The sequence below is a fragment of the Phocoena sinus genome, chromosome 10 (assembly GCF_008692025.1).
Source record: "Phocoena sinus isolate mPhoSin1 chromosome 10, mPhoSin1.pri, whole genome shotgun sequence".
NCBI classification, from domain to species: Eukaryota; Metazoa; Chordata; class Mammalia; order Artiodactyla; family Phocoenidae; genus Phocoena; species Phocoena sinus.
In genome coordinates, this window is record NC_045772.1 from 91,216,589 (window position 1) to 91,360,767 (window position 144,179).

At 38.9% G+C, this 144,179-nt stretch overlaps 1 protein-coding gene across 1 annotated transcript; it reads left to right on the top strand.

Moving 5' to 3' along the window:
- The first annotated feature begins 2,668 nt into the window (after window positions 1-2,668).
- RERG (RAS like estrogen regulated growth inhibitor) lies at window positions 2,669-108,737 on the top strand. Its single transcript, XM_032646604.1, has 5 exons — window positions 2,669-2,902; window positions 6,574-6,737; window positions 96,302-96,358; window positions 105,364-105,437; window positions 106,986-108,737. Exons 2-5 carry the CDS (start codon window positions 6,677-6,679, stop codon window positions 107,391-107,393), a joined length of 600 nt encoding a protein of 199 aa, XP_032502495.1. The 5' UTR covers window positions 2,669-2,902; window positions 6,574-6,676; the 3' UTR covers window positions 107,394-108,737.
- The last annotated feature ends 35,442 nt before the right edge of the window (window positions 108,738-144,179 follow it).

The window sequence follows — 144,179 nt, forward strand, 5'->3', positions numbered from 1 at the left end:
GTATTTTCATTATTATTTTAAAGAACAATATAATTTTTGTTTTCTAACAATTATAATACACAATCTTCATTATAAGATGAATTCAATAAAGCCAACTAAAACTTTATAAATAAACCTAATGTTCCCTTTATCTATGAACACCAACCCTAGATACCTCTCCACAGGTAACTGTTCATTTGTCGGCTTTACAGCCTTCATATATTTACTATGAAGCCATGTGTGCATGTTTGTGTAACCACATAGAAATTATATAGGGTTTTATACATAAATCATGTCAAATTTTATATACTATATCCTGTTTTGTGTTGGAAATATTTTTATGTCAGTACATGTGGAAATACCACATTTTTAAAAACATTTTTATTGGAGTATAATTGCTTTACAATGGTGTGTTAGTTTCTGCTTTATAACAAAGTGAATCAGTTATACATATACATATGTTCCCATAACTCTTCCCTCTTGTGTCTCTCTCCCTCCCACCCTCCCTATCCCACCCCTCCAGGCGGTCACAAAGCACCGAGCTGATCTCCCTGTGCCATGTGGCTGCTTCCCACTAGCTACCTATTTTACGTTTGGTAGTGTATATATGTCCATGCCTCTCTCTCACTTTGTCACAGCTTACCCTTCCCCCTCTCCATATCCTCAAGTCCATTCTCTAGTAGGCCTGTGTCTTTATTCCTGTCTTACCCCTAGGTTCTTCATGACATTTTTTTTCTTAAATTCCATATATATGTGTTAGCATATGGTATTTGTCTCTCTCTTTCTGACTTACTTCACTCTGTATGACAGACTCTAGGTCTATCCACCTCATTACAAATAGCTCAATTTCGTTTCTTTTTATGGCTGAGTAATATTCCATTGTATATATGTGCCACATCTTCTTTTTTTTTTTTTTTATTTTTTTTTATTTTTTTTTAAACATCTTTATTGGGGTATAATTGCTTTACAATGGTGTGTTAGTTTCTGCTTTACAACAAAGTGAATCAGCTATACATATACATATGTTCCCATATGTCTTCCCTCTTGCGTCTCCCTCCCTCCCACTCTCCCCATCCCACCCTTCCAGGCTGTCACAAAGCACCGAGCTAATATCCCTGTGCCTTGCGGCTGCTTCCCCCCAGCTATCTACCTTACTACGTTTGTTAGTGTGTATATGTCCATGACTCTCTCTCGCCCTGTCAAAACTCACCCTTCCCCCTCCCCATATCCTTAAGTCCGTTCTCCAGTAGGTCTGCGTCTTTATTCCTATCTTACCCCTAGGTTCTTCATGACATTTTTTTCCCTTAAATTCCATATATATGTGTTAGCATATGGTATTTGTCTCTCTCTTTCTGACTTACTTCACTCTGTATGACAGACTCTAGGTCTATCCACCTCATTACAAATAGCTCAATTTCGTTTCTTTTTATGGCTGAGTAATATTCCATTGTATATATGTGCCACATCTTCTTTATCCATTCATCCGATGATGGACACTTAGGTTGCTTCCATCTCCGGGCTATCGTAAATAGAGCTGCAATGAACATTTTGGTACATGACTCTTTTTGAATTATGGTTTTCTCAGGGTATATGCCCAGTAGTGGGATTGCTGGGTCATATGGTAGTTCTATTTGTAGTTTTTTAAGTCACAGAGCAAACAGTGTTTGAGCTTTCTCCAAGAATTTGCAGGACTACTCCTGCACAGAGAGGCAATTCTTACCTCTGCCGCAGACCCAGCTGTTCCGGTCAGCGTGGCCCACAACTCGCGTCTGCAGTGGCTTTCCAGGTCAGCCAGCCCCGGAAACTGCCTCCCTGGCTACATCTCTTCCATCAAGGACACGCTGAAGACTGTTCACTCAGCCCTAGGTCCCGGTCTGCTCTATGCGGTGGCTTTCTGGAGGCCACCTGATATCTTGCTAAGAACACCTAGGTTTCAAAGGAAAAAAATAATGTAGGTGTTTCCTGTTCCTCTAATCAAAAGTTTCTCAGTCTTTGGGAAATGATTTCACCTCTCTGAAACTCACCTCCTCGTCTCTGAAAGGCTAATAATTTTAAATACTAGTGCTTACCTCAAGGGAGATTATAAAACACCAAATGAGATGAGCGATGTGAAAGGCACAGCACGGATATTAACCATCTTTGTTAGGTTTTGAGGATGATGGACGATGACTTCAAACGTTGTAAATGCTTACCTTGTAAGGACAGTGTGAAGCTTTTGGAACTTTCTCAAATATACAGATATGAATTTCAGTTGAATTCACTATTTATGTCTCTTCTAGCATCTCAGTTTCCAATCCAGTCTGGATTTCATTCCAACCATTTACTAGCCTTGGACAAGTTATTCTAAGTTTCCTCTCGGGTATCATGGGGATAATTAAACGTGTCTCTCAGGGACGTTGTGAGGATGGTTTGAAGTATGGAATAGAAAACATCACCTAGTAATGCTTTCACACGCAAGGTTTTGACCAAGGAAAGAGGTCCTTCTGCGGGAACCTAGAGGCCGGGAACTGAGCTGGGGCAAAGGGAAGCCTGTCTCCGGCGGCGCGAAGGCGGATATTTGGATGTTCGTACTCACCAGCCTGGGGCGGCCTCGCGGGAAGAGCCGGGCGCTGGCCCCGGTAGGGGGCGCCCGAGCGCCGCACTGCAGCATCCTGGCGGCCTCTCCGGGCTGAGCTCGCGTCCTGCCGCAGTCCCTCGGCGGCTAGTCTGAGCGAGTGGCGGCGAGGAGGTCCTGGCCGCTCCGCCAGCACTTGCCGCAGCTGCCGCCTCTCCCACCCGCGATCGCAGCCCATCAGCTGGGAAACGCGCCCCCCCGCCCCCTGCAGACTGGGCTGCGCAGCGTGGGAGGGTTAGCGGTCCCGGAGGACCGATTCCGAACTTGCAAGGGGACCGCGGCTCTCCCGGGCCTGGAGAGTATGAACAGGTGAGTGTCACGCACGTGCCCAGGTGGCTCTTTCGGGATTGCTTCCTGCAGACCCTTTCGAGCCCCTGAACGCTCGGCCTCTGGGGCGGTCCTCCTGGTCACTGGGTCCTCCCAGGCGGGGGTTGTGGGTCACTGAGAGGGAGATGTGAGCGCCGGCGCCCAGAGCTTGACAGCGCTCTCCGTCCGAGCTGAGACCGACCGAGAATGCCCTTTTGACTTAGGCTGCATTTGCTCCCTAGGTCGAGAGCAAGTGACCTGCAGTCCACGATGGGCTTGTTTGTTTATCATTCCAGGATACCTGTTGCTTTCCGAGCAACGGTATAGCCAGGGGTCTCGTACGATCATCCTCATTCCTGTGCGTGCTGCGTTGTGATAAGGGAGAATTTCTGACAATGAGACCAGGAAAACTTGATTTCAGAGCTAGAGAAGGAGCGGCCCAAAGAGAATCTCATTCCCACGATCAGACTAGATTCTTTGCTTCCCTAAACACCTGCACTTTATTTTGATGAGACCATAAATATAGAAGTTACAAAACTATTACCGTATAAAGATGCTTGCCTTTTTTTTTTTCCAAAAGGAAATAGAAAGCATGGACCTTGATAAGTGTAATAGTCTTGGGATTGATTTATTATGGATAAATCATTATTTTTAAATAAATATGAAAATAGGGCTATTAGTGAACTCAATGTCATAGGCCTATTGAATTGTAAGCTCCTTGAAGGTGGCCATTTAGCATAAATGCAGGATGAATCAATGCATGCATTAATGTAACACAGAATTTGGGGTCTTGCTTTTTTCTCTTCTTCTTTCTAAGCTTTCTTTTGGTACCTTTATGTTTAGGAAAAACCTTTAATCTCTTAAATACCTAAGTGTGATTTTAGCTTTAGGAGTGACTAGAACTGAGACGTTTTTGCCCTAATAAAGCGCTGTCCACGTAAAAAGTGGATGGCAGCTTCAAGACCCAGCCGGAATATTTCTGCAGAACAACATGAAAAAAAATGTTTTCTTCTATCCGTGTTACGGAAGCTCTTGGATCATGAATTATTTTGAACATCAGAGACTTGGCAACAGGTCCCTTATTAAAACAGTTTACACATTTATCTTTCTTTTCTATCTTTATCAAATGTAACTTTTCACATTTTCATGTGAGAAAATGTTGAAGGATATATGTCAGTTTTGTGTCTTCCTTTAAGGGATTTTTCTAAACATAACCTAAGATTTACAATAACTAGCTACATCTTTATTAGGTTATGTATGGAAAATTTAACCTACACAATTTTTCTTTCTTCTGTGAAATTCCTATGCCTCTGAGGCCATTTGGGAGTTGCTGAAAAATTTAACTTAACAAATGTTTTGTTTTGTTTTTTTAAACCACATTTGATGGCTACTTTCTTGATTTATTTGGATTTTTATGTGCATGGGAATGAACAGTTCTGTATGAAATAACAAATTGTTGTTTACACAAACTCCAGACACTTGCATGTTCTATGTTTCAAAGAAATGCTTGCCATTCTTATTCGGAATTTATTTAGTTAATACATCTCGATAGATTATGCTTCTGTGATGCTTCTGTGATGAACAACTGAGCCTTAAGCATACAGGCCTTTTCTTTTTGATTTTCAAAATTTTTTAGATTGTATCTTTTTCGTTTTTTAACATCTTTATTGGAGTATAATTGTTTTATAATGGTGTGTTAGTTTCTGCTTTATAACAAAGTGAATCAGCTATACATATACATATATCCGCATATCTCCTCCCTCTTGAGTCTCCCTCCCTCCCACCCTCCCTATCCCATCCCTCTAGGTGGTCACAAAGCACCCAGCTGATCTCCCTGTGCTCTGCAGCTGCTTCCTACTAGCTATCTATTTTACATTTGATAGTGTATGTATGTCAGTGCCACTCTCTCACTTCATCCCAGCTTACCCGAGGCCTTTTCGTAATGAATGCATATAAAATGACAAATAATGAAATTCTTTTTATCTTTAGCCAAAAGTGTGGGACTGGACAAATTACAGATGTAAAAGCTTCTGGGTTTTGTACTATTAATGATCACTAGGGAGTTTGTTCATTATTCGGATGAAGTTAACAACAGCCAGTGTTATTGTTGACCTTTCTGTCCTTCGGAGGAAGCTCTGGCACTGTGGAAATCAGCGAATACAAAATTTGTGAGGTACAGGTCCATAGTTTAGATGCGTAATGAAGGAGACGATTACACGTTAACGTCTTTGTAGAAACACTTTTTCAGAAAGACTTTTACTTTTTTCTTTCTCTGGAAAAGCTCTTTTTGAAAATTTGTAGATGCCAAAACTCTGGCAGGAACAGTTCATGTGTTTGGATAACAGACTTGAAAGTGAAGTCTTGTACTTAGGTTGAAAACATCGATAGCAGAAGTTCAGAATAGGGGAGCCTGCAATTCACGTGAAAAATGGGAGCCTTAATATGAGTGTACTGAAATATAACTACAGTGCCAGGTGAAGAAGAGGAAGAATCGTATGAAACTTTTGCTGGGTCATTTGTCAGGTCGTATCTCAAGGGGCGAATGCAGAGGGTGCCACATTCTTAGAGTAATTAAAATGGCAAATACCAGAGAAGAGAGCTGCACATGGTCAGGAGGGAAGGTGAGGGTCAAAAAAACATAAACAAGAACAGATGTCCCATGAAGAACCAGGGAAGATGATTGGGTCTCATTTTCCTAGAAAGTAGACATCTAGAATGGGGCAAAGGTTCCTAATAGCTGCTTGGCTACTTGAAGGGCTCTGAGTGAAAGAAAAGAAAAAGTTGATATAATGCTTCTCTTCCCCCCATACCTGGAAGTCATAAATTAGACCCAGGATGTTTGTTAGATGGTTGTCTGATCAAAAAGGAAGGCTGGATGGATATTTCCATTGACTCCAAGGCTTTTTCCAATTTTACATTTCCATGGTACCAAGGACCTAGGTGTCCTTCCTAAAGCACCCAACTATATAAAATGTGCTTACATTGTATATAATGTCATTTCCCCAGTGTCAGGACAGTACCATAAACTAATTTACTTGAGGTTGTCATAGAAAAGGAATCAGAAGTCAGCACATGTCATTTATCTTTTGTGTACCAGGGCATTGTGCCCAGAAAAATATAAAAATATTATCTAGATGTTATATATCAATTTTGGAACGTGGGTATCTGTCACATGACTCAACCATGTGATCCAGTGTGAACCGAGATAAAATTTAAACCTTGGAATGCAAATTCAATCATATTACGATGGGATACACTAATATGAATGTGTATTATTCAGCCCAAAGGGAAATAAGAGTTCCAAATGTGACTCTCCCCATGTGTGTATGTATATTGGATGTTTGCAGACATATGGTAAATACATGTATTCACAGCCAAGTATTTGTTATCAATGACTGACAAAAAACATTCTTTGAGGAAGTACTTTTGAAAATGCTATCTTGTATAAAAATGCATTTTTTAGAACCAAACAGATCTATGTGCAAGTCCTGGGTCTATCGCTTTTTAGTTGAATGGTTTACAGTGTATTGCTAGAACCCTCTCGCAGGATTGTGGTGAAGATCACCGGGGAAGATGCTGATCGAGTGAATGGTGCTGGCACGTAGGAGATGCTTCAATAAATATGAGTTTGTTTCTCCAGTCAGTTATGAATTCCCAAATCTCTTTTGTTGAAGGATTGCTGATTTACAATGATATGGTGAAACCAAGGGCTGGAACCAAAAAGATCTTCTCAGCTCTTTAGTTTGAACCACAGTGAATTGCCTACCAGCAGCCGGCATGGCTAAAAGTTCAGAGGTCAAACTGGCAATATTTGGGAGAGCAGGCGTGGGCAAGTCAGGTAAGTTTTTTGTGGTGGTTTTGTGTGTGTGTGTGTGTGTGTGTGTGTGTGTGTGTGTGTGCCTCTCTCCTGTTCTCCTGTGTTGCTCTTTTAGATGAAGCCTTTTTCTCTTTATCTGAAATTTTCATTTTGTATAACCAGGTTTTATGTCCTCTTTTGCTTCTTTGTGGTAAAGAAGCTCTGCTGGTAATACACAAGGCAATGGATACAACACAGGTCTTGGTATTCTGAGGAAGGATGTTCAACTTCCAAAGAAATCAGATTGTAGAAATTAAAAAGTACATTTGCTCTTTTTTTCTCTATATGAGATCTTGAAGGGCCAATGTAATATCTCATCAATCTTGATGCAGCTGGCTCAATGTCGAGCATGTGTTGGGTGCTGAATAAACGCTTGCCGAGGGGGTATATCTTTACAAGAAACAGAATTGTATTATCACCCAACACGTCTAAAATTGGGGAGGACTGGTGAAAGCTGGGGCGCGTGTGACCTCAAGTAAGATAGCTATTGCCAGAACCTCTGGGGTGAATTTAAATGATCCAATTGTGGCCCACGTTGGTAATTCGGAGGCTTTTGTATTTCACACCTCAGTAAAGGTTTGCAGACCTTTAAGATGAAGGGTGAAACGGTGGAAGTGAAAATGTATCTAATCCAATATGAGAAACGGATCTGAGATTTTATAATTAAATGTTAAGTACATGTTGCTGAAATATCAGGGCAAAGTGGTTTTTCAGACAACGTCGCTTTGATCTCTCACTGGAGGAAAGACTCATAATTGACTTTGCCAATTGAGCTCTAGGCTCTCAGCAAAGGACTCAAACAGACACCTAGTAGGTGTGTGTTTGTAGAGGGAAACCCATTCGGATCATCCAGTACAAGTCATCCACATAATCTTAAACAAACACGCAGGAGCAGCTTTGAATTCTGTGACCAACCTCTCTTTCCAAGCCTGCTCTCTGGTATAATTTCAGCAATAAATCTTCCTTTTCTGCCATCACCCTTTCCTCCTGCTTGCTCTGGCCTCTGGCAGAAACCAAGCAAAAAAAAAAAAAAAAAGATAGCTGACAAGGCTAAGAAACCGCTAGCCTTCAGGAGATCGAAGGTCGTCAAACTCCTGATGGCATGAGAACAAACAATTTCCGTAGCTGGTGGAAGGCTCTGGAGAGTGAGGAAACTGTTCCAGTGAGTGGAGGACCAAGGCGACGCCGTGTGTGGGAAGACGTGTTCTAACAAGAGCTGGTCTAAATTTTTCACGACCGAGGGATCTAGACTTAGAGCTCAGCGTTTAACATTCATGCATGCAAAATTTAACACAGGCAATAAGGGAAGGGGAATTTTTACCCTTATATCATTTACCAAAATAAACTCTGCATCATTTGAAAAGTGAAACATAAAAATAAAAATCCAGTGGAGAGAACCACTTAACTCTGTGTACCGTATACCCACCCTTTTTCATCTGTATTATCTCAGAGCAAACTGGGTATCTCTTCCTGTCAAGGCTGATCCATCAGTTAGACCTCAGTTTCCTTTGTCTTCCCCCAAGTTGTTTCAATTATTTCTTCAAGGATTCTTCTCATTTTCTACTGACATTTTCCCCTCGAGCATTTCTTTGTCCACTACTCCATCTTTTTCTTTTCTCCAAGGTTATTGAACTTGGGTTCTGCCTCACTGTCTTAACTTTTTTGGCCTTCCCATTCATTGCTTAAACATGGCAATCTTCCACTGTGATCATGCTGCTGAAACTGCTTTTGTGAGGGTCACCACAGATCAATAACCAACCAATCTAATGAATCTTTCTCAGTTCTGGTCTTCTTAGAACTCTTGTTACCGTTCAACATAACCACTTACGCTTTCCTAAAACTCCTTCCCTCCCAGGTTCCCATGACATCACACTTCTTGGCTTTCCTGCCACCTCTCCATTGACCCTAAGCAGCCATCTTCATGCACTGCTTTTTACTGGCCTACCTCTCTCGAAGATTGGGGCTCTCAGGTTCTACATACCATCCTCTTGTCCTCTCACGGCAGACCCTCTCCCTAGGGGAAAGCCCTCAGACCCAGAGCTGAAGATGACACCTGCACACAGAGGCCACATTCTGTTGACCTTGGTTTTAATTTATGCAAAGGGCAGAAGTTGAACTTGTTCATTTAGGTCCTTTCCAACTCGAAAATCCGATGACTCTTGATTAATGACTCTTCTTTGGACTGGTTTTCCTGTCCACCTAATATGCATTCTACCATGCGTGTTTATTTTCATTTAGGTGAAAATGACAGTGATAGACCACACGCCTTTAAACAATTGCCTTTTTGTCTGTCATCTATAAAGTGTTTTCCTATTTCAACATGAGACTGTTTTCCTGAGACCTTGTAACCACACCTCCCGTTTATAAAGTAGACCGGTTTGACTTATGCATGGGAGACAGTTCTGAGACCTTTTCCCATAGTTCGGTGAGAACAACCATAGAGTACTTCATATCTTATCTCTCAGCTTTGAAACCAAACTGTGAATTCACGTTTATACTAGTTCTTAATTAATATGGAGATCTCTGCCTAATCATTGTATCCCACCTTCGCCTTCCTATTGTACAGATTCAATTTGTCTCATAAGTAACTTTTGTTTTTTTAAGTCTGCAAGAAATTATACCTGCTGGAATGTAGCTACGGCTCCTCACTTACTCAGATGCCTCCCCCAAATGGTCCTGACCCACCCGTGGGCTCAAACAATCCATTTCTCACCAAACATTCCTGCAAAGGGGCGGCAGCTTGTGATCTTGGAGTGGTAGAAACTTGAGCGTCTCTGATTTGAACCTGGGTCTGTGCGAATTGCTTCAGAGGCTTCAAGCCTTACCTGACCCATCTGCTTTCCTGCACGCTGAATACCAATTTGGAATTTGGGGTAAATAAGACCATGTTGGCCATTTGCTAATGGAGTCAAGAACAGGAGACCTGGAGTCACACTCTTAGGTCTGACTCCCTGTTCTACACTTTATTAGCTGTGTGAATTTAGCAACTTTAACAAGGTACTTAAATTTTCATTTTCTGCAATTATATGAAGGATGTAATCGTGCCTATTTCAAAGAGTTGTTGTTAGGACTGGCTGAGTTATTACACGCAAGTCTCTTAGAACAGTACCTGGCACGTAGTAAGTGCTCAAGTATATTAGCTTAAATTATTACAATTTTTCAAGGTGTGCTCTTCTTCATTTGTAAGTTGTCTAGTGAAACCATACAATCAAAGATATATCTACGGGCTTCCCTGGTGGCGCAGTGGTTGAGAGTCTGCCTGGCGATGCGGGGGACACGGGTTCGTGCCCCGGTCCGGGAAGATCCCACGTGCTGCCGAGCGGCTGGGCCCGTGAGCCATGGCCGCTGAGCCTGCGCGTCTGGAGCCTGTGCTCTGCAAAGGGAGAGGCCACAACAGTGAGAGGCCTGTGTACAGCAAAAAAAAAAAAAAAAAAGATATATCTACATTCAAGTGTATATTTGGGTTTTCAGTAAAAGTCAGAAAGCTTATAAGAAAAAATTTTGTATTGCTTGCTCAGCACACCCTAACCACACACACACACACACACGCACACACACAGACACAGACACACACACTTTCTCAGTCTCTCTCTTTGTCTTAAATCCAGAGTCTGGTTTATGTCAATTACAGCTTGACCGCTGCTGATCATAACAATACTTCTCCTGGCTAATATCTTGGAAATCTTGGAAAAACAGCCAGAAGTATTATGGTGTCATCAATAAATTAACACCGTTCAATTTGAAAGTGCTTCTGGTATGTGGTGGATGGTTTCCTAAGCCCAGGTAACAGATAAGCCTTCCATGTTTAAAACAGAATTTAACGTTAACCAGAAGTCTTTGGTTGACAGGTTGACATTGGAAGGGTCAGCACAGGCGAAACTTAATAATGTGTTAATTACAAAACATGTCGGGTATGTGTACATGTGTATGTATATTGCAGTATTTACAGGGGCTTTTGTTTCAGGAGGATTCTTCTTCCTTTTGCCTAGTTTTGGCAGTTCTTGCAGTTCTGTCTTCAAGTGAGCTTCCTGGCTTGGCTAGCTTGCTGGTTCAGCATGGGGAACGCTGTGTGGAATCTTCAAAGTGGAGAGCCAAGTTTTCCCAGCCCTTTGCTTCTTCTCTTGCCCCAGCAGAGTAAACGTTTCCCTTCTCTGGCTAAGGGTAAGGCAGCCAGTAATAACACGGCATGTAGGGCATAGATTTCCTTACTCGTGTGTGCCAGCCTGTAATGTGGCAGGCTCCAAGTAATGAAAGCAAAAAGACCTGCCATAAAACCTAGAATGCACACCATATTTATGTAAATGCTTCCTGGATTCACATTATTCGAATGTGTAGTAAGTGGGAGGAGTCGAGAGAAAAACAACTGAAATTTTCAGTTGCGTTTCACAGTTGACGTTCTCATTTTAGGACTAAAATACCGTGTGCCATAGCTAAATATATTTCTTGAAAGGGATAGTCTCAAAGTTAATGGAGTAATGCTATTCTCTGATTCAAAACCAATTGATGCACTCGTCCGTGAAGGCTTAAGTTCTTAGACTCAGGTTGCTGGGCTATGAATTGGGTGCCAAACACAAACAAGCATGGGATACCGTTTCCCTTGGCACAAAGAGATTTATTTTTTCTTCCTTGTCCTTGTTCTTGTTTGCTTTTCCCCCTCTCTCTCAATTATTAAAAGTTTTAAAAAGCCTTTTTCATTTTATTTTCAAGTGAGACAGGCAGGGACAATTCTGATTTTAATTATGACTTTTCCAATGAGCACCAGATACTGCTTTAACATATATGTTTCTTGATGGCTGAGTTACGTTTATGAGATCTCATATATATTAAATAAAGACAATATCAATAGCATCTTAGGTAGGTCAATTTCCTTATGCTATAGAGCTCAGCTTTGTGTTTTAGAACTTTTTCTTTACCCAAGTAGCTATACCAGTTCGTTCCCTTCATTTAGACTTCATGGTGTAGTCTGATGCTTCTTAAACGTTGTCTTCAAAGTACTTCTAAAAGAAGGAGGAGAAAGATCTAGGGGATTGGGTCATGCAAGCATCTCATTACAATCATGTAATTGTTTTGCATGTTTTATTACTTATAGAAATATAGGCAAATTTTAATCCACAATATGTCTATGTTTGTTTGAATATAAAAACAATTTTATCCCCAAATCGGTGACTAAAATGGACTCTTCAGGAAGATATAGCAAATTGATCTGTGACTTCAATAATGCCTAGGCTTTGGGTCCAGTTTCAGGACCACGAGCAGAGGAAATAGCCTCAGCTGTGTGCATCACATGAATGTGAGCACCGGCAATGGTCCTGGACCTCACTTTCTACCTACTTACGTTGCCAAGCAGCTCTTCAAGTTCTCGTTTATTCTTGTTCTAAGATTATACAGTATAATATTCATGGTAATTTTTCTTTAAATATTTGTTTAGGTAAAAAGAGGGACAGGTTGTGTTTCAGGTGGGTACAGAAGTTCCACAGCTCCTGGAAACGTGTGTGTGTGTGTGTGTGTGTGTGTGTGTGTGTGTGTGTGTGTGTGAAGAAGCCTTTCCTAAGTGGTTGTTGAAATTTAAAGATTACCGGAAATCAGGTCCATTGGTTCCTGTGTAGATGGTGGTTAGAGAAATAATTGTTTTTTAATGGACTGGGCCAAAGGGAGGAAGGTGGCATTGAGACAAGTTAGGATAATGCTGGAAAAATTGCTGTTCTCTTGTCATAAAATACCGTGATGTGGTTACCTGTGGCTTTCAAGCATTTATGCCTTCCTTTACCTGCAAAGATAGAAAAGCAAAAAGAGACAAACAGCCACAATGAGTTTATTTTCATTTGATTCTTCCACTCCAAGAGGATTAAAAGGGTGTTTTCAAACTGCAGGTGTATACCTATGGATATGTACAAAAAGTCAGACTTCTGTGCTAGGCTTAAGTCACACAGACTTTTCTTGCATGCCCAGGAAGTTAAGCAAAGATGAGGAATCGTGCATATAAAGACTTAGAAAAAGAAAGAGAAAGGAAAGAAAGAAGAGGAAAGAAAAATTAAAAGAATCAAAATCAATTGTTTATTGGTGGGTAAACATTTTTGTAGGCTGGCAGTGGCCAATTCTTAAGCTTTTCTCCCAAGAAAAATATAATTAGGAAAGAAACAATACTGGAAAACAAAACAAAATCAAGAACTGTTTTTCAAAGTCAAAAGGACATATCTCTGTCTCTGCTTTTTTCTGCTGGGATATATTATCAAAATTCAATTGTCCTTAATTTTTATCTGATGGCTAATTTATTTATTGAAATATTTTGCTGTTGTTTAATTATCAGTTACCAATTGGTTCCATTTTGATCATGACTTGTTTTCTTGGCAACAAAGACTAAATTTGAGGGAGGGAGTGAAGAAAATTGTAAATCATCCTTGTAATTCCCCTTTTTATTACTGGTATTTCTCCAACTCATGGGTTTGGGGAAATCAGCCAAATTTTCAAGGTGGTACTGGCCTTGAAGCCAAAATTCCAGTGCAAACGCATCCCTATTGCTCCAGCTGCCTTTAAAAATTGATGTCGTTTCAGAAAAACAGCCGTAATTTCTTCCATCCCATTAAAAATGAAAGTAGTTATATTATGAAGACAAGGCAGCCTGAAATAGGTAATTTCAGCTTGGAATACGCAAATAGGTAAAGCTCCTATACATACACATGAGAGAGATTCTTACCTAGATCACCCAACTTATTGGAGCCGCACCCAAGTCTAGAATCCCAGTTTATGACTGTGCGAGGCTTTTGCAACTTTGCTACTAAGTGTTTTCATTTTGTATCACCCTTTTCCTCTCAAACAGCTTTTATTAGGAAACGAAATGATCATTAGACTTTTGTAATACGAATTTTGTAAAAGAAAATCTAAAGGGTTTTATTTTCATAAGAAATTTCCAGTAATCAATGAATTATCAATGCGTGGCAAAGCCCCCTGGGAGTACGGGGTAAGTTGCCAATCAATACAACCAAGATTCTCAGCACCCCGTATATGTAGGAAAGTTCCCCTGTAATGCAGTATTCCATTTGTTATAGCTTTGGATCAAGAGTAAGAAGACCGATGAATCATCTTCTACTAAAGGGTACATTTTCCGTCGTTACCAAAAGAGACTATGATGCTCCATGTCCTGTCAGTATGATCTAATGAAAAAGAAAAGCACCCAGCCGAACCGAGTGAAAGGATTGGGGTTTAAACTTTACCTTCAACCCATCCATGACTCTCTCTTTTTATTCATCCATCAAATGATACTTTTATTCGCTTTTTTTTTTTTTTTTTTTTTTAGCAGTGATGCAGGTCGGATAGGCTGTGAAGGTACTTTGAAAAGTTACACGTGTGATATAAATATGGTTCTCATACTATCATGCTTTTATTATTGAAATCTGTGCAGTTCTTCCCCTGCGTTCCTTAACATTCGTGTTTGGAAAAGCAGTATGGTCGGTTTCCCGGCTGTCCATCACTGGAGGCTGGATGAACACGCTCAGGTCAGTAGTTGGCTATGAGGGTTCCTCCACTGAGTGTATAACGTTACAGACTATCCAGAGGTTGTAGATTCTGTGCTGAAGGAATCTGCACTTTCAAATGTGTGAAATGAATAGACATTAAGTCAGGGTGCTTTTTTTAGGCTCAGTATGTAAGGGGGTCAAAAAAGGAGAAGAGTTTAGGAAAATAATTTGGACTTATGCCTTACTGGAGAAGGAAATATGGCATGTTATAGAATTTTTTGATAATCAAATCTTATCCTTATTAAAAAATTAAAGCTTTAAAACATTTACATATTTTTGATAGAAACATTTCTCAAAAAGTATATAAATATATGTATCTATATATTTCCCTATAATCTTAAACTACGTTTTTATTCATTCATTCAATTATTGATTCAACAAGTATCTGTTGAGCGCCAACTTTGTGTTCTAGAATAGCTTGCACATAGTACAGGATTCATGTACATTCCAAAAAAGCAGAGTAGTAACTATTTCTGCTCATTGTTATATTCCCAGAGCAGATGAAGACTGGCTCCCCAATAAAGTGAATAAATTGAGATAGAGTATGTGGTCTACATGTGCTATATAATTCCATCAAGAATCATATCTTCTAAACGGTCTCTTTATTGTTGCCAAAGTGGTTTCCTCTCCTGCACTTGAATATCTCTGGTAACAGAAACTCAGCATGAGAAGAAATAGACCATTCTATCCTTGGGCAACTGTATCAGTTACAGTCTTCCAGAGAAACAGAAACAGAACCAGTAGAACACACACACACACACACACACACACACACACACATTACGTCTTTCTATATTTATTTGGGCTGGCAAGAGTGAAATCTGTAGAGAAAGATGACAGTCTGGAAAGTCAGGGAGGAGTGAATGCTGCAAGCTAGAGGAAGAATGTCTTTCGCTCTGGGAAAGCTCAGTTTTTGCACTAAAGGCCTTCCAGTAATCAGCTAAGGTCCACCCACACCATTCAGGCTAATCTCTTTTGCTTAAGGTCAACTGATTGTAGATGTTAACCATATCTACAAAATACCTTCACAGCAACTCCTACAGTAATATTTGATTGAATAACTGGGCCATAGAGCCCAGACAAACTGGCACATAAAACTATCACAAGCCTTCCTGTCTGTTACTTTACCTTCTTTGCAACCAAAGGCTGTTCACCAGTTCCTACTCACTGACTTTAACCCCTTCAAGTTCCACAGAGCACTTTAAATTCTTCTTCCTTATGACAGCCCTTAACATATTTGAAGATAAACCAGCATGCCTCCACCCATGCCTGAGTTTTCTTTTCCATTGTCTGGTTCCTCACCGTGATTTCATTTGCTCTGCAGAGATCACGGTTTCTGGTCACAGCATCATCCTTGCTGTTCCACTCCAGCTGTGCACTCCACGAAGTGTAGGGCTTGGAAATGAATGCAGGCATTTCAGATGTGGGATGCCCAGACCAGATCAGAGCACAGCTGTGGTTTTGATACCAGATACTTTGCTTCTGCTAAGACATTCTAAGGTCACTGTTGCTTTCAGGGTGACAGTGGGTACAGTGTTGGCTCATGGGGTGTATACTGCAAATGAAGTCTTTTTCTTTAAATATATGCTGTTGCTGAGTCAAATCTTCCCATACTTGTACCTGAGTGTGTGTATGTTTCATTCAGGTGTAGAAGTTAATTTTTATCCTCTAAAATACTGTTTTGTTAAATTTAACTTATACTTCTGGCTTGTCAGGAGCTTTTTGGATACAGCATGTGTATCATCCTTCTCTTCTTTCTGTCATCTAGAAATATGTTGGTTTTGGAACATCTTAGGCCCTGGATGCTCTTACTGAATCATAGAATTTTCCACTTTGGTATTATTTAGCTCACTGAAATGATGAGGAATCCCAGTGAGTTTTTTGGATACTTTTCAGCTAGTAAAGAAAAACAAAGGTCTTTGACTCTTGGTGTGGGGACATTAACACCATATCACGTTACTTCCACGTTCATTAAATAAGTTCTGTTTAGATTTGCCACAAAATAGGTTGTCTGGGGGGAAGCCTTACACACAGTCTTGTCTTACGATTCAAGGTATCTTGCTATATAAAGTGCATAAGAGTGATCAACTTTTATTGGCCCACATATCTAGCCTTTACAGAAAGTCATTTTCCAGAGAATCATTCCAGGATATGTATGTTTCTGTGCTGAAATAGCTGAGTTTATGTGATGCAAATCAGAGCTGAATTTTGGAAAGAGTTTTCTTCCTTAGATTATACTGGTAGATATCAAACTTTAGCATGCCTCAGAATCACCTGGAGGGCTTGTTAAAATATATGTTTCAGGTCACCACTCCTGAGGTTCTGATTCAGCAGATCTGTAGTAGGGCCAGAGATTTTTTTTTTTTTTTTTCCCGGTACGTGGGCCTCTCACTGTTGTGGCCTCTCCCGTTGCGGAGCACAGGCTCCGGACGCGCAGGCTCAGCGGCCACGGCTCACGGGCCCAGCCGCTCCGCGGCACGTGGGATCTTCCCGGACCGGGGCACGAACCCATGTCCCCTGCATCGGCAGGCGGACTCCCAACCACTGCGCCACCAGGGAAGCCCGAGAATTTGTATTTTTTAACAAATTCCCAGAGGATGCTGATGCTGCTAGTCTGAGGACCACATTTTGGAAAACACTAAGTTTGCTAAGTACTCAGTTTCCATTTGAAATAGGTGTTTTCGGCTTTGGAAAAGCATATAGATTTTTGTGAGCTACATGTAATAAACATTGAGTGCCAGGCACTGTCATGGGTACCAAGGATACCAGGGTAAATAAAACAGACAGGGTCTCTGCACTCATGCAGTTAACATTCTAGCGGGAGTAGACTAGGCCAAAAATTACTCTATTGGGGCAGAGCAAATGTGAGCTTTCCCTGTGGTTCCTTAAGACTAGAATTTTTCATTCGCTTCATAGTAAGATAAGTTTTGTTTAAAAAAAAAAAGTGTAAACCTCAACAACTGTGACATGCTGAGCTTTGATTTTAAGATGATACTTTGAGGTATTTGGCAACAGTACGGGTGGGTTGGGCTAAACTACAGTGTTAAGAGTCTGGGAGTTAAACATGGTCGAAGACCATGGTACCAAATATCCTACTGACAGAAGCTAAGTAGACCACATAGGAATTGAACCTAATAAACTTGAGCCTATTAACACAATGCTCCATCAGTCAATTAAAGCCAGTGTAGGTTAGCTTTAATTAATATAAGATAGTTGTTCTTTCTCCAACATTTGGAAAAAACAATTTTCAATTGCTTGCTGACAGTGGCATTTATAAAACTTGCGCAATGATTGTGTAGACATAACTACAATATTGAGAAAAGTTCATAAGTTTCCACTGTTTTGGATAGAAAGATAACATCTTTTTCTCAGTGATGCATTTCCAGGTTTTTTTTAAAATGTTTTTTAAACTTCTCTTTTGCTTTATGCTGTTGGACAGTAATTTAAGTGGTGAAGCCAAAAATTAAAAAGTAAGAATAGAATTGTGAATATTTATCTGTCTGAAAAGTATTTGACTTCTTTTTCCATTAAGGATCTTGTAAATTACAACTGAACCTAATAACTGAGCCAGCTTCCTAGTCATTTGGCAACATGTGTTGAGTTAGATGTTTTAAAGGAAGACTCAACCACACTTAGTAGTGTGAGTAATGGTTATCTGTTCCAATGCCTGGGACTATTTTTCCATTCATATATTTTATAATTGGAAACTGTTTTTCTAGCAGTTTCCAAAAGAGGTGAAATCTAGAGCACAGTAACCATACATTTAAATCCTTGAGTCCCAAAATTTAACCCATGATTTCTTAATGTTGCCCACTTATCAATTTACAAATATTTATGAAATTCCTCCTATGTTCCCAATTATTCCACCCTCTTCATCCTCCTGCCATATGCCTAGTGAAATGCCAATATTTGGGGGGAAGTCCAGAGAATTATATGATTATCCTTGTCTCAAGGACCTTAGTGTTTTGTTGGGCCTGTATGACTTGCAACTAGAAATCAGCTGGTGATGGTTTCCAGCACAATGATTGATTTTGACAAATTTGCATCTTGAAATATTTTTAGAAAATTGTCAGAGTTGCAAAAACAAACAGAGAGCCCTTGTGTACCCTTCACCTAGCTTCCCCCAATGATTAACACCTCACATAACCGCAATACATGATCAAAACCAGGAAACTGACATAGACAGTGTATCAGTTGTATGACATGGTTACAACTAAGCTGTAAATATTAGAATGATTGATTTTTGACTCAATTCAGGCTCGGGACCCTTTTGAAAAGACAACAGCGATACAGAAGGAGAGACTTCAGTTGTTTTAAAATTAGTAATTATTTATTTTACAGTCTGTTTGAAACAGGCTTTTAATAAAGGCTATGGACTGTAATTTTGTTTGATACATGTCTTACATATGGAATTTATGGAATTCATGGAATTTATGAGATTTAAATTTCCTCCTCCATCAATTTTTTTGGGTATTATTTTTGTTAAGAAAAGTGCATCATTTGTTCCAAGCAGTGTCCTGCAGACTGGAATCTGCCATCTGGATCCCCAGAGTGTTGTGTAACACAGTCCTCTGTCCCCTGTATTTCCTGTAAATACAGGAAATTGGTGGTTAGATCCAGAGGCTTCATTTTATTCAGGTTTTCTTGTTGTTGTTTTTTTGGTTTTTTGCAAGGTGTTATTGTATACTTCTGTCACTCAATGTCTGGTAGCAATTGAAGCTCATTGTCTAGAGTAGACTTTCTAGAACAGCACTTTCCAACAGAAATTTCTGTGGTGATGGAAGTGTTCCGTATCAGTCTTTACTTATTAGCGGGAATATTTTTATAAGAAGAAACTTCCTCTTAACAACTGTGTTGCAGCTGTGAGGTTCAGTTTATATAGGAAAGACAGAAAAATTGTTTAATTCTTACTCTCTATTATCAGCTGTCAAAATAATAAGTTGGTTCCTTAGCATTCTCCAAAAGTGATGCACCCTCATCTTTATGTGTTTTTTGTTGTTGTATGTTGTCATAATTTGCATTTTAATTTATTGTAGTTATTCTTGTTGAGGCTCAAATTGGTCAATCCTTGGCCAGAGGGGATTTATTCAAATGAAGCTCATCATGGGTTTTCAAAAGGTGAAATTCAATAAGCTATTTACTATCAGAAATTTATTTTTTGAGACCTGTGCAAGTTAGTGTCTTAAACTGTACACAAGACAGTGTTCTAGCAGTTGAATTCAGGCCATAAATGCTATAAGAGTCAAGAAGAGGGAGAGAAATCAGTGGGAAATACTTGGGGAGCTTTGAGGGAGGCGGTGGGAGACTGAAATACCATACGTTCAGTGAGATTTTTATGGTTCCCTTTCATTTCTTATCTTTCAAAATTATGATGTTTTCTTCATACCAATTCACATATGTCATTAATATTGGAATTAGGAGGGGAAAAAGGACAACCAAGTAATAAATGAAAGGGATAGGAACTAATTGATGCTTAGGGAGCGTGAAGAGCCTTGGGCATCCTGCTGATTCAGTTGCAGGAAAAGCCCTTATAAAGCTTCCCAGAGCCAGCTTTTCAGTCTTCATTTCCCTTCAGTGGCAGGAACACAGGTTTGGAGCCTGACAGGCTATATATTAACTGTGTGTGTGGTCAGCTTACTTAACTTCAGTGCACCCCAGTTTCGTCTTCAATAAAATGCAGAAGATAATAACCATCTTCTATTAGGGCTGCTGTACGCCAAGCCCATATGAGATCTGATGATAACCAGCAATTGCAATAATTAGCTAATGTTTATAGCATTGACTATAAGCCAACCGCTGTTATAAAACTTGACACGTATGAACTCACATAATCATAACCACTCCTCTATGAATTGGCCCTGTTATTATCCCTTCTTTACAGATGAGAAGCTTGAGGAGGGTGTAAATAACTTGCCCAGGGCCTTACAGGTAGAGACAAGACTCCAGCAGAATTAGGACTCAAACCCAGGCAGTTTGCCTCTGGTGTCTGTGCTTTTATCCACTGTACTCGCAAAATTTCCAACAAAATGCCAATGCAGAGTTGTAGATGCTCAGCGATTGCCTTCTTCCCTTCTCCCTCTCTTGTCTTCTCTTCCTTGTTACTTGGGAACATTCATTTCGATTAATCAGTATCCATGAAAAGTACTTTACTTCACTGGAACCATTACTAGGGAAAATGAGGAACCAGAACAGAGGAAACGGTGCTTAAACTACCAAGAGATCTTCTAGCTTTATATTACACTTTTCTTCAGCTCAGTTTTTAAAATAATACTTCTATTCCAAATTCTGCCTATGATTTCATGCTGAAACCACTTATTGGGCTTTTGAGGCACAGCTGTATGCGAAGGAGGTGTTACGGGAGAAAGGCGGAAGTTGTACAGAAAGATGGGCGAGCTTAGCACTGAATATGTGAAAAAATGCGAAGCGTGTTAAACATCTTCAGTGGGAAGGGAGGATACATTAATAATTTGACCTGGAAGAGCCCCAAAAACAAAACTCAGAAGCTATTTAAAAACGTGAAAGTCCTAGGATGTCAACGTTAAGGAAAATATATAGTCAAGTCAAAAATTGTAAATGATGGGGTGTGTTAAAAATATTGGATTGCCGAGAGTTGCTTCATTACTTATCACAATAAGAGGGTGTTTTCTTTCTCCACTGAAATGCAAGATGTTCTTGTGAACCAAATAGCTGGAAGAATTGGGCTCCTACATGGGGCAAAATGCCAGAAGGCTTCAAACATTTTATGAGGGCGGATTGGATCCCATCCGATAACTGGAAATCTTTTATCTGCTATGAATAATTCATGATTCATTATTGCTGGAGACTTCTAGGTCAATAAATATTATTGAAGACTACGACGCTTCTTATAAAGGCAAAGGACCTCTGTCATCATTATTGATGATTGTTTTTGACTCCGTAATTCATTATGCAAAATTACATTATGGTGGTGCTATTTTGAGTGTATAATTGGTGTAAACAGCCTTGATGGCAAAGCAGAAGCTCTACATATTGTTTTCTTAGGTCATTTTTTTCAGAGTCAGTCAAAAGGAGATGCTGTTCAGGACAAAGTAAGAAATTCCTCAAGCCAACCATCACGAGAAAACATGAGCTTTTGTAAATGGGTTTTATTTAAGGCATAATGAAAGAAGATTTCTTTTGTATTGTCTTTTATTTATGCAATGTAGCATTGCCATAGTTAGTGAGTGAACACTTTTATCTTATTTGGTCACCTTCAGGATATTCATTATAATTTCCCAAATGCCTTTGTCTGTGTGCTCAGCCAAGACTATTGTTTAGTCCTGTGTACCTTGTGCCCAGTTCCAATAGCATTCACAGTATCGATAGGTTTTATTTCTAACATGTTCTGGTTTGAATGGCTTAAAACTTACCGTAGAGTAATTTTATTACAGTGAAAGGGTTTCGTTTTATTGAGGGACACATGCAAACAAAAAGAAAGAACTTGCCAAGAAATATCAAGTTCATTTTAATCTTGGAATGCTCTTTCTATAAAGATGTATCGATAAAGTTAGAAACAAAACTGAATTCTTCATGCTCCACGTTTTCAAGATACTGGACTAGCCATTAGATCAAATTAGATAATTGAAAAATCTCCACTGTTATTTGATGAGTGTGTGTATGTGAGTGTGTGTGTGTGTGTGTGTGTGTGTGTGTGTGTGTGTGTTGGCTAAGAATGCTAGTCCAGAAGATCAGAACCTCAACCAATTATGAATGGCAGTGGTTTCTACATTTGAAACACATGAAAAATTTTGAGATACGAATGGGCTTAATACTTAGTCTCTATTTAGTCTCATGTTTAGCTTTTTCCTCCATATGTGGCAAATCTAGAATATAGGAATAGAAGAAAAACATATAACTAGCTCTGCCCTGGGAGTAGAGAGTTGCAATCAGAATGGGAAGATTGTAATGGCATACAGTAGACATAGTGGGACATGCAGGAAAAAAAAAAGAACACTCATGGTCTTTTCAATAAACGCCTCAGAATGCCATCAGGAGTGGAAACCTTTGACAAAATGTGTAAACTATAGAAATAAAGACAGTTGAATTATTTCAAAACATTCACATTAGAAAAAGGCTACCTTATGTTGCCACCTAGAGCCTCAGCCTTGCCTGGTTTATCTGAAGTAGATAATGAGATTTGGGACTTTTGAGCTGATGAGATTTTGAGGAGATCTTTGGACTTTGAGTAGATGCTGTAATGGATTGAGAATATTGAGGACCTTAGGACGGCATGAATATATTTGCAAGTGGAATTCCCTTGCGGGGCCAGAGAGAGGAACGAGATGGACAGAATAATGACCACAAAGGTGTCCACGTCCTAATCTCCAGAACCTGTGAATATGTTACCTTACAGGGCAAAAGGGACTTTACAGACGTGGTTGAAGTTACGAACCTTGACATGGGGAGACTATCCTAGATTCTCCAGGTGAGTCCAGCTTAATCACATGATTCCCTGACACTGAAGAACCATTCCAGGCTGAGGTCAGAGGCTGAGGTCAAGGGGAAGTGTGGCGAAGAAGGGATGGTCACAGAGATGTAATGGTGCTGGCTTTGAGGATAGAAGAAGGGAACCTTTAGCCAAGGATTATGGATAGACTCTGGAAGGTGGAGGAGGAAGGGAAATGGATTCTCCCCAAGAGCCTCCAGAGAGGCACTAATGACCTGTGTCAGACTTCTAACCTATGGAAGCGTAAGATGGCAAATTTGTGTTTTTTTCAGGGCACTAAACTTGTGACCGTTTGGATTCTTATTCATGAAAATGCAGCGTGGCTCCCAGAAGCTTTGATTTCATACACTAAGAGCCTGCTGAGAATCAATATGTATTTCACAGAATGAGGTCTCTGAGTCTGTGCGGACATTTGCCCCCTTACCCTGACGTTCAGAATCATCTGTGGAAACTAAGGAATGGAGCCCAAATCAGCCTTGAGGGCGACCAAATGGATGGGGATGATCAATATCCCGAAGAATCATAACTGGTCAATTTCCAAGTTTAGAGAATTGCATTGAGCGGTCATTTGAGTGGACATGACCCAAGGGGATTCGAATCCTGCACCCCTCTTGGTAAAGAAGGGGAGTGCCTTTGAGAACGACACCCAAAGGAGGCTGCTCACAGGTCAGACCGTATGGGCTGATCAACAGAAGCATCCTTACTAAGAGAGAGGACAGGAAGATAGAGAACAAAGGAAGTAGATCCAGGGGTTGTAAAGGAAAGAGAGCTGAGGCCCCAGGGGTGGAGCACCCAGACCAAGAGACAAAGCGGTTTGTGACCTTTAGGCATCTCTGCTTTCTATGGGCTCTGCGTGACCTGGTCATATTGTGGACAGAGACCTAAAGCAAGCAAAGCTGGGGACACAGGATGAAAGACTCAGGCTCCTTGATACAGGGAGCTCCGTTTTGGTGCCCCTGGATAACACAGGATGTGTGCACTGCATCTTGCTCTCTGCACTGCCTGTGCCCGTGAACACACACACTGAAGACACATGGGCTAGAGACCTCTGCTCTGCCTCAGTCCGTGCAGTCAGGCATTTATACAGTGCAGGGCTGACGCTCCAAGACGACTTCAATCGGCTTCTGACATTTTATTGTCCGGCTTTGCGGGTCCATAAGAAACAAATAAGAAGAATAATTTACTTTCTACAATGCCGGGCACTTGGCAAAGTATTTTATTTCTCTTATCTCATTGAATAACTCACCACAACACAAAGAATGTAGGTCTTGTTATAATTTCTCTCTTCCAGACGAGACTCAGAGAGGCTTAACAACTTGCCCCAAGCATCCGTGGAATATATAGCAGAGCCAGATCTTGAACCTGGGTCTGCTGAATCCAAACGCCAGCTCTTTTCAGTTTCAGGCCCTGCTCCTATTTCCATCGAGAAGAGCAATCCAGCCACATCAGTCACAGAAAACACATCTCTCCCAGGTGTTTCTCTCCCAGGTGTTTCTCTCCCAGGTGCTTCTCTCCCAGGAGTTTCACATTTAACTCTTCGTGATCTAAGAGATTCTTACTGGTCTCCAAAAGAGGCTGCATTCTGTGACACCTACTAATAACTAGGATGGTTTTACAGCCCAGTAGCCAGACTGCTGAGGTTCAAATCCTGGCCGCACTGGGATGTAAGTTACAGAATGCAGGCATTTGCGTGTGTTTTGATCGGAGCAACAGCCCCAGCCCCCAGACTAGCGTCTGACACGTGGTAGGTGCTAAATAGATATATGGAGAATAAAAGACTGCTTCAGTTGTCACTGTAAGTATTAAGTGGAAGAATCCATGAACATACTTAGAACAGCACCTGACAACGAATAAGTGCTCAGCCAATGTAAGCGATTGTTATTGTACATGAGATTGACACCCTTGGTCTGTGGTCCAATAGGCCTGGTATCCCTCAAGATGCCAGCCATGAGGAGGTTCGGTTATTTTACGATTAGAACCTTTCTCCCTCATTCCTAACCTTTCTTATTTCTCCTCTCATTCTCACCTAGGACTGTTCTGGTTCAGAGGCAACAATTAAAGATTACACAGTGTTTCTAAAATATAAACTGTGCTATGAATGCTGAAGAATAACCTCTCCTCTGCAGTATAGTTATGTACAAAATACCTTTCTCTGAATGAATTACTGACAGTACTTGGAGAGTCGCCATTTCTAACGGTCTTTGGAAACCATTTCTCAGCCCAGAGAAGCGGCATGGGTTTTGTTTTTAGTGTAAACCAGACGCTCACAGATCATCAAAAGCTTTCCCTTCAATGTGTTTACTGGAGTTGATTCTTAGTATATTTGGGGGGCAAGGTCCACAGTCTTGGTAGCAGAGGAGACGTGATTGGCCTTTCCACCAGGGTTTAAAACTTGAGCGGTGTTGCTAATATGAAGCCCAAGTGTGGGGTTGCATCTGTTTGAGAAATACTTGCTCAGGGGAAAAGAATGATTGAGACAAGGTGTCATTTTCTAGCATGTTTGTGCCAACCTTGTAACAAGCTGATAATGTTAACTATCTCCATCCAAGGAGCCAGGGTCAACTCTTCAGTCAGAAAAGCTCTGCCTGGGCAGAACGAAATATTCTTTTTTTCCCCCAGAAATAGACGAAAGCTCTGCCTCTACCCCATTTCACTGGGATGCGCGGTGTGCCCCTTCTTCTCCTGGGCTTCTTTCTCATTTGCCTTAAGATGAATCCTGTTCACCAAATCGTTAACTAGAGAGGTCTCACTTATGTGAACTTGTGGAGGAACAGCCCCCCGTTCTCGGATTTTAAATGTCCTGAAAGGAGGCGGGAAGTGATGGGATTGTATTCCTCAGGTAGTCAGGGCTCACACACTCAGCTTTGGATGGGGCACGTCTGCAGCGCACTGAGCTTCATGGGCGGATGGCTGCGTCCCTCCCATGTGCTTGTCCGTGTAGCTTGTAATGTGGCTCACGATACACAAACCCCCAAACCATCCGACTGAGTGGCTCTTCGCCTTACGTTGTCCAAGTTAAGCCATGATCTGGGGACAGGAACATAGGGTGGAACTGAAGCTGTGAACCTTCTGGGGAGGAGGATGGCGTATGGACAGTGCATTCTTCATCAGTGATGCTGCTTCTGGGTAGCTGTGTGACTCAGTTCGGTGCCACGTGGCGGCCGACGCTGTTTCCTCCCACCTTCCTGAACTGATTTTCTTTTGACCTCAGTTCAATTTGAGACCCAAAAATGCTGATAGATTTGGGTAATTAACTAAACCAACAGGAGAAAAATGAATAAATAACCCACAGCCAACCTTGCTGTGCATTAACAAGGTAAGTGGAGATTTTCCCATGGGCGGCTACAGAACCAGGATACACAGTCATTCGTAGCGCAGGGTGAAAGCCACCTACTTAGCAGAAAAAAAAAAATGAGTGGGCAAAACCTATTCAGAGATTACCAATGACCTCTGTTGATCCAACTCTTTGTTTCCTAATTAGGCACCCTTGGCATTGAAGGCATCGCCCCTTATGTTTGAGGTGGGAAGGGGAGGGGAGGTGACTGTAGTGTTGGCACTTCATGCCTTTTCTGACACCTTAAGCTCATCCTCAGCCATACTGGACCTTATCCAAAGCAACACACCTGAAGGCAGTGCGGGAATCTCCTCAATTCTGCCACCATCTCCTGGTGGCTAATTAGAATTTTTCCATTTCATCCCTTATTTGTTCATTAGCCCAGATGATAATGACGTGCAGAAGGGCTAGACCCAAGTCACTTGGCAAGCATTAATTTGAGAGGCTCTCTAGCTTTCTGGGTCGTGCATTAAACTTTTCCACAAAGCGTATTCTGGAAGATAATATAGGTAGATGGTTCAAAAACCAAACCAAACCAAAAACTCTCTCCCTTTCTGATGGATGTAAAGGGGTGAGTCCTTGACATACGTTACCCCATGCCATCTGGCAACCGGAAATTGGTCTTGCAGAGGTAGTGGATTTCAAGTTGGTGGCGAAATCCTAACATCACCGGTACGATTTTCTCTGTGGATTTCATCAAGTTCTCAGTGGTCAGACCAGCAACCCAGGATCCTGCAGCAAGCTGAGGGTGAAAAATGGACATAGCAAGAGATCCTGCTGTCAACAGAATTGCTTTAACAAAATAAAGCAAAGTAGAACTTCCTTCTTGGCAACTGCCTAGAGAACGTCATGTGAAGCATTCTTGGAAAGATGGGCTCCAGGCTTTTAAACGACACCAAGACTGTACATACTGTCCATGAATCTGAGCTAATGAAATACTAGTAAAAGAGTAAAGCATTCCTCCTACAGATTTCACTTGAACCCCATTTTTTTTTTCAGGAGATCAGAAAACTCTTTTTTTTCTCTCTTATTAAAAACAGTCTAATAAAACCTATTTTCAAAAGTATAGGTTCTGAGGGGAGAATGTATAGATTTGGGGAACTGAGGGGCAGCAGACCATATGTGAGAGGGGGTAGGAAAAGGGTGCTTCAAGAGATCTGTTTCTAGTGACTGCGAAAGGATCATTTACAACCCTGCTGAAATGTCTTCTGCCTTTCCTTCCTTCACGGCAGGCCTGGAAGGTGCCATTGAAGGAAGTCAGGGTTTGTTGTTTAGAGCCCAGCCTGGATCCTGTAAGTGTGTGTCAGGCAAGCTGTGGGAGTCCAGCTGCACACTGTCTCTTTTTCACCCTTCAGCGTATAATTTAGCATAATCCTCTGAAGCTTTTCAAAACAGGGAAATAATCTTAAATCTTTGCACCGAGTTTGTGAGTCATTGTTTTGATTGTTCTTGTAAAGGTACGTACCTTTCTTCCTGTTGGCAAAGCAAAAATCTCAGATTCAAATTGTCTTGGAGGAGGGGTGGGAAAGTTGAGGATAAAAAGAAGCAAGCCTCTTTTCCCCGATTCATGCCTTTTTATAGAATAATAACCTGAGTCGTTTGCCTACCTCTGAAATTCAGGAACAGGAGAATGAATGCAGGGGAAGTAATAGCCAAGCGTTCGGAGGCAGATTTCTCTCACTTGCAATGGTATTTATAGTTTCCCGTACTTACAGTACTTTTCTCTCCAAGCCAGACCCAGAGTCAAAATGCCGGATGATCAGAAACATCTCCCAGCTCTAGGTTCAGCGCTCTTTCCGCTACACCGTATTGCTGTGTCTCCATTATTATGTCCTGGACCCACAGAGTTTCTAAAGCTGTCATTTTAAGTGTGTCTTTCTTTGGGGGAAATAAAAGAGGGGATTTCAGTGTGGGAGCATAAGAATGAGTGCACAGATAAGACTGTCACAATGGCAGAGAGGCAGGTATAATTCTCCACTAAAAGGAACAAGAATTCCTTGGAGAAGGGGTTCCAGGGCTGGGGTAGGCAAGTGAAAGATGAATGTGGAACACCTTGTGGCACCAGAAAGTAAGAAAGTGCTGGAAAACGAGAGAGGAGGGAAATATATCCACCAACCTGAAAGGGCTCCCAATGGCCAGAGTTGGAATAATTCGAGCAAAGCAAATAACAACATAAATCCAATAATAGTATCGATTATAATTCAATGGATAACATGGCTCTCCTTGAGCCCACACTGAGATAAACAAACAACCAGCTAAATAAAGACGAAGAAATAACAAGTCTTCTTTACAAAACAATTCCAGTTAATAAATATAGAATGAATGAGAGGAATAGAACATTATAACATCACAGGAGTAATTTATGCAGGCAACCATGGATGGATTTTGTGGGTGAAAGTTTTAAGCAGAAATGGGACACTTGCATAGTTTCAAAAGATCTCCCCTAAAATAAACATTTACTAATTGCAAAGGAAAAAATAGTAACGTTATAATGAAGAAACCTGGCAGGCACCACCTTAACCGAGTACTAAAGGGGAAATTAAATAAGAAAACAACTAAATAAAATAATAATCACTAAGTGCAAGGCATATCTACATAGTATGATTCACTGAGAAGGGTACATCGTATCTGTGGCAGTCTTTCCAATAATGTATAACCTCAGTCTAACCGTGGATTAACACCAGACAAACCCAAATTGAAGGGCATTTTGCAAAGAGCTGGCCAGTACTCTTTAAAAGTGTCAAGGCTGTGAAAAGGAAAGTCTGAAGAACTGTCACAAAATGTAGGGAGACTAGAGAGACATGATAACCGAATGCAATGTGACATTCTAGATTGTATCCTGGAAGAGAAAAAAAAAAAGGACATTATTGCAAAAACTGGCGAAATCCAAATAAAATCTGTAGTTTGGTTAATAGTATGGTATCAATGTTAATTTCTTAGTTTTGATAATTGCACCATGGTTACATGAGATATTATCATTACATGAATGTGGGTGAAGGGTGTACAGAACTCTCTATTTTTATAACTCTCCTGTAAGTCCAAATTTATCTCAAAATGAAAAGTTATTGCATCGGTGATATTTAGTTATCTCTCTATATTTTTCAACACTGGAAAATAAATGAGTGTAAGGCATCCGGGACAGTGGCAAGAGAGCTGCTTATAAGAAAACTTGGCATTTGTTCATTCAACAGTTATTCAGAAGCCACTAGGTTGAATCACTGTGTTCGTTTCAGGGATTTAGCAGCTAACAGGCGAGACAGTTCCTGACAAATCAGTAAGTGTCAGCATAAAAAGTACATGGTTCTATGTGAAAACACCGAAGCAACACTTAACTTAGGCTTGGGGGGTCAGAGATCACAGAGCTGAAGATGAGTACAAACAAGCCAAACTGATTGGGTAAAGATGGAGTGCAGGGTTGGGGGGAAGTAACAGGCAGTAGAAACAGTGTATCAACAGTAGAAGCAGGAGAAAAGGCGGAACTTTGGAAAAACAAAGAAATAGTGAACTTGGCTGGATCCTGAAGCTCAAGGGGAGCTAGAAAGGTAAGAATCCACCTGCCGATGCAAGGGACCTGGGTTCGAGCCCTGGTCCGGGAAGATCCAACATGCCACGGAGCAACTAAGCCCGAGCACCACAACTACCGAGCCTGTGCTCTAGAGGCTGTGAGCCACAACTACTGAAGCCCGCGCACCTAGAGCCCGTGCTCTACAACAAGAGAAGCCGCCGCAGTGCGAAGCCTGCACACCACAACGAAAAGTAGCCCCACTTGCCGCAACTAGAGGAAGCCCACGCACAGCAACGAAGACCCAACACGACCAAAAATAAATAAATAAAATACATTTATTCAAAAAAAAAAAAAAAAAGGTAAGCAGAAACCAGATGATGTTAAGAAGCTTGTAACTTAACCAAAATGTGAGGGGCAATGAGTAAAGAGCTCTAATCAGGGAGTGATGTTATCAAATTTATATTTTAGAAAAAGTACTCTGGCTTCCTTGTGAGGACCAGATTATACGGGGAGGTGGGGCAGAGGTGGAGGGGTAGGGACACCAACTAGGAAGCTACTACAACAGTCCCAGCAAGGGATGGTGACAGCCTTGACACCACAGTGAGGGCTTTAAAGAGAAAGTGGACAGATTTAAGAGGTTTCAGGAAGGCATAATCAACAGAGGTCAATGCTTGATTGCATGAGGGTGGTGAGGGAGAGGGAAGATTTACTGTGGAGAATGTTCAATTCCACATCTAGACTCTATACGTCATTTCTTAGGCTACACATAGATTGATGCTATCATGTATGGCAGTGGCCTGTGACTCAAATATGATTATCTGGGGATCCTTGATGATGCTTGTGTGACTGTGACAGACACACCTTAAGATGACCCCTAATGAGCCATGTCCCTTCCCCTTGAATTCACGTAGAACTGTGACTTGCTTCTAAACAATAGAAAATGGCAAAGGTGTCACTTCTCTGATTAAGTTACATTACATAAGACTCTGTCTTAGCAGACTGGAGTGAGAGAGACACCCTCCCCTTGCTGGCTTTGAATAAGTAAGATGCCATGTTGTGAGACAGCTGTGTGGCAAGGAATTATGGGTAACTTCTAGGTGCTCAGAGCCCCCTAACACACACCCTCCTCCCCACAACAGTCAGCAAAAAAAATGAATCTTAGTCCCCAACCATGAGGAATTGAATTGTACCAACAACCCGAGGAGGCTTGAAAATGCATCTTTGCCAAGTCAAGCCTCTGATGAGACCACAGTCCCCGGCTGACCCCTTGGTGGCAGCCCGGGGAGCCCCTGAGCAGTGTGGTGGGACAAGAAGCTACGAGATACTAAAGGGTGTCTGAGCCACTACGTTTGTGACCATTTGTTATGCAGTCACAGAAAATGAATACACTTGCTCCAGATGCCTTTATTCCCTCTCTTGTATTTCCTATCTTTAGCTCTGTCCATTATCAGGGTCTTCAACCAGGGATCTTGTTCTTGTTTTTACCTATCCTTATATTTTTCAGCTATTAAACCTGGAGGTTCCGAATATCAAAAACTCTCTTTGGCTCTAGTACCAGAACCTGGGTTAACTTAAAAATTAAGGAACATCTTACCACCTTTGGACAACCCTAGGTTATGATGTGTACATAACCCATGACCAGTGACATTGGCTTTCAGGTTTTGGAGCAGCCTAAAGGTCTTCTCACTGTTTAATCTCTGAGGACCCATCGTAGACCCAAGTTGCCTTTTTGTGCTCTCCTATGTCCCTTACCATAGGCCCTGTGGATGGAAGGTCTTTCAGGCTTTACTTAAGGTGTCAACAGCTGCTTTAATTCTTGCAGTTCTTTGAACCCCCTAATCTAATCCCTAAGCCAGACTCTATATAATGCACCCCCAACTCCTCCCTGTCTTTCTATTACTAAGAATAGTAACATTTAAAATTAATATTAAGAAGTGGATAGATGATTATGAAAAGAGCATATGTGGAGATGTATGGAGTCTAAGAAATCATATGGATTTCTTAATGTCAAGATCTCTGGTCTGTATCCTTGATGAAATAGGTGATAAATAGGAAACTGTGGCTTTCTGCCTTATTCATAAATTTTTGAGGATGGGATTTACCAAACTCTTCACTTCATAACCCTCACTTATTGTGAAAATTCCTCTCCCAGAAGCCCTTTCTTCCTAACAGTCTAGCTGTAGAATCATTTACTCAATCAATATTTATATACTAGTCACTGTCTGAGGCTCTGGGAATATGGCAATAAACAAAATAGTTAAGAACAATGGAATCTGCATTATAAAGGGTCAGAGATATAATAAGAACATGAATATTTGCAATGTACATTATGTCAGAGCATGATAGCTGTGATGGGAAAAAAATAAAGATGGGAATAGAAACAGAGTGTTGAGGATTGCAATTCTAAATAGACTGATCAGAGCAGATGTCAGGAAGAAGACTGCATTTAAGCAAAGATCTGAAGAAAGTGAGGGAGTGAGTCATATGGTCATCTGAATAAAGAACATTCCTGGCAAAGGGAACAGCGAGTGCAAAGATCTTATGTCTGAAAGGACACCAAAGAGGAAGCCCAGTTTAGCTGGAGAGAGAGGAGTGGAGGAAGAAAGAGGTCAAGGAGACTCTTGAGGATGGTGAAACCACATAGCGTCTTAGGTCACTGTAAAGACTTTAACTCTTACTGGAATGACATGAAAAACCACTGGAATTTTTTAAGCAGAGGAATGACATGATATGGCTTATGTTTTACTAACCCTACTCTAATTTCTACACTAAGAATACAATACGGTGTGCACTGGGGGAGAGAGATTGAAAACAAAGGTAGGAACAGAGACCCCAGTTAGGAGACTATTTCAGTAATCCAGGCAGCACAGTGCAAATACAGAACATCTCCATCAACAAAGAAAGTTCTGTTTGACTTATCGGGAAGAGGGACAGTGTGGGATACCCTGGCTTCTTCTGGTGACTGATGTCAAGAGATCCCTTGATCTCTTTACTCTGAAAGAACATGTGGGGTTGGGGTGTTCTCTTAACTCCTGCCAGTGGAGAGTGGAGAGCTATGGAAGGGTTAATAGATTCCTCCTTCTCTCAAGTAGAACATTTATTTCTCTCTAAGAACTGTAATTGGGGCTAGAAAAGCCCTTTGAAGGAAAAGCAAATAACAGCTTACTATTGATCACCCGTTACATGCTAAATACAATTTTAATATGACATTGGTATAAGCACACATTATGTGTACCCATTCTGTGCTAAATACAGTTTAAACGGTATCTCATTTTTATCTCCACACTAAATGTGTAAAGGATACCTTCATTTCTTGGTAAAGCCACAGTTCAGAAAAAAATTAATGACATGTTCAGAGTAGGAGCTATAGTGCTGGAGCAAGTCTTGATCCCAAAGACCGTTCCCTTTTCATTGATGTACTTGTACTGCCTCCTTTCTGAGCATCTCTTCATGCACGATGATCAAAGAAGAATGTTAATAGATTCAAAACCTTTGTCTATGTGTTTGTGTAACTTCCTCAATATATCTGTAGAGACACTGTGACCTTCTCCAAGTAGCAGTGGTTACCCAACCTTGGATATTTGAGCAGAATGTGCTTTCTTATCCTTTGTCAAAAGCCTATTCTGTTAGAGTGTGAAAGATAGACATCTCTTCAGAGAAGGCATTAACTCTGGCCATGTGAGAAAAAGAAAACACTGGCGGAAGTACGTGAACATTGGATTGAGTGAAGGAGGGGGCAGAATTTATGGTCTTGACTTTGCCGCTAATTAGCCTTGTGACCTTGGGCAAGTAAGTTATCCAGCTCTTTGTATATCTATTTCTCATCCTTATAATAATACTACTGCTCGTCCAAGAACCCATTCTAGCTCTGTAACTCTAGAACCCAGCTTGGTGTTCTTTATCCTTATATACTCTGGTGGGAAGAAATTTTCTAGGTTCCTGTATCTTTGGTATTTATTTCCTGATAATGCAGAGGAAAACAATATGCAGTCTTATAAAATTATGATAAAATCTTACTTCAGTGTAGTTCCCCTAGTACGATGCAAACAAGGTCTCGGGGCTTCACTGGTGGCGCAGTGGTTGAGAGTCCGCCTGCCGATGCAGGGGACGCGGGTTCGTGCCCCGGTCCGGGAAGATCCCACATGCCGTGGAGTGGCTGGGCCCGTGAGCCATGGCCGCTGAGCCTGCGCGTCCGGAGCCTGTGCTCCGCAACGGGAGAGCCCGCAACAGTGAGAGGCCCACGTACCACAAAAAAACAAAACAAAAAACAAGGTCTCAGAGTATTTCATTTTGCTGCTAGAAATAGCCAAAAGACCAAGAAAAAGCAGTATATGTGTATGACCTTAATTCCCATCTGTACCTAACATTGTCACACTTAAGAGCTAACAGTGTTACGGCTGGTCATTGCAGTACGAGCAAATTAGTAATAGTGCTAAAACCCCAGACCTAAAGAACTTTCTGGCTGCCAGTCCAATCATACTTAAATTTTGCATTAATATATTCATATTTAGCATTTGGTTGTGCTAAATACTACATTTACTCTCAGGTTCGTGGTAAGCTTTGCTCTCCCAAAAGAGTAGTGCTTTTTACTTAGGATTCATCATGGTGCCTTAATCCTACTTGTTGACTGGAACGCTGGTTCTACAACCTCTTGAAATCCCAATTTTCCTAAAGTCTATTGTTACTTCTTCCCCACCTTCTCAAAAGTTATCCTGGTCATAACTCCCAGTTTAGCCTGGGGTAGTGGAAAAGTTTTACCTATAGTTAAGAGACTTGAAGAGTGAGAGAGGAGATAGGCGGTCTAATGATCTCTGTAGGAATCTGAATTGAAGCCAAATCGTCCCCTGCGTTAATGTTTTTTAATAGGAAGAAAAAGAAGAAAGCAAAAGCAAGCACCCAAGTCCTCCTCCATTTTCTGCTTCATAGTGAAGCTAACAAGAGGCTTTTCCTGGGTATTATTCCTTGACAGGCATCATTTTGGCCGTCCCCAGGGCCATCGACTCTTCCCAGCTGCTCCATTAATCTCCGGGAAATCCCCAGAGCTGCAACTGTCACTGTAAAATTAAATGCTTTGTTATTTTCTGCACAGTCCTGTACTTCGGCAGCTTATTTTCATTAATCGCAGGGCCTGTTCTTTGTCACTTATCCCATATGGCTGTAACAAAGTAGCCTCTGATCTTTAGTCTTTTTTTTTTTTGCGGTACGCAGGCCTCTCACTGTTGTGGCCTCTCCCGCTGCGGAGCACAGGCTCCGGACGCGCAGGCTCAGTGGCCATGGCTCACGGGCCCAGCCTCTCCGCAGCATGTGGGATCTTCCCGGACAGGGGCACGAACCCACGCCCCCCTGCATCGGCAGGCGGACTCTCAACCACTGCGTCACCAGGGAAGCCCTTTCGTCTTTTTTGTTTCTTCCTCTTCTCCTTCTGAATCAAGGAGTTTCCCGCGTTCTTTCTTCCCCCGTTCCTCCTCACCTTCTCCCCGCACATTTCGTCCTCCTGCATCCCCTCCCCTCCTTCTTCTCCATCTCTCCCCCCTCCCCCTTCCCTTCCCCTTCCCCCTCCCTCCCTCCCTCCTCCTACTCTCCTCCTCTCCACCCTCTTCTCCCTCATCTCTTTGACTCCAAGACAGATTCTCTAAATCATATATCAGATTGATATCACGATTTTTAATTTTCCTTCTAACCTTTTCCTCCTCAGACGAAGATTTAAAACTTTAGCATTTAATGTGCATTGCTTTTTTATGTTTCCCGCACAGGGGTTAATCTTTGGCTTGAGTGCACGGCTCGGCAGACATCCAGACGCTATGAATGGCTGTCAAAGCTGCACAGGAAAAAAATCAACCATTTCACTTCTCGAGGTTGTCATCATGCTAGTGATTTCTTAATTGTGGTAACAGAGACCACACTTTGATAATAATACAGGAAGATCTTTTTAAATCATTATGGTCCCCAGAGAGTCCAACCTCAGAATTTTCCCCTAAGATACCTTATTATTGCTCAAAAGTGATGCCATCACTTTCATACACACTTAAGAGGCTTCCTGACACTAAATGAAGTGTCTTCCCCCAGTGGAAGGTAGTGGCATCTGAGGAGATCTAGGGGAATGAGGGGCTCCCAGGGTGGATGGTCACTGAGTTGAACTGCAAGTTCCTTAAGGAACTTCCCTACCCATTTTCAATTGATTCTCAGCCTTTGGGTGCACGTTAGAATTAGGTAAGGGAGCTTTACAAATCTTGATATCTAGGTCACAGCCAAGACCATTGTGAGAGGGGATCGTTAAGGGGAGAGGTTATTAGTTTCATAACTCCAAAGGAGAAATTGGTGATGAGAAATGACTAAGAGTTCTCACTGGAGGCCAAGTGATCACACAGTTATAAATTGGGTACCTGCCTAGCCGTCTCACTTTCTCCTTACGTGGAGCAGGTGATGCATAGGCTCTGGAGTAAGACCTGGATGAGAACTAGCACTGATGCCTGAAACCTGCAGCAATGCTCTTGACCTTTCTGGGCCTCAGTTCTCTCATCTATAAATGAGAATAATTATGCCTCCGGAGCCTGTGCTCCACAACGGGAGAGGCCACAACAGTGAGAGGCCTGTGTACCACAAAAAAAAAAAAAGAAGAGCACACACATAATGTGTGACACTTCCCAAGAACCTAATAAATAATTAAGGCCTTGTTTAGCATGATGACGCTGGTCTACACCTTGCTTCTCTTCCGTGTGCCCTCCGCTCTCACAAACTCACAGCAGATGATCCAGTATTCACAATTCTTGTTCATGCCTCTATAATTTTATTTATGTTTTTCATTCTAACCACAAGAAGCTATCTTCTTTGACTGTTTACTTGGCAAAGTAATATTTATCCTTCCTGGCTTAGCTTGGTTTCTACCTGTGAAACATTCTACAACTTCCATAATCAGACTTAAGTTCTCCTTTGGTAACTTTCCTCCTGAACTTTGTACCTACCTTGAAAAGGGTAAAAAGTATGCTGATGGTTGAAAGGCCCATCTGTCTTCCCACTAGATTCTAGTTACTAAGGCCAGAACTAACTGGTTTTGTTTTATATTGTTTTATATCCTGGTGCCAAGCACAATACCCAGAACAGAGTAGCTGTTCAATAAATATTTTTTGAATGAATGGGAACAAATGAGTTCTTTTAATGCATTTTTCGCAAAAAAAGGTTGGAGTTGCCCAGAATGCTGTCAGGAGTCAGAAAGGAGAGGAAGATATGGAGAGCTAGGCCTCCGAAGGTAGAGATTACCTGGTAGTCAGAGAAAAGAAACTTGGAAGTTGAAAAGAGGGGGTCAAATGCCATTAGCCTCTCAAGGAAAAGTGTTGTGTTTTTATTTTTGGTTTTTTTTTTTGCCACGTGGCATGCGAGATCTTAGTTCTCAACCAGGGATCAAACCCATACGCCCTGCAGCCCATAAGCACGAGTCTTAACCACTGGACCACCAGGGAAGTCCAAGGAAAAGTGTTTTGATTGTTTATTGAGGGCTCAAATTTTAATTCATTAAATTGAATTGAATTGCAAGCTTCCTGGGGAGCTTCATACTCACTTTGCTCCCCTTTTCCACTGACTCTCAAGCTGTCAGTGCATATTGAGATTATGTGGGAGCTTTTAAAAAAATCTTCTGCTGGGCTTCCCTGGTGGTGCCGTGGTTGAGAGTTGGCCTGCTGATGGAGGGGACACGGGTTCGTGGCCCGGTCCGGGAAGATCCCACGTGCCGCGGAGCGGCTGGGCCCGTGAGCCGTGGCCGCTGAGCCTGCGCTTCCAGAGCCTGTACTCCGCAACAGGAGAGGCCACAACAGTGAGAGGCCCGCATACCGGAAAAAAAAAAAAAAAAATCTTCGGCCACATCCTAGACCCAGCCATCAGCATTTTTTAAAGTTCCCCTTCTGACTTCGGTGAGAAGCCAATGTTGAGGGCCATCGCCCAGCGCAGAACCCAGCTTAGTTCGTTGCCCACAGTGAAGGCTCAAAGTCTGTTTTCCAATTTCATCACTGAACCTCTCACTCATTACCTAACTCCTTCCTAGCTTATCATAGCTGAGAATGAGAGCACAGAGCAGTGTTTTCCAAATACTGAATTAATCAGACCTACAAGTCTTCAGAACAGACAGGAGCAACTAATTTGTAGCTTCAGGGAATGAATGTTTGTTTTTACTACTTTTTTGTGTGTGCTCATCTTTGCTGTCATATTAATATATTATGCTCTCAGAGTAGTAAGACAACTCTAAAACTATTGTGGCAGGAAATGGTGATTCAGGGAGGGAAATAGCGTGAAGGGGGCCTCTGTTTCTGACAATTGATCGTTCCGGAATACTGTCACCCTTATCGAAGCAAACAGAAGATTCTCCCATGAGGACATTGGCCGTTCAGCACATAAAGGCCTGTAGGCATTCCCCAAAACTGCTGCACCGGACTTAATCGTTAGTGTCAATGTAGAATTTCACAGCATCATATGGTAAAAGGAAGAATCTGCAAGGATCAAGGTAACAATCACTCCCACAAGTGAGAGCACGTTTATTGCACATTTGAAGACAGGAAGTGAAAGAAGAGAGGAGATTAAGAAGGAGTACCACTTTTAACTCTGATTTACCTTACCGTCTTGGAAATCAAGGAATTCTGACTTCCAAACCAAACCCCAGAGCCTGTGGATTCATGTTGAAACACGCAATGCCAATATGCTGCTGATGGCTTCTGCAACTCTTGCATGCCATAGAGAGAAACATTTAAAAGCTCATCTTTCATCAGCATTCCTTGAGGGGGTGGATGCGCTGTGCCTTACAGATTGGCACAGATGAATATCATTAAGGAGATTGACTTTGCTTCCTTCAGAAGTGCATTACCATAGAAGAAGCAGTTTAACTCTTTAAACTTCACAGGTGTTTAATGTAGTACCTTGTGTTGCAGCACGCGGGGACTTCGTTGCGACATGCGGGGTCTTCCTTGCGATATGCGGGGTCTTTAGTTGTGGCGTGTGGACTCTTAGTTGTGGCATGCATGCAGGATCTAGTCCTCGACCAGAGGTTGAATCGCGCCCCCTGCATTGGGAGCGCGGAGTCTTACCCACTGGACCACCAAGGAAGTCCCTCTTATCCCAGCCTTATGTAACATCATAATTATGGGACAGACGTCCCATCACCTTTGCCATATTCCATTGGTTCGAAGCCAGTCACAGTTTCTACATTCAAGAAGATGTGTGGGGCAGGGGTTTGCACAGGTTGGGACTCATTGCTGTGATTATATTGTGTTTGTTGACCACAATATTCTGAACAGGCATTTTACTGAAGTTGTTGGTTTATTAAAACCAACTCAGTAAAGGTGGCATAGGTGAAGTAGAAGAGAGAGCCCTGGGATTAATGTGCTTTGCAGTCATGCAGCTCCATGACCTTAGACTAGTTACTTAAACTCAGTTTTATCTCCAGTAAGATGGGAACAACTAACACCTACTCTATAGAACTGTAAATAGAATATTACATGTGTATTTGAAAGTTCCTCTATGTTGTTCAATCAGTCTTAGTTTCCATTAAAAAGAGTGATCGGTAGAGATTATTTTAGTATGTCTGAGTCCTTTAAACCCAAGATCAAGTCACCAAGATGAAATTCTTTTTCATTTAACTCAATTTCTGGAATTTCAGCAACCTATCTGGAAACAATACAACTTCTTTTCTCTAGTACGTATGAACTCCTCTAATAAGCGTGCAGGGGAAACCTCCAGTTGAATCCTCCAGGGCCAGATTATATAGATGGAAAAATAATCAGACAAACCGAGGTAATTTAATTACTCGAGACTTTCCCCCTCCCTACGAAAAGGAAGAAAGAGGCACAGTTTTTACCATGGAGATTATAATGAAGGTCTTAGAATATCAAGCTATAGCTCCCAGAATCCTCTCCCAGCTCATACTATCCCTTTTTAAGGAACGCATTTGAGGTTTAGGTTGTTAACAGGCACTATTTTAGGAATATGGAACATACCGCTGGACCAGAGAAATTAAATATTTTGTGTTCTATATTCTACTTGTTGAAACACTGCATGATTTGGATTCAATTTGTGTGTAGTCTAGCAATTGTGGCAATCAACATAAGATCTAAATGTTTGCGGGGAAATGAATATTATATAAACATAGCCACCAGGAAAAAAATGATCAGGGGCGTGCACCCTTCCCTAAGACTTTGCCGGCTTAAGGATAAAGTAAGCGTTGGGGGAATTGTATGGAGGCTACTTGTGCAGTGTTTGGTCTGTGTTTGACAAATTACTGGAGCTGCTTTTCTGTCACTTTCCATCCGAGTGTTATATTAGGTTACGGGAAAATAAAATTACATCTAAAACAGAATATCATTTTATGCCTGCCTCCGTTCTTCCTTGTGGTATTTCCGATCATGCCAGTTAAGGGAGACATTTTAAGTACCTCGGTTCATATTCTGAAAGAACTCCTGAGGGTTGGCCCACTTAAGAAGTAAGAAGTACGGTCACCCCCAAACTGACTTGGTCATAGGCATTTTTCATAATTCCCCTCTGACTGCTTTTGCGACACACCCTCTGTCATTATGATTTGCTGTCATTGGATGCTATTAGATTCATCAGTTCAAACACACTCTCTTCCCAGGTTTACAGCTTGTAATAATGATCTGGATCTCTGTGCATTCCTGATAAATTAGGCCCGTATGATCACGTAGCATGCATAGGGATTAAAAAGTTTCAGACATTCTGGCTTATTGTATCTTCTCTAGAAAAACATGTCGCAGGTCATACTTCTTTTTTGAAGAAGAAGCAAGCCGATAGTTTAGAAAAGCAAACAACTTCCGTTCGAGGATAAATAACACCTGCTTTCCTGCAAAGCTAGTCCTATATACAAAGGAACATCTTTCCCTTTTATTTGGACTGGACCCGTTTGGTTTAATCACCTGTCACTGTGGTACTGATATATTATTTGCCTTATAAAAATATATAAAATGTAGACATTTTTAAGAGATTAAAATTAATAGAAACAGAAGTTTGAATATTTTCTCCCTGCATCCCTTTGGAGACTATTGGTGTGTGTGAGGAAATGGGATAAAAGGTGTTGTGATTCGCCCCTTTCTTCCCTTCCCTGATTTGTGCTCAGCACCATATTCTGACTGCTAAGTGTCACTGGGTTTGATGTGGGTGTCTTGGTCACGGGAGTTGGGGAGTGACAGCGGTATAGAGCGGATTTCCATAAATTCACATCACACATTTTACTTTTGGAAAAGTTACTTGGCTTCCTACAAAAATCTGATAGGAGGACAGAGATATTAAGTGTTTGCTTACAGGCTCCCTATTAGGCTCTGCAGGGAAGATGAAGAGATACATAGTTGAAATAAAACTGGGCATTATTCCCAGCTGGGTTCATGGCAGGCTAATCCTGAAATGTGTGAGTTTAGGGTTAATCAGGGTGAGCTTTTTCTTTCTATGCTATTCATGGGCCTGTGTAAGAACTGTGCTTTTTATGGATTTAGGATAAACTGTAATAAAATAATTTTTCTAAAATGATATGTGCAGGTCAGTTATTTAAAGAAAAGAAAACATCTTAATAGCTTTATAATTTTTTGAAATCTCAGAATGACAGATTGTAAAATAAACATGCTATAAGGTATAAAACTTTACATAACATCAGGGAAAATATTCTTCCTAGGTTAGAAATTGTACACCTGAACAAGAAGTTTGGATCGAATACCCTATTTCATGCCTTCATTGGCTTTCTTTCACTAGCGATTGAGAGAGATGCTTACAATTTTTTTGGCTGCTAAAAAGGAAGGCTTTTTTTATCAGCATATATTTCCGGAAGATGACACCAATTTTTGAGTTGTAAACAAAGTGGGGAATGAGTATACCATTACACGTTTAAATTTGTAAACAAAATTATTTTTATTTAGCATTTACTTTTTAAAATTCTCAACTAAGTTGATTAGTCAATTTGAATGCTATAGTGCTTTCTTGAGCACAGATTATTATGTTCTCCCACTTGTCTCACAGGTTTATGTTAAAATTTAAATGACATCATGACTGAAAAGGCATTTTTTAAACCATTAAAGATGATATGATATGAGTTATTATTACATTATATATTATTACATGTTATTATATTATTATCATATTTCAAGTTATTATTATTACATTCATTGCAATTTATGTCTTCCAACCCACATAGCTTCCATCCCACTTTTTCATAATGTTTGGACACGAATCTCCCTTTATTACTTTCTTAATGAGATAGTGTCTGTAAAATATTTTGAGGTCATCAGGAAGTGAAAGATCATTATTGTTAAGTCAGAAAGTCGAGACGAACCGTTTATATCACTCGACATTGGTGTTGTTCTGGAATCAACGTGTATATGTAGAAAGTACATGTTTTGCAGTTTAGCAATTGACTCACTTTTCCTGGAATTGTGTATCGTTTAATGGCTTTAGATGAGGAGAGAAGAAATAAGCCGTGTACCTTATGATGTGATCTTACATCTTGGAGTCAATATTCGATTATTTTTTCCCTCTGAAATTCTTACTACCCAACAGCTATTCTTTGATTTCATTATGGTTAACCCTTGGGACTTGGTGTGGATGGATAGTTCTTTTAGCAAGAAGGCAGACCTTTTTCAAGACTAACCTGCCAGGTGTTTTCTTCTTCTGAGATAAAATTATCTCATGAACTGAAATTTAATTCTTCCAAGTATAAAAGAGAAAATGATTGAATTTCCTGGTGGCCATAAAGACATTCTTCCAGAATTTACTGTGTGACTAGCAGAGCCATTTGGCCACACCTTTGCAACGACCTCCCAAGGGCATTTTCCACCTGGCTGTATGTGTGACCTCACTTCTCCCCTTCTTTCTTCCATTCTCTAGTCTCTCCTCATTGAAGTAAGCTTAGAGGGCTACCCCAGCAGACTTTTATCATTTCCTTTCTTCCTATATGGGATGAAGAGTAGGTTCACCCAGACATAATAATAAAATCTAACATTTATTGAACTCTTCTGATGTTCCAGGAATTGTTCTAAACATTTTATGTATATTAATTAAGTCCATAACAACTCTATGAAATAGTTAACAGTATCCCTGCTTATAGACGGGGAAACTGAGGAGAGAAGGTTAAGTAAGTGGCACAACCAGGATTCGAAACCTAGCAGCCCTGGCTCCCAACACCTTATACTGTGTCCCTACTTATTGCTCTGTCTTTAAGTCTGCAAAGCTCAGCGATTAGCCATCTTGGTAAATGGCATACCTGTGGACACGAGGAAGGAAACAAACCCCATGCCCGCTTTTGAATTGGATGCGAAATTTCATAAAAGGGTTCTAGCTTAATATTTCACATATTGTTCAGATCATTAAGATTCTTCAGGAAGAAGAAGACTCCCTTACTGGAGGTTGGGTTCCTGACTTAAATTCTCATGACTCAGTCATTATGGGAATCGCTCTGGGCCTCCACTGCCTTGCGAGTGTTGAAGGCTTTCTTTGGCCTACTCTGTATGTGCTGGTTCTAAATGAAACCAGAGTCTCAGATGCAGAAGGTGAACCAAAAACAAATTTTCAAAACTATTGATATCTGTGTTTGGTTTCTTCCCAAGGGAAAAAGAATAAGTGGAAAAAATGAATGTCTGGATGCAATAGAATTGTCACTCTTAATCATTTTGTACATATTAGAAGAATTGAGACTGGGAATTTATGAAATATTCTTATAATCCATGGTCTGCCTAACGACCTTCCACCCAGAAAGCTAGGGGCGTCCCCTTCCGTCCCTTACCACATCAGAGGGGGAAGATATGTCCCCATAGAGTCTTTTTTTTTTTTTTTTTTTTTTTGCGGTACGCGGGCCTCTCACTGTTGTGGCCTCTCCCGTTGCGGAGCACAGGCTCCGGACGCGCAGGCTCAGCGGCCATGGCTCACTGGCCCAGCCGTTCCGCGGCATGTGGGATCTTCCCGGACCGGGGCACGAACCCGTGTCCCCTGCATCGGCAGGCGGACTCTCAACCACTGCGCCACCAGGGAAGCCCCCCCATGGAGTCTTGAGTGAGGCTTTTACCTATGAGTGAGGCAGACAGCCACCTCGGATATTTATGAGTAGTGCAAGGAACAGATGGCGGTTCAGTCACCTAGTTCCTAGCAGACAGGAGGGCTCCACATACTTCCTATCACCTTCAGCCAGTGTGACTTCAGTCTCAAAGCCTGTGCCTCCAGTTACAGGGTGTTGGGGATGATCTACTGGATTTGCCTTAAGGGCGTGGAGCTTTTCATTTGAACATACTTGGCCACAGTCTGTGGAGCTACTACTTACAGGAAGCTGGGCTGTCAGGACTGTGCAGAGAGGCAGGTTTCCTCTTCCTGCCAGAGTCTCAGCTAGGAGCTCAGGCCTCCCCACTCAGGGCCCCAGCTCTCCCACCTCTCACTCCGGGACAGGAAGGAGTAGTTTGAAGAAGGCTCCTGAGGGGCCGAATGGCCCAAGGCAGGGGCTCTCAGGATCCACAGTGGATATGCCTTGTGGGTTCATTTCACACCGAAAATAGGGCTGCATCTTTATCTTTTTTTCGAAGTATGTTCGATTTACAGTGTTGTGTTAGTTCCAGGTGAACGGCACAGTGATTCAGTTATACATGTATATGTATGTGTAGCTCTTTTTCCAATTCTTTTCCCTTATAGGTTATTACAACATATTGAGTAGAGCTCCCTGTGCTATACAGTAGGTGCTTGTTGTTTATGTATTTTCTATATAGTAGTGTGTTTATGTTAAACCCAAACGCCTAATTTATCACTCCTAACCCATCTTTATTTATAATTTGATAATTCAGACCTTTGTTCACTTCCTATATCAACATTTTGCAGTAAAATTCCAAGGTTTCATGTGGAATTCCTCTCTGTTGGAAAGGACAGTATTCCATGAGATTTTTTGACTTTGCAGTTTAGAAAACGTTAAATCCCTAGCTAAGAAATACTGTTATCTTTTTCTTTAATTTTCTTGCACTGGAAATCTCCCCAGATAGGTTCACATGGGTGAATTTCATGTCACTTCTTTCTTCTTCCCCAAACTACTAAACTCAACCCACCTGCTTTGCATTACATTACAACTTTGGCCTGGCCACTGACCCTCAAGATCTGTGTCCAGGCTTGTGAAGTGCTGTCCTAGGCGCTTCACGCGAAGTCCAGAAACGATCTTTTGAAGCTCCCGCTGTGCGGTGGAGAAGCTGCGATAAAGTGTGACTATAACTGGAACTGCCCACCCCGCATCCCTCAGTGCCTCATTTTGCTTTCTCTGTTGATTGGTAATTTTCTCCGAGAAAAGCCATGAATCACTGTTGTGGCTTTCAGAGATGGCAATTGGAATAAGAAAACCCGTAGGCATTTTCTCACACTTCTCTTAATACCTTGATATTTTTGGATGTTACGTGGCAGCAAGCAAATGTTTCCTAACAGTTTTTTGGAGAGCGATGCAACCTAAATATGGAAGATAATGCATTCAGCGGAATAAGCCAGACACTTCAGAATTTTTTTGATGGAAATTCAGAAAATCTCTACATTTAACTGTAGCACGGTGGGGCAGAAGATTGCATTTGAGCAGGTACAGAGCTCTCATCCTGGACTTGAACAGTGATTGATGGCAGAGTCCTTAATGTAGTTCTACAGTTCAATTTAGTTAGGTAAAAGCAGTGCCAAGCCCTAGCTTTCAGCCCTTCTGAACTACATTGGTTTTGGAGATCCTTTCCTTCTAGACTGCCTTTGAGATTGCAAGATGTTATGGCCGATCAGGTAAGGAGAAAATCGCTGCTGTCTTTAGAAGCAGTTGTATTTAATTAATATAATACAAATTTAACTAGGACAATGGAGGGGTTTACCTTGGTCCCAGGATAGCTAAGTAGTAGCCACCCACAGCAGCCCCCGGCCAACACACATACACACTCATTCCTACCGCCCTCTCTTCCTCACCACCTCCCCCAACATAATCACACATTCTCTCTTGCTCTCTGCCTTCCCTTCTCTTCTTTCTTTCTCTCCATCTTGAATTTTTTAAATTTAAAAAAAAAATTTTTTTTTTGGCTGCACCACGTGGCTTGCAGGATCTCATTTCCCTGACCAGGGATTAAATCTGGACCCCAGCAGTGAAAGCCCAGAGTCCTAACCGCTGGGCTGCCAGGGAATCCCCTTCCCTTCTGTCTTTTCCTTTCACATTTCTGATGTCCAAAATCTTCATTTAACAGGGGCATGGGGAAAGAATTGTGTTTTAAGCAACACACTAACTAGAGAAAGCAGAGTTATAATTTCAACACAAACTTTTAGTAATTAATTAAGAAACTTTTACTGTAGGCATTCACCTCTTCTGAGATAAAAGAGTTGACCTGATTTTTAATACAACTGTAACTCCAGAAAAGAAAACAGTTATTTACCAATAAATAACTTTTCTTCAGGAAAGCACAGTTTTTTCACATCTCTAATAGGTTGGTCCCTTTACCACATCTCCACATAAGTTGAGGAACTTGGAGAATGTTGCTATGCACGTGTCCTAGATGAATGTCTTGGAGGTTTGTAGGGGTCAAACTTTCGTTTCAATGCAGTCATTTAATTTATGTTTATGATTTGGTCCTCACATCAGGTTTCATTATCCATATTTTACAGATGAGAAAATTGAGGCTCAAATATAATATGTAACTTGCGTAAGATCACACAGTAAGAGATGAACTTGGAACTCAAGTCCAGGCCTTCATGAATCCAAAGCATATTCTCTCCCCAAATAAAACAACAGTTTATAAAATTAATGAAAAAAGAAAAGAAAAGAAATAGATGGATACTGTCTTGTGTACCTTCCTTGATATTGTGTTGATCATTTCTCATACTTTAAGTTTGCAGAACATATATCAAGTCTATTCATTACTGCCAAGCTCCCAGTCTTCATATTTTTACTACAGTCTCCCAAAATACATAACAGTAAATATTGCAGAAGACCCAATGGTGTCATTTTAAGTGGAGTGGGAAAATACAATGTTTCAGTCAGAAGAATGGTTGAAATGAATAAGAAGAGTGTAGTTAGTGAGTTTCTAGAGAGCTTAAAGCTACTCTTGAACTTATTTCATTATAGAATCAAGTTCTTAACACATAGTCAAAATGAGAGAATTGCAGTGTATCCCTCCATTATACCATTTAGCTTTCCCCTTTCCTGCTCCAATATAGCAGTAAAAATGTGAAATCTGTTCCCTTAGTCATCCAGGGAAGGGTTTCAAACTATTTGGGGAAAAAAAGCTGAAAAGGGCAGATCTGGGGATGATAGCATGTAAATGTCTAAATATATGCTTCCAGCTCCCTTTGTTCTATGTGCTCTGGGTTTCTGGTTAATACAGCAAAACAGTAAAGTTATCATGCTTTTAAACAGCAAAAATAATAGATGATACAAGTAGAAAAGAAAGAGATGGAATCAAGAGAGATCACAATTTTAGTCTCATTTTGTCTCTTGCTTCTTTATTCCTCATGTCCTTTATAGATTCTGTCTTTCAATATATATATTGTATATATATATATGTATATGTATATATTTGGTCTCTACTCTAGATTTTCAGCTGTAGCCAATGTGTTTATAGGCTAGGAGACTGATAACAAATGTTCCTTGAAGCTGACAGCTTAGGTGTCTTTAATTTTAAAATACTGTGATTATTTTTGCTGCCTTTCATGATCAAACATGGAGCCATTGGACTTATCAGAAAGACATACAATGTGAGGTGCTCTATTAAGCAGTGGTATGAATTTCAGAAGAAATTCATAAACAAGTCAGCTAAATCAGAGGGAGAATTTTTCTATATGAGTTTTAAAATTTTTAAGAAATTAGAAATTATCATTTCAAAATATATTCTTAAATTTATTTGAAAGCAATCAAAAGGATTATGAACACCTGTATATCATTTAGACGTAGAAAAACCAAGCGATGATGTTTTCAATAAAATCAATCATTTTCACACATTATGATAACATTTTAATAAGATATCAGAAAGGTGTAGCCACCCTCAAATAAATGTGTTTACAAATAAATGTGTTTACCCTTTTTGTTTGTATTATTGGTACTTAAGGGGTGTGAGGGGTAGTTAGTTAATGGGAGTGTATTCTTTTATTGAAAGATCAATTATTAGAAAAGTTCTCTAAGGCAATGCATTACCCAGAAGAAGAAACTAGATTAATGTAGTTTTTTTTTTAATTAAAATATCTTTAAAGAATACAAAAGAAAGTACCAAGTAAAATTTTGTGTGTGCTGGTATTTTAAATTATATCCTTATAATCATGAAAGATGAGTGGACTTTTTTTCTTTCCATTATTTCCTAAAGTATTTATGTATCATGGTAGGCAGTTTGAAAGATGTCAAACTGACTAGCCTTCTGACCATTTTCAAATTGCAGTATACCTAAGTACCTGACCTCCAACAAAGAAAAACTAATTTTTTCAGCATCTATTTTACAATTTTCATTGTTCGGTGTCCTATTTTAAGCTGATATGGATCTGTGCATGTTCGCATACTCAAGCAAGTGTGTACACTGAAAAATAAGAGCAATAGAAGCATAATACCTATTATGGGGAGATGGAAAAGCCCTCCTATGTTCTGCAAATGTCTGATAGCATAGGCATATTGTGTTCTGTTCTGGGTACCAGTGATAAGAAACACAGTCAAAATAAGGGGAAAGAAAGGAGGATCACTTAGGAGATTTAATATTATTTATAATATGAGGAACTATGTGATATAAAGAAGGGACTGGAAAAAAGTAGGAAAATTTAGATTTCTGCCACATGTCATAAATTCATGAACTTTGAACTAAAATGTGTAATCACCTAAATAAATTAGATGAAAACAAAGATCAAGAATCACTTATAATATATGAAAAGTTTCAATCAAATTACATTTCTCTTTAAGAATAAATAATGGTAGGAGACTTCTGGAATGGCTGAATGAGGAGCTCTGTAAATTCGCCCTCCCATAAAAGCAAAGAAAACAATGGCAAAACCATCAAAATCAACTTTTTAGACCACAGGAAATTAACTGAAGTCTTGTAACAGTCTGGTAATAGTTTATTTGGGAAAAACTGCTGAACCTCATTAAGAACTATAGGGTTTGTGGCATTTTAACTTGATCTGCTATTGTTACTCTCTTCCCAACTCTGCACAGTAACCTTGAAAACAAGCCTCACAACCACATAACTGTGAAAAATGGCAGCCTTGGAGTCAATGGAGGGGCCGTCAGGTTGGGTTTGGAGCTCCTCAAAAAGTTCTACCTATGGAGCATTGTCATCATTTGATTTATCTCACAGCCTGGGGAAAAGCCCATTCAGGGTGTTGTTATTTGATCTGACTCAGAACAGCTGCTGGAGGAAAAACCCTATCCCCAGGGCATTTGTCAAAAAAAATCAGTAGTGATTGTTTAACATTACAGACAAGCAACTAGAGACTTAAAAGGAAGATAAGGGAAATGTGACATCCATAGGGGGTTTTGAAATGCTTCTAACATGTTCCTGGGTATCTAGAAGGTTGTATTCATGTACAAAGTTATATGCATGCCCAGAAAAGATGTGAAAGGGCCTAAATCTCTCATCTCTAGCCGATCTTGAAGCTCTGTGCAAGTAGAAAATGAAGTCTAAGGCAGAGATATAAACTGACTGCCTGGGCATTGAAGTCATGTCCCAACACACAGGGAAAGTCTGACAAAAAAGGTTGGAAGACTTATTTTTTCAAGACTTTTAAAGAAGTCTCGGACCAATCACTAGCTGATTAATAAGTTAACTGAACAGATACTTCAGCTGTTATATGCTACAGAGAATACAAACTTTGCAAGATTGGTCTGGGAAAGTTATAAAACAAACAAACAGCAACAACAGCAACGACACAAAAATAATAACAACAATGACAACAAAAATACTTTTTTGGGAAGGAGTGATCTAACTTCAGAGTTTCCATATTATTTTAGAAGTCTAGTTTTCAACAAAAAATTATGAGACACACAAAGGAATAAGAAAGTACCATCCAGACACACGCAGTCAATAGAAACTGTCCCTGAGTGATCCCAGATCATGGGTTTAATAGACAAAGACTTTAAACCAGCTTTTACAGATATGTTCAAATAACTAAAGGAAATATGTCAACAGAATTAAAGGAAAGTATGAAAATGATATCTCACCAAATAGAGAACATCAATAAAGAAAGAGAAATTACAAACAAAGAGCCAACTAGAAATTCTGGTTTTAAAGTTACAAGAACTAAAATGAGAAAAATTCACTAGCAGGACTCAACAGCAGATTTTAGCTGGCAGAAGAAACAATCCGTGAACTTGAATATAGGTCAGTTGAGATTATCCAGTGTAAGGAACAGGAAGGAAAAAGAAAGAAGAAATATAAATAGAGTCTCAGGGACCTGTGGGACACAATTAAGAATACTAACATACATATAATGGGAATCCCAGAGTAGAAGAGAGACAGAAGCAGAAATATTTAAAGAAATAATGGCCCCCAAACCCCACAAATTTGATTTAAAAAAAAATTAGTCTCCACATCCAGGTAGGATACAAACTCCAAGCAGGATAAACTCAAGGAGATCCACACTATACATATCACAGTCAACATTTCAAAAGGCAAAGACAAAGAGAGAATTCTGAAAGAAGCAAGAGAAAAATTATCCATTGTATATAATGAATCCTCAATAAGAATAACAATTAACTTTTACTGCAAAGCTATGGAGGCCAAAAGGCAGTGGAAAGACAACCAAAGTGCTGAAACAAAAAGGCTGTCAACAGAGAAGTCAATATCCAGCAAAACTATGCTTCATAGAGATTAAGACACTTCTCCCAAAAGAAGAAGCTGAGGGAGAATTTGTCTCTAATATATCTGCCTGACAAAACATACTAAAGGAAATCCTTCAGGAAGAATTGAAAAGACACAAGGGAGTACTTGATACCACGTGAAGAAACAAAGAGCATCAGTAGAGGTAACTGCATAGATAAATATAAAAGGCAACTTACAGGTATGTTTTAGTAAAAGGATCCAGGTTAGAAAGGAAGAAATAAAACAATATCTGTTTGCATATGGCATGATTCTGTATACAGAAAATCCTAAGGAATTCACACACACACAAAAATCTACTAGAAATATTAAATGAGTATATTGAGATCTCAAAATACAAAATCAAGTTACAAAAATGTTATATTTCTATACACTGACAATTAACAATTCAAAAATGAAATAAAGAAAACAATTCTATTTAAAATAGCATAAAACGAATAAAACGCCTAGGTATAACTTTCACAAAATAAGTGCCATACTTGTACCCTGAAAACTACAAAATATTGCTGAAAGAAATTAAAGAATACTGAAGTGGAAAGATAACCCCTGTTTATATATTGGGAGAATTTCTATTGCTAAGATGGCAATATGGCAGTACCCCCCAAACTGTTCTTCAGACTCACTGCAGTCCCTATTGAAATTTCATCTGACATTTTTTCTGAAATTCATAAGTTGATCCTAAAATTCACACAGAACTTCAATGGATCCATAATAGCTAAACGATCTTGATAAAGAAGAACAAAATTGGAGATGCACATTCCCTAACTACAAAGCTACAATAATCAAGAAATTGTGCTACTGGCATAAGGATAGAAATATAGATCAATGGAACAGAATTGACAGCCCAGAAATAAACTCATATTTATGACCAATTGATTTTTGACGGAAGTATCAAGAACAATTTAATGGAGAAAGGATAGTCTTTCCAGCAAATGGTTTTGAGACAACTGAACATCCACATGTAGAAGAATGAATTTGGACATGTACCACACCATATAAAATTTCTAACTCAAAATGGATCATAAATCTAAATATAAGAGCTAAAAACATAAATTTTTAGAAGAAAAAAGAAAAACTAGGAGTATTTGTGACTTGGGGTTAAGGAGTAGTTTGTTAGATATGACATGTAAACACAAGCTACAAAAGGAAAAATAGGTACATTTGACATCGCCAAAATTAAAAGCTTTTCATGCATCAAAGGATATTATCAAGAAAGTGAAAAAAACAACTCAGAGCATGAGAAAGTACATTCAAATAAATTATCTGATAAGGGACTTATATCTAGAATTTTATAAAGAAACTTTACACTAAATGATAAAAAAGATGAATAACCCAATTTAAAAGTGGACAGAGGGTTTGAATAGACATTTCTCCCTGGAAGACATACAATAAGCAATAAGCACATGAAGAGATGTTCAACATCATTAGCCATTAAGGAAATGCAAATCAAAGCCATAATAAGATGTCACTTTGCACCCACTAGCATGGCTATAAAGAAAAACACAGATAGTGATAAATATTGGCAAGGATGTAAAAAAAAATGGGACTCTCAAACAATGCTGATAGGTATGTAAAATGGTGTAGCCCTTTGGGAAAAAAATAGCAGTTCCTCAAAATGTTAAACATAGAGTTACTATATGAAGCAATTCTTCTAGCTATATATCCACCCAATAGAAAGAAAACATATGTCTACGTAGAATCGTGTACATGGATGTTTACAGCAGTATTATTCATAGTAACCCCAAAATGAAAACAACCCAAATATCCTTAAACTGATGAGTGAATAAACAAAATGGTATATCTACATAATGGAATAGTTTCAGCAATAAAAAGGAATGGGTACTAATACATGTTATAACATGAATGAGCCTTGAAAACATTACATTAAGTGAAAGAAGCCAGGCACAAATGATCACATATTGTATGATATCATTTATATGAAATTTTTACAGTAGGCAAATCTGTAGATACAGAATGATTAATGGTTGCATAGGGCTGGGGGCAGGTGAGGTGGGGTGGAGAGTGACTGCTAATGGGCATGGGTTTTCTTTTCCGGTGATTAAAATATTCTAAAATTAGACTGTGTTGATGGTTGTACAACTCTGTGAATACACTAAAATACATTGAATTGTACACTTTAGACTGGTGAATTTTGTGTTGTTATAATTATAATCTTCTAATAAAGCTATTTTTAAAAAGCTATTATGACAATCTCTAGGTCCATCCATGTCACTGCCAATGACATTATTTTGTTCTTTTTTATGGTTGAGTAATATTCCACTGTATATATGTACCACATCTTCTTTATCCATTCCTCTGTCGATGGACATTTAAGTTGCTTCCATGTCCTGGCTATATATATATAATAGATAACTAATAAGAATCTACTGTATAGCACAGGGAACTCTACTCAATACTCTGTAATAACCTATATGGGAACAGAATCTAAAAAAGAGTGGATATATGTATATGTATAACTGATTCACTTTGCTGTACAGCAGAAACTAACACAACATTGTAAATCAACTATACTCCGATAAAAATTAATTTTAAAATGCTACTATATAGCTTTAAAATGTAAACAAAAAGTGTTAGGTCTTATACATGTTAAAATACTTCATGAGAATTAGAGTGCTACAAATCATTATTTTATTAATTACTAACATAATTTTTATCGTTAGGATGTTTAACCAATACTCCCATTATTTTAGGTAGGTTGCACTCTTCAAATGTGTTAATATTATTTCCTGTGGAAATACATCACTTACAAAATACTCATTTGTATGAGCTCAAGGAAGCAGAATAATTTACAATAATTTTATTGACATTTCAAGACCTTTTCAGGTTAACCTAAAATGCATTTCAAAATAATTTAGTAACAATATAAAGTTAAAAGAGAGAACAATTGCTTTGTAGGTGTGTCTATTATATATTTACTTTGACTCATCGTAGCTCCTAACCACATTCTTACTAAAGCGTGCTTTCCTGTTTTCATTGTGTTCCTGCCCCACTGAGAATGCTTTATCGATCCCCCTTAGGCTTCTCTGCTGGCCATGCAGGATTTCCCACAATCTAACTCCAATCCAGAGGCCAGCCTTATCTGCTGTTCTTACATAAACCCTGTAAATCATTCAAATTATCTGGTCTCTGAACTCACCTGGCATTTATTCATCATTTATTTCATTAGTCTTTCAATGAAAACATTTGTTCAATGTCTATCATGTATCATAACTACTATGATCTCAAGGTCTTGATATGTGGCGAGAAATCAGAAGACCACAAGACAGAGTAAAAAATAACAGTATTAATCAATTCATACAAATGCAGCAAGGAGGCCAAACTTCAGCTCCAATCACCAGCTCTGATTACAGCTCCCCAAACAGAGGGATACACACATCCCAAAGCAAGACAGTGGCATCACACTGCAGTGATCCTCATAAGCCAGAGACCTGCAAATCTTCATTCATGTTATTCAGTGATAAAACCAATAAATACATCAATTAAAGCCTCTGTGTTGGTAAATCACAGAGAATAATAACCTATGCACATAGTTGAGATTTTCTAAATCTCCCTTAAGTTGTCTGCAGAGCTTTAGGCTCCCAGTCAGTCAGATAGGGTTCTACTTCCCCTGGTTGTGAGGGAAGTGATTTCGATTTTTAAAAAGTGATTGTTTAGGGTCATTTTCTCTTTGGGGAGCTAAAGTAGTTAGTAGGCAGGGCATATGGGCAAGTTTTGGTACCTTCAGTGAGAGCTGGAAATGTCATTTTGACCCAGAGTGCCTTAACACTGCAGAGTTCTGCAGGCTTCCTTAAAATGTGTCTGCCCATCGTATGCTCTACAAAACACATTCATTCAGAACAAAGGTCTGTGACCAAAAGTTCAACTAGAGTCTAGCCTTCAGATCAACATATTTCACTCAGAGATTGGAATCACTGGCCCCTGCATGTTCGTGAAGTGCCCTTAATAGCAGTGATCCTAAAGGCTACAACTCCAGAAAGTGTGACCTGAAAAAGTTATGAATATTTCTTTTTAAAAATAGACTATGTTTTAGAACAGTTTTATGTTCACAGCTAAATTGAATGGAAAGTACGGGGAGTTCCCATATAAACTCCTAAACCCCACCCCCTCTCTGCTTTCCCCAGCTTCAACATCCTACACCAGAGTGGTTCATTTGTAACAGTCAGTGAACATACAATGATATATCATTGTCACCCACGTTTACATTAGGGTTCACTCTTTTAATATTTATTTTTAAATGATTTAGAACATTAATTTTATTTAAATAAAGTTGTATTTTTATGTTAAAATGGTCCTAAGTCTTATTATCATTAGAGTAGTTGAATTCAGTTATGATTGCCATTTCTGTATATGTATGTCTTTATATTCGATGGGGTTTACAGCAATTAAAAATACAAAACACTTTGCAAGCTGGGTCTTAATATCTTGTCCCCTCAGAATTCCTGTGCTGAGATCTCTGATACACACACACACACACGCACACACACACACACACACACACACACATACTTTTAAGTGGATGATGTGTTGGTGTGTGCCCTCCTTGTTCCATTGCTTATGTGGTGTCTGGCTTCTGTTAATGTTCCCACCTCCTGTTCTCCATAAGAAGTGTAGATTAATCATTAAAAGAGGAAGTTTAGTACAGGCCAGGAATTGCTGTCACATGAATGACTGACTAGAAACTCATAAAAATAAAATTCTGTACACATTTAAGGGGGAGCCCTTTATAGCTAGAAGGAACGCTATAGATCTGTCTCTATAGGTTGGCGCTTATTGAACCTGTCATGAGCTGAAGCCATTTAAACCTCATCACTTCAAGCCTTATAGATTACAGTCTGGGCTTACGGTTCATTTCACTGGCAAACCAGAGGTAACTCCCATTCTCTTGCTTTATTTCCCTGCCTTGGTATCCCTTTGATTTGTAAACTAAATCAAACCGTTTCTTTCCAAAAGTCATTAAAATAATTTTCTTCTCAAACAAAGGAGGAAACTTTAGTGTATCAACAGAACACACCCTTTGGTTGGCCATCTGTCTACTTGTCTGTCTGTCCATCCATTATCTATCTATCTATCTATGTATCATCTATCTGCCTATCACCTGTCTATCTACCTACCTATCTACCTACCTGTTCATTTAGTTATTTAAATTTGGTTTCCCAGAAGAAAAGCAGCTTAGTGATGGTAAGACCATGGATTTTTGATAGGGCTGGGTTCTGTCCCTTACTTTGTACTTGAGAAGACAATAAGAATCTGCACCTTTGTTTACTCATCTGTAAATTGGGGGAACTAATATTAACTGTACAGGGTTTAAGGGTTAAGAGGGATCACGTATTTGGAAGTGACTTTATTACCCATACCGCAGCAGTGAAGTGTTAGCACTGCCGTGGTGGTTGAGTGGGTGTGGAGCTGTCATCCTCTCACATCAGTCTCCAAGAATACATTTGAGAAACCACTCACTTGGAGCAGGAATGCAGCCTGTGAACAGGGACCAGGGCAAACTAACAATCCATCACTGCGAATACAGGGCACCCATAACATAACACCAAGAAGATGGAAACCTCGCTGTTTTTTAAGGCAAGTTTCCAAAGTGCACTCACTCATGTTATCTCATTCTTATTTTGATCATCAAAACAACCCAATGAAGTAGTCCAGGCACTGATTATTGGCTCCATTTTACAATGGAAAAAGTCTGGTGAGTCAAGGGCTCCGTCGAGGTTCTGGAACCGATGAGCATTAAAGCTGGATGGAGGCTGAGTCTTTAGACTCAGAACAGGACACGTTCACTGCTGGGTTGCTTGCTTGCTAAGTAGGCAAGCCGACTGAGTGAGGCAGAGGCTGGACATTCTGGTTTGTGGTGGATGATTGAAGCTAGAGGGGACACATCCACGTCATTAATATTGAACATGAAAACAACACGTAAATCTTAGGAAATGTAGCCTTTTTAGGAGATCAGGGAATTGTACACATTTTGTTTAGGTGCAGTGTACGATTAAAGTGGAGGCTTGGAGCTCTGTGTGGGACAACAAAAAGGGCTAAGAGCTTAACTGGTTAACTAGATGAGAAGCAATCATAAACCAAACTTGCAAGTATAATGAAGGGGGAAAATGAGGTCGAAAATTGACCTTACCTTCTCTCGGGGCATAATTTCTAATTCTTATTCAACTTTCAGAGGACAAATTGTAAATTTGTGTTGCCAGTCTGAAAGGCTTTGTCCTTGATTTGGGTGAAGAACCAATTAAAACATTATTCACTTTTATAGCCCGAGGGGTGTAAAAAGATTAAACCAACACACAAAAGATACCAGGTGATTTTGTGTCTTTATAAAAATATTAAAAAGTGAAGTCTACATGAAAAAACTAATATTATTTGGATGTAACTTATATAACAATATCTTCTATCTTAAAAGTTTATATCCATTATCCACCTTTTTAAAAGCACCTTTTTTTATTCCAGCTGCCATCAGAATCAACTCGAGAGGCTGCTTGTTTCTGAGGCACATTTAAAGGGTTTTATAGCCAGCATATATGCTGGCTCCTCCAGAATGTGAATCTCAGCGTGTGGTCCTCAGAACACCAGCGTCAGTATCATCTTGCACATGCAAGTTCTCAGGCCCCACCCTAGACCTACCAAATCAGAAACTTTGAAGTTGGGGTCCCTGAATCTCTATGCTACAAGCCCTCCAGGTGATTCTGAACTTTGAAAACAGCTGCTCCAGAAGAGACAGGCATTGTCTTGGGGGTGGGTTAGGGTTCTTCCAAGGCAGAAGAGGTTAATAACAATACAAATGTCTTTGGCATTATTGCCCAAATTACAAATGATGGGTTTTCATGGATCTAAGTCCTTCTCCACCCTGTATATACAGAAATGAGTGTTCTGAATTATCTCCAGTGCTGTTCATGACTGTACAGCACCATATCCTCTCCCAGTTCTCCTGTAATTAGTGACCTACACCTAGGAGACGGTCAGGGGAGCTTATCATAGTCATGGAGCAGACCATGATCGAAGCACCTCCTTCTATCTCTGAAGATTGACAGGGAGAGATGGAGAGGATATGGTTCTAAGATTAGCAAACTGCGGAGTGATCCTGGGATGTCGGAGAGAGGGCGTTAGCTGATCCCTGAAAGCAAAGTTAATTTTCAGGGAATCTAAAAATGTACCAAGTTGGGAGTGTTATGGTTATTGTTATTTTTTAACCTTCTTGGGTCTCCCCGGTACTAACTTCAGGGCACCATGACCCCAGTTTAGAAGGAAAATATTCTGCTTGTGAAAGCTTGCATAGCAAATCTGGGTGGGGCTGTTATTTAAAGCCTCTCTGGTCACGGCATTCTGCACATGAAGGCACCTTCCACATGGTAACTCTTAGCACCACCCATGACAGCAAAACCATTTGCCTAAGGGCAGGCGGTGCATGGAAGGAGGGAGCCCAGAATCCCACATCATCCATTCTGCGAGGACACTTAGGGAGATACAGAGTGTATATTTTCTGGAAGTACAGTTTATTATGTTGTTTGAAAATGTTACTCTGAGCAACAGATGTTATTTTTGGAGGCCGAGCAACTTTATTTTAGTGAAAAAAGGTCTTGGCAGAAGTTAAAGATTGTTGGCTAGAAGAAGGGGTTGGTATACGGGCTTCCAATCTAGTCTCTTGAGTGGTACTGGGACAGCTTGCATGCAGAGGCACAGGGCTGTAATTTGCAGTCTTCGAGTGGCTGCTGCCCTGCCATGACTAATGCCACCAGGGCTCAGCAGGGAAGCAAGGAGCCTTCATCTCATCTTCAGCTCTCAAGTGCCAAAGGGAGAAGAAAAGTGGTTGAGGAGCTGATTGTGTCCTCAAATCCACTGGGGGTTTCGGGACACTTCATTCCCCCTCTTTACTTAGCTCAGAGTCTGCTCTGGTGGAGCAGATTGAGACCTTGATCCTCAGTGCCAAGAAGATTATTTGCTATCTGCTCGTATATTTAAATTTTCAAAGTGGCACCCTGGCTTTATGAAGAGAGCACTTCAATGGAAAACTTCAATCACACCCTTTTCGATTCTCTCCAGGGACAAGAAGTCAAGTTTCCCAAGGAAATTTAGTTTTATTTCTATCTTATTCTCATACACCTTTGACTATTTTGTGCTAATTAATCTCTCTCGTGGATGGCAAATTACTGAAGGACAGATAGAGAAGGAAAATTCAATCTGACTGCTTAGTGGACCAGGGGTGATCCAAGTGCAGAGAACTGAATCGAGGCTGTATTGCCCCCAAGGCTGGTAGACTTTGGATGAAGGCATGGTGCTGCTTGGGAAATTCTGTTATTGACCATATCAAAGAGACTCAACCTGGTGGGTGGGGACACAGAGCCTGGGGACACACTGGTGGTGATCAAGAACATCCCATAGGCGGCTGCACCTAGACACCAGATGATCTGTTCATTTTGGATCAGTATCTGCATCCAAATTTAAGGGTTCAGGCCTTACTCACATCCCTTAGAAGAGGGAGTTCATAAGAGCTGCTTATTAACGGGCTTTCAGAGTCTCAGAAAAATGCTTCAGGATCAGAGTAGACTCTTGTGGTGAGCTGGAGGTTGACTTTATAATCGACCAAACACTTTGGTTGTTTAGGGAAACTCTAAAGTTTGGCAAATAGACAATGAGTTTGGAGCTTACTTCAAAAGCACTAAAGAGGAGGATGGACAAATCCAGACCCCATGGCAACAGAGGTCCTAATGGAAAACTTGCTTCACTTAGGACTGGCTCAGAGATCAATGGAACGGAATCTGCTAGAGTCAGACTTCATTAACTCTGCTATGTGTTCTGGTCAACAAACTGAGTAATTTCAGATTCATTTCTGCCCTTTTTCTGCTCTTCTCTGTTTTGAATGAAACCACATTTCCTAGGCTCCCATGTCCTTTGCCTCCCTGGTATGTTTGGCCAGTACGAGGCAATGACAGAAGTTTGAAGGGCTGGAAGGAAGGAAAACCACCATATGTCTCCCTCTTTCTCTCTCTGCTCCTTGTTGTGTTTCCTGTAGTATCAACATTTCCTCTTGAGCTCTCATTACCTCAAAAAAGCCCCTCCCTCCATGAGCCCATCTCCCACAAGACAGTCTCCACTGACTCCAGCCCCTTCTGGAAGTCTTCAAACTCTAGGCCCTCCACTTCCTCCTGCTGTCCCATCACCTCTAGTTGTGGTTATAGCTTTCTGCTGTTGCCTCCCCGTCTCCTGACCGGCTTCTCAGTTCTTCCACTGTTTTGGATAACAATTTCCCTCAATTAAGTGCCTTCAGTTTGAAAGATCTATGGTGGTTTCTGTATTCCTGGCAGGACCCCAGGGTACACTTCCACTGAGCAGATGTGGAATTGCATCAGAGACCATATGATTATTAAATTACTCTCTTTCCCCTGTTTCAGATTTATGTCCTATCCTCTACTGGAAACATTTCCCCTTTCTAGCCTTATTGTTCACATCCATGTTGAATTTTAGTTCCTTGGGGTCATTGTGTCCTTTTCATCTCAAATCTATATATTCATCTTAAAATTAGCTGGCATTGTTTGAAATACAACCTAGGAAAAATGGCTCAATGAGTCACAAAATAAAATTATAAATGTAAATTCCCATCCTTTCTTCCCTACAGCCTGGGTCATCCACTTTTCCAACTATGTTATTCCTTTCTGCTATCTGAATATCAGGCCACCTGGCAAGGGTAATGTCTGCTTGAGTTTCTACAGCACTTCTGGCATTGTTGGCTCACAGCAAAAAGAAAGCACTCATCTCCACCTACATCTGTCATATTTCAACAAAGGACAGAAATGCCATGTCACCATGAAGCTAGGGATCCTCATTAACACAGCCAGGGGCTCAAGAGAAAACAATAACTTGTATTGCTTCAGCAAAGTTTGTCAAAATTCTTAGCAAAAATTTAGGCTTACCATGAATATTATTCTGTGGAGCTACTGCTAATGGTAGAATGTAAATTTTTCATAATACATATGTATATTATAGGACTCCAAGCTCTGGTACTACCTTATAAGGAGTCCTGGGTTCCATTATACATGGTGTCAGTAATTAGCTGTGTGACCAGAAGCAAGACTTTCATTTCTGGGTTCATTTTCACATTAGTGAAATAAGGTAATTGGACTAGATAATCTCCAAGAGCCCATAAATATAAAGTTATAACTGTATAGTAAATTTGGTTTTTTTTTTGCTTTTCACTGTTCATGCTTTATTTTCCCTCCTTGAGAACAAAAGAGATTGTCATGAGCAAAGAAAGAAAAAACTTTTCTCTGCTGGCTTTTCCCACTTCAATACTCCCATCCATATTACCCCTTTTTTCCTTTAATGTGTGATGCATGCTTAATATTATCCTTTTGCCCTAGAAGCAGTGCTAAGTGTGAGAGAAAAGACCAATGGGCTTTTGATTCTGCATGTTCGGTTTGTGTAGCTAGTATTCATAAACCCAAGCTGTCCCACTCTTCTTAGCTTGGAATATCTTAGCTTTGGTATACTGGAAGACTTGATCCCCTGCTTTTTCCTTTATTCCGATTGACCCACCCATGTTTTATCCTGGTGGCAATGCCTTGTCAGGGTTATGTATGGGCCTTGGTCCATTTTGTGGATAACCAGAGTAGTTAAACATTTCAACTATGAGATTTGGATTATTTTGCCCTCAAACCTTCCTCTTCCCATTCCCCTGCCATTGTCCTGTGTGAGGACCCCTAAAGCTTCATGAGATTCATTTTGATTAAGATAGTATCTCATCTTTCAAATCTCAGTTTATTCAACACTTCCTCAGGAAAGCTTTTCATTTCTACCTCTAGCATGGGTTAGAGTCTGCTTCTATGATGCCCTCTACTCTCTTTACCAAGGAGAAGAGCTACTGGAGCCAGACTGGTTTTAAATTCTGCCTCTGCCAGGTAATAACCATGTGAAAGTTACTTAAGCTTCACAAGACTCAATTTTTAAGATTCTGAAATGGGAATAATAACTGCATATACGTCCGTGTTTGGGGGGAGGATTTTTAATGTAAAACACTTAGAACAGTGCCTGGCAATTGGTAAGTGCTCAACAGTACGGTGTGCTGTTATTATTATGATTGTTATTGACATTATTGATTGTTTATTTCTCTCCATCACCAAACTGTAACTACACGAGTGCAGAGATTGTATGTTTCTTCTTGCATGGTCAGAGTCCAAACTCCTAACACCGAATAGGTGCTTGATAAATATCTATTGAATGAATGAATGAATCCCTAAAATCTCTTCTAAAACGCATGTATTTCTAGGAGAATTAATTGAGTACATCAGCCAGTCACATTGAGTGAAGGGAATCTGGCTAGTTCCTGAAGAGGCAAGATATAAATGGGAAGAAGGCAGAAAGAAGGTCCAGAGTATGGAGAGCAGGTCTGTGCACTGGACAAGGGGGTTTCAGTAACCAGCTTACCCCTGAGATAAGAGAGTGCTTCAAGGGGAGATAGAGGGGTTCCAAAGAATATACTTTCATTGACTATGAGGTTTTCCTTACAATTGCCCATATATGAAGGTTTTGCTGTGTGATGCGATGGCATACTTTATACCAGATAGACTGGAACATTCAGTGATGCTTCTACTTGCAAGAAGCATTATTCCTTTAGGCTTTAATGCTTACTGAGCATCTCAAGATGTATTTTTCCAACTCAGTTCTTAAATTTTCATCTCCACTATGCTACCATCCATGTGATGGGGGCAAAGGGATTCTTAATTTCCAACACTCAATATAATGTCCTCAAATGTCCTTGAATGAAGTGTGATCATAATTAATATGACTCTTTGTCCGTGCCAAGTATTTTACTGTACAGATTTTTTTTTTTACTATAATAACCTGTGGGATAGGTAAGGTAAGTATTATTATCATACCTGTTTTAGGGATGATGAAACTGTGGTTTAAAGGTTAAAAGACATTTCTGAGGTCACACTCCAAATTCTGCATACCTTCTACTGTATGGTTCTTTTATGTTTTCTTTATGGATGGAGGCTTTACAAACTTTTCCAAATATGTGGGCTTTAAAGAGCCATATTTCAGTGGTATCCGCACATCTCTTGCATCTCTTCAGTCCTCATGTGCTGCATTCTGGCTCATGAAGTGGCCTGGGACCAACAGGGCTACTGTGCTCCCCAACAAGGATCACAGTGCTGCAGACGGAGAATTAGTGAAATCCGCACAATCTAACACTATTTCTTTCAGTACGGTATCAAGGAAAGGATTTAAAACAAAAATGACACAAATGTGCTACTATATATATAGAACACCCCAAAAAACCTGCTCAACTACAGAGAGTATATCCGCCATTCTAATGAAACATATTTGCAGATTTATACAAAGAAAAATACCTATGAGCATTTTTCTCTCTGTTCGTTTTCCAACATTTAAGGTAATCTCTACTGCTCTCTTCCTTCTTATGTGAACAATGGACTATCACAATTTTCCTTCGTTGTCTAAGGCCTCGGCTAAGTCTCTAAGCCACCAAGTCTCTCTTTTTCCATTCTCAGGAAGATAAACTTGGTTAGAATTTTTTGTTGTTTGTTTTGGCTTTGGCCTGATTTATTCTTGCATCCATAAATATAAAGTGCCTGAAATCAATAACTGACATGAAGAAACCACAAATCCTGAAAAGCCAAATACGTACTTTAAAAAATACATATACATAGTTAAATCAATCATTAATCATTATTCTCCTTTCTGTAAAAGTAAAATGAATCATCTTTATGTAAGAACCAAAGATTCATTTCTGTATAGCAAGGCAGCAAATTTTTCAAAAGAATGAAATACTGTTTTTGTTGTGCTCAACAACTAAATAATGGGGGCCTGTCAAAAGGACACAGGAGCCAGCTCGAAAGGGCACTTGCTGGACAATTCTGGGACAAAATATTGATAGTAATGGATTACAACCTTGAATAAAATAAGAATATATGAGTCTATGTTGATAAAAACAATAACTTACGGTAGAATGCCAACCAATAAGTGTAGAAAGAATGACAGATTTAGAAAACTACCACTTGGGAACCATTGTAGTACTAATTGATTAAGGTAAGAGTCATCCATGGATGCTGGAAGTAATGGGTGAAAGTTTGTTGAGGATCAGGGTATTTACATAGTCTTAGAGGATCTCTCACAAATTATTTATTAATTGCAAACAGAAAAATAAAAACTTTACCCTGAAAAATGCCACCTAAATCAAGTGATTAAAGTTAACTTTGGACAAACCAACAACATGTGTCTTCTGATATGATTTACAGAGAAGGACACACTGTCACTTCTGTTGTATTTCTGCCCCCAAATGCATAAGCTGACTCTAGTCACAAGGAAATACTAGACAAATCCAGTTGAGGGACATTTTAGTTTGTCCGTATTCAAAAACTGTATACTCTTCAAGATGCCTTGTACTCGTTGAAAATGTCAAAGGTTTGAAATATATTTTTTTAAAGACTAAAGAAATCTTCCAATTTAAGAGCGAGTAGAGATGTATAATAACTAATTTTAATGTTTGCTCCTGGATTAGATACTGGACCAGGAAAAAAAAAAAGTAAATATAAAGTGCATTATGGGGACAATTGAAGAAATTTGAATAAGGACTGTGGATTAGATAACATTATTGTGTCACTGTTAAATTTTCTGATATTGGTAATTATTTTGTTACATTACAAAATATCCTTATTAAGTATATATATTGAAATACTTAGAGGTAAGTATGCACAATTTACTCTCTAATGGTAAAGAAAAATGCAAATTATATATATTATATATCATATAAAGAGAAAGAGAGAATGATAGAACCAATGGAACAAATTGTAAACAGTGAGTGAATCTAAATAAAGAGTATATGAGGGTTATTTATTCTGTTTTTGTAGGTTTTTTTCTAGGTTTGAAAATATATTCCAAAAAAGTGATCCAAAAAATTGGAAAGCAAAATTGCCCCATCAGCAGACGCCATCATTTGAATTTCACTGTGATAAGAAAGAAAAGCCCAGCTTCCAGAAATAAGCAGCCTAAGTTCTCATTTCCTAGTCATCAGTTATCTTTGTGTGTTTTGGAGTTAGAGTTCTTTTTTGTAATTTTGTTTTTACTTTTTGCATCCTTAAGTATAAGGTGGAAGCCAAAAAGAGTAAAAATGGGACACTCCTGGTAAGTTTAGAGCTACCACTTCAGGGACAGGAAGCAGTTGATCAGTTTTAGTACCATATTTTCATGAAACAGGAATATGGTTGTTTCCCAAGAATGGCCATAAATTATATCCTTCAAGTCAACCCCGGCTAGTGGGAATTCGTATGAAAAATTACTTGCTAGTTCTCAAGCTTCTTGCATGTCCCTGCTGACATTTTGGCAGAGCAAAACTGGGGGTGGCTGGATTGTAAACTATTTCCCCAAATTACAAAATATTTTAGAGCTGATACCAGACCTACACTCTTATCTGCTGACTGCAAAGGTTTTTAAGCTATTCTGCTATGTCCTGTGCATCTTTCTCAAACGCAATCTAAGTGGCCTCTTTTCTTTTTCCTGCCTTCTTGAACCGAAGAGATCCAGAGGTCAGAATGAAAAACAGCCCATCCGCTAAAGGGAAGACCCTAGAGCAGGTCCAAGAAAAGAAGCTGAAAGGGAAGACAGGGTGAGAGATGTTTATTAATCTGTAGCTGGTCCTTCTTTTCTCATTTCACGACAGGCGAGGGATACTTTACGGCAGGCACTGGTTTAATACATTACCGTGCATTTTCTCATGTAATCCCTTAATATTTCTGAGATGGGCACTACTTTTATCTCCATTTGGCAGCTCAGATAACTGAAGTTTAGAGAGTTAAAATCATTTGCCAAATATGAGCGGTGGGGTTGAGATTTGAATGAAATGTTGCCTGACTTCAGAGTCTCATTAGGCTTTAATTATCCTGTTTTATTAACTGTAATGAATACCCTGCTCTACTTGTTCTCCCCCCCGCCACGAGGACACATGGTGCAGTGATAATGTCATCCACTCCTGCAGAATTTGTAGCATATCTTGGTTTAGACAGAAAATATCAAAACTATTATCTGTTTTCGGAACCCAGTGATTTCACTAACATTCCTCCAACCTACAAGCCAATAGTATTTGATCCTCACACTGTTACCTCTCAGTTATACTGCAAGATTTTTTGGGGGCCTCTCACTGTTGTGGCCTCTCCCGTTGCAGAGCACAGGCTCCCGACGTGCAGGCTCAGGGGCCATGGCTCACGGGCCCAGCCGCTCTGCAGCATGTGGGATCTTCCCAGACCGGGGCACGAACCCGTGTCCCCTGCATCGGCAGGCGGACTCTCAACCACTGCGCCGCCAGGGAAGCCCCATACTGCAAGATTTTGAAGTGACTTCTTAATCACCAGAAAGATAGAGATTAAGTTAACACGTTTTTGAAGTAGGTAATCATAATACAACTGCTCGAAGACTGATGTGGCATTTGTGTTAAACTTCTGTATCAGGATGGGTAAACCTCTACAGCAATGTTTCTAACCTTGAGGCCCAGACCCACCAAACAGTCTTCAGAGGGTCTGTCAACTTGTATGGGAATACATTTCATCTTCATTTTCACTAACCTTTAAATTTCATTTAAGCGAACTTTAGCCTTGCCTTCCATTACAAATGTTGATACAAAGCTCAGTGTTGTTAGCAATACCGGTAACTGTCACCCATAGATATCACAGATATTTTCAGTCATATATATCAGTTGCTGCTGAAATTTCAAAATGTCATCTATACTCATAATTTACTTGAAATTATGATAATTCGTAGATAATTATTAATTAAACTCGTGACTAGATCTTATTTAAAATGTTAACAAAGAAGCATGTAATTGCTATATCAAAAATTTGTGTTTTTAAATATTTTTAAAACAGTACATCAATATTTTAAAACATTTTAATAGTAGTATTTCAACCTAGGTTTTATTTGTAATTACACTTTTTACGTTATATATTATAAAATATTATCCTGAGAATCGATATACAGGCTATGCCAAAATGGTCCATGGCATGAAAATGGCTAGGAATTCTGCTCTGTAGCATGAACCCCTTCATAGCCTGAGTGGGGAATACCGTGGCTTAACAACTGGCTGCTTTCAGAGTCCCCCGGAAAATTGCAGTGACCCCAGGAATGGAGAAAAGCTCTAAATGCTAGAACAAGATGATTGTTAGGTCCTACCAAGCGTGTCCTACCCAGTGCTTCAGGAACCTTCTCCTCCCTTTAGCCCTCACCCCTTCCAGGTCCCAGAAGATTGGGCAGTTATTATTCTGCCCAGCCCCACTGCCTGTACTCCTTCCTACTCAATTTCAATGAAAGCAGCTCCTCCGGCAGCTGCTCCAGTGCGACCCCAGTGCTCTGGGGAGCTGGGCCCGTGTCAGTAGGCCACGGGGGTAGATCAGAGCCAAGACTCTTGTGATCCTCTCCACCCTCATTTTCCTGTGAAAACGCATCCCAGGAGGACTTTGCTGGAGGGTTGATTAACTTAGCCATATATTTACTTTGCTGGAAACTTAAGTTGTCCTTTTATGTGTCATTTTCTCTAATTTCATGTTTTTTCATCCTTTATTTTCCAACAGGCAGATTCTGGTCACACCTACAGAAGTGGCCCCAGGTGTGTGCATATTTTTCTGATAGTTTCAATACATCATAGACCCTTCCTGAAAATGAAGGAGGAAAAAACTTAGTGGTGTTTATATATTCTAAATACAATGCCTGCTTCCGTTCCTTTTTGTTTTTTGTTTGTTTGTTTTTTCTTTTTTTTTTTTCGCTTTATATTTTCTTCATTTAGGTTTCCTTATTTGGTCTCTTTATTTTATTTTATTATTTATTTATTTATGCAGTCTGAATAGGTCTTAGCTGAGTTTCTCATCATAACCGATCATTTTATACATATACTATTCAGTTTCTTTCCCAAGTCTCTATAGAGCGAGGATCAAGGCAGTGTGACATCAGTGTCTAAATGCCTAAGCATGTGTAACTTATATTTCAAAAATGGAAAATGTGTGATACTATCATCACATTTAAATTAGCTTCTCCAAGGCTCCTTCATCAAATATTAGGGCAGACCCATTCTGAAGTTTAATATATCTTAAAAACTGTAATGTAAAAATTCTGTTTGCATGCAAGTTTTTAAGTCTTCATCTGACCCAAACAATATCAGAGGTAATGTTCATAAACGTGATTTCTGAGTGTGACTGAGGCAAGTTTTAATCTACATTATTACCCTGCTGGGCAGGGGACCAATGAACTGCCACATTATGGAAGCACCAGAAGACTTCTGGCCATCAGTGGATGTCTATGGTAGCTTCAGTGTTCTGTTTTGTTTTTTATAAGTTTATTTATTTATGTATTTATTTTTGGCTGTGTTGGGTCTTCGTTGCTTTGCACGGGCTTTCTCTAGTTGTGGAGAGTAGGGGATACTCTTTGTTGCGGTGCCCGGGCTTCTCACTGCGGTGGCTTCTCTTGTTGTGGAGCACAGGCTCTAGGCGCGTGGGCTTCAGTAGTTGTAGCTCGCGGGCTCTAGAGCACAGGCTCAGTAGTTGTGGTGCACGGGCTTAGTTGCTCTGTGGTATGTGGGACCTTCCCGGACCAGAGCTCGAACCCGTGTCCCCTGCATTAGCAGGTGGATTCTTAACCACTGTGCCACCAGGGAAGTCCAGTTCCAGTGTTTTTTACATTCTGCAAAATTTTCACAAATCAGACTACTCTAGCTATTTGGCCAAATTTTCCTTGAAGAAAATGAAATACAGTCAACCCCTGATTCTTTTCTAATTATTGGGGGCCACTGCTTCCTTCATGAGGAATAATAATAAAAATAGAATTTGTTTGGCTTCATAATGCAATATGTGAGCTTTTACAACAGAATCGCCCTCCTAATTGCTTTGCTCTGGACAGTTCTAAAAGGAACTTGCCTTAGCTGAATGGCGGTGTGACATATTCCAGAACCGGATCAGGTGGTTGAATCTAAGGGCAATCTGGACACAACTTCTGTGCTCTGTTGATGGCTAGGGAGACTCAGTGGTAAATGACAAGCCAAAAGACAGGGCTCAGGAATATATATCTGGATTTGTTTCCAGGGGCTGCCATAACAAAGTACCACAAACTAGGTGGCTCAAACAACAGAACTGTGTTATCTTACAGTTCTGGAGGCAAGTCAAATCAGGGTGTCAGCAGCACAGCTGTTTCCTTCTGAGAGCTGCAGGGGAGAATCTATTCCTGCCTCTCTCCTAGCTTCTGGTAGCTTCAGACATTCCTTGGCTTGCAGACGGTGTTCTCCCTGTGTCTTCATACTGTCTTCCCTCTGTATTTGTCTATCTCTGTGTCCAGATTTCTCCTTTTTATAAGAATGTAGTCATATTGGATGAGGGCCCACCCTAATGATGTCATCTTAACTTGATCATCTGCAAAGACCCTATTTCCAAATAAGGTCATATTCAAGGGCACTGGGGGTTAGGACTTCAATATCAATATCAATTCAACCCATAACAATATCTATCTTGAAAAATCACCAGAGACGATAATTTGTAACTATTAGTAAAATTTATGGGAATCCTATAATTTGCCTTCAGTGAATTTATTTATTCTAGACATCTTATTTAGATGATAGGATGCCAAAAGTAATGCACCATGAATGTTCTTTTTCTGTAAATTATCAATGCTATTCAATTATTCCTACGTCTTCCAGGGACTATGGTTCCCTATTGTTTTCTCATAGACCTTGTTGGCATTTTTCTGAATTTCATTGCTCTCCCTTCATTTTATAAACACTAGACTCTTCCTCTTTTATACTGGATAAGCAAATGTTTAAAGAGTGGGTAAAGGATCTCTTTTGTAAGTAAAGTACGTGTCTGGGGCCCTGCTACTTGGGAAACTTAATTCAGTTTCATTCATTTGTAATATACAAAGTCTGTACCACTGCTTCATATTTTTCAGAATAGTAACCGTCACATTAGATGGTTAGATATGGTTAGCTATGTTCTCTTAAAGTAGCATACGATTGTAATCAAATTTAAAATTAAGCATCCATCACAACTCCCCCCTTTCTTCCTTTCAAGAAAACATAAAGAAACCTGGGCTAAACCTAGGGCTCTGTGGACTTGCTGGAAAAACACTGACCCAGAAAATAAATGTGTAACAAGTCAAATTTTTTCCGTTACTTAAGGGAAATTGTGGTGTTAATTTTTTCCTTAATCTCTGGGCTAAGTATAAATCTGTGACTCACCCAAACTACCTCATTCTTAGACCATAAATATTAGGAGTGATGACTTATAAGGAGGTCATGTTGATGTGTGGTGAGTAAATGCTTGTCCACACATATTAATTTAACAAGAAAATAGCATTTTCCTAAGTAGCATAACATAAACAGTAGAGAATTTAATATAAGTGAAAAGCAGTGTTATTTCTGAAGAGTTACTATGACAAAAGAATCCTTTCTTCTCCTCCAAATAGTAATAAAATTGTATTAGGCTTCAGTATCTAAGAATATGTGTATAAATCTGGTTCCAATCAAAAAAAGTTCTATTAAATTTCCAATATTATGGGAAAATTAAATTCTAAAAACTATATTTATTCATTGCAAATTTCTATTCCTAGTACATGGGAAACCACAGGGAGGTGTTCCAGCTGGGTTGGTTTTCTCAATTCAGGTTGTCAGTGTTAAACTTCAACCCTAGGGGGGCTTCCCTGGTGGCGCAGTGGTTGAGAGTCCGCCTGCCGGTGCAGGGAGCACAGGTTTGTGCCCCGGTCCAGGAAGATCCCACATGCCGCGGAGCGGCTGGGCCTGTGAGCCACAGCCGCTGAGCCTGCGCGTCCAGAGCCTGTGCTCCGCAGAGGGAGAGGCCACAGCAGTGAGAGGCCTGCGTACCGCAAAACAAAACAAAACTTCACGCCTAGGGCACTGCTACATGACTTGAATTTCAGTGACACAAATGGGGTGATATCATGTGTTCTTTGTTCTTGGAGCAAACCCCTACTTTGTTTCTCTCCCAGAGATGGCTTGCTTCAGAGTCTACTCTGTTAGGGAAAATAAAACACTATAGATAACAGCTTCAGAAAACATGAAAAGCCCACTTATTACAGTAGGTGGGACAGATATATCACTTGGTCTCTAAAGTAGGTGAATTGGTGCATTTAGAAGTTTTCTAAATCAATGTGGACAGCCAGAAATATTAAACGAAAGGCATTAGTTTCCATTAGTAATGAAATTTCTACTTCTGTGACTTTGCTAATGCTGGTTTCTGCTTTCCTTTCTCCCTATTCTAGTAGTACATCCTTCTCTGCTTTCCTCAGATGGCTTTCCAAAATGACCGTGGCCAATTTTCCCATCACTCAACAACAGTAATTAGCAATGCAAAACAAAATAACACCAACCTTCTAATATTTTTAGTTCCTGGGTTATTTCATGTGCCTCTTGGTTATCTCAGAAGCTATTTCTCTCCAACCTGCAGGCAAGAGGGTGGTCTTGTAGTTAATTTATTATCGTCTTGGTGACAAGCTCAGGACTTAGCCCATGGGAAACACTCGACATTTATTGTAAAATGACGTGTTTACAGTCAAATGATGACAGCAATTTGAGTCATAAGAGTAAAGGTAACCCATAGTCCATGATCCCTTCACAGGGAGGAAAGACCTCACCTGATTTATGCAGAAAGAGCAAGCAGAATAAAATGGAATCAGGTTGACCTAATCCCATCAGCTTTCTCTGCTTAGAATTGGGGGGTGAGGGAGTTCCCTGGCATCCAGTGGTTAGGACTCCTCCCTTTCACTGCTGAGGGCCCTGAGGGCATGGGTTCAATCCCAGGTTGGGGAACTAAGATCCTGCAAGCCACTCCGTGTGGCCAAAATAAATAAATAAGTAAACTTCATACATCTTTATTTAAAATAAAAAACACAGTTGGAGGGTGGGAGGGATGGACACTTTTCCTGAGAAATTGTTGTCTTTACTGGTAGTGCCCCCTGGTGGATTAACGATCCTCTTGCGTCACTCAATTCCTGGACACTCTATTTTACCTTTAGCTACCTCTTAGCACTCCCCCACCTCAGCATGAACAGGCTTTTCTTTCAGTGACTTGGGATGTTACAGTCTACTACAAATATTGCTGGTGCGTGGTTTGGAAGAGACACCTAAGGTGAATTCAACTGAAGTGAATACCAGTTGTTACCCTTCCAAGTCTATCAGATGCCAGTGTTGCGTGCAAACCCTTGGATTGAGTGTGTTTATGTAAACAGTTCAAAGCTGTGGACTGTGTGTCTGGCAAGTTGCTTCCAAGACACAAAGGAGAAATCGGCATGTTTTCCATTTACAAGACATGTGGTTCTTATTGCCTTACAGAGATTGGTCTTTGTTTGTACTTCATTTTATTTTTAAAGTGAGTCTTCCACAGTGAAATAAAGTGTGTTCATTATAGGAAATGTTGAAAAGACAGAGGCAAAAAAATTATCTGGAATTCCACCAAAGCCAAGACGGATTTTAGATGCAGCCTGACAAGGTATCCTGCTTCCCGGGAGTGTATAACCTCAGGGAACAGGCATTAATGGACTGAGGATGAGCATGTCATTAACCTTCCTCGCGGCTGTTTTCTCAATTCATAAAGTGCAATGAGAATACGGCATTTGTTTACTTTCATTTTCTGTCTCAAATTAGGTCTGCTAATTGCATAGCAATAATAGAAGCTATTTATTTAGTTAGCACAGAATTTCAAAGCCTAACCCGAGAGTCACCACTTGCCTCATGGAGTACAGCAATTTAGCCCAAAGTCAATTTTTCCCTATAGCCTCCCATATCTCTGCCAGGATTTGTTCTTGTAATAGTAATAACTACCATTTATTAGGTTCTTATTACACAAGATAACACAGTGCTTAAGTATGTAGCCCGATTGAATTTTAATTCTGGCTTTTTCCCCTAATAGCTGTGTGATCTTGGATGAGTCTGAAGTCTGTTCTACAGTTTCCTCCTTTGTCAAGTAAAGGCCCTGCCCCGCAGGGTTTTTAGGAGAAAATTAAGTCCCTAGAACAGATCTGGGTACCTGGGAAGCACTCTGTAATTATTAGATGTTATTATTACTATATTGTGATGATATATTAGACATTATACTACATTCTTCTTTATTCATTATGCCATTGAATGCTCTGTACCTGGGAAGCACTTTGTAATTGTTATGTAACCATAACAATCCTATGATTGTTATAGGCTCAGTCCTACTGAGCCTGCGCTCTAGAGCCCGCGAGCCACAACTACTGAAGCCCGCACGCCTGGAGCCCATGCTTGGAAAGTCTTGAATTGTTATGTGATTGTTATGTAACCATAACAATCCTATGAGTTAGATATTCTTGCCCTGTTTCAGACAACGAACGTGAAACAGAGAACCTCAGTGACTTGTCCAAATCACATGGCATGTTACCCCCAGACCTAAATCCTAGCCCAGATCTGACTATCTATAAAGCCTGAGCTTGCCATCTTATTTTTGATGTGGTTGGATGTGGTGGGTTAACTATTACTTTGTTTCTTTAATTTTTATTGAAGTATAAGCTATATATAGAAAAATGCACAAATCATAAGTTTAAAGCTGTGCCAATTTTCACCAGTGAAATCACCTGGGAAGTCAGCACCGTAACTTTGCCAGACCTTGGAAAGTGCCCTCGTGCCTGCATCCAGTCTCTAATGCCTCCAACAGTCACTGCTAACTTCATTTCCAACATATAGGTTGGTTGGCCTGTTTTTAAACATTACATCCATGGAAGTATACAGGACAACCCATTTTATGTCTGACTTCATTCACTTAGTTTTACGTTTGCAAGATTTATCCACGTTACTATATAGCGTTATAGCCATTGACACATCACAATGTACCCATTCTACTCTTGGACATTTGGAAGATTTCCAGTTTGGGACTAATATGATAATATTGCTACCAAAATAATGCTTGTACATGACTTTTGGATTGGAAAGGATTAATCCTTTCCATTGGATTAATACCTAGGAGTGGAATTGTTGGGTCATAGCGTAAGCATATTTTTAGCTTTAGTATTTATTGCCGTATACTTTTCCAAAATAAGTGTAGCAATTTACACTCTTTAGAGAGTTAACTTTTAACCTATAGAAGAGAATTAGAGGCCACTTTTTATCTTTAAAACCATTAGAACAAAAGATAGTTTGATCTAAATAATTTTTGGATTTAAAAAATAAGATCAGTTAATAATTAGCTGTTCCTGCAAAGCACACGAGTTTTTCTTTTTTAATAAATTTATTTTTATTTATTTATTTTTGGCTGCGTTGAGTCTTTGTTGCTGTGCGGGCTTTCTCTAGTTGCGGTGAGCAGGGGCTACGCTTAGTTGAGGTGTGCGGGTTTCTCATTGCGCTGGCTTCTCTTTCTTGCTGAGCATGGGCTCTAGGCGCGCAGGCCTCAGTATTTGCAGCACATGAGCTCAGTAGTTGTGGCTCGTGGGCTCTAGAGCACCGGCTCAGTAGTTGTGGCGCACGGGCTTAGTTGCTTTGCAGCATGAAAGTACACAAGTTTAAATTTACTTACACAATAAAACTAACTCATTTTTGACATAGTTAAATACCATCATGTGAATGAAATATCAAGAAATTAAAAGAATAAAAAGAGTAAGCACAATTGTGGTATTTACAGCAAAGTATCTCATGGATGGAATAGATAGTTCGCTTGCTGGTGTGCTTGGAAGCATGTTATACGGTCATCCATAAACTGTGTTTTCCACACAGAACCAGCTGTTTAATATCAGAGATCTTGTCTTTATTAATTAGGAAGATTGTAGGAAGACAGAAAGGGACCACATTGGAAAGTTTTAATATTTTTCAAATTCTTAGTAACAAGTCCATTGCCCCAAAGAAATCTTACTTTGAAGTGCAAAATGTTAACCAGAGGAGCTGCTGTGGCAGAAGCAAAAGTGAGAAACCTCGGATCTCCACCTGCACTGCCTTCCCTTCATTGCTTCCTAGGACGACAACAGATCCGAGGAGCATGGCACAAGGATGTGCCTATATCCTGGATGATAAAATGCACTCATCTTGCACCACCTCAGTCAATTGGTAGCAACTCTCAGGATCAATATGTCAAGAAGGAAGGCTCATAGGCCATGGTGAGAGCACTAGCAAAGTATGCCATGATCAGTTAGTCATGTCTGCCACAGGCACAGAAGGGGATAGTAAGGGTCTGTAGGCTGGCCCTAGGTATCATTTATACACATATACATAAGTATGTATACACACTGTCTTTTAAAAATTTTATTTCCTATTAACTCCAAATTCTGTAAAAATGGCTAATGTTCAGTACAGATAGGCTAAATACTGACATAGGAATCACCTAGGTACGCATACCTTTCTGTATTTGTCGAAAACATCTTTGGGGATAAATTACTAAAACTGGAATTTCTTGCATTAGCGTTAAATCTCCCATACTCTTCTACAGAGGAGAACTCTGCCCCGCCAATGTGTAACACAGGTCACATTCTGCCCTGTATTATTGGCACTAGTGAGCATCCACCTCCCCAACAGAACTGCAAAGCCCTGGGTATAAGTTCTGTTTTGTGTGTCTATATTTCATTCCCCTCCCCCACTAACAGTGCCTAACATGGTGTTTCCTTTTTCTATAATAGATGTGGGTACATATTTTTTTGCTTTAAATAATAATGATACATTTTAATATTCTAATGAAATGCTAAGAACTAAGTGACAGAATTCAGCTTACATAAGGAAAGCCTGAGATGAATTAATAAAAAAATAGGAGAAAATTTTCTAGAATTTAATATAGAGCAAATAAACAAACAGTGCCTTGTTCTTCTCAGTTACTTTTAGGGACAATAATAACAGTTAAAAGACCACTAATGAGTTTCATGGAACCATTGTCCAGAGCATTGATGTTCACTGTAGAGAGCAAAATTTCAGAGCTAAATAGACACATTAATATTGGAGCAGGAATATATGAGTTTTAAAAAATCTCTAAATACCTATGGAATTGGTAGTTTTAATAAAAGTGACCTTCTTTAATTCACTTCATGTCCCCTCAGTGCCTCTGCCCCTGGCATCAATGGCTGATTTATCAAGTCACCTCACATAAAGCTTTTTCTTTAAATTGTTAATACGCTAAGATTATTCTTTATGAAGCTTCTTGTGCTGACATCACTGGCATTCCCCCTCATTTGCTGGTTTTGTGTTCTGGGTTTTTTTAGGTCATTTTTGGTTTGGGTCTCTACATTCTTTATTCACCTCTTCTTGTTTTATTCCAGTTAGCATTTCCGGTGGTCCTTTTGGAAACCCCTGAAGTCCCCATGATGGCCAGTCTGCCTAGCCTTCTGTGTTCTTTGACTTTATTACCTACAATTCACTTGCAATTTGTTTTGAACGCACCTGTAGCCTTGTCTTCTGGAAACTGCTCCCTCTGGATTTTTCCTCTTAGTTCAATTATCTAAGAAGATATTGCACTCACAAAACTTTGGCAGTGTTTTCTTGGATCTACCTAACCACTCTCTCTTCGAGAGGAGATCTCAGATCCCGACGCACCTCCACGTTATTCTGAGGGAATCTGATGTACTTTACATATATGTTTGACATGTTTCATGTACACAGACAACTATTATCCATCAAAACCCCAAGACATGCTGTCTGGTTCCAGAGACACATTTGTATAGAAAAGGTAGAAGGCTCAGCCCCAATTTTATGAACACACATTTTTCCAAGTAAAAAACAATTCAGTGGTTTCTCTTGTTCAGCATTTTAATACATGGATTTCTCACAGTCTACCATCTAATGTATTCAGATCTTTTCTTCAGTTAATTATTCTGGAGCAATGCTTTGTTTTCTGTTGAATGTTGCTAAATAGTTCATCACATTTTGATAGAGGTATTCTGGGTCAGTGGGCATAATTTCAGATACAGGTTCTACATTTACATGTTTTTAGTTTTCAAAGTTTCAGTTTCCCCTGTCTTGTGTCTGTATAAGAGGATGCTAATTTATGCACTCACCATTCTGAAAAATAAATATATCTGCACAATTACAGTTATAAAGTGATTCCACTTTTCCTCCATCTTTATTCAGATTATTTCAGTTTGAATTAACTAAAGACCATTCCTCCAAATATTCATCTCATTTGGCTTGTAAAGACACAGTTTAGTTAAAGAATGTTGCAAAAGGCTTTTTTCTTTGAGCAAAGTTTACAATATGAATTATGTTCATTTTCAGGCCCAGATTTTCATCTTTTTGATTTATAATATTAACTTAAGGTCAAATAATTCTGTAAACCAGAGCCAGAGTCTTTCTGGTCACCACTATAATTATAACTTTCAACCAATGTTTACTAGGGGATAGTGAATTCATTTTGTTAAAATGAGATCTGGCATGAACCTTACTCCAGGCTTAACTGAAGTAAACATAACCTTTTTTTATTTTTGAGGTTTCACTAAATTAGATTTACAAACTGGACACAATTAAAAGCTTTAGAATACCAAGGAAAAGGCAGATTTGAGGGAGATAGAGATTTTCTTTTAAGAATGTTTGACTAAAACAAAAAAGAAAACTGAAGAGAGGGGTTGTTAATGTAATATTTCTAAGTTGATTTGCTTAAAGCTAATCTGCGTGTTTTTGAACGGTTTGCCAAACCAATGCAAAGGCCAAATCCCTAAAGGTAAACAGGATTTGGGAAGCTGCCTGCTCAGGAATTCAAGGATTAGCCTTCACTCTGCTTTTGACTTGCTGCTTCAGTCTAAGTGGGTCCATTCCTCTGTGCCTCAGAGAAATTGCCTCTGTTTACATACACATAGTTCTTAGGTAAATCAAAAGAGTAACATTGTACCTTACATGAGGGCACAGTAGATAGAAAAACAGACTGACCTTTCAAGCTGGTGGGCTTAGATTTGACTTTCCATACAGCAGCATAACCAACTGTGAGAGCGTAGATACGCTGCTCAAGCCATTTAAACTTTAGGCACCTCACCTATGAAAAGAAAATAAAAATACCTACTTTACCTTGCAAGGATCTGGAAAGTATATACAGGGTGACCATGTTAGTTATCATCCAAACCAAAAATACTTTTGAGTGTAAAAGCTGCATTTTAAAAAATTATGCTGGGCTTCCCTGGTGGCACAGTGGTTGAGAGTCTGCCTGCCGATGCTGGGGACACGGGTTCGTGCCCCGGTCTGGGAAGATCCCACATACCGCGGAGCGGCTGAGCCTGCGCGTCCGGAGCCTGTGCTCCGCAACAGTGAGAGGCCCGCGTACCGCGAAAAAAAAAAAAAAAAAAAAAAAAAATTATGCCAAGGCAATAGCAGTAAAATAAGGCTCTCCCAGACAAGCCAGAAATATAATGTAATATAAACTAACATAATATAATAGCTACATATAATTGCTACATATAATATGTTAAATACAACACAAAATACATATAATATTTACCAGTACAAGGAGCCTGGTACGTTGCAGAATCTGGTGTCACTTTCTTTACCCTTTATTTTGGAACATTTATACTTTTTAAAACACTTATATGTAATGTGGCATTTTATAATCACAGTAGTCTTGTAGGATATATTTACTTGTTCTCCTTTTACAAATAAGAGCACTAGAGCTCAGAGAGCATAATTACCTGGCTTGAGATTCTTTGGAAAGTTACAGAGGTGGGACCCAAACCTAATTCTTACCATTTAAAGTAGAGTGTATTGTATTTCCCTATACCACAATTTCCCCCAAAGAGCTTGTAAACACACTTTCTGTGTAATTGTGGGCTCGGGTGGTTGGTATACATTTTTCTAAAACTACCTAATTTCAATCTCTAATCATATTCTGTGTTCTGAATGAACTTAAAATCGTCCATTTTTATGAGTTTATTCTGAAACTTCAGATTTTGTGTAGTGGACTTATGGTCCACTGTGGGGTTTTGCTGCTGCCTATGTTTTTTTTTTTTTTTTTTTTTTTTGTTTTGTTTTGTTTTTTTTGTTTTTCGGTACGCGGGCCTCTCACCGCTGTGGCCTCTCCCATTGTGGAGCACAGGCTCTGGACGCGCAGGCTCAGCGGCCATGGCTCACGGGCCCAGCCGCTCCGCGGCATGTGGGATCTTCCCAGACCGGGGCACGAACCCGCGTCCCCTGCATGGGCAGGCGGACTCTCAACCACCGCGCCACCAGGGAAGCCCCTGCTGCTGCCTATGTATTCCCTTGTGTGAAGTGGAAGTTACAGGGGCTTCCATCAAGCATTGGAAGTTCTTCACAGTTTGTCCCTGACGGTGTCTGCTGGCTTTGGTATTCAGGCAGGGCCATCCCTCTGTGCTGATGATCTTGAGCACATCTGCTGTTGAAATCCCCTCATCAGACTATAGGATGTGCTCAGGTCCACTGGCTGTTGATGACACACCCATGGCACTTTCCGAGCCATGGAGCAAGCTTTTGTATGTGCTCTGGGTCCTACTTGGACAGTGGCTCTGCGACCCTGTTTGAGATGCATCTGCCCACTCATCCCACGAGCTACTGCTACTGTTCCTCCTTAGTCACGAAGGGTCTGGAGAGGGCTCTCAGGACCAAGACAGGTTGCGGAGGAGAGGCGTCCCTTTGTTCTAAACCTCCTAAAGCTAACCAGGAATTCCTGTGCCCCTTCTGCAACATCTCTGGCTCAGCCGAAGAGGAAAGGGATATAGCTCCACATCAGCACTTCTTTCACTTACTTTTCTCTCTGACCTCTCTCTTCCTAGACTAGAAAGAGTGCTTATCTCAGGGATCTAAGGATGGAGGTGTTTGGAGGGCAAAGGGATAGACAAGGGGTTCTGTCTAGAATCTAATTGTTAATGCCAAAATCTTGGTCACTGGAATATGCTAAAATCCAGGAATAACTGTCTGGTTTCTCTTGGTAGTATATTTGTGCTCTGTCTTACCTTCCCTTGCGGAAGTGAAGGTCAAGGTCTAATTTAAAGGGGAAAAAATCCAAGAAATCTTCTAAAAAAACCCCACTTGAGTAAATGCTTCACAACATTGTCCCCCTCTTTCATTTTACAACTTTCTTTCATTTTGTTCTACTCTTCTTTCTGTGGCATTCCACATTTAAACTACTAAATAGTAAATGAACATCTTAAATTTCTGTGATTAAAAATGGTATCGTCAAACAAAATGATGACTGATAAATGTTTGAAATGGGTCCATCTCTGTGATTTTTATGTGATTCAGAACACTTTCATAATAGCTTAAAAGCCTACATTTACTTCTCCATTTCCTCTCCTCTGTATTCTCTTGAGCCCACTCCAATCAAGCTGCCATCCATACTGTGATTTCACACAGCCAAATGCAATTCTCAGTCCTCCTCTTACTTACTTGCAACATTGAAACAGTTGATCAATCTCTTCTTCATGAAAGACTTTCTTTGCATAGCTTCCATGATTCTAAACCCTTTACGATTTCCTCCTACTTCACCTTCCCAGTCACCTTCACTGCTTTTACCTCATCAACCCAACTACTAAAGGTTAGAGGTGCCCCAGAGTTCAGGGTGCTCCTATATCTATATGGTCTTCAGGTGACTTCATCCAGTCTCGTGTCTTTAAATACCATCTTTATACTGACATATTTGCAAATTTACATCTCTAGCCTGTATCTCTGCCCTCAACTCCAGATTCCGATATCCTCTACCTCTTCACATCTCCATTGCATGTCCTAAAGATATCACAAACTTATCTTGTTCAAAACTGACTCCTGATCTTTCATCTAAAATCTTCCCTACTCATAGTTTTCCCCCATGTAAGGAAAGGGCACTTCATCTTCCTAGTTTCTTAGGTCATAAACCTTGGAGTCATCCTCCAACCTTCTTTCCTTCTCATACTCTGTAGCCAGTCCAAAAGCAAATCTGATTATTTCCCACCACCTCCATGGCTCCTCCCTGGTCCAAGCTGTCATGATATCAGATATCAAAATAACCTCCAAATTGTTCTCCCTACTTCTTCCCTTGCCCTACTCCCGATAGTCTATTATCTGCAGAGCACTCAGATCGTATCACTTCTTTTCTGATGTGTCTCTGCCTCCAATCAATGTCCTTACATGCCAGTGAATTTTTTAGTAGTTTAATTTTATCTAGCAAGAGGGACTGGTATTACATTTTTTAATTTCTTCTCTCCCCACACTCCTTCTCTTCTCTCCTCCTTTAGACCCCAAATATTATTATTATTATCCAGAGAAGATACTAGAAAAATTAAAATAGAAAAATAGAACTAGTTGATAATTCACCACCAAATAATCCATAGTTGACACTCAAATTACACCACATGAGCATGATCAGCCATACACACATATTAGGATCATGTATATAATAAATAAATGAACATGACAATCATTTGGTGAGCTTTTAAAATTAATTTATTTCAGAACAAAGGTAATTATAAAGTGAAATCTTCCTATAAAATACCCTAGTGAGCAACATAGAAACATTGTTCTGTGTTCATTAATTTCTAGATATTAGATATTGGTCTTGTCTCACAATTTACTGTTAGAGAAATTGTTAGCAAGAGAATATCCTTGTGTCATTTGCATTGAAAAGAAAATAAGACTAGCAAAGTGAATCTGAAGTATAACTTGCTCATTTGAAGAAAACAATGACTCTGGGATTATTAAGACTAAAAGATAACACATGTAGGTTTATGAGTATATGAAAAAATTTAACACATTTTTATTTATTAGTAGAGGATAATTAAGAGTATGTAATCATATATATGTGTATATGTCTAAAGTTAGGTGAATATGAGTAACTTGAAAGAGCTAGAAAAAACTAAATAAAACTAATGGTGAAATATTAAATATTTGTTAATTGAACTCTGTTTCTAAGTCCTATGATGCCAGTGTAGGTCAGTGAAATCCATTTTGCATTGCACACATGAAAAATACTAGAATATATATCACATATGGCTGAGCTGAAAGAACAGTGAGAGAATACTGAAAAGGCAGAAATAACAGTAAGATGAAGAAGCTCTGAAACCTACTTATCCTGTAAAATATCTAAACAACCTTCCAATTTCAACCCTGAAATGTAAAGAGCTTCTAAATCATCACTCTTATCCTTACAACAGCAACAAAAAAGCTGAACAAACAAAATCAATTACTTTTTTTGGTCCAATCAAAAAAATTGAAGTTGCTGAGCAATATACCATATCCTGAAATCTAGGGAGAGACATGTGAATACAGAAAATTATAGCCAAGATTAGCTTACCTAGACATAAGCTAATGGAACTATCACATGAATAGGCAAGAGAAAAAAAATCACATGATCACAATAATAGGTGCAGAAAAAGCACTAGACAAAATTCAGCACTCATTCATGATGAAAACTCTCAGCAACCTAGGAATAGAGAGGAATAACTTAATAAAGAATATCTACAAAAAAAAAACCCCAACAGCTAACATTATAATTAATGGTGTGATGCTAGAAATTTTCTTGCTAAGATCAGAAACAAGGAAAGGATGACCTTTTCACCACTCCTTTTCAACACTGTATTGGATATTCTAGCCAATGCAATAAGACGAGGAAAGAAAATAAAAGGTATATGGATTGGAAAGAAGGAAATAATGCCATCACATATATGCAGGAAATCCAAAAGAAGAGACAAAAAGAAAGAAACCTCCTGGATATAATAAGTGATTATAGCAAGGTTGCAGCATGAGATTAAAACACAGAAGTCAATTGCCTTCCCAGAAATAGAGACACAGATGTAGAGAACAAACATATGGACACAAAGGAGTGGAAAATGGGGGGGGGGGGGGATGAATTGGGAAATTGGGATTGACATGTATACACTAATATATATAAAATAGATAACAGGAACCTGCTGCATAAAAATAAATTAATTAAATTTTTTAAAAAGTCAATTGCCTTCCTTTATACCAGCAATGAACAAGTGGAATTTGAAACTGAAAACATAATATCATTTTTTAAAATTTATTTATTTTTGGCTGAGTTAGGTTTTTGTTGCTGCGCATGGGCTTTCTCTAATTGCAGTGAGCGGGGGCTACTCTTCATGGTGGTGCACGGGCTTCTCATTGTGGTGGCTTCTCTTGTTGCGGAGCACAGGCTCTAGGAGTGCGGGCTTCAGTAGTTGTGGCACACGGGCTTAGTTGCTCCGTGGCATGTGGGATCTTCCCGGACTAGGGCCTGAACCCGTGTCCCCTGCATTGGCAGGCAGATTCTTAACCGATGCACCACCAGGGAAGCCCATAATATAATTTTTTTTTTTTTGCGGTATGTGGGCCTCTCACTGTTGTGGCCTCTCCCGTTGCAGAGCACAGGCTCTGGACGCAAAGGCTCAGTGGCCATGGCTCACGGGCCCAGTTGCTCCGCAGCATGTGGGATCTTCCCGGACCGGGGCACAAACCCGTGTCCCCTGCATCGGCAGACGGACTCTCAACCACTGCGCCACCAGGGAAGTCCCCATAATATCATTTTTATTAGCACCCCCAAAATGAATTGATTCTATAGAAATTTAATAAAATATGTATAAGATGTATATGAGGAAAACTACCAAACTCTGATTTTAAAAATCCAAGAACTAAAAAATTCCATGTTTATATATAGGAAGACTCAATATTGTCAAGATGACAACATTCCCCAACTTGACCCAAAGATTCACTACAATCCCAATCAAAGTCCTTGCAAGTTATTTTGTGAACATAGACAAACTAATCCTAAAGTTTATATGGAGAGGGAAAGGACCCAGAATAGCCAACACAATACTGAAAGAGAAGAACAAAGTTGAGCTGATACTACTTGACTTCAAGATTTACTATAAGCTACAGTAATCAAGACAGTGTGGTATTGGTGAAGTACAGACAAATAGATCAATGGAACACAATAAAGACCAGAAATGAACTCACATAAATAATGCCAACTCGCTTTGACAAAGAAGCAAAGACAATACAATGGAGCAAAGATAGTCTTTCAACAAATGGTACTGAAACAACTGAATATCCACATGAAAAAAAGAAATCTATATACAGACCTTATACCCTTCACAAAAATTAAGTCAAAATGGATCATAGACCTAAATATAAAATGAAAAACTATAGAACTCCTAGAATATATCATAGGAGAAAATCTAGGTGACCTTGGGTATAGCAATGACTTTTTAGATACAATACCAACCTTATCTGTCATTAGAGAATTGTAAGAAAACAACAGTGAGATAACAATGCCCACTTAATAGGATGGCAAAAAAAAAAAAATCAAAAGAAAATTGACAATACTAAACGCTGACAAGGATACAGAGCAACAGAAACTGTCGTTCATTTCTGATGGGAATGCAGAATGGTACAGCCACTTTGGAAAACAGTTTGGCAGTTTCTTATAAAGCTAAATGTAGTCTCACTATAATCCAGCAATTGTACTCCTAAATATTTACCCAAACTATCTGATAACTTATGTCTACATAAATACCTTCATGTGAATATTTATGGCCAAAACATAATTGCCCCAAATTGGAAGCATCCAAGATGTTCTTCAGTTGGTGACTGGATACACTGTAGTATACCCATACGATGGAATATTCAGCAATAAATAGAAATAAGTTCTCAAGGCAGGACATGACATGGAAGAAATTAAGATGCATATTGCTAAGTGAAAGATGTCAGACTGAAAAGACTATATACTGTATAATTCCAATTATGACTTGACACATTTACTGGTGGGTAGGAGTGAATTTTTCCTTCTGTAGTACTGGAATAGCTCCTTAACTAGTCCCCCTGTCTCCAGCCTTACCTTGGCACTGAAATAGCAGTGGCCTTTATAAAACAGAAAGATGATCATGTTATCTTTGTGTTTATAATACCTTAATGGCTTCTCATCATCTTAAGCATAAGTAGAAATATCTTAGCTTGGCTTATAGGTTGTTCATAGTGTGGGCCCTTTTCCAACCCAATCTCTGACAATTCCTCTCACTTACAGTCTTATTTTGCCAAGCTCTAGTTCTCCATACAAACTCTGACTTTTTTAAGGCTCCATGTTTTGTTTTTATCTTATGAGGTTATGAAGATAGCAATAGGAGTGGTGATGGGGCTACAAATGGAGACACGCAGTTGCTAGAGGTAAGTCTTCAAGACCAGAGTCATAGACACAGCCTCTTAAATCCATTTGTGCCCATATAGGCAGGAACCAAAATGAGTCTGGAGCAGAGGCCATGTGTGAGAGGAATAACTTATAAGATCCTTGGTTCTTTGTAAAAGAAGGCATTCAGTGGGGATCATATGAGATATTCCACTACTTGTCTGGGATATTTAGTCATTCTGAATCAGTTTTATGCTCCAACAAATTCCATATGTTTCCAGTTGCCAGTTTCTTGTGTGTTCTCGTAATATAAGCATAGGAAAAGAAATTCAGACATTAACACCATACACGTTCCTCTTCCAAAAAAGAGTAAAAATTAAAAATTAGAATTTTATATCCAAATCTCTTGAAAAATTTAGAAAAATACTTAATACAAGACAGGTAATTCTTCTTAAATATAATGGCTTGGTATAAAATATTATTTTAATGAAAATAATTATAAATTATTAAATTTAAAACTCTGGCTTAGGAAATCTGGTAATTTATTTCTTAAGGATCACTTATAATTAAATTGAATTATAATTAAAATGAATAATGATTAAAATGAATAATAATTTCCAACTTATATAAAACTGGTTCGAATTCCTGGGCACAGAATCCATAGCTTTTGACTTATTAACCTTCAAAAACAAATGAAGAGACAGAGCCAAATCAGCTGATTACCATATTTCAAAGTTAATTTCTTTTGTTTCTACTTTCAATTGAAATTCTGGAAAATTTATTGTTATTCAATCATACAAGCTAATTTTTAATTTAATATAAAGCTTTTTCTTGATTTTACATACTCTACAAGCATTCTCAAATCTCTACTCCCTATCAAACACGTTAAGAATTATAAGTCATGGTCCTGCTTTTTTTCCCATTCTCATTTGTCATCCTAAAGCACTGTTGTCAGTACCAAATCCTTACCTTACCATTCCATACCAAAGTAAGTCAATTTTCAAGACTTGAAATGCACTGAAGCTAGACTTCAAGGCTAGGTTTTCAGATACAAAAGCATCTCCCTAATAATTCTTGGAGATTACACCATTTATCTTTAAAAATTTCCTGCACAGAGAACTGACTTTAATTCTGTAACTCTTTCTCAGAGTGATATTTTTGTCAGGATGCAGGACAAGTCAAAATGTTCAGGCTTAAATAAACAATAATTTAAAAGCAATCCTTAGACCCCCATCTGGAACTAATTTACATCTCATTTGAACTTCTGGCATTATAAAGCAACCACTTTTATACTGCATTAATTTAAAATTCCCATTAAATTGCTCAATCTCCATGTTTTTATGGGGCTTAAATGTTTTTTATGTCAATTTATTTTGACCATTACAGGAAATAGAGCAGGGAGTAGGGGATAGGGGATGGGGCCGCTTCAGAAACTATGGCTATATGAACAAATTTTTGTCCCCTGACTAGATCTGTTAAATTTTTTAGTTCAGCTAGAAATTTTAGGAGTTGAGAAGGAGGAGAACATAAGAATCAAGAGAAGTCACCATGAGATGACATTGAAGATAGATAGCACTTCTGTGCTAAGTCCTCTTTTCTTTATCTACATTGAGCATCTTAACTATGCCCATTGCATTTGCCAATCACTAGAAAGTATCATTCTAGCAATTATCAACTCTCTCCAGCTTCATGCTATGATGTCAGCTGCCTATGGGACAGTGCTTAGCAGTGACTGGGACATGACAGGCATTTAATAAATAAATGTTGAATGTATGATAGATGGGTAGATAAATAGAAGCATAGAAGATGGATGGATGGATGGATGGATGGATGGATGGGTGGATGGGTGGATGGATGGAGAGATGAGACTTCTCTACCTGGATGTTTTCATTAATGTCTCATGTTCAACGTGTTCAAATCCAGCCTCACTTGCACTTAACTAATTTCTCCATTATATTCTGCCTCAGAGAATAACTCAGACTTTTATTCCATATAGACCAATCCCTCTCTCACACTTTGTACAACTAATCAGTGAACAATTTCCATAGGTAACCAGCTCAAATTGAGCCATCTCCCTACTCAGAACCTGTGTGTGCCCATAGATTTCACTGTAAAATCCAAGCTCGTCAATGTGACATACAAGCTCCTTCAAAGTCTGGGCTGTGAAGAACCTCACAGCCTACCCCCTACATAGCTCCATCCACACACCACTCAACCTACGCTGAACCGCTTGTGATTCCTAAATGAACCAGGGTCTCCCATGACTCATGGGAGGCCTTTGAACGTGATGCTCTTTGCTTACAGTACTCTCCCTAAGTTAGCAATTTCAACTCATCCAAGACCTAGCTCACAATTTAGGTCTAATATGAAGTCATTGCAAAGATTTTGCTTAGGGAATTCTCTGTCTTGCTTTCTTTCATGTCTAGCACAGTGATAAATAAATATTTAATGATTAAGTAAATGTGTGTAAATCTCATATATGTGGGGAGGAGAGAAAGACTTAATGAGAGAGCCATACAAGAAGCATTTGAAAATAGTAAATTTAGATATCAGTAAATCTGAAATCTGCTTTCTGTGCACACATCTTTGCTCTGAGCCCCTCTCCATAAGATCTGACATTTCAGAGGATGAAAAAGCATATATATGTATAATTGGATCACCTCGCTGTGCGGCAACAATTAGCCCATTGTAAATCAACTACACTTCAATAAAATGTTTAAAAATTAAAAATTAAAAAAAAAAAGATCTGACATTTCAAGTCACACAATTTCCGTGTGCTTTTTTTGTCATCTCATTTCCAGGGCAGCCTATTTCCATAACCTTTCAGTGAAGAAAGGGCTTTTAGTCTGCTTTGACTAGGGGTCCTGAGATTCCGAAGTGCCACATGCTTGGTTTCAGCCATACTTGCAGCTGTTAAGCCCAAACTTCAAAGAGCTGTGCTGTCTCCCACAGGTCCTTCTAGATCAAGTCTTTGTGCTGAGATTTCCATACTTCAGTCCTTGATTTGAGGCACAATGGCCCAAGTTTCTTGGGGGAGGCTAGTGTAGTCAGAGAAAGAGAAGCCTGCTAAAAGGAAGAACATGAACTTGGGGCTTGGTGGTTGAAGAGAGACCCAGGAATAAAGTACAAAAGACCAGAAGTGTCAGATCCAGGGGGTGGGGAATAGGGAAATTTTATCTGGAGGCTTGATCTGACAGGAGGATGATTGAGGTCAGGGTGAGGGAAGGAAAAAGGTAAAACTGAACTTCCTCTTATATTTTAGCCAAACCCCATCCATCTGAAAGATGGAACAGAAGCAATCATAGGATTGACACTTTATACATATTACTCTGATTTTGTCTATTACACTTTCTCTTCTGGAAAACACAAGAAGGTTTTCTCGCTTTGAGGCACTTAAGTCGGTTAGACTCACCTCACTCTGGCCTTCCTTCTTTTACCCAGGCATCATGACAGGACTTAGACAACATTCTAAATTACCCACATGTCTTTTGATTTTTCCTGGAACATGCAAAAGTGCAAATTCTCAGCTCCTCGAAAATAGGAACCGTGTCTTATTTTCTGTGCTGTCTTCTTCACTGCCTAAAATGTTTCCTGACATTCTATTCTGTGTTGTTGAAAGAAGGAACTTGTTAATGACTGAGGAAACTAGTAAGAAAACAGTTGCTTATCATATACTACTTTATATCTGTATCATTGCACACTTGTTTTTTTTTTTTTTTGCTCCATCTTTTAAAGACCTTTTCAAGAGGAAAACAAAAATCTTATTTATATAAAATTTCCTTCTTGCATCTTGAAATTCGTGTTCTCTTTCTGTGTTGCCATGGTTTCTGGTCATGGATATTCCCTCCACTGAGGATGAAGAAATCTAGTCATGAACAAAAAATGCACTCTTCAAAGCATGCCTCTTTGTCAGATGTAAGCTCATAGGGAAAACAATTCCAACCATTCAGAATTAAATCATATCCATAGAAATATTAAAATACAGTGGTAAATATTGGACATTAGAAAAAGCATGCATTTTAAAGTAAACAAACCTGGGTTCAATCAGCTCTGTCACTTGACTGCTCTGCAAAATAGACAAGTTTATTTACTTTTCAGTTCAGGTTTCTTATGTGTAAAATAGGAACATTAATTCCCACTTTTGAGAGTGTTTATGAGAAATAAATACGCTTGTAGTCAATATTCAATACAAACTACCCTTTTGAGAGTTAGCATTCCAGAAGTTCCATTAGTGTCTTTATTTAAATCATAACTAAAATCTACTTAATGGTATTTTCTAAGAGTGTATACACTTTAATCCAACAGCTCATATAGTTATTAAATAGGTACTCAGTTCTACAAAATTAATGTATTCAGCGATAAACTATCTCCACAGGTCTAAGGTAGAATTCGCTCTATTTCTGTAAGTAAGCTCATTTTTATTTCCCTGACGCTTATGAACACTGAAGGTTTGGAGTTAAACTTAGGGCTGATAGTAGTATGAGGTCTGGGGCTGTGGTTTCCTCCGGCCCGAGAGAAGGGGCCTGGAGGGTCCTGTAGGTTGACGAATCAGGTTTTCAACAGACATCTGAAGTAGGCATTGAACCTGAGAAGTGGTGCCATATATTCACTGGAAGTTCTGCTGTAAAGAAGATGTTTTCAGATAATACAAGCACACTAGAGTACCAACCTGAGTACAGTAGTAATACGGGGGCCAAATAATTTATCCAGATTTTAATTGTTTCCTCATTGGTTTCTTCAAGTATTTATTGAGCACATATCATGTATCAGGCAGTATGCCAGCCATGGGAGATAAAGGTGAACAAGGCTTAATCTCTGATCTCAGGTCACTCACAATTTGTAACACATAAGGTAGTATAAGTGAATAATTTACAAGGCAGCTGTGCACGTTTTATAATAGAGAAGAAACAAGTGACAATTTCACATCACATAGGGAGTGATTAACGGCTTGGGAAGGCCAGGGAAGACTTGAAAGAGGAGGTGATCCTTCACTGGTTACCACAAGTAGAAATGCTCTGGTGAATAGTAACACTATCTATGAATCTATTGCTTTCTAAATACATCTTTCTTTTTCCCTTTCATTGATTTAGTTCCATTCTGGGTTACCTACTTAATATGCTGACTAGTTTTTAGCTTCTTTGGACTTTCCTGGGTGCAAAGTTAAAAAAGAAATCAGCCTGAAATTATTTATGGGACACTCAAAATGAGGAAGGATCTCTGCATTGTATTTAAAATAATAATTATTAACCTTGAAAGCAACCTTGAAAAAACATACAGCAAACCACGTTCCGATGAAGCCAAATGATACCATCAGGATGATTACATTTTCTCCCTGTGTGTTAGTACACCACGCATTACAGAATGAAAGGAGTAGGGTCAGTGCCCCACACAAAGGCAAGAAAAGAAGCCCAGGAGTGTTCAGAAGCGTCTAGAAACTCACTTTTTTCTAGAGACATTTCAAGCCTTTATTTTCACCAGGGTTTTGATCCCTTTTTTGGTCACAAAAGCAGTGTTGGGTGACTAAACAATATATTTTCTTCAAAATAGACCCTGTTTCTAAAGTACATACAACTTTCTCCCTAAAATTTTTCAAATTAAGAGTCTAGTAACAATAGAGGAGTATACCAATAAGACTTGTCAGCTTTCTAGTGGCAAATTCCTCATCTGTACAAAGAGGGGCTTCCACTAAATGAGAGAGGGTGACACACTGGTGTCAGACAAGAGTGGGCACATATTTCAGGAAGAAATGTAAATAATCTGAGCCTCAATTTCTTCCTTGAGGTACACACACACCTATAATATGTGTATCCATATACATAATCACATGCATATATTCCATGCTATGGGGCAATGAAGAGTAAACATATACATGTAAAGATATAGCACAGCACCTGACCTGATAGCACACACTCAATAAAGAAAGGTGGATAACAATACCGACAAAACTGCACGATTTTTTTCTTACTGTTTTCCCATTATAATTTTTATGATATTGTTTAAAATGAGGTTGTGCTTAGTGAAGTGAGGAAACCATTCCCAAGTGGTATTAAACTCTTTCCTCTTTCTCTTTTTTATGATTTTTCACATATTTTACTTATTGTGACATTTTCCCTATCACTCATAAAATTCAAACTGAAAGCAATTTAGTGTTGACTCTTGCCGCCCGTTTAAGCTTGGTAATGTATACCATCGTTTCACATTTTTTGCTGGCCAAGTAGTTACACTGTAAGTAGTGTAATGAAGTAGAAACGGGAAGAAGAGGAAAAGAGAGACATTCTATCTTCTATCTTCTATGCATCATAATTTTGAGAAGTTTCACATTTGGGATACTGTGTAAGTTTACTATAATGTTTTTTCATGGTTTTTAAGCTTTAACATGTGTATTAAACATTGAGAAGTTTGGTTGTAAAAAAATAGGAAAAATAATTCAGATAACAGGCAGTAAATATACTTACAACCCAGAATGGACTCTGATTATGCTAGTATTATCCATATCTGCTTTCTTTTCCTATAACAAAAGTTTTTGTTTGTTTTTCACAGCATAATTAAAACTCTTCGTGAAATAATTGCTCTCAATTTAATAGACTCTTGTGGAAGGTCATTTAAAAGTATTTAAAAGTTACCTGGTCTTACAATTTTAAAATAAATATATTTTGTATGAAAGTCCTGCAGGTTACCGAATAAAAACCGTATACATCACTTAATACATATTCACAATAACTTTTCATTATGATATGAATGTAGGACATAATGAGCACCGTCTTAGCATAATATGAAATTAAGGGTTTTCACTGGGTGTGTTACCAGGATCAAAGGCAAGTTCAAAAGTTAGTCAAAATGGGCAGGTGAAAGTTAATGTTCCTTGAAGTACTCTCAATTGAAGCAGAAATTCTTTTCCTATCCTAAAAATTCGGACCTAACTATTTTAAACACTTTTCAGTTGGATTTTTTTCCCAAGATAATCAATTGACCACGATTCTGTAAGCACATGATAATTTTCCCATAATAAATGCTTATTGTTGTATGCTACTGAGTTTGGGGTTGTATTTGTTACATGGCAATTGCTAACTGATACAGAAAGAAAGGAAAGGTTTCATAAAGGAGGTTATATTTGAACTAGATTTTGAAGGATGATTAGGATTTTATTAGTTAGATAAGGACTTTCAAGGCAGCAGTAACAATGTGATTAGAGGCATTAAGAGATGAATATGTGTGATGTTAGTAAGGAGTACAATCAGTCTGGTGGGTGATGTAAGGAGTGCTATGGGAATGATTGAAATTCATGTTGCAGAGGTATATGAGGATCCAGGAGAAGCAAAAGAATCAACTATGAGCCACAAGGTGATATTGCTATCCATATATTATAGATGAGAAAGCCAGAGTTTGGAAAGGACAGGTAATTGGAAACTGCTCTAACTGAGAACACATTCAATATGCATCAGTAAAGAGATAAAAGTTCCTTTCAGGCAAAAAGACTAGATTTTTAATAATAGGGATACATCTTTAAGAGACCTAGAGAAAAGACAATGATCACAAATATTTAGGGGGTCTCATATGCTTAAGTATCTTACAACACAGTTGTATTATACAGATTGTTAATCGAGTTATTTCATGATTGTATAAGTGAAAAATAATGACATATATAACAGGATTTTTTTAAAGAATATGAGTCTAAAAAGTAACCTTTGAAAGTTCTGTCTGAATCTCTCTTGAATTTATCTCTTAAATTTTTTTAAAGTATACGAATATCATGTGTGTTAGTTTTCATTTACCTTGAAAAGTTCATTTCTTTCTAAAAGTTGGTTTATTGCACAGATTACATCCAATCAATTTTCATTTAAAAATATCATTCTAGTCATTAAAGCTGGTACTTCAGATGTCTGCCTCATCGTGATAATGACATCAGCAATTATTTTGAAAAACTATCCCAGTCTTGTTAACCTTTAGAAATAGTATGGCTATTTTAATATAGAAACTTTCCCATCTAACTCTTGCTTATAAACAGAATTTTATCCCATTTATTTATTATCTTGATGTCGCTTTTAATAATATTTCTTTCGATTAAGTTCTACTTAGTGAATTTTCCGTTTTGTTGGAAACTAGCTTATATTGATAATCATGACAGACAGGAAATAACCTAATCAACTACTATACTTATTATTGCTCATTCTGCGTTAGCCATACTGGCTTGCTTAATATTCCTTGAGCATATCAAGCACACATTCCTGCTGTAGGGCCTTTGCACTGGCTGTTCCCTCTTCCTGAAGCACTGTTCCCCCCACATATCTTCCCTCATCTCTTTCTTCTATCACCTTCTCACCAAGAATTACCCTGGTCACATCAAGAATTAGCCTGGTCACCCAATCTTAAATAATAACTCTCACACCTTCATCTCCCAATGCTGAATCCCCCTTACCTTGCTCTTCCTATTTTATCTGATAGCACTTAACACCTCTAACAGACTATTGTAATTTATTTATTATTTTTATTTTTAATCTGTCTCCTCCTAGAAGAATATAAGCTTGGTAAGTTCAGAGATCTTTGTCTCAATTGTTTACTGGATTATTGCAAACACCTAAAACAGAACCTGGCACAGAGAAGTCACTCGAAAAATACTTATTCAATGAGATGACGTCAGCGAGCGTTTGGGGAAAAGATGTGAGAGTTCGTTCAAGTTTTAACAGAATCATTGGCTGCTGTGTGGAGAGTAGTTTAAGGGAGTACTGGGGGGTGCAGTTAAAATAGGGACACCACTGAGAAAGCAATTGTATTATCGTTAAGAGGTAAAACCATGTGATGAGAGTAGTCGTGGTGGAGGAGGTGAGACTTGGTAAGATATATCCCATATGAAAATTATATTTCATAATAAAATTATAATAAAGCTAGGGATGAAATAATACTGGTGAAGTTTTGTTTGCATCAATAAATTGTGAATATCACTTACGCACCTCAGACAATTTAAATAGCAATAACGCCTTTAGCAGATATCATTTCCAAAGATGTAAAAGTATTTGCATTCTTTTGACTAATAATTTTACATTATGATATTATTGAAAACTTAATAATATATAAAATGCATTTGTCTTTTCCATGAATAATCTGTGAGAGATGAAAACATGTTTTCAAAAAATGAATATATGACATGTCCGTTTTTCAAAATGGCTTTTGATGATTTTTACTGCATTTGAAGTAGATTGAATTTTTTTTTAACGTATGATTCTTTTGTTAAAATAACCATGACATAAAGATGTAGATCGCTTTAAAAATGTGTAGATTGATTTCATTGATTAAGTCGAGCAGCACTGCCCATTTCATTGCAAGGTGACAATCTGAAACTAAGCCCAAAACCCAGGAGTCAGCAGGAATGACGTTATCAACAACAAAATGATAACTCAAAGGTGCACCAGAATACTTTTTATATTCTTGGAACAAATTGTTTAAAACCAAACCCCAGAAATGATTTACTCCAATATTAGGCAAAATTCTAACAAGCTTGTTAATATGGCTTATCCATCTTTGGAATGATAAAGGTAACAAAGTACATTTATAGATAGGTTATTAAAGGTAGTCTCGGAAACCGTGGCAAAAAGATAAAGCCATGGGGCTTTCCCGGTGGCGCAGTGGTTGAGAGTCCGCCTGCCGATGCAGGGGACACGGGTTCGTGCCCCGGTCCGGGAAGATCCCACATGCCGCGGAGCAGCTGGGCCCGTGAGCCATGGTCTCTGAGCCTGCGCGTCCGGAGCCTGTGCTCCGCAACGGGAGAGGCCACAACAGTGAGAGGCCCGCGTACCGCAAAAAAAAAAAAAAAAAAAAAAAGAGAGAAAGCCATGGTATTTCAGGGAGGAAAATATTATATATGCGTGTATATGAAAAATTATATTTCTATAACCAAAAATTAAAAATACGCAAAAGCCCTATCGCTTTAGAATTGTTTTGCCTCAATGACTCTACAGCTTCTAAAAGTATCGCCACATAACTACACAGGGCACTAATCAAGATTCTTAACTAAGATCCAGACGTTTAAGAGTGATTTAGTTCTACTCGGTATACTTGGTTTTGAAAGGCAATGGCCTGTCTAAAACATTTTATAAAGATTTCTTTGAGAAATGATTAAATTTAAATGGTCTGGGAACTGGGGTACTTCAAACTTCAGTTATGTAAAAAATTTTGTTAATTTTAATAGCTCATGGCTTGAAATGCCAGATAAATGAATTTTTCTAGGTCACAACATTTTGAGTTAAAACTCCATGTTCTGACAAAATGTGAAACTCTTTGAATACTGTAAGCAGTTATGTTGACTAACACTGACAATTGAAAAACAGAAGAATATCTGTCTAGGCCTTACAGTTTCTTACATGAGAAAAAAAAAAGACAGTCTCAAGAGAGCGGACAGTGACAGACTCTGCAAGTTGAAGATCAAACCACACGTACACTCACTGTGGGAAGTATTATAAGGTCAGTGGCCTTGCTACTTTAGGCACTGCAAATATTTTGGCTCAAATTCGGCCTCACACTCTGTAATTAGAAAGAACATTGCTGCTTTCAGTCTCCAGCCAAGGCACGTTTACTTGTAGTCTGTTTTATGAGGTTTTCATTGCAATTTGCACTGGGATCTCTCATATAAACCACTGCGGTAGGAGGGTATATACCCTGTTGATCTTAACAGAGGCAACGGACAAAGGAGAGACTGACAGTGACTTTCAACTAAATAGTCTTGTTTCTCCAAGGATTATCTTTATAGACTACTACATAAAGGGCATTTCAGTAAAACTACCATAATAGACATTTTTAAATGATAAAATACAGTAGACATTGATTCTTTAGTTAGGGTCAGTGGGATCCCAGAAAGACCATCAAGGGTATTCAAAGGGCTGGTGAGCCTGCTGAAATTATATACTAGACTGTGTGTATATACATTTTTCCAGGGAAAGGGTCCAAAGCTTACATTCTATTTTTAAACTGTCTGTGATACTCTCCTCCAAAAAAAGTTTTTTTTAAGATTAAAAACCATTGTTTTCAACTATAATACAAGAATAAGAAAATGTTCAGCATGTGTCCCATCGGTTTTTTAAGGACAATAGAATCCACCTCTCTCAAGCACCGCTCTTTTTCTGACTCACCTTCTAGTTAAATATTAGCCAGATGGCCTTGGCCTTAAATTCAGTTTAGACAATGGAGAAAGTACAGGCTTGGGAAACAGCCTCTTGAATTCACATCCTGACTCAGCCACTAACTAGCTAGGTGAGCTTAGTTAAATGAGTTAACCTCTCAGAGCCTCAGTTTCCTTATCTGAAAAATGGGGTCAATCCTAGTACCTGCCTCTCAGGGGTGAAGCGCTGGTCGAGGAGATCATGCAAGTGAAGTGAATAGCATAGTTCCAGATCCTGACAGTAAGTACTTCATTGGCCTTACTTTTGAGAAGCTTTAGTGATTCACTAATAAAATCTGTAATTTTGAATATTTTTTATAATACAAATATCTTTTCATTACAGTAAAAATCATCACATTTTAACTGGTCTTTACCAATCATTATCAGTATTCAAACTTTAGACATCCATATTGTAATGCTTTACGGCTACATTCATTGTTTTGCTAAAAACTGTATATGTGCGCATTTTCACATTGTGATGTTTTTAACTCTGTAACTAAAGGAACAAATCTAAGATGTTCATTAATGCACAACAAACCATTAAAACATTACACCAATTTTTAGGCCACAATATGAAATTTAAAAAATATCTGAATAAACATAAATCGATATATCGGGTTTATATTGGGTTTATATGCCCAGGAAACATAAAACACATACAGTTGTATGGGCTATTTCTCTTTCCTGATGAGGGTAAGAACTATAAGAAAATTAACAAATTTTATTGAAATGTTGTTCTTTTTCTCCACAGCTCTTGTAGTGAGATTTCTGACCAAACGGTTCATCTGGGAATATGATCCCACCCTCGGTAGGTCAAATTTTGTTTCATCCTTCTCTGTGATCAAAGTTTTGACCCAAAAGAGAGAATGACATTTTCTGTTGCAATGTTTTTAAGCATCTTGCAGCTATTTGGGAAGTGCTTTATCAAATCATGCAAAGAAGCCCTGTAAGAAGATGGATGTGCGTTGCATGCCATCTGTGCTTAGAACTCTGTGGAATTTTAATGCATAGAATGAAATCAGGTCAAACCAGAGACAAGGAGGAAATGGGTACAACTTGATGCTCTTCCATCAGTAAACGTAGCGTCATTCTAGTGGGAGAAAGAGGATGCAGCGGTCGTGGATAATTGGGTGTGGGAGAGAATGGCATGGGGAGGAGAGGGTAACAGTAATATAAAACTTGTGAATGCTCATTTTGGGAAAATGTATAAATAATCTATGTTTCTCCCCCTCTTCTCTCCAATGAATCTGATTTAAGCCTATTTAAAAGATAAAAAAGCAGCAAAAATTGATATCTCTGGATCTTGAAAGTAGCAGTAGTGTTAATGGATGAGGTATTTGTCACATGTATTTTTCATAGTCCAAAGCAGAGTACTTATTCGTAATCTATTTAGTTCTCATCTTCAAAATAACACTGAAAATCCATGGGTTCCAAATAAGCTACGATTTGACTCTGAATTAAGCCTTTGAGTTTTTGTTTGTTATGCTTCGGGACCTCAGTTGGTTTTGTAAAGGTCAACGTCTTTGAAATCCATATGAAGAGAGAGAGGCATACAGCATTTCATTACCGGGCACAGTGTCCCAGACGGAGCTGGCCTTACTCAGAATGATGAAGTGGGGCAAGGTGATTCCTGGTTTGTTTTTTGTTTTTGTGTTTATCACTACAAGGTTACACACATTTAGTTTAAAAGGGGGCTTTCTTTCCCCTTGTGCCTCCTTTCATTGCTTTCACTCATTCATCTGACAAGTATGTATTAAATGCCTCCTATGATGATTCTAGGTGCTGAGGATAAATCAATAGGCAGAGGGAGAAAACATGGGCTTTGGTTGAACTTCCAGTCTAATGAAGAGAGAAGAGTCAAAAAACAAATATATACATGTCAAATAGTGATAAGCATTACAAAGGGAAACTGAACAGGGAAGGGGATAGAGAGTGAGCTTATATTTTATCTAATCTTTAACTTTTTCATCTATAGAATTAATTTTACTGAGAGGTAAAAGGTGAAGACCCAACATCTTTTCCAAATAGTTGGCCAACTGTCTTCCTATTATTTACTGAACCATCCCCACCTTTCCCCACTGCTTCCAATGCTGCCTTTTTTTCATACATGGGAGGCATGTTCTAGATTTGCTTTTTACATCCAATGCCAGTACCACACTCTTTTGATAATTGTATGTTCCTGAGAACATGGTGAAACCCAGTAGAGAAAGCCTTCCTTCTTTACTTTTTTTACAGAATTATCTTGGCTACTATCTCTAGTTTATTCTTCCAGGTCAATTTTTAAAACTCTATCATAACATGACATAATTTTTATTGGAATTGCATTAAAACTATAAATTACTTTGAGAAGATTCACAGCTTTAAGATATTTAATCTTTTAATCTAAGAGAACAGCATGTCTCTACATTCATTTTTTGCTTTTAAATAAAATGGTTTTCAACATCAATAATTTTTGACATGTTTTAATATAGCCACAATCTAATCTTAAGATGATATATGTGGATCTAAAAATGCACTTGGTTTGAAAAAATCATTCATTATCTATTGTTTGCCCCATCTAAGTAAATGCTTACTCTCCTCTTATATTTTTATTACTTATCTAAAGTTTTATAAAGATTATAGTCCCTGAGAATCTTGATAATTTATGGGAGTTTAATAGAAAAATACTAATTTTATTTAGCTGTACCAGTACATCTCAATGAAAGATGAAGCTTCTAAAAAATGATCTCATAAAATTTTTGAGCTGTCTCTGAATATGTTCTAGTAACTAATGTTACTTTTTAATTAGTCTTGGGTGAACCATTTTCCCTTTGGTTTTATTCCTTCTGAGAAACGACAGCTATTAATAGAAATCTCCCGCATCAGTTATCTGTAACTCAGGCTTCCTTCACTAAGAATAATGAAATTTTGGGCTTCCCTGGTGGTACAGTGGTTGAGAGTCCTCCTGCCGATGCAGGGGACACGGGTTTGCGCCCCGGTCCGGGAGGATCCCACATGCCGCGGAGCGGCTGGGCCCGTGAGCCATGGCCGCTGAGCCTGCGCTTCCGGAGCCTGTGCTCCTCAACGGGTGAGGCCACAACAGTGAGAGGCCCGCGTAGCGCAAAAAAAAAAAAAAAAAAGAAGAATGAAATTTTATTGAGTGACCTTGTACCGTGCTGCTCCAAAAGGATTGCAGTTGCTAGGCAACAACAGCGCTCATCTGACTTCAGGAGTATCAGATAGATGACTCACTCCCAGGTGAGGCTTTCATTCAGTCACCCTGGAAACTGGATGTGTGTGTGTGTGTGTGTGTGTGTGTGTGTACACTCATGTACTAGAAGTCACTAATGTTCTAGCCTACAGGAGTTTCCAATCCATCTGATTCAAGATGAACCAAGCATTTCCTGTATGTAACTTCATACTATTATTATAGAGTTTCAAAACCACCATCCAAAGGGAAAGCTACCTAGAAAGTAAAATGGCGTATTTGCAAAGGACAGTTTTGAATTCTGAATGCACAGCCTTCCTCCAAAACATGGGGCCTTTTTTCAACCTGTAACAGAATTATTGTTCCATGAGATGCTGAAGACGATGAACACCATTCAACATGTTAACAACACGGGAATATCTATTGCTCTGAGATAATTCTATAAAGAAAATGCTTGCTACAGATAATTCTTGCTTCAGATAATTCTATAAAGAAAATAGCAAGTGATTCCCAAAATTTAGATTTTTTTTTTTAAGGAGAGGGACTATCACAGGAATTCCAGTTAGGGATGGAGGCTCAGAGGCTGAGGGAAAATTAAACATTCTGGTGGCACTTACATTTCATAAAAGAAGGAAATATTAGCCTCCAAGTGTTTTGAAGGATATAATCTAAGAAAAAATTCAATCCCTTACATTGGACAATTTTAGTTTTCCTTACATTTTTCTCATTTCGCCACGGACCAGTGAAATCTTTGTCAGAGGCCAGAGCTGGTCTGTGAATTGCATTAGAAAACCACCACTGGAGCCTATAGGATTTGGGACTTGGACCACCTAACCAGGAAAAACTCCTGATTGATGGAGGTGGCAGCAGTGTTCTGGGTGCAGGACAGCTTCTGTGTTCTGATTAGATTCCAAAAAAAGAACTGAATCTCTACCTCTGAGAGTCATATTACCTTCAGAAAATGCTGATCATGGCAGAGAACACAGACAAAGGCTTAGATCGTGTACAGTTGTGTGTGTATGTGTACCTATGCTTGTTGGGGGCAGTTGGAGAGAGAGAGAGAGACTACTACTACCTAGGAGGCACCTTACTCTGTGTTTGAATGGATTATGGTGTCTGTACTTGGTTAGTAAAGGCTCAGACAAGAGTGAGGGTAGGAAGTGGGAGACATATTGGACACACTGACACTTTGATTTTGAGATTGGTTCTTCCTGCCTGCATTACAATTCCCTCTGCTTGGAAAGGTTCATTCTAAGAGAGAGACACACCCAGAACAAATGCTCTCAACTGGATACTAAAGCAGAGGTGCTCAGACAACTCACAGAACTATTTAATATTGGCACAGCAAGGAACTTTGAGATCGTCATTTGGCAAATAAGGAAGCAAGTCCAAAGAAGTAAATTTATCCAAGATTACGTGGCTAGTTTGTGGTTAGACCAGCAATAGAACTCCCGTTAGTACAATTCCCACTATAGCATAAATAAACATTACTGTCATTGTTACTGTACTAGCCAAGTGTCCATATTAAAATGCTGAAATTTGCAGAAGAGCTAAATTAGTAAAAGGATTAATCACACAAAACATCCCTTTGAGCATCAGCTTCTTTTAGTATACAAAATATACTTCTGTTTATAAAATGATAATGAATATAGGTTATAAATCATGTATCTCTCATATACAGTGAACTTCAGATATATGTTTAATATATATATATATTTAATATGCCTAATTCCGTCTTGAAACTAATATTGACCTTACAGTATACAATATTTGGTTCACTTCAAAGTATCTCTTAAACAATCATTCTCCGTAACATTCAAGAAAAAAGACTAAAAATTATCATTCTCTGTTAGTATGAAAAAAAGAAAAGTGTTTCCACCCTCCAAACACATACACATTTATTCTCATGTTTTAGAATGAATAGTAGAATTTCACTCCAAAGTACTTAGTACATTTTTTAGAATTATCTTCGGATAATTCTAGCACACGATGTACAAGGTTTTGCCTCTGTAAGCAATGTTTCCACTGTTTTACATGTAGACATGGGTTCCTAATGAGAGAGAGAAGGGGCTTAAAGAAAAAAATGCTTCAAACGATATGAAACCAGTGTTCAGCTTAGATGAAATCACTGCTACCACCCGCTGCTCTGTCTGTGGCTAACATTCCCTCATTTCCTGCCTTTCAACGTTTCCGTTTCGGTTAACAAACAGCCAAAGAATTGCACAACTTCATACCATTTTCATTATATTTTATTCCCCCCCTACTGTGACCTTCTGTGGTTGAAATACATATCCTATTTATCATGGGGGCAACTGAGAAAAATGTCCCTGTCAGACAACTTTTGGTGCAAAGAGATGGGCTAGAGCCCGGAACTCTTGTTTTCCAGGCTCCAGGGCTGATGCCAGTCCTTTCAAAGGGAAGGCAGCACAAAGGGCACTGCAGAGCAGTGGAGAGAGAAACAAAAAGGGCATGGATCCTAGCTGTGTGCTGCCCTCTGGCCTCTCCTCTTCAGGCTGGAGCACTGAAGATGAAAAGGAAATAACTGAGAGAAAACTTCTAGATGAGTAGCTACTGTAAATGGTATTTTAGAGCATTCAATTAGACAAAACAATAATCTCCCATTTAACATAGAAGAGTAGGGGGATGGAGTGATCTAGAATTGAGAATCATTGTACATACCACATAGGGATTACGTATTATTGGAAAATGACAGTAACGTAAAATACACTTGTTAAAATCTATTGAACATAATCCCATTTTCATTTTTTAAAATGGAGGAATAGTGATTCACAATAGTATATTAGTTTCAGGTGTACGACATCGTGATTCAATTTTTTATAGATTACACACTATATAAAGTTATTATAAACTATTGGTTATATTCCCTGAACTGTACATTTATTTACAATAGCCAAAATATAGAAGCACCCTAAATGTCCATGGCCAGGTTATCATTTATATGTGGAGTCTAAAACAAAACAAAACTTCATTTTAAAATTTTATTTTTCAGCAAATACGTTCGCAATGGGCCATGCCTATGGCAATGATCATTACACACGACTGATGGCAGGTCGAAGGCTAGCTTGGCTATAGCGCTGCTTAGTTCAGTTTCCTTTCTGTGGCTTCTATTTTGAGTAGGAGACTTGATTTACAACAAAGTTACTTAAAACTGTGGTCAGAAAAGAACTGCAAAATAGTTGATGAGCTGAAGAAATGAAAGTCAGAAACATGAGACAGATAGAGAAGAAATGAAATAAAAACACTGGTTTACTGGCTACCCTGATGAGAAAGAAACTTCTAAGTTTTAGTTAGTTGCTTGGTTAGTGATTGGGTACCTGAAGTGCAAATAACTGAGTTAATTGAGTTAATACTTCCGTTAATCATGCTGCTGTTTTCCTGACACCGTGTCATGTGTACGTGAAGCCTTTATATTATTTCACTTTATTTTTCCTGCATCCCCTCTTCTGCCATTCATTGCCCTCCTCTTTCCCATAGGTACATAATCTAATATGGCTGCTACTTAGCACAGCGGTTCAAAGCCTAAATTCCTAAAGCCAATCTTCTGGGTTCCAGTCTCAACTGTACCTACCACTTAACACCTGTGTCACCTTCAGCAACTTATTAAATGTTGTTGTGCCTCAGTTTCTTCACATAAAATAGATCTGATAGTAATACATACTGCATGAAATATTTGTAAGGAGTAAATGAGTTAACATAAGTAAAGCGTTTAGAACCATTCGTGTTCAAATGACAAGCAGTATGTGCTAGCTATTACATATTTTTTGAAAAAAGTATTTTTCTATATATGCATATACTTTAAGTTTATATACATTTTATCATGCTGTAGATCTACCTATAGAGGTAATCATGTGGTTTTTTTTCTTTAGTCCTTTAATGTGTTAATTGCACTAATAGTTATAAACACTTTGCGTTACTGAAATAAACTCTACTAGTTTATGATGTACTTTTCTTATTACACTGTTGGATTCAACTGGGTAATACTTTATTTAGAATTTTTGAATCTATGTTTAAGAATAAAATTAGGACTTCCCTGGTGGCGCAGTGGTTGAGAGTCCGCCTGCCGATACAGGGGACACGGGTTCGTGCCCCGGTCCGGGAAGATCCCACATGCCGCAGAGCGGCTGGGCCCGTGAGCCATGGCCGCTGAGCCTGGGCGTCCAAAGCCTGTGCTCCGCAACGGGAGAGGCCACAGCAGTGAGAGGGCCGCGTACCGCAAAAGACAAACAAACAAATTTACTTATTGGGCTTCCCTGGTGGCGCAGTGGTTGAGAGTCCGCCTGCCGATGCAGGGGACACGGGTTCATGCCCTGGTCCAGGAAGATCCCACATGCCGCGGAGCGGCTAGGCCCGTGAGCCATGGCCGCTGAGCCTGCGCGTCCGGAGCCTGTGCTCCGCAATGGGAGAGGCCACAACAGTGAGAGACCCGCATAACCCAAAAAAAAAAAAAAAAAAAAAAAAAAGAATAGAATTAGGCTACAATTTTTTCTCTTCGTATTACTTTTGCAATACTTCTTGTTGGAGTTTGTGTAATGGGTAGCTATTCTTTTTTTTTGTTTTTCTAGAACAGCTTCTTTAATGTTTAATAGCAATCTCCTATAAAGCCAATTGAGTGCAGTTATTTCATTATGACAAAGAGAAATCTACAATCAGCATTTAAATTTCTTTACCCACTATTGATCTACTTGTGTTCTATTTCTCATTACAACAATCTGTGTATTTTTTTCTCTCACAAAATTTATCAAGTGTTTGAAATTTGTTTGGTATACAGTTCATAATATTATTTTATTTTTATTACTATTTCACCAGAATGTGTAATTATTTCCCCTTTTTATGCTAAATTTTGTTTGATCGCACCTTCTCTCTTAATTTATTAGTCAACATTGCCAGATTTTTACCTTTCCTCCACCCTTTTTTTTAAAATTTTTCAAGCACCGTGCTTTGGTTTTGTCAACCTTATCTAATGTTTTCTCTTTTACTTCTTTCCTCATATCTTCTTGGATTTATTCTGTTTTCCTCTTCTAACAGTTGAGTTGAATAATTTGCTCACTTTTTTCAGTTCTTCCTTTTTGTCATGTCATCATTTGGAGTAAGACAAGTACATTAGCTCACTCAAACCTGCCTCTGGTCTCTTCCCCCGCCTCCAACCTGATATATTGTTGTTATCTAGAACTGTAATTCTGGATTGCTTTTGTTGTAGTTTCACTGCTTTGCTTGGCTCCATTAGGATCCTGAATTCAGTTTTGCTGATGAGAAGCCCAGGGTCAATCTGAATCACATGCTTTTGTAGGTGATGGGCTTTTTTCCTTTAGATCCTTTAAAATTTTCCTCTTTGTCATTGATAGCCTTACATTTTGTTGTAACAGGTTGAGACATGGGACTTTTTTCCTTGTGTGTCCTGTTAGTTCTTTGTTAAAACTTATTTTATTGAAGTATAGTTGGTTTACAATATTGTGTTAATTTCTGCTGTCCAGTGAAGTGATTCAGTTATACATATATACATGCTTTTTCATATTCTCTTCCATTATGGTTTATCACAGGATATTGAATATAGTTCCCTGTGCTATACAGTAGGACCTTGTTGTTTATCTATTCTATACTGTCAGTCCTTTTGATATGAAGTAGTTCAATGCCTCTCATCCTGGGAAATTCTCAGTCACTACAACCTCAAATATTTTCCATTCTTCTATGGATTTTATTCTCTCTTTGAGGCTGATTTTATAGTAGAAAATAACATGTCTATTTCTATTATCCATATCTCTTATATTTTACTTTCACATTTGCCTTCTTATCATTTACTAGTGCTTTCAGGGAGAGTTCTTCAACCTGAACTTCATCCACTTAATCAGTTATTGAGTGCTTTATGACAGTTGTTCTAGTTTTCATATAAAGCAGCACCATTTTAACTTCTGGTTTCCATTTCACGTTCAGGGGCACACTCAGCCACCTGGTGCCCTTGGCCCTGCTAACTTCTCCTGACTCCAGCAGAGCTTGGGGACTACTCTGATATCATCCTACCAGCCTCCGGCTGGTATTGAACTGCTGCCATTTTTCTACCTTGAAGAGGCAACATGAACTTTGCTTTGTTCCCTCTCCCCTCCATGCTGCCCAGCCCTCCTCCATGTTGGGTAACTGTTCCTCACCAACCCCCAGTCACTGGGGTCCAACCACCTTCTACTGCCCCAAGGGTCCCTCATAGCTTTACACAGTCATTTTTTACATGGATAGCCATCCACTTCCCTCTAATGTTTATTACATTCCTAGGGTTGAGGTCTAGATAGAAATGAACAGCTTCTGTCTATATGCCATCTTGTCTGGAACAGGAATTAACATGATTCCAGAAACTGGAGTTTTAGGAGTATGAAGGTAGAATGCACTTGTGGGAATCACGTTCTCATTTTAGGATGTAGAGGCCTCATTCTAGAAGGAAGAGAGCATCAGGAAGCTGGCCTCATGGGAGAATAAAATAAGAGGCAAAGACTTCCTGGGATGCACATTCCCTTATGCTATAAAAACAGACATACTCCTGTCAATAATTGGTAAGTCTAAGCATCAAATTAAATCATGAACTTATTTACCTTTTCACCTTCTTTTTCACCTTTCATCAGAATCAACCTACCGACACCAAGCAACCATTGATGATGAAGTTGTCACCATGGAGATACTGGATACTGCTGGCCAGGTGAATGAGGAATAAGCTAAAATATTTTCTGGATCAAATAAAAATAAGATGTGCATAATATGAACAAAATTAAGATACTTTCCTATAATTAACTAATGATGCCTAAAGACTTTTTAAATTTAATTACCTAGTTATTTTAAATACAATATTAACTTATTTCCAACAGTATTAACTTATTTGCATATGCATCCTTATGTAAATTACCCACTATTCCAAAGGGGTTTTAGAAATATCATAACATTCACATAATATCATCTAGAATAGAATTGCCCACCTATATTTTGTGGAGTTGGAGAGATCTTCCAAAACTCCCATTGGAATGCTGTGATAAAGTTAAACAGATATCATTACTGGAGAAGTTCTCAGAGCCTTAATATGCTTATGTATAAGGTGAATCTTTAAGAAATTTACTATATATTATATTCTAAACTTGTATGACCTTAGAATCTTTTTTTGGAATACTTCATTTTAAGAATCCCTTCTGTAATATTCTTTTCAGACCTCACCACATCCGATTGAAAATTTGAGTCACATCACTGAACAATAGTAACTTATTTAAAAATGAAACTAACATAAATTTGTTTTGTAGCCCGTCGTTCTGAAATTATAAACAAGTTCATAGGTAGGTTTGGTTCCCAAGATTAGGCATGACCACTAAGAATGAGGGTTAGGCAGCTGAAGGATTTCATGGTGCTTTTCAGTTACTTGGGATCCCAAGAAGACTTGAATTAAAGTATTTAATCCAAGAAGTATACTTGCAGCTAATTATACAGTTTTCCTTCTCATCACTACCTGCTCCCTATATATGCTCTCTCCTTCCAGCACTGATTCTAAAGAGAGGCAGCAGGGAAATACTTGCCTGCAGAAATCATTTGAGCCTATAAAGGCAATGCATTTTCAAATCACACATGCTGCCTTCTTAGGAAGCAGGGATCACCCACTTTGAGAATCACTGCAAATGAGGTTCTGTCATTATTGGGACTGCATAATATTTGGAGGGTGTTGAGATAGAAAAAGAAGCCCAAATCCCCAGGCTTTGAGTTTGACTCTCTATACAAGTTTTCACTGTTTTTCTGTCCTGGGGGCTAATTGTCTCTAATCTGAAGAGAGAAAAAAATTTAAAAAAAAATCAAAACCAGTTCACTATGCCGTGCCTCTAATCCTGATCTCAAAGGATGGGATAAGGTCTACTTGTCTGTTACCTACCGGCCAATTCTTTATTTGTGATGAAAAGTCTCAGAGGCAATATGCTCAACTAAGAGTATAATTTCTTTATAGTTCTTGGGATTACACACTTAACGATGTGGCAAGAAAAAAATCAGAAGCCGAAAGTTAGGTTCTATGCAGTTAGAAAATGTTTCGTTCCCTAAGTAATGCTTCTACTCTAAACTGATTGAGAAGGTCAGCTTGTTCAGGCAGACTACCAAGAAATTTTAATGACACTGAACATAAGGAATAGTCATTAAGGGATCACCGTTAGCATTTGCAGCATCTACACAGGGCAATTACTGCCAGGTCTCCCGACTGCCGTATTTTCCTTGCCAACAGGAAGACACCATTCAGAGGGAAGGACACATGCGATGGGGGGAAGGCTTTGTGCTGGTCTATGACGTTACTGACCGAGGAAGTTTTGAGGAAGTGCTGCCACTTAAGAACATCCTGGATGAGATCAAAAAGCCCAAGAATGTGACTCTCATCTTGGTTGGAAACAAAGCTGACTTGGACCACTCCAGACAGGTTAGTACAGAAGAAGGGGAGAAGCTGGCCACAGAATTAGCATGTGCTTTTTATGAGTGTTCTGCCTGTACCGGGGAAGGGAACATCACCGAGATATTCTACGAGCTGTGTAGAGAGGTACGTCGCCGGAGGATGGTCCAGGGCAAGACGAGGCGACGCAGCTCCACCACGCACGTCAAGCAAGCCATTAACAAGATGCTCACCAAAATCAGCAGTTAGGCAGCTCTGTTCTTGTGAAGGCCCTGCTCAGGTGGGTTGGGTAAATGGAAACACTTTCTTGCCCCTTTCCCCTTTTTCTCCCCCCAAATAAAATACTCCATTCCTTGTTCTGACTCTGGGAAACATCTGGGCTTCCCACTGGTCCCAGCCTCCCATATGTTGGGAAGTTATAGAGTGTTTTAATGCAATTTCAGTGCTGACAATCTCTCTTTTGCCTGCTTGAATAAAATATGCTCTTTTGCAGTTTGAACATGTAATCACCAGATTCTGCAATGGCTGTGTTCATATTAAGATATTTTTAGGCATCTTCACCTTGCTTCGATAGGTGGAAGTCTTTTCAAAGGCATTTTTAAATTCCATTCCTTGTCAAAGTCTACAAATGATCACCCTAAAAGTATAAGATAATAGAAAATACAGTGAAAACACAGGAAGAGTACCTAAGATGTTGGACCAGGGAATAGAGCCTTAGTTTCTATTTGAAGTGAGGATTTTTCTGAATTATCTTAAATCATCTAGTTTTTCTTTAACCCTTGTTTTGTTCTTAAATTCAAACATGCTCTCACAAAGTTTTCCATTGTCATAGAGAGTTTCATTTCAATTTGAGTTGGTTCTCTCCTTGATCTATTGATCATTGCACCCTAATTCTTCTTCTGTGGCTCCAACAAGATTTAATTATAACAAAGGCAGCAGGACCCCTCAATTCAAATCCTCCTGGACCATTTCTCACCAAGCCCAGGGCGATGTAAAGACGAAGGGAATCTTTTCACCAAGCCCTGACTTTATTGAATGCTAATAGAGGATTTGGAATTAGAGGTGTCTGGTTCATTTCTCCCTCTGGTTATCATCTTAGAAGAAAGACAACATTCAAAACAACAGGAAAATTAAGAATGTGGCTTAACTACTCTTCCGTTGGGGAGCCCAGGCTTTGTGGCAGGCACAGTAAGAAGAACCAGCCTCTGATTCATTAAGTTGGCTATGTGGCTTCTAATATTTCAGATAAATTAATTCACTTAGGAGAATTCAGAAAAGGATGAGTGATTAGAGTTCCCTATGCCTGAATAAATGCGTATAAAACAGATTCTTATATTGAGAAAGTACAGTCTATAATTGATAAAGCTTTATGATTCTTTTTTCCCTATTATGCCCCCATATATCAAGATTTGGGCACTTTACTTTAGAAGAAAATATATATCTTTTACATATGTGTGTATTTATAAATGCATAGATATATGTATAAAAATTTGTAAGAGTTGGAGGCTTTAATTCACCAATGCATTTGGACAATGCAGACAGTGTAACTGACTATTTTATGTGAATATAATAAAAAGCATAACTTTCACATTCTGTGACCTTCAGGCAGTCTTTCTTGTGATAACATAAAAAGTTCGTAGTTTTAGGAGAGACTTCAAGAGCTTGTTGGATTGCAGAGCTGACGAATCAGTGAACGTGATATAGAAAAGAAGCACCTGAACAGCTCTGTTCTTGTGAAGGTCCTGTGGAGGTGGGTCAGGAAATTGGAACCACTTGAATAGAATAATAGCTACATTTTTAGAGTGCTTAGGTGCTATTTTAGGCGCCTTATGTACTATCTCATCATATTCTCACAATACCCCTATGCAAGAGATAGTATTATGATCACAGTTGCAAGGATAAAGATACTGAGCCACAAGGGAAAACAAGTTTGCACAGCTATTTAGTGGGCAGAGCCGGGATTTGAACCCAGAGAGGCCAAGTCAGACAGTAGAGCCCATACTATGATTCACTATGGTATATTAGTAGGCTGAGATATGGCTCTTGTTCTTGAGCTGTGGAATGAAGACACAGGAAGGAGAAAATGTAGGGAAGACTTGTTTCATTTATGCTTTCATTCATTCATGAACAAATATTTACAGATAAACTGGGCATGTAACTTGACATGTTAGTCCATTTGATGGTTTCTGAGCTGAATCTTGAAGAATACAGTTGACCCTTGAACAATGGCGGGGATTAGGGGCGCCGACTCTCCACACAGTTGAAAATCTGTGTGGAATTTTTGACTCCCTCCAAAACTTAATTACTAATGGCCTACCGTTGACCAGAAGCCTTACCAATAAAATAAACAGTCGACTGACACATATTTTGTATGTTGTATGCATTATATACTGTATTCTTACATAAATGAAGCTAGAGAAAAGAAAATGTTATTAAGAAAATCATAAGGAAGAGAAAATACTTTTACAATACTGTACTGTACTTATCAATACCGTAAGTCTACATCATCGGTTTACAAGATGAATCATCCGTCAGTACCTACAGCAATATTGTCTCATATGATACAAAACACTGTAGATGTAATACGTATTACTAACGCTAAATGTCAAAAATGGAAAGACCATGTGAAAAAGAAATTCATATTTGCTTCATGCATTGATAACGAGGAAGCTGCAATATGAATGCTTTATGGTAGCCTAGTGTAATCAAAATGATTACTTCACGATAGCCTAGCCTATACTCTAATGAATGAATGGTTATAACAGTATGGTATACAGCATTACAGTCATATTCATAATACAGTATTGGAAACATTTACATTTTTTAAAAAAACACTTACCCATGACGATAGGCTGGCAGGTAATTTCTTCAATTAGGAGAGAGCAGTATACTGTACTGTAATGTAATTTTTTGAACACAATGTTATAAAATGGTAAGAAAACAAACACATTATTAATTTTATGTTAAATATCACTCACCTTATGCCTATGTAAGGATAGACTAGTATCTACATGTTTTATGCATTCATGACATACCTTTTTCTTAATTATTTCGATATTTCTAGGCTATGAGTTTTGTCGGCAGGTTTTTTCGTATTATCACAAATCTCCAAAAATCTTTCCAGTATGTTTGTTGAAAAAAAAAAATCCACATAGAAGTGACCCATGCTGTTCAAATCTATGTTGTGCAAGGGCCAACTGTATGTACAAGTTATCCAGGAAAGGAAGATGGTGAAAATATCTAGGCAAAAAGAATAGCGTGGAACCAAAAGATGGAGACATGAAAGGTGATGGTAAGTATAGTAATTAAAAGAGTTTGGAGAGCCACGTGTATCATTCTTCAGGAAGAAAAGGGAAGGGAAGCAGAGAGAAGGGATAAGAGAAAGAAAAAGGATAAAGGATTTGGAAGTAAGAAAAAGTATCAAAAATTCATAGAACTACAAGTTTAGGTAATTGCATCTTAAAGGACCAAGTAGGTAACTTAGCTGTAATTCATTTTCAGTCCATTTAGACAAGGATAGGGAAAATGAGAGCAGAGTAAAATTGTTTTTAAAACGTCCTCTTCTAGAAACATAGTCTCTTTCATTCTCTCGTACTCTACTTGGAGATGAAGCTCAGCCAGTGCCCATTAACAGCACGCTCCTAAGGAGGCCTAGTGTGATACCTGGATGCTGCCTTAAGTCAAACACGAAGGAAGTGAAATTCACAGTCACCAACACCAGCATCTTCCTTAGACGTATGCATACAAATCCAGACCTGTTAAAACATAGAACCACTGGCAAAAGTACCAAGTGGTAATTACAGAAGAACATGAGATTGCACAAATATAAATTAGTTATTCCTCTCATGCCTCAGGTTTATCCATAAATGAAGATGATAAACAAGTCGGTTTTTTTCACACAGTATTTTAATGATGGAAACGTGTGTTCTTGAACAATAATGATGAGTTGTTATCATCACACTACCACTACCAACGTTTGCTTTTTGGTAATTGCTTTTCTTTCAAGAGTCCAAAGACTTTTTTCTATATATTGTGTTTGTACTCATATGACTCACAGCACAGAAAGAAGAGACCCGTTAGTCAGGACCTTTCTTTTAAATAATATATGTAATACGTACATATACAAAGATAAACACAACATCTTGCATTCTAAGTATGATACCAAACAAGCTGTCTTATTAAAACAGCCTATGCTCACTTTGAGGATAAGGAACTAGTCAGTTCACTTGGCCAAATTTAATCAGAGTAAAGTTGAATTCAGAGTAAAGTTGTCCTGAGCTAATAACTTATTGGGACAGTCTGAGAAAAAATAAAGACAAATATTTTTTTCTCCATAGGTCTGACATGCTGCATTTAGCAAATTCTGTATTCCCACATATATGGGTCTATTTTGAGACTGTTTGTTCTGTTTCATTGGTCTGTTTGTTTGTTCATGCTCTAGAACCATGGTATTTTAAAATTTGAGCCTGGTAATATAATTACTCCTGTTATAACATGTTTGGTTTTTTTTGGTCAGAGAGCATTTGCTCTTTATTTTCATGTAAATTTTATGTTCACCCTGCATTACCACGTAGTAAGGGTAGTAAACTTGCTTCTTTGTGACTGGAATAATGATACTCCCAGGGGTGATCAAAATTAAGAATAAATTTTTTGGTCTGGACATTACTGTACTCTGGGACTATATAACTGTTGGGTCTAAAAATAGAAAATAGAATCAGAAGGAAGATTTTCTGTTAGTGCTTAGAACCCAGTGTCTATTTTTTCCCAAGCCTTATTGAGATATAACGGACAAAACATTGTGCAAGTTTAAGGTGTACAACATGATATTTGATACATGTGTGTATTGTCAAATGATTACCACAATAAGGTCTGTTAACATGTTCATCACCTCACATAATTACCTTTTCTTTTCTGTGGTGAGACTACTTAAGGTTTACTGTCTTAGCAACTTTCAAATATATAAAACAGGCGGTGTCAGCACCCAACAAAACAAAAATTGCAATGTCTGCATCTAGTCAAAAATTACCATGAATGTTGGAAATAGGAAAATATGACCCATAAATAGGAGAAAAATCAACCAATAGAAACATACCAAGAAATGCTAGATGACAGCATAACAAACAAGGAACTTAAGACAGTTATTATAAATATGCTACATATGCCTAACAAGGTAGAAAGAGACGTGAACATTATGAGGACAGAAATGAAAGCTGTAAACAAGGCCTAATTGTAACTTCTAGAGACGGAAAATGCAATATCTGAAATAATAAAACACTGAGTAGGATTAACATCAGATGAGATCCTAAAAAATATTACCAGTGAACTTAATGACATAGTACTTGAAACAATCCAAAATGAAGCAAAGAGAGGAAAAAAGACAATAATAAACAGAGAATCGGTGACATCTGAAACAAAATCAAGCAATCTAACATACATATAATTATGGTCCCAGAAATAAAGGAAAGGGATGGTGGGATAGAAGAAAGTATTTGAATAAATAACAGTGAAAACTTTCTCAAATTATAAGCTCACAGCTCCAAGAAACTCAGTAGACACCAAGTAAAAAAAGCAGAGGAAACACACCAAGGAACATCAAAATCAAATTCCTGAAAAATAATGCAAAAGAGAACATTTTAAAAGCAGCCAAGGGTAGGGGGTACTGGATGGAAACACATATGTATAGTGGAACAAAGGCTGATAAAATGTAATTATATTATTTGAAGGTAGACAGTGATAAGTTGAATTAGTATATTATAAATCTTAGAATGACCATTAAAAACAAAAGCAAGAACAAAAACATAGAGAGATGTAGCTAATAGGTCAATAGTGTTTATAGAATGGAATCATAAGAAATACACAATTCAAAAGAAGGCAGAAAAAAGAGGAAATAAAGGAACAAATAACAGATGGGATAAATAGAAAATAAGAGCTAGATGGTGGCTTTAAACATAATCATATTTTTAACTACATTAATTGTAACAAGTGGGAACAGACCACAGAGGGTCTCAAGGGAACATTTCTAGGATGACAGAACTAGCCTATACTATGATTGCTGTGGTGGTTATATGACTACATACATTTTCTAAAGCTCGTCAGTTTGTAAACTTAAAATTAGCTTCTTTATTGTATGTGAATTATATCTCAAAAATGTTGAGCAGAAAAAGAAATATATCTTTCAGCTGGGAATTCAGCAAGGAGGGCACATCAAAGAAAGCCATCCTGAAAACTATTTAAAGCAAATGTTCAGGGGAGACCAAGATGGCAGAGGACTAAGACGTGGAAATCACCTTCCTCCCCACAAACACATCAGAAATACATCTACACATGGAACAACTCCTACAGAACACCTACTGAACGCTGGCAAAAGACCTCAGACCTCCCAAAAGGCAAGAAACTCCTCCACGTACTTGGATAGGGCAAAAGAAAAAAGAATAAACAGAGAGAAAAGAATAGGGACGGTACCTGCACCAGCGGGAGGGAGCTGTGAAGGAGGAAAGGTTTGCACACACTAGAAGCCCCTTCGCGGGCGGAGACTGCGGGTGGCGGAGGGGAAAGCTTCGGGGTTGCGGAGGAGAGCACATCAACAGGGGTGCAGAGAGCAAAGCGGAGAGATTCCCGCACAGAGAATCGGTGCCGATCAGCACTCACCAGCCCGAGAGGCTTGTCTGCTCACCCGCCAGGGCGGGCAGGGCTGGGAGCTGAGGCTCGGGCTTCGGTCGGAGCGCAGGGAGAGGACTGGGGTTGGCGGCGTGAACACAGACTGCAGGGGGTTACTGCGCCACGGCTAGCCGGGAGGGAGTCCGGGGAAAAGTCTGGACCTGCCGAAGAGGCAAGAGACTTTTTCTTCCCTCTTTGTTTCCTGGTGCGCGAGGAGAGAGGATTAAGAGCGCTGCTTAAAGGCGCTCCAGAGACCGGCGCGAGCCGCGGCTAAAAGTGCGGACCCCAGAGACGGGCATGAGATGCTAAGGCTGCTGCTGCCGCCACCAAGAAGCCTGTGTGCGAGCACAGGTCAATATCCACACCCCACTTCCAGGGAGCCTGTGCAGCCCGCCACTGCCAGGGTCCCGTGATCCAGGGACAACTTCCCCGGGAGAACGCACGGCACACCTCAGGCTGGTGCAACGTCACGGAGGCCTCTGCCGCCGCAGGCTCGCCTCGCATCCGTGCCCCTCCCTGCCCCCGGCCCGAGTGAGCTGAGCCCTCGAATCAGCGGCTCCTTTAACCCCGTCCTGTCTGAGCGAAGAACAGACGCCCTCCGGCGACCTACACGCAGGGGCGGGGCCAAATCCAAAGCTGAACCCCGGGAGCTGTGAGAACAAAGAAGAGAAAGGGAAATCTCTCCCAGCAGTCTCAGGAGCAGGGATTAAATCTCCACAATCAACTTGATGTACCCTGCATCTGTGGAATACATGAATAGACAACGAATCATCCCAAAATTGAGGAGGTGGACTTTGGGAGCAACGAGATATATATATATGGTTTTTTTTTTTCCTTTTTCTCTTTTTGTGAGTGTGTATGTGTATGCTTCTTTGGGTGATTTGGTCTGTATAGCTCTGCTTTTACTATTCATCCTAGTGTTCTGTCTGTCCTTTTTTTTTCTTTTCTTTTTTTTATTACTTTTTAATGTTTTTTATTTTTAATTTTAATAACTTTATTTTATTCTATTTTATATTTTTCTTTCTTTCATTCATTCTTTTTTTTCTCCCTTTTCTTCTGAACCGTGCGGCTCACAGGGTCTTGGTGCTCTGGCCGGGTTTCAGGCCTGAGCCCCTGAGGTGGGAGAGCCGAATTCAGGACACTGGCCCCCCAGAGACCTCCCATCTGCACGTAATATCAAACGGCAAAAGCTCTCCCAGAGATCTCCATCTCAACACAAAGACCCAGCTCCACTCAACTACCAGCAAGCTGCAGTGCTGGACACCCTATGCCAAACAACTGGCAAGACAGAAAAACAACCCCACCCATTAGCACAGAGGCTGCCTAAAATCATAATAAGGTCACAGACACCCCAAAGCACACCACCAGACATGGTCCTGCCCACCAGAAAGACAAGATCCAGCCTCATCCACCAGGACATGGGCACCAGTCCCCTCCACCAGGAAGCCTACACAACCCACTGAACCAACCTTAGCCACTGGGGATAGACACCAAAAACAACTGGATCGACGAACCTGCAGGCTCCAAAAAGAAGACCCCAAACACAGTAAGTTAAGCAAAATGAGAAGACAGAGAAGCACACAGCAGATGAAGGAGCAAGGTAAAAACCCACCAGACCAAACAAATGAAGAGGAAATAGGCAATCTACCTGAAAAAGAATTCAGAGTAATGATAGTAAAGATGATCCAAAATCTTGGAACTAGAATAGAGAAAATACAAGAAACATTTAAAAAGGACCTAGAAGAACTAAAGAGCAAACAAACAATGATGAACAACACAATAAATGAAATTGAAAATATCAATAGCAGAATAACTGAGGCAGAAGAACAGATAAGTGACCTGGAAGATAAAATAGTGAAAATAACTACTGCAGAGCAGATTAAAGAAAAAAGAATGAAAAGAATTGAGGACAGTCTCAGAGACCTCTGGGACATTAAACGCACAAACATTCGAAGTGTAGGGGTCCCAGAAGAAGAAGGGAAAAAGAAAGGGACTGAGAAAATATTTGAAGAGATTATAGTTGAAAACTTCCTTAATATGGGAAAAGAAATAGGTAATCAAGTCCAGGAAGCACAGAGAGTAGCATACATGATAAATCCAAGGAGAAACATGCCAAGACATTAATCAAACTATCAAAAATTAAATACAAAGAAAAAATACTAAAAGCAGCAAGGGAAAAACAACAAATAACATACAAGGGAATCCCCTAAGGTTAACAGCTGATCTTTTAGCAGAAAATCTGCAAGCCAGAAGGGAATTGCAGGACATATTTAAAGTGGTGAAAGGGAAAAACCTACAACCAAGATTACTCTATACAGCAAGGATCTCATTCAGATCTGATGGAGAAATTAAAACCTTTAGAGACAAGCAAAAGCTAAGAGAATTCAGCACCACCAAACCAGCTTTACAACAAATGCTAAAGGATATTCTCTAGGCAAGAATCACAAGAGAAGGAAAAGACCTACAATAACAAACCCAAAACAATTAAGAAAATGGTAATAGGAACATACATATCAATAATTACCTTAAACATGAATGGATTAAATGCTCAAAACAAAAGACACAGGCTTGCTGAATGGATACAAAAACAAGACCCATATGTATGCAGTCTACAAGATACCCACTTCAGACCTAGGGGCACATACAGACTGAAAGTGAGGGGATGGAAAAAGATATTCCATGCAAATGGAAATCAAAGAAAGCTGGAGTAGCAATTCTCATATCAGACAAAATAGACTTTAAAATAAAGACTATTACAAGAGACAAAGAAGGATACTACATAATGATCAAGGGATCAATCCAAGAAGATATAACAATTGTAAACATTTACACACCCAATATAGGAGTACCTCAATACATAAGGCAAATGCTAACAGCCATAGAAGGGGAAATTGACAGTAACACAATAATAGTAGGGGACTTTAACATGCCACTCTCACAAATGGACAGATCATCCAAAATGAAAATAAAAAAAGAAACACAAGCTTTAAATGATACATTAAACAAGAAGGACTTAATTGATATTTATAGGACATTGCATCCAAAAACAACAGAATACACTTTCTTCTCAAGTGCTCATGGAACATTCTCTAGGACAGATGATATCTTGGGTCACAAATCTAGCCTTGGTAAATTTAAGAAAATTGAAATCATATCAAGTATCTGTTCCGACCACAGTGCTATGAGACTAGATATCAATTACAGGAAAAAATCTGTAAAAGATACAAACACATGGAGGCTAAACAATACACTACTTAATAACCAAGGCATCACTTAAGAAATCAAAGAGGAAATCAAAAAATACCTAGAAACAAATCACAATGAAAACACAATGACCCAAAACCTAGGGGATGCAGCAAAAGCAGTTCTAAGAGGGAAGTTTATAGCAATCCAATCCTACATCAAGAAACAAGAAACATCTCAAATAAACAACCTAACCTTACACCTAAAGCAATTAGAGAAAGAAGAACAAAAAAACCCCAAAGTTAGCAGAAGGAAAGAAATCATAAAGATCAGATCAGAAATAAATGAAAAAGAAATGAAGGAAATGATAGCAAAGATCAATAAAACTAAAAGCGTGTTCTTTGAGAAGATAACAAAATTGATAAACCATTAGCCAGATTCATCAAGAAAAAAAGGGAGAAGACTCTAATCAACAGAATCAGAACTGAAAACGGAGAAGTAACAATGGACACTGCAGAAATACAAAGGATCATGAGAGATTACTACAAGCAGTTATATGCCAATAAAATGGACAACCTGGAAGAAATGGACAAATTCTTAGAAAAGCACCACCTTCCGAGACTGAATCAGGAAGAAATAGAAAATATAAACAGAGCAATCACAATTCTGAAGTTGAGACTGTGATTAAAAATCTTCCAGCAAACAAAAGCCCAGGACCAGATGCATTCACAGGCAAATTATATCAAACATTTAGAGAAGAGCTAACATCCATCCTTCTCAAAGTCTTCCAAAACATAGTAGAGGGAGGAACACTCCCAAACTCATTCTGCGAGACCACAATCACCCTGTTACCAAAACCAGACAAAGATATCACAAAGAAAGAAAACAGCAGGCCAATATCACTGATGAACATAGATGCAAAAATCCTCAACAAAATACTAGCAAACAGAATCCAACAGCACATAAAAAGGATCATACACCATGATCAAGTGGGGTTTATGCCAGGAATGCAAGGATTATTCAATATATGCAAATTAATCAATGTGATACACCATATTAACAAATTGAAGGATAAAAACCATATGATCATCTCAATAGATGAAGAAGAAACTTTCGACCAAATTCAACACCTATTTATGGTAAAAACCCTCCAGAAAGTAGGCATAGAGGGAACTAACCTCAGCATAATGAAGGCCACATATGACAAACCCACAGCCAACATCGTTCTCAATGGTGAAAAACTGAAACCATTTCCACTAAGATCAGGAACAAGACAAGGTTGCCCATTCTCACCAACATAGTTTTGGAATTTTTAGCCACAGCAATCAGAGAAGAAAAGAAATAAAAGGAATCCAAATCAGAAAAGAAGAAGTAAAGCTGTCACTGTTTGCAGATGACATGATACTGTACATAGAGAATCCTAAAGACTCTACCAGAAAACTATTAGAGCTAATCAATGAATTTGGTAAAGTAGCAGGATGCAAAATTAGTGCACAGAAATCTCTTGCATTCCTATACACTAATGATGAAAAATCTGAAAGAGAAATTAAGGAAACACTCACATTTACCATTGCAACAATAAGAATAAAATACCTAGGAATAAACCTACCTAGGGAGACAAAAGACCTGTATGCAGAAAACTATAAGACAGTGATGAAAGAAATTAAAGACGATACAAACAGATGGAGAGATATACCATGTCCTTAGATCGGAAGAATCAACAGTGTGAAAATGACTATACTACCCAAAGCAATCTACAGATTCAATGCAATCCCTATCAAACTACCAATGCCATTTTTCACATAACTAGAACAAAAAATTTCACAATTTGTATGGAAACACAAAAGACCCCGAATAGCCAAAACAATCTTGAGAAAGAAAAACGGAGCTGGAGGAAACAAACTCCTGGACCTCAGACTATACTACAAAGCTACAGTAATCAAGATAGTATGGTACTGGCCCAAAAACAGAAATACAGATCAATGGAACAGGATAGAAAGCCCAGATATAAACCCACGCACCTATGGTCATCCTATTTTTGATAAAGGAGGTAAGAATATACAATGGAGAAAAGACAGCCTCTTCAATAAGTGGTGCTGGGAAAACTGGGCAGCTACATGTAAAAGATGAAATTAGAGCACTCCCTAACACCATACACAAAAATAAACTCAAAATGAATTAAAGACCTAAATATAAGGCCAGACATTATAAAACTATTAGAGGAAAACCTAGGCAGAACACTCTATGACATAAACCACAGCAAGATCTTTTTTGACCCACCTCCTAGAGAAATGGAAATAAAAACAAAAGTAAACAAATGGAACCTAATGGAACTTCAAAACTTTTGCACAGCAAAGGAAACCATAAACAAGACAAAAAGACAGCCCTCAGAATGGGAGAAAATATTTGCAAATGAAGCAACTGACAAAGGATTAATCTCCAAAATATACAAGCAGCTCATGCAGCTCAATATCAAAAAAAAAACAAACAACCCAATCCAAAAATGGGCAGAAGACCTAAATAGACATTTCTCCAAAGATACACAGATTGTCAACAAACACATGAAAGGATGCTTAACACCACTAATCATTAGAGAAATGCAAATCAAAACTACAATGAGGTATCACCTCACACTGGTCAGAATGGCCATCATCAAAGAATCTAGAAACAATAAATGCTGGAGAGGGTGTGGAGAAAAGGTAACACTCTTGCACTGCTGGTGGGAATGTAAATTGATACAGCCACTATGGAGAATGGTATGGAGGTTCCTTAAAAAACTAAAAATAGAAGTACCATATGACCCAGCAATCCCACTACTGGGCATATACCCTGAGAAAACCATAATTCAAAAAGAGTCATGTACCATAGTGTTCATTGCAGCTCTATTTACAATAGCCAGGATATGGAAGCAACCTAAGTTTCCATCGACAGATGAATGGATAAGGAAGATGTGGCACATATATACAATGGAATATTACTCAGCCATAAAAAGAAAAGAAATTGAGTTATTTGTCGTGAGGTGGATGGACCTAGAGTCTGTCATACAGAGTGAAGTAAGTCAGAAAGAGAAAAACAAATGCTGTATGCTAACACATATGTATGGAATCCAAAAAAAATAAAATAAAGAATAAAACAAATGTTCAACATCTCAGAAGAGGTTTTTATTTTGCATCTTTTCCATTCTTAATAAAGTATCAATATTTTATTTTAAAATAATAGTTTCATTTAAATTCTCCATGCTCCTATATCATTTCAGGCTCCCTGGCGTCAAGTACCTTTAGTCACTAGAGACCCATTTCAAGAGAATGCCATTCTGTTCTCTTGTGAATCCAAAGACCCTTTTATTTTTCCTTAGGAAACACAGATGAGTGCTTGGCCTTATGGAGTGTGGGAGTGTGTGTATGTACATGTGTCTGTCGAATCTTTACCTGTTTTCTGAGAGAAGAAAATAATTTGGTTTATTCTATGAAGGAGTATTTTTAAGAATAAAACCTCGCTGTTTAGTAATCTAGGGAAGTGCTTGTTGATGCCTTCTTGATGCTTTTATGATTTATCAGATCCTATAAACATTGCCATAAAAACTTTTATTCTGTCATGCTCTTCATCTTCTCACTGTTAGGAGAAGCAAAGAGCTTATTGAGAGAAACAAGGTAGGACATTGAAGTAAATACAGGATATTGATTGCTTCTCTTCCCTGAGTTTCTGAGACAATCTATATAGTAGAAGTGTCCAACTACAATTTATGTTCCTAACATTTGCTTGTAAATTGGCTTTTGGGGATGCTGAATGCAATTTCCCTGGCAAACAAAGTTATAAACCACATTTAGGTTCCCCAGCTTGTCCATGGCAGCCTATTAATCGATAACATAGCACTTTTCTTGGTGAGAAATACATTAAAAAATAACATTTCAAAACAGATAAATATCTTTTCTGCATCCTCTCATCTTTCCCACACATTTTGGTGTCCTCCTGTCCTTTGAACCCTTCACTATATATACTTTCTTTGGGGAGTGGGGCAAATCAGGTATTTTTTAAGAGGATGATTCATTACACAAACATATCCAACTGGCGATATTTCAAATAGCCTAGAAAAGTGTAAGGAAATATTTTATGCAAAATAGAGGAAGGATTTTTTAGAAAAGAAGCATGCATACAGTTTATATAAACATAGGGGAGACAAAAGGAACTTGGTGATCATCTAATCCAACAGCATTTCCCACAATAGCAACTTTCTTGAGTCTGTAGACTGCTACTAGTCATCATTTAAAAAAAAAAAAAGAGAATTATGTTTCAAATGATTGGAACACGGTATGTTAATATAAGAAAAGCATTCATCCATTCAAGTATTAATATTATGCTAATGAATGTTGTAAATCAATAAGTGTTGCCTAAACTCACTTGGCTATGGGGCTGCACCTCACGGGACTAATGTTCTGTGAACTATACTTTAGGAAATAATGTTTTCATCCCATCTTCAAAGAATGTCTTCTACATCCTCAAGGCTTTCCATCAATAATGGAGAGTTCTCTGGTCTTCTTCAGGAGTGTCCCTTTGTAGGACGTTCTGTCCCTTTAAAGGAGTCCAGGGCAATGAAAATAACATGTGAGCCATATATGGAAGTTACAATTTTCTATTTTAAAGTTATTAGATTCTTATTAATTGCCTAAATTTAAATTATTTAAATTAAAATGGTTTACATTTAAAGTAAGAAGGAAACACATGAAATTAATTTTAATATATTTTATTTAACTCAATATATCCTTATATATGATCATTGCCACATACAATCAATATGAAAGTATTAATTCATGAGATATTGCACAAGTTTTTGTACCAAGTTTTTGAAATCCACTGTGCATTTTACACTTACAGCACATCTCAATTTGGACCGATCATATTTTAGGAGTTCAGTAGCAACACATGGCTAGTGGCTACCCTATTGGATGGTACAGCTTTAAAATAGTTTAACATCTATTGAGTCTTAATCCTCCTTTATTTTGAACAAATCCAGTCACTAAAAAATTGAAATCAGAATCCTAAGTTTTAGACATGAATGTGTTCTTAGAAATCATTTAATGCAATCCTCTCAATTCTACAGCAAAGTAATGAAAGAGTGATGGGATTGGAATGCAAGTTACATTCTCCTGGCCCCTGATATACTATACTATTTTAACATGGAAACATTATGGTTTGAATTTATAAAAAGAATTGCTGGCTTTACTTAAAAAATATCACTACAGAATCCCCCTTAAAAATTGTCCACCTCCAGAAAATTTAATAAGTTATTCTTTAAAATAAAAATTCAATTTGCAAACACATTTTCCAGACTTCATCTACTGCACAAAGTGATACCACCTGCTCATTTTTAGTGCCAAACTAAAAACAGGGAATCTTTTTTTAGATTAAAAAGCAACGCCTGTCTGTTGCTACATTTTATTGTATGAGGTACTTGAGTCAGCAGTACAAACATAATAAACACAGCAACCACAGCCAAGTTAGCAATATGGTGGTCCTTCTCCATTTCTCTCAGGAGAAGGGGCATCCAGCTTTCATTCATCTGCTCAGCCTCTGTCCTTAAGCCAAATGATATCACTTAAAATTTGAATTTTAGAATTCGTTTTGCTAGTTTCTCTAGCCAACTCATTCGACTGGCCTTGGGGAAAAAATAGAAATAGGAAAACATTAAGACATGTAATAGACAAATTGAGATTTAATTATCTATGCAATCTTTATCAAACTATTCTTAATGGAAAATTGGGACATTCCATATCCATATTGACTTTCTGCAATAAGTGGGTTTCTAGTTTTGCTCTTTTAGTATTATTAAGCTAATCTCTAGTTAATAGTCAATATGAAGCACCCAAGTCAACCAGTGCACCAAATGAAAGCTTTTATGGGAAAAAAAGAATATAATCCAAGGATATGTGAGAACAAAGCAGACAAAGAACTACCCATCCAGATATCTCATGGATAATGACAAAAAAACAAACGAGATGTGCGGCTCTGATTATCTTTCCAGTTGAAATTAATAGTGAACCAACATCCTATCTCCAGCTACCACCTTGGCTAGAAACAATCCATTAAAATCACAGCTCAAAGTGGGGAACAGAAATTATGCTGGACAAATAATGATGCTGATAAATGATCGGATCGTGACCATAAAACACCATGAGCAATTAAAACAGATTGGAACTCTTCTCACCAACTCTAATTACTGGGCACCTGTCCACAAACCATATTGCTGTATCTGAATTCTGCAAAGACTAAACCTAAACTACATTCTGGACTGCCAACCCACCAACTTTATAATAATACTTGTTTAATTAAAATGGTATAAGAACAAGGCCACCATCAGACACCTGAATAACAAAGTCTCTCTATTCATCTTTTTGTTTTGTATCCAGAACAGACATTGTCTCCAAATAGCCTTGGCATCAACTTATCAGGTTCCTTTAATGGGCAGTCCTTACTTAAACTGGGCAGAAATGCATCCAAGTTATCAGGGAAGGAGATGGATACATTAATTTCTGATTCTTCCAGGGCAGTATCCCAAGAGGTCAGTGTCTCCCAGCAGCCTGTAGATAATTAAACTGTTAAACACCCTGGGACATCAGAACAAGGACCTCTGCACATTACCCTGCAGAGAGGAAAAAAAAAGCACTCCAGAGCTTGCGAGGAGGTGCCAACGCCGAATCATACCTGGAAAGAATGGTGATTTGTGCTATAACTTAAAGAAAAAGGGAAAATTGTTTAACCCAGGTACTGGGAGAGTCATGGAGAAATAATTACAAATGTTATCTGAAGCTCTTTGCATCTCAAACATCCAGATTATTCTGCATAACAGGAAGGATCTTGTATCTAGGCACCAACAACTCAAAGTTATAAAATCTAGAAAGTATTGACCATTTGGAAGGAGGCTTAGACTTCATACTTCTTAGTATGCAATAAAGCAAAACAAATTTACAACTACTTTATTGGAAGTGTAGAGGAGAGATAAACCTAAAAATGTCTAGCAAGCAAACAATAGTATATAGAAATTCATTGATATCCATCATACAAAAACTTACTTTAAAAATCAATAATACTATGTCCACTCTGTTAAATTTGTTTGATTTTTTTCAACTTAATAGGTACTTGTAAGTGTGTTTGACCATCTAATCTTATTTTTGTTACACAAAGTCCTTGACCTTTTCCAGGGCAAGTTCTTCTATCATGGGGATTTTCAGGAACTTTAACATAATGGCTCAAAAGGGAGTACAATATATTTTACTTTCTTCCTTCACAGAGTCTTCCAAATATATATGCCTCGTCTTTAACAAACTCATTTCTGTGGCCCGTAAGAAATACACAGCTCGTATTATTACATTTTCAGTCATAGCTGACAGAAACTATGCAATCTAGCTTAAGCATGATTGGAAATGTCAGGAATAAGGGCTTCAGACATTGATGAATCCAGGGAATTATCTCTCTTCATTTTCTGTTCACAAGACAGAAAAAAATAGTTACTCGTCAGCCCAGGGGAAAGAGTATTTGGTGATATTTTCCGCTGGGAAAATAATTTCACAGACCTTGATTATCCTGATGTGTGTATTAGACCCATCCTTAGACCATTCATTGCGTGTGTATTAGACCCACCTTTAAACCATTCATTGTGTTCGGTAGGTTGCGTACTCTAATTACTCACAATCATGTTTACTGCCAACTCCTCTGGCTGGAGAAAAGATCAGCTGCACCCAGATAACACGCACTGGTTTCCCTAGAAGAAAGAGAGGTCCTAGTTCTAGGTGAAAGGGGATCTAGCACTGGGTATTTTTGTTTGTTTGTTTGTAAACCATTGAAGCAAACAAAATGGAGCTCCTTGTGAAACTGCTACCGTGCTGGTGGAGGAGATGTTTCTCTTTGCTGCTGTCACCCAGTGGTGAAAAGGGACCATTTCTGGCTAAAGAACATAGCCTGGCCTAGTGTTTTCCTCTACTATGGCCATCGCCAGCTGGTAGGCAAGAGCTCTCAACTCTCCATTCTTTGTGGATGGGTTGGGGCACACTGGTGCTTCCTGACCTGGTAAAAATATCCCTGGGAGATTTGCACTGATTTCCTGTCACTCAGAGGCCAAGCTCAGCTCCCTATAAAAGCACTCCAGAAATTCCTCCTAGGTTCTTCCTGTGATCCCTCTGTTCTAACCAAAAGAAACGGCATCCAGGGTCCATGCCTGGGTTGTTTCAGTCCACATCTCCTCTTCTAGCCCCACCATTTCATCCCTAGAGACATAAGATCTTCTTTTTCGGGGGTAGAAGTTTATTAATTTATTTTATTTATTTTTGCTGTGTTGGGTCTTCGTTTCTGTGTGAGGGCTTTCTCTAGTTGTGGCAAGCGGGGGCCACGCTTCATCGCAGTGCGCGGGCCTCTCACTATCGCGGCCTCTCTTGTTGCAGAGCACAGGCTCCAGACACGCAGGTTCAGTAGTTGTGGCTCACGGGCCTAGTTGCTCCACGGCCTGTGGGATCCTCCCAGACCAGGGCTCGAACCCGTGTCCCCTGCATTAGCAGGTAGATTCTCAACCACTGCGCCACCAGGGAAGCCCAGATCTTCTTTCAATTCTCTGTGTGAATTTTGTTTGGCCGGTGCCTCACTGTTAACTCTTCTTCTCATGATTTTTGAATCAGAGCCTCTGGATACTGTGTGCTTAGGTCTCTGGAGTCCCTCTATTACCAAGTCATGTAACTAGCAGATTCCCTCTTAAAATCACTTTTTATTTATGATTTCCAAGCCTCTGCCCACCCAGACCAGCTGTAAATTTCCTTTCTCCCATTTGGAGACATCTTATCTCTGTTACTATGTTCAGGGATTCACAAGGCTATTTATCATTTAAAACATGCCTGCAGACTTCTGCTCTGTTTCTGTTTGCATATATTCACGTGTTAACACAGGACCTATGTGGAAAATCATTTCTACATTTCACAGTCATCTTTCTAGATGAAGTTTATATTTCCACAGTCATTTTCAAACCAGGGAAATAGCAGTGATTACGCTGCTTCCTGTACCTAGAATATTATTTCTGTCTCTGCCCTTTTATACCTCCAAGAGTTTACACTCAAGAGTCTACTTCTAGAAAACTATTTTAAAGAAAGAAAAAAAATGCAGCAAAGACTTAATACCAAAGGTATTAAGGTAATTGCACTGTCTCATAACAACAACAAAAAAAACAACAACAAAAAAAAGAGGAAGTCACTTATATATCCAGTAATGAGATTTATTTAAAATTATAGTATAGGCCAATACATTTTATATAGACATTGAATATTATTGACAAAGTTTTAAAAAATACAAGAAAGTGCTTATGACATCTTTTAAAAGATAAATGGGATATAAATAATTCAGATAAATCTCAACCATGTTAAAACTATGCATAAAAAGAAAAAAAATTGAAATAAAGCGCTAATGTGGTTATTTTTTACTGGATTATGGAGGACTGACTAGTTTGGGTGTTTGTCAAGTAACCTGCATATGCGTAACTTTTAGGATAAGAAAAATAACCTATAGACAGTATTAAAAATAAATACAACCTAATCTTAAGGATTCAGCTTAAATATCATCTTCTCAATGAAAGTTTCACTGATCTTCCTCCTTTTTCTTCTTTGTATTAACAGATTACTTGGCTTAACAATGATCCCCTTTTGACTTGTGCTGTGGTGATTTATGTTTTTGTCAGTCTCGTGAACCAGATCACCATTCATTTAATTGTAGGAGCTGTGCCTCGTTTGAATTTGGTTTCCATAGCCCCGAGGACAGGGTCTTCTCAAACCTTAGTACTCATTTGCAGTATGTTGTATTAAATTGAAAGCGTAAGAATTGTAATTCCCTCGGCTTTTAGTTACTACGGCTTCTACCTTCTATATTAATGAGCTTCTGAGGGTGTGGCGTGGGACATAAAAAAAAAATCAAACCAGCATCTGATCACGAACAAGAGACATCAGATATCAGCTACCTGAACACAAGATCAGTCTCTGGATGAAAATTGCCATTGTTCCCAGAAAAGAGTGAAAGTAAAGGGACAAAATACCAGAAGTAGAATTATAGCCCAATGATAAAACCAAAATTTAAACCTCGGGATCATATAATCCGTGATATCTCTCCATGATGAAAATGTCACTTTTTATTTGACACGTCTGCATCCACTCAGTCACGATCAAGGCTTGGTTCTGACCCTTGATTCTAGCCATGACTACAGAGCCAAAACCACCAGCTTAAAATGCCCAGTTAGTAAAGTCAGTCATTTGTTTCCATGGGACCCAAAATAAACCAGTTGTTAAGATTTTTTTAAACCTTAAAATCTTTAAAATCTGAGGTTAGTAAGTTGATCTGTGGTCTTGCCTTATTCACACTGCAGGGTTGGACCGACCTCAGTCAGTATTTGGAAATAAGCAGTTTGCTTTGTCTCCTTCACTTTCCCTAGGGGAAAGTGGGGAAAGGGGGTTTTAATAAATTCCCAGCATATACTCACTTGCTCTCCAATTGAATCTGTAGCTTTAAGAAAGACAGTTCTAACAGTGGTAGTTATTTGGACTTTTCAAAATGGTGTTATTTAATGCCAGTCATATCGATCCAATTTCTTCTAATTTTCTCAGAGCATTAATTACTTCAATCTCTTCTTCCCTCTGTTTCTGTGCCCAGACTTTCCAGAGAGCAGCTTTGTTCCATGGAGAGCAAAATGGCCCCTAAGTCTGAGTAACTGACTTATACATAAAAAGGAGGTTCTTTATTGCACCATTTGTTTCATTGGACTGCAAATTCGGCAGTACTTTGTTCAAGCACTCGGTGTGAGTGCTGGTAAAGCGTTGATATTTGGCACATAGGCTCCAAGCACAGGTATTCTGTGCATCGTTCAAAGGTCCAAATAGCAGTCAGACTCTAGTTGCCTCCTCTTAAATGCCTTTAAAATGTTAACAAGTCATACATTCTGCCACGTAATCTTATGTCCTGTTTACTGTGAATCTACATCTGTATAACTGTCTCGTGCTTCTTTACTGAACTTTAAATTATGTCTTTATATACTCTTGAACCTACGACAGTACTGAGAACAAAGTTGGCGCCACGTTTCATTTACTTGAAACCAGAAGAGCGCTTGTCAGAATATAATTTTTATGACAAACTTATGATGTTTATTAGTATTGAGAAATAGTAACTATGACTTAAATAGATAATGAACGTAAGTAGATAATGATAAACACAAATGGATAATGAACAGCGTGAGGAAAACCCCTTTCGCTTGAAATCTTTCTGCCCTTCCCTACCTAATGGACCCACTTACCTATAAATATAACCCATAAGACTTTCTTTTTCCTGAATAATTCAAAATTACTTGCTATAATTTATTTGCACTGAAGACAGCAAAAATTACAATCCAAAATGTATTTAGTATAATGTCAAGTCATTTCTTCCAGATATAGAAACAACCAGTGATAAATTTCCAGTCATCACTGACGAAAGGACTGGTGTCACCCAGATGCCACATCTTGTGTTTCGGGACCATTATACCTTCAGTGTGTCTATGGGGGACCCTCTTGGAATCAAAGGCTAATTACTTCCTGAAGTAAACACCTGTTGTTGTCCCAATGTTTTAGAGACTATAAGCCTACAAGTAATCAGGAAATGTTTCCAACTTACTTTTGAAAAACACACCAAAAAGTAGTCTTTTGAGTATGGTTTACACTTGCTAATAAAGTTAGCAAGTGTAAGTTTGCTTACCATCCAAACTGAAGCACTTTGGAGCAAAGGAGAGGATAATTAATAAGTTTACCAAGAATATAGGCATAAACTAAGACTGTCCCAGGCAAAATGGCTTCTGCGTTCATCTTACTCATAAATGCACTTTTGCCACAATATCAAGGAAAGGTAATTTGTGCCTAAAAGTATATTATTGCTCTAAGAGTACCATGATTTTCATCAAAATTTTGCAGTCTTTTACTGTCTGCATCATTTTCTCCTGACTGCTGTAATCCAAATGTCAGTCAAATATATAGAACTCACAAAGATGCACAAAAGAAAACTCAAAATCTGAGCTGTCCAACATCAGATGTGATTTCCTGATACTGCTGGAGTCTGTCTCAACATCGGATGTGATTTCCTGATACTGCTGGAGTCTGTCTTGCAAGGCATGGAGAGAAAGGGTGCCAAATGGGGAACTTGACCTCTTTCAATGTTCTATCTCTCCCACCCCGAACAATACAGTGAGAAATAGAATCAACTGTTTTGTCTAGACAGTATCAATCAATGTCATCCATTAAAAAATGAACAAGCGTGGAAACTAATAATGAGAAAGTGAACTTGAAGTGCTCACAATTATCTAATTGCACACATATCACCACACAGAGAAGCTCAAAATTAATGCTTAGTTCTTGCTAATGCCTTCAAAGTATGTGGCTTTTATAAATCCACAACCCCTGCATAGGCAGAGCCCCCCAAAGCCATTTTGATTCTAGAGTTTGAATCTTTGGGGAAAATAAATAGAGTGAAAATATTTTTATCCCACATAGTTGAATTTAAAGCATGAATCTTGTTTTGTAATTGAAAAAAAGATATCGAGTTTGAAATGTTTTTGCTTCAAGACCTCAGGGAAATTATTTCATTCATTTTGGATGACGGTTCTGTCCAAATGAATGTGCACAGGTCTCAAGAGCTAAGGTGCTCCTGAGGCACAGACAAAAGAAGGCAACGCCTCCATTCCCCTGGGTAGCCTCGCCTCCTGTGATGTGGAAGGAGAGAGCCTAGATCCCAATCTAAATCAGGCACATTCAATATTTTTGTACTAGAGAAGGCTTAAAAGACTGGTCGAGGTCAACTTCTGGTTTTAGTTACACTCAACATCAGTGGCTACTATTCCAGGGTCTGGCTGATGATACAATATTATAATAGCTTCTGGGGGGAAATATAACTGAATCACTATAGCTTAGTTAATGTTCTTCACAAAAGGCTTATATACTTCCAATTCTGTAGTCAGAGAGTTTTCATTCTAGAAAAATTGGAAAGAGCTTGCAGAATAGGAGTGTTACCGTGCACTCCTTTGTAAGAAGAAGCTTAAGTGCTAATAGATTTCGTGGTTTACTTAAGGTCACCCTGTGTGTGTGGCAGAGCTAAGGATGTACTATACGGGTACCTTCTGTTTTGTTAGGCTACAGGGAAGTGAAGGATATTTTTTGGCATTTCAAGAACATTCCCGCAATGTTTTTGGAGAAGAGCACACTGTACGTTTTAATATATCACCCTGATCAGTATTGCACAAAGTGTGGTCTCCAGACCAGCAGCATCAACATCTCTGGTGAACTTATTAGAAGTGCAAAGGTTTTGCTCCCCCCCACCCAGATCTCTGTGTGGAGCCCCCAAAATCTGCTTTAACGAAGATTCCAGCTCATTGTGAAGCATGCTAAAATCTGAAAACTATTGAACTAGTTTCCCAGTATCTATATAATTGGCAACATATTTAGGAGATTCCCTTCCCACCTCTAATTTAAAAGAAGAAACAACTTTGAAATCAGGGTAATCTGCTCACTTAATGGGTCTAAAGGGTGAGGAAATAGCTGAAATTCATCATTTATTCATTTCATTCATTCAAACTGACCAATTATAAACTTCATCCTATAAGTCACCTGTCTGTGTCTTAGGGATGGGGGAAGAAGAAACCAAAAGAAAGTATAAGGTAGGATTTCATCCTTGAGGAGCTCAAGTAATACCAAGGTAAAGACGAAACTACACTTAACAATACTTTCAAAGTGATGCTTGGTAAAGGCACTATTATCTAGTCATTAACTGAGACCCTCCCTGCCATCCTCCAGGTAAGATACTTTAGAATTCCATAGCTTATGAAAGCTTCCAGCTCTTCCCAAGCTTCCAGAAAATTGTTCTTGTGGTCACGTCTGTCTCTTGATAGCTGATCTCTCCAGTCCTTGATCCTTTGGTCTTGATGTGAAACACAGTGCTCTTCAAATTCTAAAGATCAAAATAAAGTAAAATATAAAACACTTGCCCATGTTATTCATGAACGCAGTTAGTTTCAGCTGGAGATTTGAGGGTGATGAAACAGGGTTCTGTACTGAAGCAAGGAGATTCCAGCCACAGAAAGGATTTTCCTGTACCTAAAAAGTGTTTATGGGGCTTCCCTGGTCGCGCAGTGGTTGAGAGTCCGCCTGCCGATGCAGGGGACAGGGGTTCGTGCCCCAGTCCAGGAATATCCCACATGCCATGGAGCGGCTGGGCCCGTGAGCCATGGCCGCTGAGCCTGTGCGTCCGGAGCCTGTGCTCCGCGACGGAAGAGGCCACAACAGCGAGAGGCCCGCGTACCGCAAAAAAAAAAAAAAAAAAAGAAGTCTGTGTTTGAAGCATGACCCTGAGAAAATGTTTAGGACTCCAAATTTAGACCATTTGCTTAGTGGTGATAGTTGAATCCACAGGCGCCTATTCAAATAGCTAGAGAGAATATAGAAAGAATGTGCTCTGAGGAAAGAAACCCTCATCTGTAGAGGATATGAAGTAAAGGAGCCAATGAAATATTATCAGAGGTACAAATTCAAAATAATACAAGGACATGATATTAAGAATAGCATGGTTGTTACTAATGATGAATGCTGCAGAGGTTAAGGAGACTGAAAATCCATATGAAATCTATTGTCTCAAATGAACTGAAAGTCATTGAACTTGTACAGAAGATACCATAGAGCAAAGAGTTTAAAAATTATATTGGCAGGGCTAATGGGTTGGAAATAAAAACTCAGAAACAGTAAGTTTACCCTATTCTGCCCACTCCCCACTTTAACATTCTTGGGAGATAAGGTAGGAATTTGATTGCCTAATAATATAAAGGTAACGAATTTTCCATGAAAAAAGCCTTTTTGACAAAATTTTTTGAAATAATTTATATTATCAAAAGCCAGCCAGGACATACCGTTGTCCATGGCAAACTTGGTGAGGCTTAACCAAGCCCTTTTCCTACCAAGCAAGAGGATAATGGAATCACTATATCAACGTGGCTTTGATGACACCATCAAGTTTTTACTTGAAGAAAGTTGCTTTGAAAGAATGCTTAAAACTTTATAACGCAAAACATATTTCAGAGAGTTCTTGATGGAGGTTTCTGATTAAATCCTTTTTAAAAAGTGAAAAGAGGGCTTCCCTGGTGGCGCAGTGGTTGAGAATCCGCCTGCCGATGCAGGGGACACGGGTTTGTGCCCCGGTCCGGGAGGATCCCACATGCCGCGGAGCGGCTGGGCCCGTGAGCCATGGCCGCTGAGCCTGCGTGTCCGGAACCTGTGTTCCACAACAGGAGAGGCCACAACAGTGAGAGGCCCATGTAACGCAAAAAAAAAAAAAAAAAAAAAAAAACAGAAAAAACCGTCATCAATAGTTAAGAGTTAGACAAAACACGAAGCATATAAACAACTCTTTGCAGGCACTGAACGGCAACTGGAGCATAGCTCCAATCCTTGACAGAAGGAGAGAAGAGAAGGTCAGCCCTACGCTCTTCCTAGCTCTCCTGGAGGGCATCTTCCAAACCTCAGTGCAGGAAAATAGAGTCCAAAGAAAGGGCAGTGGTTCTTACTGGCAAGAAGATGCAAGTCTTTGGGGTTTCCAGGGCAGGTAGGATTTGAAGGGAGTGTCCTCAAACAATAGAGAACAATAGAGTAGCAACTCCAGATATCCGTGCTAACAATTCCCTTCAGGTCCATGGCTAACCTCTAAGCTGTATACCCACAGGGCAAAATTCCCAGAGGCCCAGCAGAGAACACCACACAAGTCTGGGGAGATAGAGGTTGGAGTTTGGGCTAAACCAAGGTGCAGAGACCTTGGTGAACAATCTAGTCTTTGATTCCAAGCCCAGAAAGGTCACACCTTAGAAGAAGGAGCAAAACAAAACAGACTTGCTCCAACAAAGTCTAAAATCAGAGTGATCTGCCAGTAATTTAACTGACTGTCAGAACAAGATTTATACCTCTTAAAAGGAAGACATGATAGTGTGGAGCCTGACAATGTATCATGCAAAATGTGATTAAGCAGGAAAAGGTGATAAAAGAGCTTTAAAAAATTAATGAGATTCAGAGATGATTCATGTGTAGGAGTTAGTATGTAACATAATTAATGTGATAAGGAAAATGTAGACAAATTAGATACAAAATGGAATATTTAAATATAGAATATGAATCTAAAAAATTAAATGGGAATTCTAGAACTGCAGCTTGCAATAACTGAAAAATATCTAAAATGAAGAACTCATTGAATAAGTTGAACAGCAAACCAGCACAGCAGACAGGATTAGTGCATGCAAAGACAGTTTAATAGAAAGTGTCAAAACTGAAGCACAGAGAGAAAAAGAATGGAAAGAATAGACAATGTAGGACATTCGCTCAAAGTCTGACACCTTTCACTGGAGTTCCAAAAGGGGATATGGGAGGAGACGGAAGGAACATTTGAGAAATATTAGCAAAGGATTTTTCAAGTCTGCTGAGAGATATCAACCTACAAATTCGGACTCACTGAACTCTACAACAGGACAAATACAAACAAAATCACACCGAAGCACGGCATAATCAATTGCTGAAAAGCAAAAAAAGAGAAAATCTTAAAAACAACCAGGAAGAGAGGCACAGTATTGAGTGCTTCCAAAGGAGCGGGAAGAAGACTGACTTTCCCCATCATCTCCTATTTCCTTCCTCCCTCCCCCTGTGCTGGGCAGCCCACAAATTCCCACCTCTTTCACTAGCAAATAATTCTCTGATATCATTTGTCCTCATAGGCCCCACATTTTAAAGATTTTGTCAAAGACAGAAAAATGAGAAGACTAAAGAAATATTTCTGGACCAGAAAGCTTCAGTCCAGATGGCCGCAAGCTTCACAAGGTCACCTTTGTCCGTGGCCACTCACCTAGTGCCTAGGACAATATAGGCCATGGAGGGATGATTCCATCAATTTTTTTTTTTTTTTTTTTTTTTGCGGTACGTGAGTTTCTCACTGTCGTAGCCTCTCCCGTTGCGGAGCACAGGCTCCGGACGCACAGGCTCAGCGGCCATGGCTCACGGGCCCAGCCGCTCTGCGGCATGTGGGATCTTCCCTCCTGCATCGGCAGGAGGACTCTCAACCACTGTGCCACCAGGGAAGTCCCCCATCAAATTTTAGATTATGAAATCAATGATGAGTATTGAAATCTGAGTCTAATAGACTATGACCAAAAATTACGGAAGTAAACTCTACTGTAAATCAGGAGTATATTATTAAACATTATTTAACATTATAAACATCGTTTAAACATTATATAAATACTATAAAACAATATTTGTAAGTGCTCTAAATCCATTCTGAAAGACTTGTATGAGAAAGAAATCAAGATTCTTAATAAGAGTCTACCTGATATGGAAATCTGTCTGACACTTGCAAATATTATAATAAATCTTTTATTTTTAATGTCAGGGTTTTTTAATTTGTCTTTCTAGACAATCACATTTCAAGCAAAGAAATTGTTTTCTAGGTATTTTGTCATGTACTTGAAATTGCTTTAAAATTGTCTTTCATTGTAAGGCAAATCACTTGGCAAGGCACATTCTTTAAAGTTAAAAAATGGCGGGGGAGGAGGGGTGGAATGGCAAAAAATTTTAAATTGAAGTTCCACCCATGGTATTACATGCTCTTTGATCTTGCCCTCAAACAGTAGAGACTGAGGAAGCATCACTAATATTGATCTTAATCTTTAAAGAATATAGTTGAACATAAATGGCTTGAATATCAGAGAAAAGAAGACAGTTCACCATCTCATGCTAGTAGTATCTGATAGCAGTAATATGACTAAGAGTTGGAGGGTCTCTCCCAGAATAATCACAGTAAATTTGGACCTGCTGAAAAGAGTACATTGGTTCAAACTTCTGAGTTTAGTTATAGCGTAATATTTTTACTTTTTTTTTTGCGGTATGTGGGCCTCTCACTGTTTTGGCCTCTCCCGTTTGCGGAGCACAGGCTCCGGACGCGCAGGCTCAGCGGCCATGGCTCACGGGCCCAGCCGCTCCGCGGCATGTGGGACCTTCCCGGACCGGGGCACGAATCCGTGTCCCCTGCTTCGGGCAGGCGGACTCTCAACCACTGCACCACCAGGGAAGCCCAATATATTTACTTTTTATTGAAGTATAGTTTACTTACAATATTATATTAGTTTCAGGTGTAAAAATATTGATTCACTATTTTTATAGATTATACTTAGCCCAGGATTCTTTTTAATTTAAAGCTAAGATGGCACACGCGCACACACAAATAATACAGGTAATTAGAGTTTTTAAAGTTGAAAACTTATATTACAATAACTCATTGTTAGCTTTTAATTATTTTGTTTTTTTGATAATCCTAGACAATTTATTTATACCATATGTTTCTGTTTGAAGATACTTAAGTTACCTCTGTAGTACTACATCTATTATACATAGAGAAACCAGTGGTATGAACATTTGATGCTGGCCACAATTTCACCCCTCTGATATGCCCTCTGGGAAAAAGTGTTATTTCTGATATTTTGATTCATTTTGTTTGCAGACCTCTTATTATATGTTATGTTGGCCACAGTGCTATTATACAAGGTACAAAGATAAATGAGACAAATTTCTGCCCTCAGGGTTCAGAGTCTACTGGAAGAGAAAAACAAATTATAACATTTGATATTATATAACATTTTATTGATATTGATGTAATGCTGTGCTTTGAGAGAGGTAATTACAGACAGAGCATCTGATCCAGCAGGGTGGGTGTGAGAGGATTCAGGACTCCATGGCAGAGAATGAACCCTGGAACTACATCTTGAAGGCTGAGCAAAAGCCAGCTCAGTATGAGAGCTGGCAGAGGGGCACAGGGGTGGAGTGTTGAAAGAAGGGTAACTGTTTCAAGAAGGATCATGCACAAAAGATACAGAAGGAGACTGGTAGGCCATCTATTATAGTCTGTCAGCTGGAGCAAAAAAATAGGTGCATATAGGCAAAGCTGGCTTGGCGTGGAATTTTGCCACTGTTTAACATAAATATTCATGAAATGATATAGATACATATGTCTATACGGGCTAACAAAACTGTAGTCTAGTACAATGTGACTATTATACAATATGTTTGCAATGAATAAAACTTTCGGATGTGCTGGAAATTTTCTCCAACCTACCTTCTTTTAAAACCCTGTGATATTTGTTTTTCTCTTTGACTTACTTCACTCTGTATGACAGACTCTAGGTCCATCCACCTCACGACAAATAACTCAATTTTGTTTCTTTTTATGGCTGAGTAATATTCCATTGAATATATGTGCCACATCTTCTTTATCCATTCATCTGTTGATGGATACTTAGGTTGCTTCCATATCCTGGCTATTGTAAATAGAGCTGCAATGAACATTTTGGTACATGACTCTTTTTGAGTTACGGTTTTCTCAGGGTATATGCCCAGTAGTGGGATTGCTGGGTCGTATGGTAGCTCTGTTTTTAGTTTTTTTGAGGAACCTCCATACTGTTCTCCACAGTGGCTGTATCAACTTACATTCCCACCAGCAGTACAGGAGGGTTCCCTTTTCTCCACACCCTCTCCAGCAGTTATTGTTTCTAGATTCTTTGATGATGGCCATTCTGACCGGTGTGAGATGATATCTCATTGTAGTTTTGATTTGCATTTCTCTAATGATTAGTGATGTTGAGCATTCTTTCATGTGTTTGTTGGCAATCTGTATATCTTCTTTGGAGAAATGTCTATTTAGGTCTTCTGCCCATTTTTGGATTGGGTTGTTTGTTTTTTTGATATTGAGCTGCATGAGTTGCTTGTAAATTTTGGAGATTAATCCTTTGTCAGTTGCTTCATTTGCAAATATTTTCTCGCATTCTGAGGGTTGTCTTTATGCTAACACATATATATGGAATCTAAGAAAAAAAAAAGGTCATGAAGAACCTAGGGGCAAGACGGGAATAAAGACACAGACTTACTAGAGAATGGACTTGAGGATATGGGGAGAGGGAAGGGTAAGCTGTGACAAAGTGAGAGAGTGGCATGGACAGATATACACTACCAAACGTAAAATAGATAGCTAGTGGGAAGCAGCCACATAGCACAGGGAGATCAGCTCGGTGCTTTGTGACCACCTGGGGGGTGGGTGGGATGGGGAGGGTGAGAGGGAGATGCAAGAGAGAAGAGATATGGGAACATATGTATGTGTATGACTGATTCACTTTGTTGTGAAGCAGAAACTAACACACCATTGTAAAGCAATTATACTCCAATAAAGATGTTAAAATAAATAAATACTTCTTCCAAAAAAAAAAAACCTGTGATAGAGATTTTGTCATAAGTCACGCTAAATACTCCACTCATCTAGTTATACACTGTAACTACCTTCTTTATAAGGTAAGAGGACTGCAGGGATCCTATTCAAGACAGTAAATTGGGATACAAATATTGAAAGTTATTCATGTGTGGAAGGAAGTACTTAGCACTATTACTTCTCCACAGTCATTAGGACTGAACCTCTTGGGAGCCAAGGAAACAACAACTTCCTCTGTAGTTTTCCTGGGTAACCTAGATGTAGTTCCATTTGGGCTCTTGATTAATAACAGAAGACTACCAGCTCCCACAGCTTTTCCCTTGTCTCAAACCACCTTATTTTAGGGTCACAGATGTAGGTTCATATTTGATGGAAAGCTGTTTTATTCCTAAACATCGGGGAGAAGGTAAACACTGCTTTTTTTTTAAATAGGAAGAATCAGTGCAACCTGCCAACCATTGTTATTCATTATGACTTAAACACAAGTCCCTCTACATTCCTATTTCAAACTCAATTTGCTTACAATTCAGGTAAAAGAGTCAAGATGCCAGAATCGATAGATGGTAGAGTGGCCCTGGATAAAGGCAGCAGTGAGAGGTACTTTATACTTTCAGATGATCAAGCCCTTCTTTTTAATGCTGGAGTTTGTGTTTAGCATAGTTTGTGCTTCCTTTCTCTATAAATTCCACTACCATAATCACCAGCTCTAAGCAGAACTGGGCTCTTAGTTACAATTTATTTGTATAATCAACTCCATCTAATAGAAAAATGGCAATCCTGCTTTCAGGATTGGTAAATGTTGCCATTCTGGCTTGAAAAAGGTTTTGTTGTTGTTATTGTTATTTTTAACAAAATTAGGAAAGGAATAGGATAGATTTGAAGTCTAACGTATTTAGCATATTTATTCAAATATTCTTGAAATTTCTGAACCCAGTTGTCATGAAGAACTGTGTACCTTTGAATGATCACAGCTGTGGCTGAAAGGATAATAGATAGCTGATCAGTGAAACACGAAATAGATTAAATACCAGAAAGAATCATAGATCATCTCCTTAAACACCCTTAGTTTATAAGTAAAGAAACAGACCAGAAAGGATATGTGATATTTCAAATGTCACAGTGGTGGTGAGTTAGAATGCTGGATGATTCCATAGCCTAACCATTGAGCTAGTGTGCTTGGTATACACACATTAGACTAGCCTTAGTTTACAAATATTGGTGGTTAGAAGTAATATGCAGCACTGCATTTATCCATTCATCATTTCCTTTTCAGTTCTTCAGAAGGGTCTAATGACATACAAAGGCATTTTGCAAAAGAAGAGATTAACATACACAGAAAATAAAAGCCTTAAATTCTATGAAGGCAATCACACCAAGTGTTCCTTACTTCTTGTGGTACCAATACCACCCAAATCAACTCTATTTCAATCATTATCATTCTTTCAGTATTTATGAGAGTTATACTGTATTATAGTATGTCTTATTTTAGTGAATTAATTTTATATTTCCTTCCAGAGGCCCAAAAGATTCCTATACCTTTTTTTAAGTACCTCACAAGACTCCATACAGGAGAGTAGAAGTATTAAGTAATTGAAATGTCAACTGAAAAAAATGCACAACCTAAAAGTTGAGAATTATGTTTTATCTGGCCGGCAAAACTGAGGATTTAAGCCTGGGACGCACCCTCTCAGGTAGCTTTGAGGGACTCCTCTGAAGAGGTATGGGACGAGCCAGGATATACAGGAGTTTCTGAAACAAAGACCACGTAATCGGAACATCAAATGCTTACTGTTAATTAAAGAAAACCAGACGTCTCAAGTTAATGAATTTAGCCCTTTTCTGTGTGTGGGAAAATACAAAAGTCGGGCTCACCGAAATCATTCCTTTGATGTGCACCTCAGCTATCTGGGCCAGCGTCCTGTGTTTTCCCATCCTGAGTTTCCTCAGGGTCATTGGTGGGTGGGCTGCAGTGGCTGAGGGCTTGATGGCGGGCATCCTGTTTCTATCTTGAGTTCCCTCAGGGCTCACCATTGAAGTGGCTGTAACATGATGGCTTGATGGCTGTAACATCCTTTGTTTACTGATATGGCAGGCAACGTTTCTTCATTGACAGAAATAATGTGAAAACATTGCATGTCTCTTATTTCTAAAGGCATTGCTTTTAATGTAAAAATTTTTGGCCATCAGAGTAAAAATGAATAGCTACTACAATTCTACCTCAAACTTAATTGGGGTGGGTTTCTTTTAGCAATAAGTAGAATGCATCTGGTCATTGCTAGATGATTGGATTGAAGCAATCACATATGTGAGCGGTAGCAATGTCAGTATCAGACATTCATCAGCATGCTATAATTTTCAAAGAAAAGAAACTTCAGCTTCCATTGTTCACAGTCAATTAACTTTTATGAGCTCTTGTGACACCAATAAAACCTCTGACTCCACCCCCAAGAGCTCATGTAACAAGACTGAGTATAATCAATCCAAAAAAATTAACTTTGATAACCAAGGAAACATAAAAACCAGTGTTTTCAAGTAGGAAATTGAATACATGAATTTATAATTTCACTTAGCAATTCAAAATGAAAGGTCAAATCGTGTCCCTGGGCCAGGAAGTAGGAATGACTATTACTAAACAGTAATTTAATAAGGGAATAAGTGGCCAACTAATCTTGCAGTCCTGGTAACTGATTTCTCTATGATTATACTGGAAACAGATTTGCCTGGAAAAGTAAAAGCTCTCATTTTATTCATATAGCCTAGATTTCACATAAGACAAGACACAGACATAAACAAGCATTTGCTGCTAATGTTTTCAATATTTGCTATTGAGACAATGATACTTAAGATGTCTGTAGGAATGGTGAATATTTGATTAACCACTGTACACTCTGATTATTTTTTTCAAAGCACTAAATAGGCGTATATTAAACTAAAAAGCATAAAATTTTCAAACTAGGATCCCAAGCTGTGTTTCTGAATCTGCTGATATTAGAAACAAATTTGTGTGATGAGTCTACCTATAAAACAAAGGCTTCTGATTTGATTTAGAAAAGACAAAGAGGAAAGGTAGATTTGGACATTCAGATAGGCCACATAGAGAAAGCAGCATTCTAATGGCATCTAAACATATACTACGTTATGCATATACGTTCTATATTGTATATATCCTTAAACTAAATATATATATCCTTAAAGAGAACTGATAAATGCCATAGCAATGCATAAAATTCTGAGGCTGTGAGGTTAGCAGAAGGATAGTAAATACTAAAACTTAGAACAAATTTAGGATTTCTTAGGATTCATGACAAAATGTATGCTATGTATCCAAAGACCCCCATCCCTTCCTGTTTTAAATAGGTTTTAATGGGGGAATTCTCTGGTGGTTCAGTGGTTAGGACTCCGTGCTTCCACTGCCGAGGACCTGGGTTCAAGCCCTGGTTGGGGAATTAAGATCCCACAAGCTATGGGGCACGGCCAAAATAAATAAATAAAGTAAGTTCTAATGGAATGCTTAGTAGAACAAAGATTTTTTTTTTTTTTAACTGAAAGATGAGCTACTTCTTGCAGTGGCTGTAGAGATGTGTGGATCAAAATAAGAGATGAAAAAATTTTAGGACATTGAAAAATCTGTAGGTTCACAGGAATATTCCAGTCAAGAAGAAGAAATTTATGATGCAAAAGACAGAATGAAACTGTAAGACAAGTAGGAGTAAACAGTTTTCATGTAGAAGGGACCCGGTATATCATGTTTAGTTTGCAGAATGAAACCATAGAAATTTAGCTTAGCGCCAGAAATAGTCCTAGAACCCTCACCGCACAATCCTTACTTCAATGTGCTTGTAATTACACTGAGCAAAAGGGTTGTGTTTTTTCTTTGGGGGGGGGGTTGTTTGCTTGTTTGTTTTTTTTAACTTTCTTAGTCCCCAAGACAGTAGGATGTTATGATCTTACTTCTAAGGCAGGAAAACGAACAGCTATATCCTAAGGCATTCTTTTCTCCACCAGGGCCTGTTCTAGCTACAAAACTCAACTGATAAGGCTCCTAGAGCCAGAATTCCAGTGAAAAGGAACTTTCCCCCCGTCTACTTCAACCTGAAAGGAGTAATCAAATTTGAAGCTACAAAGATATTGTTTCTCTAAACAGGTTTACTCCATAACTAAATGTATCAGATTTCTTAGTCAATTTTTCTCTCCCTGAAAGATAAAGTGTGATAATCCCATGCAATGAAACCAGTTAGAGTCATTAAAAAACACAATATTTCTTGTCCAAACAAACCTTGGGAGAAGACATATGGGGCTTTGGAATATAAGGAAAAAGAACTGTTCTAAGAAATGGAGGCAAAGCAAGTGACCCAACTACAGCACAGGTATTAAAATTTTTTGTCAAGCATAAGCTATGGAATCAGGTAAATATGGAATCAGGTAAATATGAGACGCATTTCCTGTTTTCACAGAACTTAGGAGGAAACTAAACAAGTAGTCCAGTAATTAGAACAAAGGACGCTGTATGTACACCAAAGGAAACCATAAAGGAAACGAAAAGACAACCTATGGACTGGGAGAAGATATTTTGCAAATAATGCAACTGACAAGAGCTTAATTTCCAAAATATACAAACAACTCATACAATTCAACAACAATAAAAAAAACCCAAACAGCCCAATCAAAAAACAGGCAGAAGACCTACATAGACATTTCTCCAAAGAAGACATACAGATGGCCAATAGGCACATGAAAAGATGCTCATCATTGCTTATTATAGAGAAATGCAAATCAAAACTACAATGAGGTATCACCTCACACCCGTCCGAAAAGCCATCATTAAAAAGTCTACAAATAATAAATGTTGGAGAGAGTGTGGAGAAAAGGGAACACTCTTACACTGTTGGTGGGAATATAAATTGGTGCATCCACTGTGGAGGACAGTATGGAAGTTCCTCAAAAAACTAAGAGTTGCAATATGATCCAGCAATCCACTCCTGAGCATATACCCAGACAAAACTGTAGTTCAAAAAGATACACATACCCCTATGTTCATAGTAACACTATTTACAATAGCCAAGACATGGAAATAAGCTACATGTCCATTGACAGATGAATAGATAAAGAAGATGTGGTTTATATATATCTACAATGGAATATTACTCAGTCATAAAAAAAGAATTAAATAATGCCAACTGCAGCAACATGGATGGACCTAGAGATTATCATACTAAACAAAGTAAGTCAGAAAGAGAAAGACAGATACCATATCACTTATGTGTGGAATCTAAAATACAGCACAAATGAACATATCTATAAAACATAAACAGACTCACAGATGTAGAGAACAGACTTGTGGTTGCCAAGGGGGTAAGGGTGGGGGAGGGAAGGATTGGGAGTTTGGGGTTAGCAGATGCAAACTAGTATATATAAGATGGATAAACAACAAGGTCCTATTGTATAGCACAGGGAACTACAATCAACATCCTATTCAGAATGGAAAAGAATATTAAAAGTAACTGAGTCACTTTGCTGTACAGCAGAAATTAACACAACATTGTAAATCAACTATACTTGAATTAAAGAAAAAAAAAAATGACGCTGTATGGAGAACTATAGCCGGAAACCTGGCAGGGTAGTAACTGAACTTTACTGCACATTCGAATCACTGGGGACTTGTTAAGAAAACACAAATAGATGTTCCCCAAACTCACAGCTTTTGTTTATTTGTTTGTTTTTTGTTTTTTATATATTTATTTATTTATTTATGGCTGTGTTGGGTCTTTGTTGCTGCGCACATGCTTTCTCTAGTTGCGGCGAGTGGGAGCTACTCTTCTTTGCAGTGTGCTGGCTTCTCATTGCAGTGGCTTCTCTTGTTGCAGAGCACGGGCTCTAGGTGCATGGGCTTCAGTAGTTGTGGCGCATGGGCTTAGTTGCTCCGTGGCATGGGGGATCTTCCTGGACCAGGGCTCGAACCCGTGTCCCCTGCATTGGCAGGTGGATTCTTAACTACTGCGCCACCAGGGAAGTCCCAAACTCAGTTTTTGATGCAGCAGGTCTTGAATGAGGCCAGTAAAGTTTTACTTCTAACAATTCCCCAAATGATGCTCATCTTAGACTTACACTTTGAGAAGCACTTTCTAAGGAAGCAAGGAAATTCTCCTGGACGTTTAAGCTTATTTAAGTTATATGATATGGGAAAGCTGAGTATAAAGTACAATTATAAACTTATTTTAAGCTATGGCTATCTAATAGAAACAAAGTAGCTCAAAAACAGTCATTAAGTAAAACTTCTGTTCCTGCCCATGAACCAATTCCACTTCTGCCCAAGATGAAATAACTGATACCCAAGTAATTCTTCCAAGCTGAGCAATAGTAAAATGTGACAAAATATTTGAGGAATATTTTCAGATGTTGTACAACAGGCAGCATAAGATCATTATCTCTCGAGAGGAAAATACATGAGATGAACCAAACAATGACCTTAACTTGTTGGCTGGGACACATTCCTGATTGAGGTGTAAGGTGGCCCCATGAGTCTCCATAAGCTGATAAGGCAGAAATCATACTGATGTTGCCACATTGGCTGAATAGGGCAGGTTATCAAAGAGAAGAGAGCTACCAAAAAAAAAAAAAAAAATCTTTGTATGACTCCTCTTAAGATTTCAGCCAAATACTAATATGCACATGCATAGGACAAAGATAAGTGAGGTCTTCCAGGGACTTGTTTCTAGGGGTCTATGATCTGAATGGAGATTCTAGAGCTGTACAGGAAGACATAGAAATTTTAACGAGCCGGAACAGAGAAACCTTGCTGAATACATACAGGGCTAAATTAAGAGCTACTCTAAAAGCACCCTTAAAAAGCTTAAAAACAAACTTCAAAATGATCAAGTTACC

Coding starts and splice junctions, on each gene's coding strand:
- RERG (XM_032646604.1), top strand. CDS start 6,677: ATGGCTAAAAGTTCAGAGGTCAAACTGGCAATATTTGGGAGAGCAGGC. Junction 6,738..96,301: donor AGCAGGCGTGGGCAAGTCAG/GTAAGTTTTTTG, acceptor TTTTCTCCACAG/CTCTTGTAGTGAGATTTCTG. Junction 96,359..105,363: donor GGAATATGATCCCACCCTCG/GTAGGTCAAATT, acceptor ACCTTTCATCAG/AATCAACCTACCGACACCAA.